Source organism: Atractosteus spatula, chromosome 8 (genome assembly GCF_055471065.1).
Source record: "Atractosteus spatula isolate fAtrSpa1 chromosome 8, fAtrSpa1.hap1, whole genome shotgun sequence".
NCBI lineage: Eukaryota > Metazoa > Chordata > Actinopteri > Semionotiformes > Lepisosteidae > Atractosteus > Atractosteus spatula.
In genome coordinates, this window is record NC_142713.1 from 15867222 (window position 1) to 16011400 (window position 144179).

Below are 144179 nucleotides of genomic sequence, written 5' to 3' on the forward strand. Positions count from 1 at the left end.
AGGAGTCCATGATTTGTAAAGACCAGGGGGAAATTTGGTCAGGACACCAGGGTTAGCACCTTGGGGAGTCAGGACCTTGGTTTCATGTGCAAGATTATATATTTTAATATGAAAGAAAACCAGTATTATATTACTGTACAGTATATGCAGACCTCCTTAGATCCCTGAAGCCAGGTCTCAGGTCTCTAGGTCTCCTAGGTCACAAAACCAATCAGGGTTTGAAACTAATATTGCTGTTCTTACCTGTCCTAGAGAGGAGCCATGCCACTTGTTTTCCCTCTGATGTGTTGTGATTTTGTGTATGATGGTGTACACAAATGGTCATGGTTTAGCCTTTAAAAGTAACCATGACATTTTGCAGAAGTGGATAATACTGTTACCCTGTGCAAGATAGACCAGGCATTTGTTTGTGTTGTGGAGAGGAGTTTGAATTATACAGGTATGTCCTCACATACAGCATTAAAGTGACGGATATATAATTTATCCATTGATAATGTGTGTCAATGGCAAGTAAAACGTTTAGTCAAAACATGTAATCTTAATTTAATAAGCACAGTTTTGGATATACATGTCGATCAAGTGCTTTGGACATGACCTGAGGACAACAAAATAATGATTTTATTCTGGATCCAGTGAAGAAGGGATCAGTGGGCATCATCCTAGAAATGAGAAGACTGATACTGAGGCCTCCAACAACTTCCATCTGAACTGGTTAGAGAACATCAGTGCTTAGTCCCCTAGTAAAGGAGAGAAAACTACAAAGTCTACAGAAAACAACAAACCCCAATGTGCTGCATGATTATTATATAACTACTAAGAATAAAAAAATAAAGGATGATTTGAAAACGGAAAGAAAGAAGAATTGATTATACTTTATATTATCTTGTGAATTTAAATAAAAAGATTTTTTGCCGTATTTTACAGGAAGTATTATAAATGAAAGAGGACACTTTTAAAACTAAGGAGGATTCGGTCTTCTGTTATATAACAAAGCCTGGTTTCTTTTTAATACTCTTAGTATTTATTATAGACATGCACAATGTCAAGAAACATGCAGTTCATTAAACAAACTGTTAGCTGGACCGGCCAACTTTCTTTTTTTTCACAAAACAAGAAACATACAAACATATAGGAAAAATGTACTGTACATATACTTTAGGAAAATCAAAGCAACATATAATTCATAAGGTGGTTAAATGACTGCCAGGTGTGTAAACAGGTATGAATGACAATGCACCATACTGTGTTATAATTAATCTATTGTTAGAACAAATTAATATCTGAACTTTCAAGTATATATTTTAGGTGTTTTTCATTAATTGCAGGCCGTGAAAATCTGTTACATCACTGTTATGAAAATCCAAAAAATACATAAATATTCATAGACAGGTGTGGTAAAATTATAAGGCACATATTGGGCTAAGGAATCTCATCAAATGCATGGTAGATACAGTATCTAATTGTATCTTTAAATCTTGTGCAATTTATTCTACAGTACCTCCTAAGTAATGAAGACTAAAGTTATCAAGCTTATATTCAACTACCGTGTAAACCATTATCATACACAGAATTTTAAAGAACAATCCAATCAGATTTAAAATTTTAAAAATAAAGACATGTTTATCAAGATGCCACAGCACACTCAAAAGTAACATTAGTGAATTACAGCTGCATGATCTACATGGGATTTAATGCAATATTTTATTTAACATTTTTACAAATAATCTACTGTTTAACATCTACATATTTTTAGTAATTAAAAAACATTCCAAACACAGCAATGAAAGTCTTGAAAGCCAACCCAGTAATAGTTTAAGAGGTGACTATTTTAATAAGAAAATCTTAAAAGGAAAAATCTGGAATATACCACCAGCATAATCACACGTATGAAGTCAGTGAACCAATTGATATGACTTCAGTGTAACTATAATCATAATTTAAATACTGTAGGGATAGATGCACAAACAAAATTAATGCCATCTATAAAGAAATATAGGGAAAACCAACCAGGTTTAAGTCAACTTCTAGGGATATTAAAAACTCTGGGCGGTCACTGACTATGTGATAACACACTAGCACAAGAACTAAACACATTTTAATAGCTACATTTAAAAAAAATAAAATTGTTTTTATGAACAATATTGTACTAACAGCATTCAAAACCTTGACTGCTGTACTTACACTGTACAGTATGTAATAAATCCAACATTACAAGTTTCAGGTCTCGGAGCACGACTTCATTTCTGCTCTTTGAACTTTACTCTTTGAAATTTACTTGTGGATACAGACAAAGATCCTAGGTTTTCAAACCAGTTCAGAGTCAGAAGAAAGTCCAGGTGCAGTCTGAGCCCTTTGATTAAACCAATATCATGACAAAAGAAGATTATTTTCAGGAACAGATGACAGATTTAAGATACAATACTAGATGGATCTGAAAATGATTTAATGGATTGTAACACATTGTGTGGTTCTTTTAGTTGGGAGCAATTACAGAACAATTAACATAAAAAATAAAATAATAAACCCAAACTGTAGGGTGTAGACCCAAAATCATTTCCTTATATACTGTACAGTATCTTCATTTTAACATGTAATGAAGTGTGTGCTCTATTACAATAGATTCAATTCCCACTGAGCTGGTACTGAGCTGCCCTACCAGAACTTTATTTTAACTGAACCAGGACCTGATCATTCATTTTATACAGATACAACATCACCCAGCACATAATGCATACTTGTCCCACATATTTATATGTGACCACTGAGTACTTTGTAAGAAATGTGTGGTGTTATTCCAAATTAAAGATCTCATTCTTGTGGGACACAAATAGTGGAAAAGAAGAAGTACAGTAGGACAAGTTTGAAAAACAAAACGAGAAGTGGAAAATAAAGACATCAAGAGGAAATTTAGAATCTTTCGTCTTGCAATTCTAGTGTGTCAAGGTTCCTTATTCCAAAGAAAAAGGGATTTCTGACTTTTTTCAGACATACTGTACTGTGAGTACATCTGAGAAGTGATAACATAACCTTTTACAAAAATCCAGGAAACCCTTATTATTTTATTGTTACAGTTACCAATGATGAAAATACCACAGCTGTTTCTTCACTGCGGCTGAGCATTATACTGTTACTGTACCTATTGTCTTTCATTCACATAATATACAGAAGTCCATATTACAGAATTTAAATATGAATCTGTTATTTACAGTCTCAGTCCAGTATTTAAATAATACTTAGCAACAATACATTAAACAATATGTTGCAATACAACTGCGATAGCAAATAAAGTGATATAATTTCAGTGTTCCATGCCTTTCACAGATTGTTACAGAACCACCTTTGAGACGTAAACAGAAAATTGGGAAACAAACGTACTTTGTTACCCTGAAATACTAAGTAACAACACTGCATTTCCTCGTTAAAGATTAAAGATCAATCTGTAATACTGATGTTATAGTGGTGAGACTGAATTTCTGCACTGTCCTTTTGTCCAATCGTGTTGCAGATAAAATAATATCCTTCCCTGTTTTACTAACTGGACTGAAAAGCTGGAATCTACTGAAATAAACTGCAGTGCCTTGTGTCTCTTCTTCCACATTTGTCTGCAGTGCAAGGCTACCATGTACAACCTCACTGAAGTTGATGCTTCAGGCTACATGTCAGACAGAGCATGGCTTTGATTTAGAGCACAGTACAGCATGTCATTGGTTTCTTTTAGTGAGGTGACATGAGAGGTTGGCTGTGTCTTTCTAGCTAGAAGGTCTCAAAACCAATGGCCACTGAAAAACATTTAAACATTCTAGATACTGTAGAAGTTAGTTTCAAAATTTCTAATATACAAATGTTACTCTTTAGACAAACTGCTAAATGAAAAGTTAAGCGAATGGATTTTAAGATATAGAAATTTGGTTTCATAATTAAATGAAATTTCCAAATTTCTTACTTCAGGATGAAGGCATCATGAAAGAAAGTGAGTCACCCTTGTAAGAAGGTGCACAGTGTTAAATGTATTAATGGTATCCAAAGAAAAACACCTGAAATGTCACAGATTATAAAAAACAAGCAACAAAAACAAAATGGCAATAGAACTTTAAGAAATAGGTTAGAACCTATTTTACCTCCACACACAGTATTGTACATTGTAATCTTTTTAAATATGGCATCAGCACACTTCTGATTTTGAAGACAGTTGACCCTTGTTTTTTTTTACCATTTCATTTACCTGAATAATGAATAATGCCTGTTGTGCTGTGAATTATACTGTGCAAAGACTGGAGGTTTGTGTTGGTTGACATTGTGTTAGACATCTATAAGAGACCCCTCTGTGGCAGAGAACACAAGGAGTTTCAGTATGTTTAATACAGTCTTATCATAATATTTTATCCTTTTATTTATTCACATCAAGGCTCACTAACCCTTGGTACCTGTGTACTTTAGGACAGTACCCTCTCAGTTACAACAAAAGGCAATGTGCTGTTCAGAATGGGACATATAAAGCTTGAATTTAGCACCAGAAGAAGTTAGGAAGATAAAAGATATAGTAGGAAGCACTTCAACGAAAACAGTAATGCAATTGAATTTTATAATGAAGAAAAACAAATTAAACAACAGAAGGTCCAGTTGGTGAGTTGTACAAGTTAGGAAAATATCTTGCTGTAAAGTGATGTTTGTGATGTAAAAAATGATTTTGCTAAAGCAATGTCTACTGAGCTGCGCTGTTTAAGACCAAACAACCGAATAATGAATCCACAGGAATCCAGCATGGCCAGGCATTGGCAGGTCCTGGCATGAGGAGCAGGGCAGAAAAGACTGTTTCACACTTTAAAGAGCAGATTCATTAAAGGATGAATTGCAGCAGATCAAAGTTCAGCAGATTCTGTGAACACCCTGTAACCCAGAGGTGTCCATAAAGGGACATGAATACCTGTACCAAAATTACCAATTTGAAAGGACTAAGGGAATGCCATTTGGTTAAACTCAAGGGTCTTCAGCCTCTTTCCCTTACTATTTTTATAATTCTCTGCTACAAATACTGCCAGACAAAATTTTAAGAAATGTTGAATGGAGGGGTTCTGTTTCTGGGTGGGCAAACTTCCATGGGAAGCAGGTGGTTTCTTTGTGTTTTGGTCAGGGAAAGTGAGGCTAGTGAGGCTACTGAGGGGATGTGAACAAGTTTCAGCTGTGGAAGCTTTGCACAGCTGACTGTTTCTGCGAGAGCCGCATGAGCTCCTCCCGGATTGCTTTGATGAGGGAGGCTGAGGAATGGCTGGGAGGGGACTCCTCCGGTGGAGCGGAGGGGTATCCAGTCCCAGAGGACTCCAACGTATTGTGCTGCAGGTGGGCAGGAGGTGCAGAGGGCTCCCTCAGAGATGTCCTGGGCATCTGGAACACTGAGGATGAGGTGTATTCAGGGAACCCCAGGACCTAAGATTGATACACAGTAAAAAAATATTTAATGTTCACTTTCTCATTTAAGTGGGAGTTTAGGGATTCTACATATCTTTTGCTTACAAGTACAGTTTATCTTTGTCAGCCTCTCTGACATAAGGATTCTCCTCTGCCTGCTCATGACATGTTATCAAGCATCAAGGCAACATCAGATCCAGGTTTAAATGCTACATTCAACCATAAATACCATAGAATTTAAGACAGAATATCTCTTAAGGGATTTTGGATTAAGGGTGTTTATTTAAGTGGTGTGAAATGGTAAAGTGTGGTGTTAAGCAGTGAGGATACATAGGAGTAGGGGCAGAACCTGGAAGAAATGAATGAAGAGAGTGTCCTGTATACCACTTTATGACCTGTTACTGTATATGAAAAGGCACAGAGAAAAATGTAAATACAATAAAAAGAAGCAAAAAGATTGAGGGAGAAGACAGTTTTTCCTTTGGCCAACTCATGCCACAGACAACTAGGAATATCCCCAAAAAATCTAAACAATGATTTTTTTAAACTCTAAAATAGTATTCATCAGATAAGCAGCTAGACGTTAGATATTGATATTGACACTTTTGTTGTAAAAAATCCGCAGAGATCAGCAGAGGCAGGAAATGAAAGTTAACAAGTAATTAAAATTTAAACAAATCATTGTTTCTTACAAGTAATTGATATTTGACATAAAAACATCAAAATAAAATCTGAAAAAATGGAGATCCTGGATTAAACAAGAAAAATTGGTTCTGCTCCCCACCAGCACTATGATTCTAGTTTAAATTCAGATGCTTTAACAAGCACATACACATACAGTATGATCTGCAAAACAACAAGAGCAGTGAGTATACAAAACTGAAAGGGCTTAGGTTTAGTGGACTAACCAGTGTAGTTTTGCTAATTAATGTGTACACGTGAGAGTGAGGCCACACTCATGTGTAATGCAGGTTTATTGGTGTTATTTGAATGGTGTGATCACTGAGCGTGCTATCATATAAAAGCAGGACATCTGTGTGGGAATTGTCAGAGCTATGAGAGTAAGAAGGGGTGTGAAGAATATGGAAGGTGAAGAACGGTATGAAAAAGCAGAGTGAAAAAGCTGGAGAGGGCAAAGAAAAAAGGAGAAAAAAAGCAAAGAAATAGTAATGTAGAATGGTGTGTAAAGCTTACTCTTCTTTCCAGCACTTAAAAATTACTGGGTTAAGATTTTCAGATCTCAGAACATATAGCACAAGGCACAATAGAAAGAATGTTTTCTCTGCCTCATTCAGCAGATCCAACCAGCAGTGTAACTCCAGACCAATGTTATTTCTCAGCATTTGAAAAGACAGAAAGAGAGGTTTTATTTAATTTTTGTTTAGTTCATGCTGAAGATTTTTACTGGATCAATGATCCTGCTGAGTTTATCTGCAGTGGAAAGTGCAGAGAATATTTCAATATTGGCTCAAGTTTAACTTTCTGAAGAATGGAATGCAGATTTAAAATTCAGTTTGATGAAATTCAGTTGAACACATTCTGGTTGATTTAGGGCAGTCGAATCTCAGTCCTACTGCCACCGTGAGTTATGTTTTTCAGGTTTGATGTACTTTCCACTATCAGTGATTTTTGCCAGGATAAGGCAGCTAAGCAATTCAAGGTAAACTCAGATTAAACACTAAATAACTGTGCTTGAACCAGTGATGTGTTTGTGGAGGTGAGTGGTTTGTTGCAATTTATTTTATGTACAGTAGGTGCGCTGTAGGATGGAAAAGGTTGGGAAATATAGCTTGAAACTTACAGCATCCCTGTTATGTCCAGCTCTTGCATACTCTTCATCGGAACGATAAGGAGTCCAACCTGAGCTGCCAGATGAGCTTGGAGCTGCTCTTCCTACCCCAGGGTACGCACTGATCCGGCTCGACAGACCCACCTGAGTCAGGTGATGAAGTTGAGCACCTAAACACACATTTCAAAATCAAATATACTATACAACAATGCAAGGTCAGCTCAAGACCTAAAAGAAAATTTATACCTTCTGCTTTGGGTTATGACAAAATTAGAGCAAAAGTTCCTAACATATCAGAGAATAAAATATGAATATAGTCTACAGCCGTGGTTATCAAACTATGGTATACATACAGATGCAGCCATTCAAAATGCGCGGGCGATACCGCATTATTTTGCGGTACGCTGTACGCAGTCTACCGCAAGCTACCGGTAAATACCGCGAGTTACCGTAAATTCTCCTATAATACGACAAGCAAAATAATAGTATCCGGAATTTCCGCAAGGTGGAGCTAATAAAGCTCAACCTCTCATGTTTGGGCTGTGGCCATCAAAGTCTTTAACGAAGATATTACTAATAGTATTAATAATGAATGACCTTGGACAAGCTGTAAGTGTAAACTCAAAGTATTGCCCTGGTCAACATTCTTTTTTTCATTGACCGTCTTTGTAAAAGTAACACCACAGCATTTCGCAATCACGCATTTGTTTCCAATCATGCAAAGTACAGTGATTCACCATGCCTTTCACATGCTCATAAAAGAGATTGATTTAGGAACATAAACATATTACCGTATGCAAACTGTACTGTATACAGTATGTATATGTATATTTAATGTCTTAACTGTGCCCGTTTAAGTATTGAATATTCATATCTAATTTTACCACTGAAGGGAAATCTTAGTAGCTGAGCATAAAAAGAATAGGAGCATACTGCAACACGTGTGAAGGCCATAAACGATATTAATTTTGGAACATAAACATACAGTATATGGCTGGTCTCGGTACTTTAAAGAAAACATACAAGAAACATGGTTTCATTATGACCAGAATCGGTCTTGAGATATTTTTAACTTGATTTACAGTATTTGAGAGGTATGTCTTAACACCGATACTACAGTGCTTAAGTACTGCTCACGTATATGTTTCTAGGTTTATATTATGCATTTCATACGGTCAAATTACTTTTGAGCAACTAATAAGAAGCGCGAAACGGTATGTGTTTTAGTTTCGTTTTGTGCTGGGACCCGTGGATTGATTAGAGATATCAAGTACATACAAGTCATTTTTTAAATGTTGTAGTTCGTCTTGAAAAAATGTTACGAGTACATCATCTATCAACAATTACACAGGTTCTGTTTCCATATTGCGGATTTTGGTTACGTAATATTATTTTCTAGATTTCACGTTGTGAATATATGATTTGGGCAAACAGAGCCGCAAAGAAGTACATTATGGGTTGTTGTTTTTTTTTTGCAGTTTTATCTAGAACAAGCGATGCTTAAACCTTTGTCTTATTCTTGTGAAACTATCCACACGACAGTTACAGTACCTAGGAGTTGACTTCAGTGATGTCACTGATGGGATGTTTCTAAAAATCCATCCTCTGTAAAACGTCTTCTCTAGTTGTCCTGCATATGTATTCGCTAATGAAGCTGTGTCTTCTGAGCCTGGATCTCTACATTTCTGTATGAACCAGCTTAGAGGGCTAAAGACAGCTTGTGTTTAAATTGAGTGTAAGGCAATTTATGCTTCTAAAGTCATGGTCAGCATTTATTATTGTACTGTGCTGTAAACTTGTTCTGTGCCAAGTCACATTATTTTATAGCGTTTTTATAGCGTTATCAAATCCGGTGGCGCTGTGTGTTAGTTTCCTGACTCCCATGTCACATGGTCTGTGATTGAAACCTGTAATACCGGTTTAATTCGTCACAGCCAGCACTCCGGTTGTAAAGTAGAAGCAGGCGAGATTTCCAGCGAAAAACACCTCCCCCTTCTTCAGGTGTGAGGGTCTTCTGCTCAGAATGAAACGCTAAAATGTAATGTAGGCTCTGAATGGGTTCAATTGTGATTTGGGCTTGATTAAGGTCGCTGCCTTTCATCTAAAACCCTACTTGAATCCTTCTAAACTAAAAATCAGTGTTAGTGAGTTCTAAATAAAGAGGTATCCAGGTAACAGTGAAACGGGCGGACAGTCTGGGGAGATCGCCCGTTTTCCATGTAAATAGTTCCCTGGTTCCGCACCCCTTGGTGTTTCTCTCGCTCTCTCTCGGGTCACCTGATCATTAGCTCGAAATATTTCAGTGCTTTGTGTATATTCTAATGGTAGTGGGGGCAGGGTGTGTGGGAACAGGTTTGGTTGAAATTGCATTGGAGATCTATGTTCTTCACACCTGAAACATTTTCTCTGAAAGCATTTTCTTCGCAGTTTAACCGATCTTGTTACAGCATGTTACAGTTTACTATTATTAACCATATTAATTTTAAGTGCTTTATGTAAAATCTTGTAAAAATATATTTTCATTGTTCAAATATACATTAAGTCTGACTATCATATAATAAGTTAAATACAAAACTAAAGAAAAAATAGGGTTAAATATAATTCAAAATATTTTGCTAACAATGTTAACTGTTTATGAATAATAAAATGTATTAACTAAGGAGTAGGATGGCACAGTTGTTAGTATGTTTTTTGTTTTGTTTCTTTTTCATAAATACAACAGTAGTACCTGATGTCTCAGTGGCTTTCAAAATTAAATTATGCATGCAAACCTGTGAACTAGAAAGATAACTAAGATATCCATCCATTTATAATGGTGGCAAAGTGGTTAGCATTGCTATCTTGCAGCACTGGGGTCCTAGGTTCAATTCCTGCCATCCTGTGTGTGTGGGGTTTACATGTTCTCTCTGGGTTACATGGTTTTTCTCCATATGTGTGATATGACTCCCTCTCGCACTCCAAAACATACTGGTAAGTTAATTGGTTTATGGGAAAACTGGCCCTGGTGTGTGTGTGTTTGTGTCTGTCTGTCCTGTGATGGACTGGCGCTATGTCCAGGGTGTATTCTGCCTTGTGTCCGTTGCTTACTGGGATAGGCTCCAAATCCTCTGTACTGGATAAAGAGATTAGAAATGGAAGTAAAGGCACTGTGTGGATGGAACTATACACAGTGTTAGAAACCCACTATGAAATGGCAGCATCTCACTGAGAATAAAATATTTTATAGTGCTGGCTTAAGGAAACAGCCTTTCCACCTCTCTTGCACATCAGTATCCATACCTAGTTATTTAAACAAATTGCCTCTAATTATAAACATCTTAATATGCTGGCTCTGTGGATCCGCATCAGCTATGTTTGCCCATTCCTTCAATTCATGTGCATCCAACACACAGTTCAATGCCAGCAACTACACATAATCTAAAATACAATCCTTATTTCAGTATCTATGTAAACATATAGTCTGTTAACTTCATCATCTTCATCAAAAGTATGCCTAACCCCATTAGGAAGTGTTCTTGTTATAAGTGTATTCCTCAGCTTTCCCCAAATTATCTTCTTCTTGCCAACATCTCTAGTCTTTTATCCTGCAATAACTCAGCCAACACTTAAATCTCCAAAAGCTGCTTGTGTTAATTTCTTTAAATCACAAATATCATGTGTAAATACTGGCCATGTAATACTCTGCATTGTGGAATAATAGTTTATTTTAAAGGGAACTAGAGAAACTAAGAACTAGAGAAATCAAGAAAGGCTTTTTTTCTAGAATTAATAAATGCACATCCTGTTCACTGGGGAAATTAAATCCACACTGAGCAATCTTCAATATGTTCAGAATATGACAGCAAGAATCCTATCAGGGATGTATTACACCTGTTTTCAAGTCCTTGCACTGGTTACCTATCAGATTTCGAGTCAACTTCAAAATCCTTATCCTCCTTATATACTGTCCTACAACTGTTATTATCGATCTCCGAATTATTGTACTTGACATGACTTCATTCAGCCTTTCCTGAACGTCTATGACAGGCAGAGAGAGTGCTGTTTCTGGTGCGATCTTTTGCAGCTGACATTTCACTGTTTTAAACGAACAAGAAATTAGATTGCTCATAAATCACTTATTCTATATAAACACAGCGTAATTGCCCTCCGAAAATCCTCTTTTTCTTGTTCGTTTTAGAGACCTTGATCAAAACTGATTTTAGATGTCAGAAAGGATTTATTTTCTCTGTATTTCCTACATTGCTTTGTCGAGATTTTAACTTTATATCTAACTTTATATCTAGGCTCAGATTTCAACTATAAATCGTACAGTAATTAATAGCAGTAAATACTGATGTTTATACATAAAAAAGTCATGCCTTGGAGTATAGACCCCCAAAGGAATGCCATAGACTCAAACTGCAAAATAAACACATACAGAAAGAAAGTATTTGTATTGTAATTGCAAATCCTGGTTCTGTATGAGTGATTGGTATGACTTTCCTCATTACAAATCTCTTATTAGAATTTAAATTTCTCTGTAACTCCAGGTCAGAACAGAGAAAATGTAACTGCCTTAAGGAGTTTACGATTATGAAAAATAGAAGGATAAGCATGATACGTATGTCTTCTGTCATTTTCTAAGTCATGTTACTGAGCACCAAATCTTATTGAGAATATGAATCCATTTAAGGTTTATACCATTAAAGTAACGGTTTACTCCATGCTGAAAATGTTTGTACCAGACTTTTTTGAGGCCTGTTTAATTGTGTCTGAAGTCTGATGTTGTAAATTTTATTGTTAAAAAGATCCATGAAAATGTCACTACTAAAGTTAGCTGGTACTGTTGGTATTGTAAGTGGCAAGTAGAGCTCATATTTTAGATTTTGTGTAGTTGCTAGCGTTGAACTGTGTGTTGGATGCACATGAATTGAAGGAATGGGCAAACATAGCTGATGCGGATCCACAGAGCCAGCATATTAAGATGTTTATAATTAGAGGCAATTTGTTTAAATAACTAGGTATGGATACTGATGTGCAAGAGAGGTGGAAAGGCTGTTTCCTTAAGCCAGCACTATAAAATGTTTTATTCTCAGTGAGATGCTGCCATTTCATAGTGGGTTTCTAACACTGTGTATAGTTCCATCCACACAGTGCCTTTACTTCCATCCATTTCTAATCTCTTTATCCAGTACAGAGGATTTGGAGCCTATCCCAGTAAGCGACGGACACAAGGCAGAATACACCCTGGACATAGCGCCAGTCCATCACAGGACAGACAGACACAAACACACACACACCAGGGCCAGTTTAAATCTAACCTCAGAACCTTTCTTTTCAGAAGACTTAGTGTCTGTATCTGCTTCATTTTCTAATTTTGGTAGCACCTCTAACTGCTTGTCTTTCTTATATGCATTTACTTTGTAATCTGTGGTCCTTTTATCTGTTTTTACATCTACTGTATTGCTTTGAGATGCCACCTTTAATGGTGATATATCAAATAAAGTTTTTTATTATTGTTATAGGGAAACATGATCAGATTTTCCCTGGTTCAGAAAAAAAGATCTAAAGTATACTAGTTTGTCACTCTTCTCATTCCCTTTGCTAAATGACTTTTCATACTAATCTGATCAATCTAACTGCCAGTTTTCTGTGCTTTCTCTATCCTGCTAGATTTGCAATTATTCTGAAAATTTTCATCTTGAAATAACTCATTTCTAAATACCCTTTTCACTGTTAACATCTTGCAGCAACTCTGCGACAAAATATACACTCTGACAGTTCATCCTGCTACCAACATTAAATAAAACAAATCTTAAGATTTCTATATTTATGTCTTTATTTAGTGGTTTCATTAGTGACAAAGGCTAAACTTTCTTGGAAAAATGTCTTTTATGTGTTGCGGAAAAAACTGACTTGCTTTAACAAAATATGTTTACAAATCCTTTCACCTGGCATTTTCGTAGTTAGAAATTATGGAACGCTCTGTTAAAAGCAAGGGAGTTTTTATGTCCGTTGCAGTTCTTTTGCAACATGAATATAATTATATCGTTATTAATTTCTTGAGATACGCGATTCCATATTATATTCCCTTTTAATCAAATTCTAAAAGTATGCTTGTTGACTCCGGTATCGCGTTAGTTAAAGACTTCGATGCTTAAAATGTTTAGGGAGAAATGGAATACTGGTGTGTATGTTTTCTTTAAAGTACCGAGACCAGCCATATACTGTATGTTTAAGTTCCAAAATGAGTATTGTTTATGGACTTCACACGCGTTGCAGTATGCTCCTATTCTTTTTATGCTCAGGCACTAAGTAAAAGGAGATGCTTCATATTGCTTGACTAATTTTAAAAACTAAGTTAGAAATGCAGACGCTCCCTCGGTGCGCTGCTCTGGTGCGCCGGCTCTTACACAGTGCCTGTCTGCCGTAAGCGTTACAATATACATACCCAACACTGCTTGTATCCATCTGTCATGCAAATAAAACACCTTGAATTGAATTGAATTGAGGGGAGAGGGGGGGAATACTAAAGCCAATACTGGCTCAATACCCTCGATGGGCTTTGACGTGCTAATGCGTTGGTTTAACAGTCCGGGTGTGGCAGGCTTCCAATGTCAACTCGACTCGATTGGAAGACAATGAACGTATTTTGTGATATTTAGAAATATAAATTTGTTTGGTGCGAGTGAGGTTTTATTTAATCTCTGACCAAGGGAAACGTTTCATTTTTTCAAAGAAATGTTTGTTAAAAAATAAAGTCATAGTTCTATGGGATTCAATCACAGACCATGTGACATGGGAGTCAGGAAACTAACACACAGCGCCACCGGATTTAATAATGCAATAAAAACGCTATAAAATAATGTGACTAGGCACAGAAAAAGTTTACAGCACAGTACAATAATAAATGCTGACCATGACTTTAGAAGCATAAATTACCTTACACTCAATTTAAACACAAGCTGTCTTTCTGTATGAACCTCTAAGCTGGTTCATACAGAAAATCTAGAAATGCATTAGCCATTATGATTAAAAAACACATAATTAAACACGCGTTTGCGATTTAAATCAGAACACGATTTAAATCAATATAAATGTTTATATTGTAACGCATACTGTCCAGCCTCCATTTCTCTATAAAAATTTACTCTGTTGCACACACACACACACTAGAAGCAGGAACCGCTGTCAGAAGGGAAGATATGTTCAAAATATCGCAAATATCGATCATGTTGCGATATTTTGAAATATAAAAGTCAATTGATTGTCCATAATATCGCTATTCTATTTTTTCGAAGAAATGTTTGTTAAAAGAAAAGTCCAGCACCAGCTGGATTCGAACACACAACCTGCCAGTTGGTAGTCACGCACCTAGACCAGTAGGCTACAAGACAGCTCGCATGAACAGGCAGGTGAAACAGCCCTACACAGCCCTGTCGCAGTACACGGATATAATCATACCGTTATTAAATTCTTTAGATACGCGATTCCATATTATATTCCCTTTTAATCAAATTCTAAAAGTATGCTTGTTGACTCCGGTATCACGTTAGTTAAAGACTTCGAAGCTTAAAATGTTTAGGGAGAAATGGAATACTGGTGTGTATTTTTTTCTTTAAAGTACCAACACCAGCTATATACTGTATGTTTATGTTCCAAAATTAATATCGTTTATGACCTTCAGATGCGTTATGCTCCTCTTCTTTTTATGCTCAGCTACTAAAATTTCCCTTTAGTGGTAAAATTCCATATAAATATTCAAAACTAAGCGGATTGAAATGTGCACAGTAAAGACATTGAATGATTAAATCTTTTCACTACCAACCAATGCACCACGAGTGCCCCTGTCGGTCATTTTGGCCAGCCAATCACTTACCGCGGTGCCCTACGGTGCCCTGCGGGTTGGTTACTGCACCGCGGGTTTTTACCGCTCATTTTGAATGGCTGCATCTGTATCACAGCGCCCCCAGGTGGTGCGCCAGATGACCCTGGAAATGTGTTGTGTGCACTGAAAAATTGGGACGGGTTTTCATATTTTCTATTTTAATAAAATTAATTTATGTGTCAAATACGCAGCCTACGTACTACGATACAGCACGTGCTAATACTTGAGTGGACACAAGAGCTACTATGTACAGTAATTCTATACCATTGTATAGGAAAGCGTGCTATGAATGGAAGTGGCCAATTGTATTTAAAAAAAGTTATCTCCAGCAAATAGGGAGGTAAGAGAATGTGCGTGATTTTGGAACAATGCCAATCTTGTAAGCACAGGAAAGTATAGAAATGCGTGCCACAAACGTAAGTGACCAATTGTATTAAAAAAAATTATCTTCAGCAAATATGGAGGTACTTGGTTTTGGAACAACTGGCAATCTTATGAGCACAGGAAAGCATGACAGATAACAGAAAATTATTTAAGGACTGTTCTAGGTTAATTTGAGAAAAATACACAGAGCGTCTCTGTGTTTCGCTCCCATGAGCACGAAATAAAAACTTCTTTTAACTTCTAAGATGGACTCCTGAAACAGAAACGGGGGAAAATGCAAGCTTGCGGATTGCTAAAGCAGGTTAGCCCCACACTATTTGTGAAGAAAAAGCTGCTAAACAGCTCGACTTGGTGCCCCCTTCGAAAGATACAGTCAGTCATACAATTATTGACATGGCAGATGATGTCAAAAGTACACAGATAGAGCGCATTAAGATGAGCAGATGCTTTTCACTGCAATTAGATAAGTCTGTAGATGCCTTTGATTTGGCCAATTTGCTCCTTTACGTCAGATACGAGTTTGAGGGTATGTCCCATGAGGACTTTCTGTTCTGTAAGCCGCTACCAACAAGAACTACATGAGAGCAAATATTTCAGCCTCTGAATGAATTTATCGAAAAGAATGGCATCGACTGGATAAAATGCGTCAGAGTTTGTACAAACGGTGCTAGAACGACAACAAACCGACACAGCGGTGTAGTTGCACAAATTAGAGGTTACTCCAGATATGAATTGAACGCACTGCAGCATCCACCACGAGGCCTAGTCCGTCAAGAAAATGCCTGAGGATTTAAAATCTATTTGACTCTGTTGTGAATTTTATCAAGGCTTGGCCAAAAAGGTTCACCCCTCTCACTGAAATGGTGTTTTTTTTATTGTTTATTTTTAATTGTTGTTGTTCCTGTTGTCATTCTGTAAAGCGCTTTGAGAAGCCACCTTTAAAGGCGCTATATCTAATAAAGTTTATTATTATTATTATTATATTAATTATATGTGTGAGTGTGTGCGCGCTCGCTCATGTTGGTCACGGAGATTTTCTGTGGTTCCTATGAGAAAATGACTTGTAGGTGGTACTTGGATGCTTTGGTTTCATCAGGGGTGGTACTTGGCAAAAAAGTTTGAGAACCACTGGTCTACAGAAGCTAATTTCTGAGGATTTACTTTGCCATGTACAGTTAACTTGTTAACTTGTTTTTGTGAACTTGGGAAATGGTAAGTATATACATTCTTTTAATGTTAGATTTTGTTTGCTCTATTCAATTTTATTTGCTTTTATTGCTTTAATCAACTGAGTGGAATATTAACCAAACAATTGAAAATTAAATCTGCATTACTAAATTAAAATACTGAACTATCTAATATGATCATATGTTGGCAGTGTAATAGCTAATGACACAGTGAAATAAAAATATAAACCTGACAAGCAATTTAAAAAAGTAGGTATACAATATATAACACATAAGTGATCAGAGAAATGTATATGTCTCATAGCTACCTCATAAAACTAATTACGTATACAGTAGTTCCTTTTTGTTATTTGTTCACATCCTTTTCTGCTGTCTTGACAGAACATTAAGATACACTAAAACAGAGAAGCAGATTATTCCATACCACAACCTTCCCAAACAACTGATAATAGCTCCATCAGTTATATGAGCATATAGTGAACAGTATGCACTGCTGGATTATGGACAAGAAGCACTGCTACCCTGATAGCAGCAATATCCTAGGGTGGGTTAATGTAACTGTAACTTGGCAATGTCCATGTGGCACAGTACACATCTTAGTACAGATGTGAGCCTGTGACCCTGTGACCCTTTATGGGATAAAGCCGTAAGAAAATGGATGGATATTTGTACTTATACACCAGATATATTTTATCAGTGGTGCACAAGGATTTCACAATGCAGCTCCAGCTCCTATCAAATTGTGATTCAGTCAAAATGGCAAATAGAGCACAGATTTCACAACACAGAAACCTAGATCTAATATGTATTACTTAAAAATTTTAATTTAGTTTGAGATGAAAAGTAGGCATGTGACCTTTAGGACCCAATTAAGTTGTCATTTTTCTGCTACAAAGGTGTGACAGATACCTGTAGTTCCTCCAACAGGACGAGGCCTTGCAGACGAGGGCAGCTCCTCACTGTAGACTCCTCTACCAGAGTACAGGCCCTCTGTCTGGGGTGGCTCAGACCGCCCAGGTTCTCCAGGCTGCAGGTAGCCTGAACCAAGACCCTGCCTGGTGAAACACATCAAACAAATTGAGGTCATTAGACATACAGTAAAACTTTTTAAGGACAGATTCTCTTTGTATTGAATCTACATATTTTTTTCTTAACGACAATTTCAACAATTTGGAAAAATTATAAATTGCCACAATTAATTGTGGAATTGAAGAAAGTAAGATTGTGCAAAACTGCTTTCACAGTACGTTTGTGCACTGAGTAAGGATGTACCCATTTAAGTCAGAAATTAATGAATAGTGTGTTGCTGACAGAGTCTGGGAATTTAATTTGTTCTTTTATATCCTTTTTAATTGTATTTATAGCACATAAAATGAGCTATAAAGTATGAGCTGTAAATATGACCACAATGCAGCATTAGACTGTATCTGAATTCAGTGAGGTATACCATATGAAGTCATTTACTACTGGAAAGTGTCATGGTGGAAAAACAAACCCGTCGCTGCTGAGGCAACCTTCACACCCTCCCCAAAGGTAATTGTACAAACACTAATCATGGTAAAAGCACTACGATTTGCTTTTTTATATTTACTTCTCAAACTTTATTATACAGTTTTAAATATAACATGAACATTTTTATAACACCTAACAATAAAGCACTTATTAATCATAAAGCACTCAAAATTCCATTCAAATAAACCAGACACTTTGGAAAAAGGTTCCCCTTGAAGAATATATACAGTATGCTGAATTATAAAATGCACAAATGCAGCAGAAGAATTTAATGCAAAAACAAAAAGGGGCAGAAAAGGGGCAAAACTGTGCATATTATCGACAATATCAAAAATGGTTGTTAAGAAAATTTAAAAAAACATGTATATTAACCTTAATCAAGAACTGTATACATTATTATTGACAACACTCTACAGTATATCTTGTGAAAAGAGAACAGACATAAACATGGTTCAACATTACTCCACCAGAAGCACACATCATTTTTTAATTAAAACATACTGTTTTCCCAAGCAAAATCTTTACAGTATTTCAACAATTTTTGTAACAATAAAAAGGGAACTGCAGGTAGCAGACCCATTTTGTGGATCATTCTAATGATTTGTTAGTCATGACAATAGTCATTCCTAATACTTTCTGTAAGTGAAGCATAAAAAATAACTATGCTTTTTTGAAGCCAAATGATAAAAACAATTTACTGCTCTCTCATATATTTCAGTTTGTAATCCAAGCCCAGCAAAAGTTGCTCTAGTACGCCAGTTCACTGGATTTAATGACAACTTTGCAAATTGTTCCACCTAGTAAGAGAAATAGACTTCATTTTCCTACCTTTGTAGTAACCCTTGAACTGAGGGAGGAGACATTCCTAATTCAGCATACCTCTAAAATACAGTAAATACATACAGTTTATATCAACACATTTATAAATAAAAGACAAAGCAATGGTAGAAATAAACAATACTAGGTACACATTAAAGGTATATATTTTCCTTTTTTTGATTATTTTTGATTTTATGCATTTCTTCCAATTGTGCCAATGTTTCAATGTTACATTGCTGTGTGACATCATTTGTTTTACTATTCTTCACAAGTCTTCAAAGAGAATGACAGATTCTCCTAACCTCATCAACTTTACCTGAAATCCTACTTAAAATATAAATATTGATAATAAATATAAATAATAACTTCAATTAACAATTTGATGAGTCATAAATCAATATTTTTTAAAAGAAAACAAGCAAACCAGTAAGCACAGACACATTTTCTGAAAGATTACATAATTTACTTTGGAATAGTGATCTCAATAGTGAGCTTTATTGAGGTACAGTAACTTTCCCAGCTGAGAAGAATGACAGCACAACGCATTCACAACCCTTAGGTTGTGATAGACCACATCGCTGATTCAGAATTCTTAAATTACAAAAACTAAAGGTAGAATATGAATGAGGATGCAGTTAGCATGTTGAATGGATAAGAGAGAAATGAAAGATTCAAAGAAAGCTTGGTTGCATTTCTAAATTGAACAGGGAGACAAAAGGTGGTGACTCTCTGCTCTGGAGAACAGTGTGTAAGGGTGCAGAAGGGGAACTAATGAGACCCCTGCATGACCAAAGGAAATTGCTTAATTATGGAACAAGGTGTGCTTAAGTGGGTATTATTTGGATTTAATCCATGACTTCAGGGGATCAAAAGTTTAGGAGAAGGTCCAAAACTCAAAGGATTTAAAGGTGCCAATTGGGATTCCCTGAGAAGCATGTGGTGCTCGGCTTATCTCATCAAGGAATTGATATACTGTAGGAACCAGCAGCAAGTCATTAACCGCTTGAAAAGTGATGGAAAAGAAAAAGAAACTGTCTGAAGTCATTAACTGATGGAAAAGTGGGTTGGAAGGGATGGCTGTTTGAGATGAGTGTACTTGGTCATAGTAATGGGCAAGTTCCTGCAGAAAAGGGGCAAAACTGTGCATTGCATCTATAGAGCCTGAGCCGAAGGTAAGGAAGCAGAGCTACAACAGAGAACTTGGTGATGACCCATTTTACATAAAGTGGATATCAAAGGTTTTTAAGGAACAAGTAATAGGTTTATTCCATGCTGAAAAAAAGAAGAAAGAGAACACAACTTTTCGGCCGTGGAGCCTTCTTCAGGTGACACCTGAAGAAGGCTCCACGGCCGAAACGTTGTGTTCTCTTTCTTCTTTTTTTCAGCATGGAATAAACCTATTACTTGTTCCTTTGCAGCCTACGCATGCTGACGCAGCTACCCACCTGAACTATCAAAGGTTTTTGTTGTGTTCTGTTATTAAAATGACTGCTGCACACTTACAGTATTTCTCGCCTAATTAAGAACTGTACATTATAACATTTTAAAAAGATATTTTCTTCAAGGTATTTTAGCAACTGAGAGAATCCAACTAACAATTCTAAACTGAACCAATCAATTTTGGAATTTACCACAATTTGATTTCTTTAAACCCTAGGTGCTGAAAAACAACTAATTGTGCAGATCTGTTTGCTAATCATACTGTATATGCAATGCTGAGCAACAGCTCACTCAAAATGTTGACAGGGTGTTGATATGTAGATATTTTAGATAGAATGTTGTTGGAGGATTTTATAATGCTATTAGAAAAATGCAGTATGGTTATCTCAGATGTAACAAATTAAGACTACAATTAAGGTAAAAAATGATCACATATTGGCTATAGTCAAATACAATGAACGTTATCTCAGATGTAACAAAATCTAAAGCTAAAAGAGTATAGGAATTGGAAGTATACAGTATGTCTTTGTCTTTGTATACAGTATGTCTGACTGCTACAACAATGCTATATGACAACTTAACCAACACCCAGGTTTCTTTCAAGAAATGGCTGGATAAGATCCTGTGAACAAAGTTTTGGTAATATGCCCTGGAGTCTGGCAAATCTGCATTGCCACAGCATTTTTGCAATCCTTTATAACTCTTTGTGCGATGTGACATTAAAACATGAATAACAACAACACCCTTTTTTATATAATTACTTTTGTGGTACATAATCCCAAAGCACTTTACTATTATACGGTACTATACTATTAAATAATAATAAATACTATGTATTATTATTAATAATAATATTATTTATACAGTATTCTACTACGTTGTTTAGTTGGCTGGGATGGCAGCATCCCAGTGTGGGATGAGATGGCAGTGTGCCATGTACATGTCACATGGCATCATGGCTGTACAGCAAAATACAAAAGGCTGAGCCTCAGCTTTACTCAAGCTAAATCATGGCTGCTCTTGAATTGATTTAAAGGTTATAAGGCATATCCCTCAGGAGGTTATTACCAGTCAAACAACAGAACCCCCTGTGTATCAGTGCACATTTGGTCCCTTACCGCAGAGAAGGGGCTGAGTCCCTGAGCAGCCGTGTAAGGTGAACCCCACTGGCCCGTGCCTGCTCCTCTGGAGGTCCTTGGTGGGGGACTAGAGCTCAGCGGGCCTGAAGTCACACCAGGGAGAGTGATGCCAGCAGTCGTTCCTTGTGATGTGGGCGCTACTAGTGCAAAAGCATCGTCCAGAAGGGAGTGCATCTGCTGACGAGCCTCTTCAATGGAGGGCTGTGGAGGAACATACGCGGGCGGCGGTGGTGCGTGGCCTGGAGGAGGGGATCCAACAAACACTTCGTTGTCTTGGGGGGAAGGGCTCCTGGGCTCGGGAGCTTGGTCAGGGTCCGACTGCAAGGAAACAAGCAAGGAGATATTGATGCAAAGAATCAACACTACCTCATATTATGTAACCATCAACCCAGGGCATCTTTGATTTCTTTCTTGTCAGCCAGTAGCCAGCAGTTGCCAGCAGCCATATCACCCTGCAACTCACAGCTGGCAACCCACTAAAGCTAGGCAGGTGTGAGCCTGGTCAGTACCTGGATGGGAGACCTCCTGGGAAAAACTAAGGTTGCTGCTGGAAGAGGTGTTAGTGGGGCCTGCAGGAGGTGTTCACCCTGCAGTCTATGTGGGTCCTAATGCCCCAGTATAGTGACGGGGACACTATACTGTAAAAAAGCACCGTCCTTCGGATGAGACGTAAAACTGAGGTCCTGACTCTCTGTGGTCATTAAAAATCCCAGGGTGTTTCTTGAAAACACTAGGAATGTAACCCTGGCATCCTGGCCAAATTTCCCATTGGCCCTTATCAATCATGGCCTCATCTATGAATTGGCTTCATTACTCTGTTCTCCTCCCCACTAATAGCTGATGTGTGGTGAGCGTTCTGGCCCACTATGGCTGCCGTCGCATCATCCAGGTGGATGCTACACATTGATAGTGGTGGAAGGGATCTCCATTACCTGTAAAGCACTTTGAGTGGAGTGTCCAGAAAAGCGCTTAATTATTATTATTATTATTGTTATTATTATTAAACTTGTTAGAAGGACTGTATGCAAGAAAAGACAAATAATAAGTTTAAAAAAGTAATCCAACAAGATCCAGCTGATTGCCATGCAGCCCATGCCCGCTTCACCACCTCACAGCACGGCAGTGTCCCCATTACCTGTGTTTTGAGTGGGGTGTCCAGAAAAGTGCTATATAAGTGTAAGGAGTTATTATTATTAATCTCTACCTTTGCAATAAAGGTAGAAACTGATCGCACTCTGGTTAAAGTAAAATACAATAATTCTCTAAATAATATCAGTCAATGTATTACATATTCTGACTGATCCCACATTTTGAATACTGAACTAAACCAATACAGAACAGTTTTTATATAGTTTCTTCAATATATGGAACAAATTAGATAAAAACTGCAACACCCCAAGCAATGAAAAACAAGGTCTAACATGATTTGCCCAGCTCCATTTTGTAAGAAAAACAGATTTATCCCAACTAATAAACAAATTAATATTTTCTACAGCAGTGCTATAATTCAATTACATTTTAAGTATGTAAATTGCAACTATTACTTTAATGAAGTGAAATACATTGTGAAATACAGGGTGGAAAAATGTCATTTGGTTATTTCTTAACTTTTTACTAAGAAACTATGGATATTACATAGAATGTGATTTAAAAAACAACATTGGGATTTCATTCAACACAGGAAACAATTTGATTTAGGACACTAAGTTGAAATGAAAGCATGGAAACCTTTCTGTTCTTGAAGACCTGGTGTTATTGAGTGTAAAGAAAGTGACTTACAACGTAAGCTACATTGTTGACTCCAGGGGGCTTCTTATATGTTCCATCACTGTCTGTGGTGATCAGTCTGTCTTTATCTGCATCTGTTAGGCTGCCGTTGACCTGATGCTTTCTTCTCTGCTTTGGAGAACGCTTTCCTCTTGCACTAAAAGAATCATAGGTAAACATGATTATACTTTAATAAAGTTATAGAGAGGGAATGTTTAATATTTCCACATATTAATCCATCAAAAAACTATCCTCTTAATTTTCCTATGTGATCATTTTATCTGTGTAACCGGTTAGTGTTAGTTGCAAAGAAAGCAAAACACATTACAGTACAAACAGTAGGTAAAAAGACTTTGTAGAGAGCCAAGAAAATCATAAATACACATTCTCTCAGGCAAGCTGAGAAACACACTTTTCATGTGGGAAATGGGTATGTGGAAAGATCAAGAAAATGTGTATGAAAAAATGGATATGAATATACAGTATATATCTATATCTTAAAAAGAAGGTTACTTGTGTCTCAGTATAAGGTTGTGCTGGGTTAAATACAGGTTTCAAGGGTTGTCTACTCAAAAGTGAGTTGGTGCAGTGTAGAGAAACAGTTCTGATGCTGTTGGGTTAGGCATTAGATTATATAGTTCTGAGGTGGAGAAATGTAGAGAAATACTGTAAGTACTGTAGAAGCCGACTCAGTTGCTGCTGTGTCGGGCAGCCAATAAAGTTAAAAAGACGGTAAGTGGTCCTGGCCCAATGGGATCAACTGAGAAAGGGATTATCTTGTACTACAGGTTAGATTAAGGTTGTCTCATTCCATACCCCACATGGTGAATGGTAACATCACCTGGTTATAAAATGCAGCCATCTAGAATGCATGTCAAAATTTGTTTCAGCAGTAAGCAAGGTGCAGTATAGTGCAGTGTGTTTCAGCATGCTGAATTTAGTGCCACTTGCGGTGTGTAAAATGTTAGTGAAACAGTAGCTTTATTTAATCTTTTGTACTACTAAATCCTTCATATGCAATATTAATATGGAATCATGTAACTAAATGGAATTTTGGTAGCTGTAGATAAAAATAACCAAAGTATAATAATATTTCCAAACATTATTAACATTATTAATTTATTAATATACATATTTATATACGGTAGCTCATAGTGGTACAGTAGTTGCAAATAAAAAACATGGTACACAACAGTATTCCACCTTCTTCATAAGCATCAAAATCTTTAACTCTGTCACTTACTGTAGTTTTTTTGGACAGTTTTGACGCGCTTGTTTTAACTACATTTCCCATGCAAGTTTCAAATTAAAAACAATAAGAGCAAAGACAAATCCTGTTCCATTATAATTAAAAAATGCCTTGAAATTATTTTAGAAATGTAAAATTAATGTCACTCATAAAATCCAAAAGTATTATTATTATTATTATTGTCTTTGTATCCTTGTATCAGCTACATTTAAACTTACAGTATGCAACCAACAAGGTCATTCAAATCACTACTCAACTTTTTAAGTTTAATCTGGCCTCTTTTTTTCCAGAAACCTATTTCTGGACCATGGAGGAAAAACAATAGCATTTCAACAAGGTTACATTACATTATTAAAAGATACTAGTACTAAAACATCATCACCAACACGCATTACTCTGTTGGCTATGGAAGCAACTTGTGTGTGCTGTCTTGGAATTGACTTGGAAAAGAAATAGTGACTGTTTCTCGTCCCTTCACATTTTTTGCCATTTTCTGTGTAATTCCAAATTAAAATGCATTTGATGTAAGTGTAGAATGAAAGCTTTTGGGGTTATAATGCTTAATTATGCCAGCAGCCATATCATCCTGCATCTCACCACCGGCAGCCCCCTGAAGCTAAGCAGGTGTGAGCCTGGTCAGTACCTGGATGGGAGACCTCCCTGGGAAGAGGTGTTAGTGGTGCCAGTAGGGGGTGCTCACCATGCAGTTGGTGTGGGTCCTAGTGCCCTATTATAGTGACGGGGACACTCTACTGTAAAAAGGCGCTGTCCTTCGGATGAGACGTACAGTAAACTGAGACGTGATTCTGGGGTCATTTAAAAATCCCAGGGCATTTCTTGAAAAGACTAGGGGTGTGACCCTGGCGTCCTGACCAAATTTCCCATTGGCCCTTATCAATCATGGCCTTCTAATAATCTCCATCTATGAATTAGCTTCATTACTCTGCTCTCCTCCCCACTGACAGCTGATGAGCGTTCTGGTGCACTATGGCTGCTGTCGCATCATTGAAGTGGGTGCTGCACACTGGTAGTGGAGGGGAGTCCCCATTACCTGTAAAGTGCTTTGAGTGGAGTGTCCAGAAAAGCGCTATATAAGTGTAAGCAATTATTAATTATTATTATTAAACTTGTTAGAAGGACTGTGTGCAAGAACAGACAAACAATACGTTTAAAAAAGTAATCAGGTCAGCAAAAAGCATCAATAAGCAAAGGTGAGGTCTGGTATAGAGGAAGGAAAACCAACAGCCAGGCACAAGACTGAAGCAGGACCTGAGTTGGGAACCATTACTGCACAATATTGTGTGGAAGTTGAAACTATATCAAAATGGAACAGAGACCAGGTAAGCTAAAATGGCTAAAACTGGCAAACAGTTGAAAGTATGGGGAGAATAAATACAGTACATCTTAAAACACAATGCAGGAGATCAAAAAGTAAAAAGAAGTACTGTATCTGCATGTATTTACAGTACTTACATGAAATATTATGGCAATACATCCTCTCTCAAGCCAATAACAATGTAAGTGAAGGGACAGAGGCAGCTACAGTTGGGTCCTAAGACCATTACAAGCAAAGACATATCCTGTTGTGCTCAAAAAGTACAACATTCTGATCTCACTCTATAGAATATTTATCAGAAGGAAAAGAAGAATTTGCCTGCAGTCTCTTATAGGAACTAGAACACAATATTAACAAATAACAGGTCTTTTTATCACTTGCGCCAATATGTTTGGCTATGCCACATATTTTTCACATACTGTACATAAAGCCTGGGACAGGTTCCCTTCACCAGTTATGGATGGTCACTTGTTGAAAAGTGAGTAAGTTTGGCAGTCTGAAGGCATCTACAACCTGTTACTGCCAGTTCCTGCCAGTAAGACACATGGATTGTATGGAAAAACAGTTGATTACAAAAAACATAAGACATAAGTATAAACTTTTACAGATCCAGATGCTTATTGGAGAGGATACACCATGAAAAAGGAAGACAGCTGAAGGGGGTATGAAGGTACAAGAGTGACTTTTTGCTATATATATTTGTAAATCACAAGCGGTTTTCTTTTAAAATTATATTATTTACATGATCAGTGTTATACTTAAATATACTGTATATGTAATACAGGCAACTTCGATGGTTCTACAGGGACAAGTACAGTATCTGCCATACTTTTTAAATAGCCATTCTTCTTGCCAGATGCAAGTGTTTATCACACAGAAACATAACTAGCGGATTTTACATTATCTATTGCTCTTGAAAAGAAAAATATCTTTAATCTTTTTGCACTCTAGCACAAAAAACATAAAAATATTTAAACTACACTATTGACAGAATACCACTAAGCCTTCGTCTTCCATTCTGTATAGGAAAAATGGGAAAAATATAGTAAAATATTTATTCTTCTTCAAAATTATGCTTTTGTCTTTAAGATTTAATTTATTTATGAATAGTTAAAAATAATATTTCAGCAACATCTCTTCAATAGCTTCAGAGGTGCATTGAACATACAGCCTACTTGGTATTCGCCAGCTGAAAAAAAACTGGGACAAACCTATTTATGTTCTACTTAGCTTATGTGTTTGTATTCTTCCTAGCAATTTTTAAAGAGAGAAAATCTCACTGTATTAGCTGGAATTGTGTTGTTAAGCATCTGCTTCAGAAAAAAGATTAAATGTTGAGAAATCCAAAAATCTTTCTTATAAAAATGTTATGATAAAACTAAAACAGAATAAATACCCAGAATTAATTAGTGTCTTAAGCAACAGATAAAACAGTTTATCTAATGTAAGGTAATGAGATGCTTTAATTATGACAGGTAGTGAATAAGCGAATCTCTAACCTCTTTTTGGATTCTATAAACACTGAAGGCACATGCACTTCAGGATCCAGGATCCTGTCAATCTGCATCTGAGCTTTCTGATAGATACGGCGGTGCTCCCTGGAGTCCACGATACCAATGTCATCCATGGCCGGAAAGTCGTAGTGTCCTTTTCTTTTAGCTCTTAGACGGATCTTATTTCGATGGTGTTCAATCTCGGACTTGTGCCTCAATGCTGTCTGTATCTAAAATGAAAGCAAACACTGACTTCAGTAAATGAAAGGATAAGAAAGCTATTTACAAATCTTTACAATGAAAATTTAGAACTCAAAAGATGTGCAATCACAGATATACTATACTATTAGTCAAATAAGTTTGATAAAGGTTTCTGTATTTTTTCTGTAAATTCTTAGTGTTATTGATGATAATAATACAAAGAGTACTAAAGGTTATGAATTATAGTTATGGAGCTGTGTAAACATGTTTCACAGCTCTGTTTTCCTCCAACCTTCCAAGACATGCTGGCTAGGTTAAGTGGCTTCGCTAAATTGTCCCAGTGTGCTTGTATTTGTGTATCTGCCCTGCTGTCCTGTGCTAGGTTTGGCTCCGGTTTTCCACAACCCTCAGGATGAAGAGGGTATGATTATACAGTATATAATATCATGATTGATAATTCTCTATAAATATTCGCGCCACAGCTATGAAAGGGTCCCTTTCGGGTTATGTACAGACATGTGGAATTCAGCTGTTATGTAACCTGAGGAGTGGGTGTATAGGAACATACACAATACACACAGAGGCAATGCAAAGTACTGTACATCTGTACAGTTAATTAGAGGTTTCATGACACAGGTTCTAAATATTCCTTATATTATTTTTATGTAACAAGTTAATAACATTAACAATAATTATATTCATGTTCAATAGTTATACTAAATAGTTATACTAAATACTGTACAATACTCAAATTGTTCTGTCTCTAAATCTTGTAAAAAAACATGTTCTACATCCTTCCTGTCAGACTGGAAAACTAATCTGTTTTTAGAAATACAGGTCTTTAACAAGCCAAATATTTTCCTGCATCAATGTTGCCTTGACGCCAAGACTCACCTCCTTGTTGATTTTGGCAGTTTCTGACACTTTCTCCAAGACTGCCGTGCTGTGAAGTGGTGAAGCGGGCATGGGCTGCATGGCAATCAGCTGGATCTTGTTGGAAACCCGTTTGGTTGCCTCAGATGTGCGAGACATTCTATCAACGTGCTCAAATATAGAGGCAGAGGAAAGTGGCTCCTCTGTGCCATTCATCTGTGGAGGACCTGCTTTCAGGGATGTACACAAGGTTGTCATCAGAACTGTGAAATTCCAGGCAATCACTAACAAAAGTTTGAACACCCAAAAAGTACTGTGCTCTTTTTACACATGCATTTTATGTAAATTAAGAAGTAAGAACTACCTTTATCTTTCATTTGACTTCCCATTCCTATAGCAAATCAGAAATCTATCAGTATTTTCAAGATGTGGAAAAACCTTTTGCAAAAAGTTTTTCCATAATGTTGTTTTTCAGCACAAATATATTTATTTATATAAATATAAATAATTCTCCTGAATATGGAAATAGGAATTGTTAATGGCTGTGTTTAGTCACAATGTGAGCCCTTAAGTATTAACAGCAGAGTTAGATTCAATAGGAGAATTGACACTGACTCACTGTAAGCTCAGTTTGTGCATGCATATGACATTGGTGTACACTGCTAGCTTGGCAGACTCACATCCAACCAAACCTGGCAGTAATTGAAGCATCTTAACAGCTGTCAATCACATAGCTAAGATGCAGATGTCTTGATAAATATCTCAATACGTTTCTGTAGAAAAGTCTCTCCAAAGTCCAAATTCTTATAATTTCATTGAATTCTGTGCCTACAAGCAATTAAAATTAAAAAAAGATTTAGAGAAAATCAAGTCTAATCTAATAAATAAACATGATTTATTCTGTACTGTATATATCCATGCATTTTTCAATGGAAAAAACAAAATTAAACTGGATAATACATTTGGATGATTCTACTTTGTGTTATAATGTGTTTCATGGATTTATCTGAAAATAGATAGTCAATGGGCAAAAGTACAATATTGCTCATTTGCCACTGGGTCACCCTATCTCACTGTGTAGAAATAAGCATTCTCCTACACCATTGTCGAACATAAATGGTAAGATAAAAGATTGTCTGTTCTTGTGAAAAAATTAAAAATGAATATAAAGGGAATATGCTATCATTTCTGTTAAATCTGTGTTCATTCATTTGGTCTCTATAAAGAATGTATCTAAATTAAACTTATTTATAACATAGGTAAATAACTGGTTGCATAAACATAATAAATATTCTTTGTAGTATCCAAAGCTACATTTTGAGGATACAGGTACAGTGCAAATATCTGAAGAAATTCTAACATGTAATTTTACAACAGAATGAAATTTCTGAATTTTAAAGGGGAAGAGTATTCTAAAAAGAAAGTTTTAAAAGCAGGGCATTGGGTTGTGGGTAATTTAATATCTTAATGGCTAGGCTGTTGCAATGTTTTGCTCTATCATCATATGAACAGTCAATGCTGTTAGCATGACAAACAAAGATTTTAAATCCACACATGCGATGGAAAACCTCTTTGAAGGTCTGTAATTGAGAGTCGAGTATGGAGGGACATCCAGTATCGACCTTTCAGCTGCCCTTGTTTGCCTTTTTAGAAAATCAGAGAAAATCCTTTTGAAAGAACAATACATTCAATGTTTATAACCTAAGAGTCCTAAAAAAACAAGGATGAACACTGTACAGTACTTGATATGATAAACATCTCCTTCTGCCTGTAAAAGAGATTAATATAACTAGAACCAAAAAGTGACCTCTAGGTGTGTTTTTCATGCAACTTTTAATCCCAACACAATATGACCTTTTAATGTTCTTCTGCTACCCTTTGCCATCAGGGGGCATACCGCACGGTAACTTCTTTGGGATTTGAGAGCTACAATACACAGTATAGCAAAGTTTTCGACTGCAGACAGGGTCATGCTTGTTACTAATTAAATGGAATTGGTCTTTGGAATATTAGTTATTGGTTTTGTGTTTAGGTAAAAGATGTATTATACAGTAGGTAGAGTATGTTTGGCAACATTTGCCAACAGAACCTACAGTAACATAACTCCAGGCCAAAAGTCCTGCTGCTATTGTATCTTTAATAAAACAACTGATGAAATACCGGCAATAAATACAGTGTGCCGTAAGCAGTATTAATTACTGTTCTAATATTAAAAGCTAAAACATTTAAGTGTAATCAATGCTATTGTAGAGCCTTCGCCTGGCACTGCAGCAGAAGAGCGCCCGGCTGGGGTGCACGGCGAGGAGCAGGAGGGTAGTAGTAGTGGTCAAGGTGGGGACTAGGAAAGCCACTAACCAGTGAAGCTGACGCATTGTAAAATGGGTGTACAGAGTGGTAACATCGCCCGGATTCGTATAAATAGTTACCTGGTATCACACCCCTTTTATACTTGTACCCAATTGCCACCCTATCCCTGTGTAACTACCCGAAGAGACCCCAGTGTGTTGTGCTCTCTCTGGCTCTCTCGCTCTCTCTCTGCTCACGCGTGGGTGCTTTGGTTGTGCTTGCTGTGCCAGACGCCCGTCCCAAAAATAAAAGCGCCTTTCTTCTTTTAAAACGAGAGTCAGAATTACCATGTCAGTCCTCGCCAAACCCGAAAACATTACACTATATATATGAAATGTTTTGGTTTTTAAAGGGCTCAAGGCATGCTCTGTAATATGCAAGTCATATGTGTTTGAGTGTATACATAGGTAGGCAATTTACATATTAATGACAGTAACAGTCAGTAACTATTCTATTTCTTCATTGTGAAATACTATTGTATTTTACACAAAATTGCAGATTTGAGTCAAGGCATAGTATTGGTGGGATGTTTTACGTGAGCAGAACATGTATTGGTTAATGGTTACTAATTGTAGCAGGCACCTTCATTTACACATTCTGTAGTTCAAATGAAGAAAGACTGACATAGCTGGTAATTTTAATAGAGTAACCCAAATGTCTTGACATTTTCAATGTTTTACTTTATCAACAAAGGAAGTTAATAGTGAAAAATCTTACCAATTTTATTTTTTCCTGAGAGCAAAAAGAAAATACAGTGTCAATAGAAGAAGACAAAGTAATGTCCAGAGAATGAGATAAGATTTCTTTTTTTGAAACACATACCAGCAAATATAGTGTTTTGAAAACATTCAGACCCTTCCCCTACGGTGTTCAATTTTGTGAAATTACAAAATGATTAATACATTTTTAATTAATAATCTTATTCAAAACCTGAGTGCTCAAACTGAAGACTAAGGCCAAGATATGTTATAGAAAAAGTCAGAAAAACTAAAGAAAAAAATTAAATGTGTTGATTGCATAACTATTGGATGAACTCAATATTTGTTGGAAGTACCTTTGGTAACAATTATGGCCGCAGGCCTTTTTGGATTAGTCTCTACGATCTTTGCACACTGACTTTTGCAATTGCACACTGTGCAATTTTTGCCCATTCGTGGTAGATTTGCTCAAGCTCTCTCAAGTTGCTTGTGGGTCACTTACAGACAACAGTTTTCAAGTCTTCCTGGGGGTTTTCAATAGGATTCAAGTTAGTTTAGCTTTGGGCTTGAGCTTTGGATAACTGTCCTACTGAAAGGTGAATTTTGTCCCAATTTTAAGTTTTAAGTCTGAAGCACTTAAAATTCCTCTAACATTTGCCAATACTTTGCTCAAAATCATCAGTCCTGATAAGCTTCCCAGTCCCTGCTGATGAGAAGCAGTTCTGTATGTCAGAATGGAAAACCCATCTCAAATCTTTGCAATAAAGTTGGAAATAACTTCAGAGTTTGCAACAAAGCTGCGTAATAGTGCGACCACAATCATGGTTAATGGTAGGGATGGTGTTGACTGAGTGATGTATTGTTCTGGATTTGTGTCAGAAGTTGTGTTTAGAGCAAAAAAACTCCAATTGTGTCTTGTCTAATCACAAAACCTTTTTCTACTTGATTTGAGGTATCACAAAAATGTTTTGTTGCTGAAAACTTTGCTGTAAACACAAGATTTGAGATTGATTTTCAATCTACCAAACAGGCCAGCATCGTAAAGCAACTGGGATATTGAACTCTTTCAAAGTTATCATTGGCCCCATATTTGCATCTCTAATCAGTTCCCTCCTTGCCCAGCTGCTCTTGCTTGCCCAGGAGAGATGGCCAAATCTAGTCAGTGTCTAAAGTCACTTTTTAATGTTTGACTTTACAATACTCAAAGGATAATTTGATTTTTCAAGCATGATCTAAGCTTTTCCACAACTTAACCCTCAGAGTGTTTTTAAAGCTCCTTGGTCTTCCTAGCTGAATCCTTGTTTGAAAGTACCTTACTGAGGTACTGTACCTTATTTATTGTGCATTTATTGTGAAAACATGTGAACCACTATTATTGCATACAGAGGCCACTCGATTATCTGTAGCTCGTTAAGGAAATTGTGCACCTAAATTAATTTAGGTTTGTTGTAAATTCACTGAATATTTAATGCAATCTCACCTTTTTCTACACATTAATTATCTATTTACTTCTTTTGTTTTTTGCTTTGAATGGATGGAGCAGGTTGTGTACAGTATATAACACAATTACATGACACTTTAAAGTGTCAAGACTGCAGGCTTTAAAGAAACAATACTGTATGTTAAATCTTTGTCTTTTCTGAGACACTGTAAGCAATAGCTTTAAAGTTCACAGTTTACCTGTTTTCACATTTTATTAATGTCTAATAAAGATTAAGAATTCACCCAGACATTTAAGCAATATGACTTATATGACTGAAGAGTGGATCACAGTGAAGGGTGAAGAACTGACAGGACTTACTGTAAAGTCTTTTAGCAGGCAAAGAAAGTATTGTTTTCAATCATTTTTTTTCCAGTGTTCATCATATATACAAATTCAAGTTAAATGATGTACTTGCCATTCCTAACAGTTTTCCGATGCTGCTTTCCATAGTTTGGGGTGATGGAGGGTCTCGTGCTCTCTTCAGCTGATTCCCGTCCACTAGAAGGCTCACTCACTGTGGACTCGGCATCAGAAGGGGAAATTCTGTCCAACAACAAAAGCATCAATGTCTTTGCTCCAACAAATTCAATATGCACATGTAACATAATTAAAACACTCTGCAGTCCAATATATTAAAATTACACTGCACATTAAAATTAAAACTGTAGCCTAGTGTACCTTGCTGTTCTGAACTGCATTTGTTCATAAGAGTCTGTATTGAAAGTACAGTACCCGTGTAAAGGCTCTTCCAATGTGCTAAATTAACACCGTCAATGCACCCTCCTCAAATCTCAAATAAGCCTTCTGGCATATCTCAAATTGCACTTTTTGTGTAGATCAGTTTTTATTTATTAAATTCCTCAAAAACAGAACAGTGTGATACATTATCCTCCCCAGCAAGTCCAAATGTACTGAAAAAAATAATGTGGACAGACTCTTGTCCAGTCAAGCAATGAATATTTACAACCACTATAAACCTCTTGTGGAAACACCATCTAAGTCAACATGTGTTACTGTTATAGTGTTTTTTCAGGAAAATCAGGAATAAAACCATTTTACAAACTCCACTGTTTAAAGTTTGTGCAAGTTCAAAATTCAGCTTTTTGTATAAAAGCAAATTCAGTCATATGTAACATTGCTTTGTTAGTATTTCTGTCACAAAATAATTCACCTCCTGTCTTAGGAGGTGATGTGTTGTCTGGAGATTTAAAAAAGATACACATTTTGGGTTTCTGCATTTCTTATTTCATTACATTTTGGATATTTAAGTAAAAATAGTTTATTTGATTTTTAATTAAGTGCATGGTTTTTATAACAAATTCTATAACTTAGGGCCCTAAAGCCTCTTTCTAATGGCTACAGAATACTGCTGCCCTCTAGTGACTTAAAAATACCTCTCCTCTTGGTGTCCTATGATCCTGTATGGCTGTTGACTACATAGAGTTGTACCTTAAAACCAATTATAAATGGATTGTGATTCATTGACCTAATAATAAGGACTAGCTGACAATTGGTATTGATGGATTCCTATACCTTGAGAAACCAGTCGATCATATCAAATGTCAAAAAAGCAGAATTTACTGTAGTATAAGTGGAACCAAAATTGCTTTTATTTTAGAGTAACTAGTTGACTTAAAAAGCTTTTTTGGTAGTGTAAATTTCAAATGTGTAAATTTTCAAATATTTTATATTGATTTTAAATGTTGCAAGAGTATACATAAGGATATTAAAGCCCTGATTTTCAAAGACTGGCACAAGGTTGACTGGCCAGTAAATCCAGTTTTACCGATTAGTATACCTAAGGTATATATTCCATTGAGAGAAATGTGACCATGTGGCAAGACACACAATTGTCCCAGTGTTGCCAGAGGTTGGTTGGGAATTAGTCATCCTGGGATTGCTCGGCTTCTGGCAAAACTCTTGCAAACAAACTTCTAGGTGCCTAGATGAATTCCTAGAAGCCTGTAGACTTATGATGCTGTCATCTAGTATTGAACCTCCTGTATGTCACTATGGAGCTTGTAGTACAGTATGTCAAAAGATTAATTATTAAATAGGATAGGAGGTTGGATGGGCTTGTTTGTGCTTACTCATTCTCCCTGGAGTACAGGAATCTGCTAAGATCCGGATAATCAAAGCAACTAACAATTCAACTAACAATACACTCTGAATGTTGAGAGAAATATTTTAAAAGTTCTCCTTTCTTTTTTAAGATTTAGCAAAAACTGTTTCTTCACAAGGTGTCCAAATTAAGATTTGTTCTATAAACATAATAATAATAATTAATAATTGCTTACACTTTTCTGTTAAAGTGGTTTTCTGGACACTTCACAGGTAATGGGGACTCCCCTCCACCACCACTGATGTGCAGCATCCACCTGGATGATGCAACAGCAGTAGCCATAGTGTGCCAGAATGCTCACCACACACCAGCCATCAGTGGGGAGGAGAGCAGAGTAATGAAGCCAACTCATAGATGGGGATTATTAGGAGACCATAATTGGTAAGGGCCAATGGGAAATTTGGCCAGGATGCTGGGGTTAAACCCCTACTCCTTTCAAGAAACACCCTGGGATTTTTAATGACCACAGAGAGTCAGGACCTCGGTTTTTATGTCTTATCCGAAGAGCAGCGCCTGTTTACAGTATAGTGTCCCCATCACTATACTGGGGCATTAGGATCCACGTGAACTGCAGGGTGAGCACCCCCTGCTGGCCTCACTAACACCACTTCTAGCAGCAACCTTAGCTTTTCCCAGGAGGTCTCCCATCCAGGTACTGACCAGGCTCACACCTGCTTAGCTTCAGTGGGTTGCCAGGTGTGAGTTGCAGAGTGATATGGTTGCTGGCTGCATTCATATGCAAAAGAAATACTACAGTTCCTGAATACATGATGCAGACTTTGCTTAATCTTAGAGTGTCTTACGCATGGAAACATTTGCTTTCAAATTTACTAAAATAAATAATAAAAGGTTAACTTCCAGTAGGTTTAGTGGAACTAATGTATGTCTCAAAATTGTGACATTATCCATTCAGTAGCTTCAAAATAAATAGGCAGCATATTGCACCTGCTAACTTTCATCCGAGTTCTATTTATGACGTCTAGATTCTTAAATGATTAGAAATTAATATGTTAAATTAATATTAATCAAGTGTTCAATTAATACAAAAATATAAAAGTTCAAATTTCAATTTCATCTTTAAACATATAATTATTGTATTCACTGACAAACTTTCATTTGATTGAAAACCACTGTATTTCTATTGCTAAAGTATAGTTATAAATGCCTTTTGTGAAACAGATTTTTCATCTAATCCCAGCAAATCATGGATTTATCAACCATTTTAAAAAATAGTTTCAGAGCATGTCTAAGATAAGTGTACATACAAGTAGAAAAAATAACTTCTTCAAATATGATTCTTCAGATAACAGTGGCTACCCATTTTCTTTAAGGCTCAAAAGAACCTCAAATCCTCATGTTAAGGGCATGTCAAGTCCACTGAATGCTTCTGACTCACCTGCCCCTCCGCTTGGCACCCCGTGAAACTTTGGAAGAGGCTTTGGATTTGGGACTGGGCACATCGCCACTCTCTGATGGAGTCACTTCCTTCACCGGCGCTGGCAGTGGAGCAGACTCCTGGATCACCAGAATGTCATCTTTGTTGTGCTGCCCCAGGTGGAGCTTTGCAAAATCAAACCCCTTCACACTGGGAGCCTGCAGCTGTGACGGGTAACACAAAAGGATAGCATGAAGGAAAAAAGTAAAACAAGGGGTATTTTCAGCTCCTTTCCTGATCCATTGGGAAAACACTGATTCCCTTCAGAGTTTCTCTGAACAGTGTGTTTTTTTCAAAATACAAAATCTTGGGAAAGGTGTCACAGGAAATCAGACAAAAGGTTGGTAACAGTTCTGAAGATTACAGACCAAGATTTTGTTTCCTTTCTCCTTATCATTACATTTAAAAATGTTTAAATAATTTGTATTTCCAGTCTGGGAAAATACCATATACAGTATACAGGTTTTATCAATAAATTTTGGGAGTATTTTATACAATAAAATGGGTTACGTACGTAGCGGCAATGCTTATTAATAAGACAGAATTAAGTGTTGCTGTGCCACTTCCAGAGGCCCCTCTCTCTCTCATCTCTGTGGTGCAGGAAACACAGAGGCCTTCCCATGTGGTTTCTGATTTAAAGTGTTTTCTTCCCAGGTTCCCAGGTTAAGGGATTCTCCAACTATCATAATGGATGGGCTACCCTGGCGTCAGGATGTCTGCTCAGGCCCATTTAGGCCTTACAACACCTGATTTATGGTCCTAAGGTCAAGAGGTCAATGTTATTCTTTCCTACAGTTGACCAACCAATCAGGAACCTGCAGAGCATGGGTCTCAAGTGCCCGCCAAACTCAGAACTCAGGCTCAGAACCTTGCTCCTCTTGCCACTCTCGTGGTCTCTCAGACTTAATCACGTGACTGCCACTGTTGTCTGAGTGTGGGACATGCAAAATTGTTCCAAGCCGAGCCAGGGAGAAGCCTGCGCGTCAAGACAGATCTGCCTGAGGTCTGGCCTGCAGCAAAAGACCTCGTGAATTCGCTGGCGCCACTGTGAACACCCATGTGGTCACCGGAGCGACATACGGTTGGACTCTTGTCGACAATCTGAATAAGTTTTATTTAGCAGTAGCACTATGCTGGGAATGAACCGCTCTTCTTCCCGTTTTAGAGTGACTTGCCCTGGACCACAATGTCACGTTTCTGTGCACAGACTCTTTTTCCAAGCCCAGCCCAGACGCTAGCTAGAGAGAGGTCCTCGGAGAGACCCTGCCCAGTGCACAGCAGCAGAAGTCTCTTCCTCCTTCTTCCACAACTTGGAACTGCACCGGGATTGGTTTGGCACCGAGCCATAACCGGGCCAGAGGACGCCGACTGGACGCTGCTGCGACAAAGTCTGCCAGCTGGTCTTTTATGTCCGTTCCCCGGGAAATCCAAATCCATATCTGGATAAGTAGCTCAATATTCTACACTGCATCTGAAGAATTCAACTGTGACCTCAACACAAGTTGATGTCAATTTAATTCATAAGTAATGTATTTACTTCTGCGTATCTAATGTAGAAGTTATATTCGTAAGATTGATTAACGATATAGTATAGCTGAATAATATACTGAAGTATATTCCTTGTTTGTATCTCTTTCTGATTATATATCTTGTATTCTGATAACCCTCACAGTAAGGTCTGCCATCTGTATCCAGGCAGACTGTTATATGTATTTATATGCACAGTTTTATGTATTAATAAATGTATTCTGTGTTTTTGAATCCATGTGTGTGCGTTGCTGGTTGTTCGGACTATTGGTCCCCTAGTAGCCATAAAAGAATCATCTCATGATCTACTGTTACAGTTAATAAATTGTTCCAGTAAGTTCACAAAACCCCTACAAGTAATAGAAAAACAGCTCATTTATTCAATAGATAGTTGTTTTACAAGTTTTACGAAGTTTGTAAAAACATTTACGTGAACCATTTCTGCTAGACAGGTAATACTGCTAATATTTCATATAGGTTGAATCTTGCTCATAAGAGTAACAACTTTTATAGCCAGAAGTAAGTACATTAGTCGGTACAACTGATACCTAAAACTGGGTCCTGTCAATAGCTTTCCCACTTTTGAGTAAAAGAGATTCCTACTGCATTCTACATTATGCGACCAAATAATGTGATGTGACATCATGTTCCTTATACAAATTTTATTACAAAGTTTTCATACCACAGCCAGATTAGTCAATTTTGCCATAAGGCTTGAGCAGACTTAAGTGCCTGCCACTTAAAGGATTTTAAGAGTGTTTAAGAGAAAGCCATCCCATTTGAAAAAATATCCATGCACACACACGTTGTTTAGCCTTTTTTATAAAGTGAAAAATTTAGATGAAGATGCCAAACCTCACACACCACCACCTGCAAACGGGAAATGTTCAAACATATGATAAGAATGTGAAAAGAACATGCCATAAAAGTCTGACATTGGCCCTTTAAGTCCAAAGGACATTGGATTTCTTTATTTTTATGATGTGAATTACATTGATTCAATTCAGAAGCTCTCAATTGTATAGAAAATTGAATTTACTGTAGACATACAAAGGGGCAAGAGTATATGCAAATAAAAGAATGATTTGCAAATTAATTAATAGCCAACAATAATAGGAAGTATTTGATATTTAATGTTAACATATCTTTTATCTCAGTTCAGGGTAAAACATAGCATTAACATAACATAACAAAAATAATAACCAAACATAAAAACGACCATGAAGAAAACGTGAGGACTGTCAGGAAAATAGTATGGATATTGATAAAGGCATTTGCATAGTTTTCTACAATACTCGTCTAGAATCAATCTGTAAATTTTGGCAAATACTTCAAATAAATTGCATTAGAAATATCCCCAATAAGCAAATATACCTTTATTTCAAGCACTATACCTAATGCAATTTACATCTTTCTAGTACAGCTACTGTAGTGTCTACATACTGTTATACACTTCAAAGCTTTTACAACCACAAAATACGATATATGTAGATGGGAATTAGAACTCATTCACTCAAATATATAATGACATCTTCTCACTTAGAGATCCAGCCATTCAAAACAAGCAAGGTACGCTTCATTAAAACACGGTGGATGTAGCACAACGTACCGCAACAAACCACATGTTTTTTTAAATAGGATAACAGTATCTGGAAGTACCTCGTAAAACCGCCAGGTGGAGCTAATAAAGCTTAAAGTCTAATGTACAGCATTTGAGCTGTCGCCAGAAAATGCCTGGTTTCAAAACACAGTCACTGCTGAGGGACAATCTTTTTCCAATAAGAATTTAAGTTACTGTATACTGTTCAGATTTTTAATAATTTTAAACTTTGTGTAATTTGTTAAACATTAAACATTAAAATGTCTGTATATTTTAGAAAAGCAAGATTGCTCAGATGGACAAAAGTACACAAGCTTCCACCTTCTTCATAAATAATTTAATTATGCATAAATATTTTATGCATTCAAGTATTTAACTTGGCAACTGACAGTGAGTTCTGGTTTTAACATGCTTGTTCTAACATTATTAAGCCTACAGATGCAGCCATTCAAAACAAGCAGGCGATACCGCATTATTTTGCGGTGCGATTTATGCAGTCTACCACGAGTTACCGTAAATTCTCCTATAGTACCGCAAGTAAAATAATAGCATCCGGAATTTCCGCAAGGTGGAGCTAATAAAGCTCAACCTCTCATGTTTGAGCTGTCGCCATCAAAGTCTTCAACGAAGATATTACTAATAGTATTAATAATAAATGACCTTGGACAAGCTGTAAACTCAAAGTATTGCCCTGGTCCACATTATTTTTTTCATTGACCATCTTTGTAAAAGTAACACCACAGCATTTCGCAATCACGCATTTGTTTCCAATCATGCAAAGTACAGTAATTTTTGAGAATCGATTCACCATGCCTTTCACATGCTCATAAAAGAGATTGATTTAGGAACATAAACATATTACCGTATGCAAACTGTACTGTATACAGTATGTATATGTATATTTAATGTCTTAACTGTGCCCGTTTAAGTATTGAATATTTATATGGAATTTTATCACTGAAGGGAAATCTTAGTGCCTGAGCATAAAAAGAATAGGAGCATACTGCAACGCGTGTGAAGGCCATAAACGATATTAATTTTGGAACATAAACATACAGTATATGGCTGGTCTCGGTACTTTAAAGAAAACATACACAAAACATGGTTTCATTATGACCAGAATCGGTCTTGAGATATTTTTAACTTGATTTACAGTATTTGAGAGGTATGTCTTGACACCGATACTACGTAAATACTGCTCACGTATATGTTTCTAGGTTTATATTATGCATTTCATACGGTCAAATTACTTTTGAGCAACTGATAAGAAGCGCGAAACGGTATGCCCAGGGCGTTCTAGTTTTCGTTTTGTTTTAATGCAGTGCAGTGGATTGATTAGAGATGTCAAGTACATACAAGTCATTTTTTAAATGTTGTAGTTCGTCTTGTAAAAATGTTACGAGTACATCATCTGTCAACAATTACACAGGTTCTGTTTCCATATTGCGGATTTTGGTTACGTAATATTATTTTCTAATTTCACGTTATGAATATATGATTTGGGCAAACATAGCCGCAAAGAAGTACATTACGGGTTGTTGTTTTTTTTTTGCAGTTTTATCTAGAACAAGCGATGCTTAAACCTTTGTCTGATTCTTGTGAAACTATCCACACGACAGTTTCAGTACCTAGGAGTTGACTTCAGTGATGTCACTGATTGGATGTTTCTAAAAATCCATCCTCTGTAAAACGTCTTCTCTAGTTGTCCTGCATATGTATTCGCTAATGAAGCTGTGTGTTCTGAGCCTGGTTCTCTACATTTCTGTATGAACCAGCTTAGAGGGCTAAAGACAGCTTGTGTTTAAATTGAGTGTAAGGTAATTTATGCTTCTAAAGTCATGGTCAGCACTTATTATTGTACTGTGCTGTAAACTTGTTCTGTGCCTAATTACATTATTTTATAGCTTTATCAAATCTGTACATTGTCTGTTGATAATGTTTCTGTAGTGCTTTTTCAGCCCTCAGCATGTGACCGCGTTGGTGGCGCTGTGGGTTAGTTTCCTGACTCCCATGTCACACGGTCTGTGATTGAATCCCATGGAACTATGACTTTATTTTTTAACAAACATTTCTTTGAAAAAATGAAACGTTTCCCTTGGTCAGAGATTAAATAAAACCTCACTCGCACCAAACAAATTTATATTTCTAAATATCACAACATGATCGAATTTAAGTCTTTTTAATAACAATGAATAGTCACCTATGCGTTACAAAATAAACATTTATATTGATTTGAATCGCGTTTTGATTTAAATCGTAAACGCGTGTTTAAATATATGTGTTTAAAGGCGATATACTGTATAAAAGCGCTGATTCTTATGGAATGTGTTCCGCCGGGGATTCAAAAAATTTATTTTTTTTAATCGCGTATCTAAGGAAAATTGCAGTATAACTTTGTTCATGCACAAACAGTGGCATGTTACATTATAATTTGGGTGTCTCCTCTTGCCAGAAAGCTCTAAATTGCATTTTGAGCGCGGTTTTTGACTTTTTCTAAATTGCAACCCATAAATAAAGCTGATACAGTTTAGACTTACTGTATTCTAAACTGTATTACAACAGCACATTGGACAATGCAACGTAAATTGCAAAAATGCACTTGGAATCTGTCCAAGCCCTACTACGAAAATTATTTAAACTGCGACACTTATCATTCATCTTTAAATAAACTTTATTTTATATAGCGTTTTAAGCGAATAGGTAATTAGATTGCTCATAAACCTAATCGCTTTTTCTACATAAACACAGCGTGATTGCTCTCTGAAAATGCTTTTCCTTTATATTTAGGCTCAGATTTCAACTATAGATTGTATTATTATAAACTTTCTTGGAAAAATGTCTTTTATGTAAACCATGTTTGCTATTAATTCATTTAGGGCTAAAATACGTTCATTGTCTTCCAATCGAGTCGAGTTGACATTGGAAGCTTGCCACTCCCGGACTGTTACACCAACGCATTAGCATGTTAAAGCGATTTCATTGAGGAGCCTAGCTACTAGTTAACACTGTACTTCCTACTTTGAAAATACCTGTGAAACCGGTTTAATTCGTCACAGCCAGCACTCCGGCAGAGAGGGGGTTGTACTCGTTAATGTCCGATGACATACAAGTGGAAAGATTACAGATTTTAATCGTCTTTTTTCTGAACCAGGGAAAATCTGATCATGTTTCTCTATAACAATAATAAAAAACTTTATTTTACATATCACCTTTAAAAGTGGCATCTCAAAACAATACAGTAGATGTAAACCACAGATTACAAGGTAAATACCCAGACAAACGAAAACGCGTTTTTAATAAAATGCTTTCATTCATTCAACAGAGAGAGAGTGTAAAACCTGGGTGTAACAGCTGTTCCTTTTTCTGATCACTCGCTCTCTGAGATACATGGGAATCCAGGCTTTTTTATCAACGCTTTCTTTTCCGTACACCAGATCTTATGGAACCACTTCAGAAGGGTGTCAGCCAGTCAGATTCCAGGAATCGGTACTTTAAAGGAAAAATACACACCGGTATTCCATTTCTCCCTAAACATTTTAAGCATCGAAGTATTTAACTAACATGAGAAATGATTATATTCGTGTACTGCGACAGGGCTGTGTAGGGCTGTTTCGCCTCTCTCTTCATGCGACTGTACCAGGAAGAGGATTTCTTTCTATTCGAAACGTGTATTTTAAAAGTTTAAGAAGTAAAAACCTTACAGCGTACACAGATTTCTAAACTGATCAGGATCGTTATCTTTGTCTTATGCATAATAATGTTCACCGCTCTGTCCAGCAAATTAATAATAAACTTTATTTTATATAGCGTTTTAAACAAATAAGTAATTAGATTGCTCATAAACCTAATCACTTGCTTTTTCTTTTTATTTAGGCTCAGATTTCAACTATAGATCGTATTATTAATAACCATAATAACAACCAACCAACAAAAACAACCATATAAACATAATACCAACCAAAAACGTAGATAACAACCACAATACAAAATCAAATATATCAAACCATTATACTCTTGCAAATTCCTCCAATTATCATAATCCCGCCCTTTATGCAAAACCAAACCCTCCTCCCATCCCAGTTTATCCTCTTTATCATAAACAAAATCCACCTCAATTTTCAACATAAAGCATTACACAAAATCAATACCTCAACACTCCATACTCAACAACGATAATTCACAAACAGCCAGAACATGTAACTCCACATTCCCAAACAGACCTCATTTCCATAGCCCCGCCCCTTATGCAAAACCAACATCCCTCCCCTGTTCTCTCTCTCCCCTGGCATTTGTAATCGTTTTTATTTTCAAATAAATTTTAGCAAAGTCATGTATTTTAAAAATCTTAAGATTTTTATATTTATGTCTTTATTTAGTGGTTTCATTAGTGACAAAGGCTAAACTTTCTTGGAAAAATGTCTTTTATGTAAACCATGTTTGCTATTAATTCATTCAGGGCTAAAATATGTTCATTGTCTTCAAATGAAAGAAGGGTTCCTTTCGCCGTGGTCGGGTTGAAATTAGAAGCTTGCCACGCCCGGACTGTTACACCAACGTATTAGCATGTTTCTTTTTCTTAGAAGAAAAACTTGTGCCCTGAGCAGGTGTTGAACTTGGATCACCTAGCCAGAACCCCTATTGACAAACAGCTGTCCCAACAGACTGCTTGGAAACAGAGCTGAGACGAACAGCTTAAGGATATTAAGAAAGTAATCATGCATGAATGAGTCAAATTACAGATTACAGTAATACTACGAGCTATATAAATACATACAGTATATTTAGATCCTTAAATTAATATCGTTATTAATTTCCTTAGATAAGCGATTCCATATTATATTCCCTATTTAGAGGATTCTAAAAAGTAAGAGGTTTTGTACTGCGATAACGAGCGCAAGTATTCATAGAAAAGGTTAAAACATGGAATACAGAGGGAGTTTCAGAAATTAAACAGAGGTCTGGAACACCCTGTCTCAAAAATAGAAGTTTAATAAATTGAAGGTTGTGAAAACAACAAAATATAAGTGTAAAATACAAGCAGTTTGAAATTATTAGTTGTTATTAATAAATCACTTAACTTTGAATGTGTTGTGATATTTAGAAATACCAACAAATTCAATATAGTGTCGATAATATTTACTATTTTAGTTTTTCGAAGAAATGTTTACTTGTTAAAAGAAAACTCATGCTGAGAGCTGGGTTCGAATCCCTGACCTCTAGCATGCAAATTACATGCCAAAGCCATTACACCAACACACAGCTTGACAACTTAAGCTATAACTGAACAAGGCAGGCAAAAAGTTTCCAAGTAATCGCAGGTGAATGAGTCAAATTGATGCAGATATTTACAAAGAAAGTGGACTACGGTAATAATCTGAGCTATATGAATATAATTGTATCATAATTAATTTCTTTAGATAGACAATTCCATATTATATTCCCTATTAGTCAAATTCTAAAAAGTGCGTTTCTTTACTGCGATAATGAGCGAAAGTATTCATAGAAAAGGTTAAAACATTATAACTTTTTATAAAGTATATAAACTTAATATAGTCAGAGTACATATTTTTTTTTTCCAAAATAACCACAGTATTTAACCTAATGAAAGACTTTGATGCTTAAAATGTTTATGAAGATAGTGGAATACTGGTGTGTATTTTTTATTTAAACTACCAATACCAGCCATATACAGCTTACATAATCGTTTATATTCCTAAATTAATATTTATTTATGACCTTCAAACACGTTATGCTCCTCTTCTTTTTATGCTCAGCTACCAAAATTTGTTGTGAAATTCCATATTAATATTCAATATTAAGCGGATTTAAACATGCACAGTAAAGAGATTAAATGAAGCAATCGTTTCACTGACAACCAATGCACCATGAGTGCCGGCTGTCGGTTATTATGGCCAGCCAATTACATACTGCGGTATTCCGTGCTGTTCTGCAGATAATTTCACACAGTAAGGGGTTTTACCGGGCATTTTGAATGGCTGCATCTGTATAATGACGTCTTCTGACTTATACTGTACACTGCGCATACACTGTAGATACTCACATGTTAAACAGGGCAGCACAACATGTTGATGAATCCAGTACAAACAGTTCTTTGAAACAGAACAATAAGAGTAAGAGAAACAAAGCCCAAGAATTAAGTCCTAAACTCACAGACACCGCTCACCTTTTGTCTCTGCTGAACATTGCTCATGGTGTCAGGCTGAAACTCCAACTTGTCAGTCCGGCACAGTTTCCAATACAGAATGATGATGATGACGATGACGACAACAACAGGGACCACTACACCCACAACGATCCAGAGGTTATTATTCTGTGTTTCAGATGGTGGGGCAGTGATCTTCTCCACAGCTGTGGAGTGAGAATATACTTTCACTAAACACATCATGCAGTTATGCTTCAGTGCACAAACGTAACAGTGTGTACCTTTTTTAACAACTGATTAGGTGTTATCAATCTGTATATTGATATGTAATTACCCACAATTTTACACTAAGTGCTGAAATACTGCTACTATGTTTTTTGGTTAATGCCATGTTGGTGCTGGACATTTTAAGGTACAAGGAGCATTTTCAGATTTCTGAGATTTGAACAAATGGAATTACCATTTCATGTATTTATATTTCCAAAATGTCACCCACCAATAATATAATAAGGAATATAATACTACAGTATAATAAGAAAACATATTTCCTACTGCTCTGTAGAACAAATGGTTCATATTAAATATGGTCGATATGAAATCGAGCTTCTAGCTACAATCAGTTTTATATTCTCCATTTTAGCTGTATAAATAAGATGTAGCTCAGGTGGGTAGCTGCATCAGCATGTGTAGGCTGCAAAGGAACAAGTAATAGGTTTATTCCATGCTGAAAAAAAGAAGAAAGAGAACACAACGTTTCGGCCACGGAGCCTTCTTCTAATTTTGGATAAATATACCGTATTACTGGATATTGGAGTATCATTACAATTTCCAATTTAATCAAAGACAAAATCCCTTTCCAGCTCATGGATCTATTTCTGAAATTCCCATACATTCCTTTAAAATAGCTAAACCTTTCAAATACTCACGCTGAGCTAGGACCCCTTGCACCCGGTAACCAAGGACAATGGCAGCCCTCTGGACATTAATCTGGTTGAGGATGCTGGAGGTGGTAGTAGCAGCCAGTCTCTCCCCATTAGGACCTTCCACAAAGTAAATCATTTCCAGCGGGTTATCGGGGCCATCAAGTCTGGTGGTTCTTACAATCTGGGGGAAAAGGTGACACTACAACATCTGGTGTGCGAATACACTGTTTTCTAACTATTACATTTCTGGTTTCTGAACTGCTTGTGGATCTACTGGTAATACATTGAATCCTTTGTACAACTGATTGAGACATGAAGGCACTAAGAGACATTAAGTTAGGCATGCTAGCAATCTTTCCATCCAACCAAGCAGGCAACTTCACAGGCTTATGACATTAATGTCATGATCGACATCCCTCCCATAGAGGATGCTCCACTACTCCCATCATTAGTTCTGCATGATTCCTGGTATGTTCTCCATGTGTGCCTTGTTTTGTCTCCCTTTATTTATTCCCAATGCCTCCAGTGTTCAGGGATCAGCATTAGGGTTCAAATGTTGGGAGGCCCGCCTATCACCAGGCTGCTGGATGCCTGAGGACATAGGCCTCATCACCTGACCTCTGAGCCTGGGGCCTGGAGGACCTGACTCCGTGATCCCAGGATCTCCTTGTGTTAGTGTTTTCCCCTTCCAGGGGATTTTAACCTTGTGTCTTCTGAGGATGGATCTGATGGTATTGGACTCATGGACTGTGCCCTGACCCTCCTTTGGACCTGCTCGGATTTGGACACCAGTCTTTGTTTCCCTGTTCACTGTTTCAAGAACTGTCACAGTTACTTTGTTTCACTATAAAACCCATGTGTGTTTTTCCCGAACTACAGTATGCCTCCCGTTTCCTTCAGCCCTTACCGCTTCCCATAGGGTCTAACGTAACGCCCAAGATGGACCGCGGAGCCAATCCATAACAATTAAGACATGGAAGAGAATAGTCATCCAAATTCAATTTTCATTTTTACAACTGGCCACAAAATAGTCATAGATGGCGCTACATCCCCTCTCAATAGGAATGAGGATCCACAAGTTCCACTATGAGTGCAGTTTTTTTAACTTCTTCCAATGTAAGAGCAAAATCTAAAATATTTCAGGTGGGTAGCTGCATCAGCATGCGTAGGTTGCAAAGGAACAAGTAACAGGTTTATTCCATGCTGAAAAAAGAAAAAAGAAAAAACAACATTTCGGCTATGGAACCTTTTTCAGGTGTCAACGAAACGTTGTGTTTTCTTTCTTCTCTTTTCAGCATGGAATAAACCTACTACTTGTTCCTTTGAAATCTAAAACATGTTGACTGCATAATAATTCACCCCTTTGCTACAGTATACCAAAGCTAGATCAGGTGCACAAAATTACACATACAAATTACACATTCATCTGAATGTCCTCTGTATGCAATAATACTGATTCAAATGGTGTCAGAATATATACACCTTTTTCTATAAGGTCCCTCAGTCAGGTAGTGAATACCAAGCAAAGATTCAACAAAAAGATCAAGGATCTTTTAAAACAATGTTGCAGGATTCAGTTCTTCGAGAACATTCACTTTCATTAAGAAGTGGAAAGTGTATCGTCCAACACTGCCTTGGTCATACTGTCGCTCCAAACTGACCAGCCAGCAAGGAGGTTAGTAATAGCATCCAGAGCCCATTGCACCTTTAGAGTTCAACGGTTGAGATTGCAGAAAATGTCAAAAATATCCTGATCACTCCACAAAACCGGCCTGGATGGCATTTTCATCCAAATTCAAAGCATTGCATCAGATGCAAGCTCTACACAAAATAGTGCATCACCCAGTAAACAACTGCTGCCAAAGTTGCTTCTACCTTTTGACTCAGAGGCATGAATACTTATGCAATTGACATATTTCAGTTGATGATTTTCTTATGTTAAATGTTAAAAAATGTTACCGTAAATGTCATTTACAATGCAAGCTGAAAGAACATGTACTGTAATTGCGAGATATGCCACTTTGTAATCAAAATGGTATAATTAGGGATTACTACACTACATGTAAATCTGAATCTGAGTTTGGAAGTATTCATTATGACTATTATAAAAATCCTACAGCAAGAAATCATGAGAAATCAAAATAATCATCTTAACTTTCAATCCTCTTCTGTATTGCCAATGTGAAATTAAAAAAAACTGCTTTTTTAAGACCTGAAACAGGCAACCAGCATTTTGGCTGTGGAGCCATCTCTATAATTTAAAATTATAATTGTTTCCCCCAGTATTATATGTGTATTGATGTACAGCTGCAGCCATTCAAAATGCACGGTACAATCCCGTACCGTACGAAATTATCCACAGTTCGCCGCATTGTACTGCAGCATGTGATTGGCTGGCCAAAATGACCGACAGGGGCACTCGTGGTGCATTGGTTGTTAGTGAAATGATTTAATCATTTAATCTCTTTACTGTGCATCTCTTTACTGTACATCCGCTTAATATTGAATATTAATATGGAATTTTACAACTACTTTTGGTAGTTGAGTATAAAAAGAAGAGGAGCATAATGTGTCTGAAGGTCATAAATGATATTAATTTAGGAACATAAACATATTATGTAAACTGTAGATGGCTGGTATTGGTAGTTTAAATAAAAAATACACACCAGTATTCCACTTTCTTCCTAAACATTTTAAGCATCAAAGTCCTTCATTCAGTTACATACTGTGGTTATTTTTATGTGCTCCTTCTGACTATATTAACTTTATATACTTTGTAAAAAGTTATAATGTTTTAACCTTTCCTATGAACATTTGTGCTTGTTATCGCAGTAAAAAAATGCATTTTTTAGAATTTGATTAATAGGGAATATAATATGGAATCGCATATCTAAAGAAATTAATAACTATATAATTATATTCATATAACTCAAATTATCACAGTAGTACACTTTCTTTGTAAATGTATGCATCAGTTTAACTTATTCCCACGTGATTATTTGTATGGTGTAACGGATTAGGCGTGTGCCTTGCATGTTGGAGGTAGGGGGTTCAAACCCAGCTATAACCATTAGAGATTTCCTTTAACAAATAAACAATTCTTTCAAAACCTAAAAAAGTAAATATTATGGACACTATATTGACATTTTTGATGTCAATATGACATTCTAAATATCACAACATATCACAACATGTTCGAAGCTAAGTGATTTATTAATAACAATGAATAATTTCAAATTGCTACTGTACTGCCACTACAGTATAGCTTTTGGGATATACATTTATTTGTCCTACATAAAAGTTTAACTCGTTCAAAGCGCCCTACATTACAAACTCCAAGCGTTTCATTTTGTCTATTGCTACAATATCAACAACAATGTACTGTAGTTAAAAGAACATGTCAAAATGTTTCCAAAATAACCACAAGTGAGCGAGTTCAGGGATTTTCTAACAATAAAGAAATCATAACAATGACCCCGTATTGCTAATCATGCATACCCAACTGTACTGTAATCCACTTTCTTTGTAAACACAATATATTTTTAATTTGACTCATTCACGCATGATGAATTGTGAGAGTGATAGATGGAGACAAGATGGATGTTCTTGTCAAAACTACATTCCCCAGAATGCAGTGGGAAATAATTTTAGTCACCCTCAGTCACCTTACCAGCTGATGCACTGCATCAGAGAGAATGACTGAAGGATTAGCCCATTAAGAGTGAGTTTTTCTTAAACAACCTAAGGGGAAGGAAAAGTGCCCACGGTCATTTTTTTCACTGAAAGACAAAATAGAACAATGTAGAGTACATAATGTGGTTATGTATCGGGAATGTTTGCAAATGTTGCGAAAATTGTACAGTATATGCTTTTGGGAACACATTCATTTTTGAGCAGGTAATTGCTCACTTCTGCTGCCATAGAGTGTTTTGGAATCTACATGCTCTCCCCGCATAGTTATCAACAATTAATGTGTCTCTGGAATAGGCATACTGCATAAATGATAAAGTGGACCTCTTGGATGAGTCGTCGCTGCGCTCTTGGGGTAATTTTGGTCGGCCGGCCACTCCTGGGAAGGTTCACCACTGTTCCATGTTTTCGCCATTTGTGGATAATGGCTCTCACTGTGGTTCGCTGGAGTCCTAAAGCTTTAGAAATGGCTTTATAACCTTTTCCAGACTGATAAATCTCAATTACTCTGTTTCTCATTTGTTCCTGAATTTCTTTGGATCACAGCATGATGTCTAGCTTTTGAGGATCTTTTGGTCTACTTCACTTTGTCAGGCAGGTCCTATTTAAGTGATTTCTTGATTGAGAACAGGTGTGGCAGTAATCAGGCCTTGGTGTGGCTAGAGAAATTGAACTCAGCTTTCCAAAGATGTGATAAACCACAGTTGATTTATGTTTTAACAGGGGGGACAATCACTTTTTCACACAGGGCCATGTAGGTTTGGATTTTTTTCCCTTAATAATAAAAACCTTCATTTAAAAACTGCATTTTTGTGCTTACTTGTGTTATCTTTGTCTAATATTTCAATTTGTTTGATGATCTGAAACATTTCAGTGTGACAAACATGCAAAAAAATTAGAAATCAGGAAGGGGGCAAACACTTTTTCACACCACTGTATATGAAAAACAGTTTTTGAACAGGTGCAATTTATGGTACTGTATATGAACCAAAATTTTATTTCTCCAGCTCAATGTTATGTTTTGAGTTGATTGGCTACATGGTGTTTAACCGTGGCCACTTTAATATTTGAGAGGTAAAAACTCTTAACAATTCCTAGAGGATAATGCTAATAGGAGCAACATTTTTTTATTTTAAAAAAAGAAAGTTCAAGAAGTCACTTGATCCAAAATTAAAGGTAAAACATGGGGGTATGAGTCATTGTGACAGCTATCTACATTAAAAAAAATCATTACACTCTGCCAGCCTCTAGGATGTGAAAATATATAATACAATTGAAATGCCTTCTGCTGCCAGTGAAATGCTATAAATAATTGATCTGTTATTAGCAGTAGAATTTGTTTCAGGCTGTTTAAAATTAGACTTGGTTTCAGACATCTACATGAATAGGCCATGTTGTCATGGATACCAGCTCTTGTTCCTGGATTATCTCAGAAAAAGAGCAGGTGTGAAAGAAAGCCATTAAGAAAGAGCTTTATTAGCAAGACAATAAGACTCTGAAATCAAAGATTGTGAGTTATATACAGTATCATGAATTTGAAGTATTAATTCAGAACTGACCTAAACAAAAAACATCATTTTGGAAAAGTGTAAATTAAGTGTATACATAAGTGGGTTATAAGGATAATATTTAACTAAATCTAATTTGAACTACATAAAGTGTTGTCACATGTGGAATATTTCATAAACAATTGGGATTTTGAACAAATCAATTTTCTAAGTTTTTCAAGTTCACAAAACTCTTCCACCTTATAACCTACCTGTAGGCTGAAAACAGGCTGGTTAATCCTTCAATCGCTATTCTGAAACATTTGAGAGATTTGGCAACCAGCATACAAAGTCTTCTTAAAATTTATTTTAAAACGTTTCTTGGAAGCATTCAAGGGTGGTATTATGGTGCAGTGGTTAGCACTGCTGCCTTACAGCATTGGGGCATGGGGTTCATTTCTGAACCTAGAGTGTTATCTGGGTGGAGTCTGTATATTCTCCCTGTGCTAGCATGAGTTTTTGCCAGGTACTCTTGTTTCTTCCCACAGTTCAAAGACATACTGGTAGGTTACTTGGCTTATTGGAAAATTGACCCTGGTGTGAGGGCGTGCATGTTTGTGTCTGTGCCCTGTGATAGACTAGCGTGTTGTCCAGGGTGTATTTTGCCTTGCAATTATTGTTTGCCGGTAAAAGCCTATTTCTCCCCCGCTACCCTAAATCGAATGAAGCAGTTAGAAAACGGATGGAAACACTTAAAACAGTATATTGAATGTGATTCCTCTACCAGTACTGCATGTTTTGCTATTTGCTTTACTTAGTGTGGTTGTTAAAAATGCTTTCTGGTCCAGCAAGCTTTCATTCAAGATTAGTCTTCCTGTTATGCTCACCTTTTTAATTTTTTTTATCATTCTGTTCCCTGATTCCCCACCTACAGTAAATCGTATCACACTTTACATTACAAATAACTGGTTTCAAAGACAACAAAGTGGTTTCGACAGTGTGTGCAATTTACCTGAACACTGTTATTCCCCACATTAGTGGCTCTTTTCCAACGACGAGCAGAGCCAAGCACTTCTCCCAGCAATTGGGCTAATCTGCGCTCCATCTTGGCTTGGAATGTCCTCTCATTCACCCTCTGCTCCATTACTCCCAACAGAACTGAAACATAAAGCAAACATGCCACAATTACAGCTGGCCAAAGTAAAACTCTTATTAATGTCCCAATACCCACATTAAAAACATATGAACTTAACCATGACACCTTAATAATGTAACTGGATAAATAACCACTAAGATTTAGTGTCCTGGGAATCTAAAATTTAATAATATTGGAACTCACTGTTAATATACAGTAATAGAAACATTAAATGCTATTATTGCCTTATATGTCACAAGAGCTTTAAAAAGAGTGGGAATTTAAAGTACTAGGTATTCTAGTACCAAAGGCATTTAATATTTGAAAGTTTACCTCGAAAGCTATGTTCTGCATTTTTAAAATGTGCCATTTTTAATTAAACGTCTAACACAAAACCTGACAAAAATGCATTAGGGCAGCTTACCTGTTTTAACCCAAGAAGATCGTAACAACTGGGTTACATTCAATTCTGGATAGTGAAAAGCTGTAAAAATATACCAAAAAAGACTCCAGTGATTTGAATATTATTGCTTCCACTGAAATGCATGTCATTAACAACTTCACCAAATTTCAAAATATCTTTCAGCTGCAGTTAGTCAGGCCTCTATAATTTCAGCAATAACAATTCAATAGAACACATGAGTTTCTATCCCCATGTTTCCCCCTGCCTGTAATAACCCTGGTCACAAATCTTTGCACACAGTCGCTTAGCCATGAGAGTTTGTGAATAAGATTAAAATGTGTTTATCCCTGGGTCTCTGGAGCTGTGTAACAAATAAACAAGTTGAGATAATCCAAGTTCCAGAGGGATACAGTATATGTATTGAAATAAATTACCTGGTTTAACAATACAAAATCTCTTGACAAAGTGAAAAGCTTCACTTACGTTCCGCAATCTGTAGCACAGGAAAGCCCAGATAGAAGCTGAACTCCACCATGTTTAAATTTCTCAAGAGGCTGCTCACTTCAGAGCCATTCAGATACCCAGTGGAGTCTCTAATAGCAAAGATAATATCCACTGGCACCCTCTGCAGCTGTTTCTGAGCTTTAGGCAAATTCATGGTAATGTTTATGATCTACAAAGCAAAAAAATGCAAAAACAGGTTTTTAATCAATCTGTAACTGTTTATATATGAATGCACTGTGTAACACCCCTCACAAGAAACCCATACATTTCCTGTCCACAACCCTGTCAAAACAATTATCTTAAATTGTTATTTATTATTATAAAGTGTTTATTGAACAATTTATTGAACAGGTACAAGCAAGATCCCTGATTCAATACAAACTGCAAAAGCATCACAAAAGATCAGAGGGGAAGACCACCATATCCATCTACATAAAGAAATAAATTCTTAATCATTAGAGTGATTATATTAATATTAGTCTAGCATTCATAAGCCATAGGTTAGTAAGAAATTCAGTCTTTTACATTTAATCTTTACTTCTGCATTTTAACTGCTAGACTGCTAGACTATAAATAGGAGGCATAAAGCTCTTACGTGCACAATGAAGTCAGGCGATTCCTGGTATCTCCTTCGTACTTCAGAGAAAGCCATTATGAGCCCTTTCTCAATCCGTTCACTGAAGTTACAGAACCTCACATCAACATGGCTTGGAACAAACTGAAGAACTAGTGAGAAAAAAAGATTTGGGTGACAAAATATACAAGTTAAAAATATTAAATGCCTTTACACAATACCTTTTTGTTTTATGACGGTTTTTTAAGTACATGTTCTTGCACCTCACATTCCAAATGTATTCCAAGAGTGTACCAAGAACATAAGAGGCCAATAAAATTTAGAAATTAATTCAAACACCAAAACACCCTAATATCTATTATCCTGTAACAGTGCCTGAGTATTTTGTATATGTGAGCAACTCCATTCAAAATATTTATGATAAAATAAAACTGAATTAAAAAAAAAACATTTTTACTGATTCTTCATTTAATAATAGAAAATGGTGTTCCCTGAAGAATCGAAGGACTTTATCCTTATTGTGAAAACATAATTAAATGTGGAGGGGGGGCAGTTAATATTACCTTTCAGGGTGGGTTTGGTGTTTCTAATTTTATTTGATATTGGAATCTATTTCTTGAACTTTTCATCACAGTATGTCCTCTGACTGCAATGGTCAAGACCTGATCAATCTGAGATCAACATCATGAGCAGGCTGGCAGTATACCTGTGCCAATTAACTGTCCATGAAACAAGTGTGGTAGATGTGTACTGTGTATCACATCTGAAAACTGTTTTATCAATTGAATGGGGAAACATTCCTGTGATCCTTGTGCAACATTTCCACCATGAATCACTTTACTTGAGAGAACGTGACTTGAATGCACCATGTGGCCCACACACCATTCGGCATCCAATCTTTCTTCACATTCTATTTATAAATGATAAATTGATGTGACAGCATTCAAAATCTGCTACAGAATATTTAAGAAGAATATATTTTATCAGCCATCATAGATCATAAGTTGTAGGTTATTTGTGAAGAGGAAAGGCTAGAAGTATTATCAGCTGGGAGTCCAGAGTGTTACAGTGTTTCTGTTTGTGAAAATACAAATTACATTTGCAGTGTTTACAATTTATCATAATGTATAAATTATGTTTACATTAACAAACCTATTGAAAAACTAATTGCAAGTTAATTTTAATATTATGAGATTATTATTTTCATATTTTGACTGAAAATATTTTTTTTCACTTCATACTGTATGATTGAAAAATAAGCCAGTACATTTGAAACTCACAATCAAACTTCCAATATAGAAGACTCTCAGGTATGGCTGAATTTCAGAGCTACCACAGCAAAATATAATTAAAAAATGTTCCCTAGATTCAATAGAAAAGCTTTATGCAAAATGTTTAAGGCAAGCATGGATTTAATTGTAATACAGTAGATATCATTTTTAAATGCAAGGTACAGCCGAAAAAAAATCAAACCGCTGAGTTTCCAAATTCCTCGTATAGAGATGAAACATTTTTGGTTAACCCACATCTAGCTTATCACAAATGCAAATGTGATTACATTTCCCACCTCGAATTCCACACAAAAATCCATCTACCCATCCACCTATCCATTTTCTAACCGCGGATTACACAATTTGTGGATTACACACAATCTGGTGTGGACTGTAATATTACATACAATAATTTAATGTGACAAGCCCGTTGTCACATAATATGAACTATGAAGAAGGTAATACTAGTATGAAAATACACCCATGTGAACAATGAAGGTTCAGAGCTTTCAGCACCAACAGAAGTGGCTAAAAAGGGTTATTCTGAATGGTACTGTACATGTGCTACATGTTGTTTGTGGAGGGAATAATCCTGCAGGATAATGTATTGTTTGTTTGTCCTCTTGTCAGTTTTACAGAATGTTGGTATATTTTGAATTCTTTATCAAATCAAATCAAAGTTTATTTATCAAATGCACAACAATACGGCGTGCAGCAGTAGTTGCTGGCAATGAAATGTCTTTTCCGCGAGCTCACAAAAATCACAAGAATCACAGAAATCACAAAAAATCACAAAAAATAAGGTTACATAATAATAGATGTAATACTGTAGATGTAATAGAAATGGAATAAAACTCAATATGAGTAGAGCTGCTATGTGTCCATGGTGTATGCAATATATACAAGTAGTGCGGTTATGCTGAATACAGTGAAAACTGTGTGTCCATGTAACCATGTAGCCATTACAGGTGATTTAAAGCTGCCTTTATTAATTACAGGTGGTGATACAGGTGGTGTTTAGGGTTTAAGAACACTGTTGGGGAAGTTCAGTGTTATAGAAACCAGGAGAAAATCAGCTGCAAGTAGTTTTTTTACCTGCAGCTCTGAAGCCTATTTAAGAACTGTTTGTTTTTTTGTAGTTGTATGTGACCATTTTAGTCAAAATATGTGACAGAATTTACTGCAACATGTTACCTACTCACCTAAAGGCAGCTTTAAACTTGTGACCACATTTTTGCAAACTTCTTTAGTTACTTGGAAAAGGGGATGTAACATGCAGTTTTTCACACTGCATTACCTTCATAACCTATAAAAGCTTTGTCATATCAAACTTATCAAATAAACCATTTACAACAATCTCATAATTAACTTTCAAACAATTTTCTCTCCTGAACTGTGCCATGCATTTTGGTAACCTGAAATCTTACAGTTCTGTAGAGCCATAAGCTGTCCTGTTCCTTGCATTTGTAATGTAATCCCAAATAATATACAACATACAAAATGTAATGTAAAAGTAACAGATGCAGATTCTGATGCTTTTCTCAAGTTAAGTCTCTAAATACCAGTAATGCACTATGGGATTTTTATCCTTTTCAAGTAACACATAACCAGTGAGCAGAACATTATTGTGTAGAATTATTGTGTTTTAATACAAGTGAAAAAATAAAATGCCAACTGGCTTATTTTTTCCCAATTCATCTTGTTCAGAAAAAGCAATAAGGTCTAAATTATTGTATAAGGTCTTAATTAAATGGAAGCTTTAATACACCTACCTGAGTGAACCTGAAACTGGTGGTCTGGAACACCCATTACTGGAGTAACAGACAGAATGGCAGAGGAACTTTTTGCAGACGAGCGCAAGGCATTAACAACGGATACTGCAGTGTAGACAACAGGACCTGACACGACCCGAAAGATGAAGTCTGGAGGGGGTTTCAGAACCTTTAAAGGAGACACGGAAATGCCATCATACCACATGAAAACAATGCATTTAATCAAAAAATAATTCTGCAGAAGGCATATAAGGTTAAAACATTTGGTGATTTTTTTGCCTAACATGAGGAAGGTTATTTAATGTGATACTTCATTCTACTTGAATCAGAGCCATATTTTGTATACCTGTGCATCCAACAGGGCTAAAAAGAACTTACATAGTTTAGAATTTTTGTCAATTCAACAAAAATCCTTTAACTGTACTTACTGTATTGTACAGTATATTAAAATGTTAAAGGAGTGGCTTTCAGGCCTTACTTACTTAAAACATGCAAAGTTCTCTTTAAAATTTTGCTCATTTACAAAGACAATGATAGGACTGCAAGTAGGAACTGAATTTTCTTTGTTGGTTTCACCCTGACACTTCATGCCCAGGATTTCATTTTGACACCACCAAACTGTACTCGTATTACATGACTGATGAGCTATCTATCTCTGACAAGTCCCTAAATTTACAACTTCTCAGTTTTAAAGCTACTTAACAGTCAATGGCTTTTTCACCAGAGTATAATCTACTGTTTGTAGTCGCAATACTACAAACCCTTATCTGAATGAACATGGAAAATAAAGTATTTTTCTTTCATTAAAGAAAGGCTGAATCCAATACCCACACAGGATGAATAATTTTATCCTATTGTGAGTTTGTGGTATTTTGCTTTATATGGCCAGATGCAGGTATTTCACATAAATACCTGCTGAAAAGTAGTTCTACCAGTAGGAACTTTGTGTTTCAGTGTCAATGTTCAATATCTTGTACTTTGATGGGTGTATTGTCACTGCACAGCGTGGACTGCACCCCATTTATAATCATTGATGCGTGATGAAGTACAAACCAAAAGCTCTTTACACTATAAAGCTAGCTATACAGCTTTGGAACAGTTTGTAATCACACTTTTTGTCTATATAATGCCACTTTGAGGTGTAATGCTAACTGAAACTAACTGTCAATAAAATGATCACTAGGCCAGCTAGAGAGAAACAAATCAAAAGAGAAACACTAAATTCTTTACCGGGTGACTGTCTGTGTGAAGTTTATATGTACATGTAGCACCTCTTCTCCTCCCACTTCTGGCTCCTTGGTATGAATGTGTGTGTGAGGTGCCCCAAATCAGGACATTCTTCTGGCTTTATAAATCCAGTTCATTCCTTGCAATGCAATGTAGTGTACACATCTCATGAATTTTAATACAAACTATGTTCTTCTCATTTTAATACAGTATCTGATATCCAGTACGAATGGTGATGTGAAATGCTTTCATAAGCTGGGCACCTGCTAATGCATCAGTGCAGTACATCTCATTTGGTAAGAGTGAGTGACAAGAACATTTGTTTCCTGAATTTCAGAAGTTATTATGTAGTGTTTCACACAGACGTGCTAATCTGCCCTGTTCTGCAGATCCGCCCTCTAGCTATTTTGATTACTAGCTCTGACATGAGGGGACAAAAATAAAATGATAAATATACAAATATTTACAATACTTCTGGATTTTGCATGGCAGTTTTTTTTTATTTTTAAAGGGTCTGTTTACAATTGAAATGGAAGTGTCTCCTTCATAGCATGCAGTTCTTAATTCAGTATGTGAGCAGAATACATGGACAAAATCTACAATTTCCAATGTGCCACACACGTTAAACAATTCCATGAAGTATTGTTCACAGATTCCTTCAGTGTCATTCTTGAAGCTGCATTCATCTAGATGTCATATTTACACTGTTTTGCAAATGATCATTAAAATAATATTAAAACATTTTGAGAGTTGCATACTGTACCTCAGTGGCAAATTGCAATATTAAAATTTTAGTTGTTTTGATTAGTTTATAGTCACTCTATGAAATTCTTGTTTTCAAAGAATTTCCAGGAAACCAAGCATATTAAAAAATATCAAGATGCGATCCATGGATCAGGTTTATTCTCTTATCAAAGAAAAATACTAACTTTTAATCAGATCATATTTTCCGCTTAAATTAACAAAATTTTAATAAATTTAGTCAAATGTTTATCCATATAATTGTAACAGGTGCAATGTGGGATACACCCTGAATGGGACACCAGTTCATCACAGGTACACAGACACACATACTCATACCAAAACCATTTTTTTCATTTTTTTAAAAGTAAAAAATAGAAAAAACTAATGAATGTACTGTATGTACATATTTATACTTGTCATTAACAATAACTGACTTTAATTGGAAGCAGTATAAAGGGGCGGAGCGGTGGCACTGTGGCTGGAAGGTTGCCGGTTCAAATCCTGCAGCTGCCAGAGGAATCCTACTTCATTTGGCCGCTGAGCAAGGCCCTTAACCCCAACTGCTCCAGGGGTGCTGTATAAATGGCTGACCCTGAGCTCTGACACCAAGCTTCTCTCTTCCTGCCTGTGTGTCTCATGGAGAGTAAGCTGGGGTATGTGAAAAAGACAAATTCCTAATGCAAGAAATTGTATATGGCTAATAAAGTGATCTCTCTCTCTTATTAAAACCTTACAGCCTAATTTTACCAGATCTCAGACAATAAGTGATCTAATTTAATCTAGATTATAATGAATTATTAATCAGTTCAGTAGTTTGGTATGAAATGGGTAGCATACTTAATGCTTTGGCGTTAGCTTGTCTGGCTGAGGAAATGATGTGCCTGTTAGAGATCAGTGCTGTCACCATGATGTCCCCCCATCAGTTATAAAAGATGAGCCAGGGAGGAAATACTGCAATGGTCAAGTGGGGGCAGATTGAGGGGTGCTAAAAAACAATTTAGGAACAATTCTGTGTTCAGCCAGGGAGTTTAACTAAACACCATTTAATACTTTCACATTTCACAGACAACTGGTGTCAGTATATTAAATTCAAATATTTTTAAAAAGCACATAATAGAGTACAGGTCATGAATCAAAGAACATACAAGTAAGCACAAAATATAAAGTTAGGTGAAAAAGTATACCCCCCTTAGATCTTATGGTTTAACATATTTATACATTTCTGATCTTCACCTAGCTCTCATCACGTCCTAATTGTAGATACAACTTACCTCATTTGACAAATAACACACAAAAATATACTTTGTCATTATTTAATAAATTAGCCAGCATTCAATATATTTGTGTGAATAAGTAACTGTACCCAGTGCAGATTCAGTATCCTGTAGCACTCACTTAAGCAGCAATAACCTGAATGGGGTACTTTTGGTCAAAGGCAGTGTTTGGTTTTCAACAAACTTGGTTATTTGCATTACCACCAGACAACTTTACTTTTAACTCATCTGTCCAGAGCACATTGTTCCAGGAGTATTGTTTTTCATTCAAGTGCTGTTTTGCAAACTTAAGCCATGTAGCAAGGTTCCTCTTGGATTGCAGGGGTTTCCTCTTTGCTAGCCTTCCATACAAGTCATTCGTTTTCAGTCTTTTTCTGACTGGGCTTATGACTTGGAATTCCTGGTGGACTTATGATCTTTGACATTTACCATAGCAAGAGAGGCCTGTAGATCCCACAATGTAACCTTAGAGTTCTTTGAGACTTCTAGGTTCATTACATGGTCAGATCTTGGAGAAAATTAGGCATGCTGAACACTACTGGTAGACTGGCAACAGTGTTGAATTTTCTCCATTTGCAGTTTATCATGTGGAATGATGGACTTAATATTGTTTGTAAATGACTTTGTATCCCAGCCCAGATTGATAAACAGCAACACTTCTTTATCTAAAACTGTAACAGATTTCTTTTAATCTGGGCATGACATTACCAAAAAATGAAGTACTTAAGACCCGACTGACTTCTGATTGTATACTGTATATACAGTAGGTGGAATCACTTTCCGATGATCCATTAATCATTTGCACTTATTTTTATGCTCCTCATTCTACATAACCTCTTCATTGAGATGGTAGGGTGCACTTAATTTTTAACACAAAGTGATAAACATGCTGGCGTAATTTTTAAATAAATAATGACAACAGAATTTGTGTGTGTGTGTTATTTGTCGAATGAGGTTAGTTCTATCTACTATTAAGATTTGGTAGGACTTGGTGAAGGTCACATATGCCTAAATATGTTACGACAAAATCTTAAAGGGGCGTACTTACTTTTTCACCACACTGTAGATAAATTTCACTGAGCAAGGCAAAAAGAAAAGCAAAAGAAAGAAAATTCAGAAAAAGAAAAATGCCCAGTAGATCACACAAAGCACAAGAGTCCTTCCAAACTTTAGGTAGACCGTGGTAAAAAAGCATCTACACTAGAATATACACTTAACATTAACATTAGTTTACTATAAGTCTAAATTAATTATTTTACACATCTTGCTATAGACATTTGCACTGCAAACACCATTTAACTTTAAAGTACCCTTCTATGCACCAGCCCTTACACTTATATTTGCAATTTGCAAAAAAGCTTTCTCCTTTAAAAGAACCGACCAGTAAAACTGCAATTCAAAGATTAGTCTCCATAGCATGTGACAAAGCTGTGCTGTAATCATGATATCAGTTTAATCACATTCATTTCATTGACCCCTTCATCTAAGGTGCCATTAATAGCATTGTGGTTAATAAATAACACTACCGTCTACAGTCAGGCCTTAATCTAAATTGCTAAAAAAAAACAATGAATAAAAAACATTACCATACCTTAACATTTTGTATTTTGTATTTACAAAGTATATCAGGTATCTCTTGGTACAAGCCATCAATTAAAAATAAATATTTTGCGAATCATAGTCATACTGTCTTCTCGCATCCCAGCAATGGATAAATTTCCTGGCATGCCAAGCAGACTTGATATCTCACATTGCAGTACACAAGGACAATTTATACCAGCCAATTAAACTTTCCTATCTGTTTCTGAGTGGAGGAAGGGTATCTAAAACATCTGAGGAAAACCTATGCGAACACACACAAATTCCCTGAAGTCACTCAAGTCTGGAATCAAACCTAAGACTTTACAGCTGTAAGGCATCAGTGCTATGCTACCAGCCTACCCAAAACTTATTACTTTCAGCATAAACTGTCGACTAACAAGAAAATAAAAGCTTATTTAAATCAAGCTGTTTCAATGTTCTTGATGCATTCATAGACCAGGTACTGTAACTTACTTTAAACTCATTATAATAAAAGTGTCCAGTGAGTACCTGCAGTTCAACAGAACGGTTGAATTCATTTTTCAAAATCTCTCTGATGTATGCTTTTGCATATCCCAGTGTTGTGGTCGTAGCCAGACCTGCAGTTTTCAAACACAAAGCAATCGATATTAAAATATTTTTTAAACTCACAGCATAGATTTAAGAATAGATATGTTTAAACTGCAGAATGATATAGGAAACACTTTATATGTTGTTCAAAATATACAGTAGGTGCTTTGCAAAAATATTCAGATTCTTGCATACTTTGAAGCATTCTCTGAATATCTGTTATATACACAACCTACTCCATACATTCAAAGTGAAAGTATATACAGTAGATAATATTAAAAATGTTAAAGTCATGATTGTATAAGTAGTCATATCCTGTACTATGGCAAACCTAAATTAATTTAGGAACAAGTAACAGGTTTATTCCATGATGAAAAGAGAAGAAAGGTAACACAACGTCTTGGCTGTGGAGCCTTCTTTGGGTGTCCTTACTTGTTTCTTTGCAGCCTACGCATGCTGGCACAGCTACCCACCTAAACTTAATTAATTTAGGAGTACAAAATTACCTTAGCAAGCCACATAAACAGATGAGTGGTCCCTGTCTGTGTGTCATAACAGTGGCTCACATGATTTCAGAAAAAAATACTCCTTTATCTGTAAGGTCTGTAAGGTAGTGAATTTCAAGCAAATATTCAACCATGAATACCAAATACTAGTTTTCTAAACAATTCAAGGATAATGTTGTGTAAAGGCACAGATCAGGAGAAGGGTATAAAATATTTCAAAGACCATTAATATCTTCTTAAGCATGGTGAAGTTGATCACTAAAAAGAGGAAAGTACTGTACATGGACACTACCTTTATCATGCTGTTCCTACAAACTGAGCAACCAGACAAGGAGGACCCTGGTTGGGGTCCTCATGGCAGCGATATGTTCTCATCAAAGCAGACTGGGAAGCTTATTAATACTGATGGGAACAAACTGTAGATGGAGCAAAGTACTGCGACTCTTAGAGATAATACCTCAACCAAAGCTAAAACTGGAACAAAATTCACCTTTTAGCTGGACAATGGATGAAATTAAGAATCAGAAAGTAATGTTCTTGATTGGTAGAGACTTACCCAAAACGATCTGCAGCTGTAACTGCTATCAAAGACCAAAGGTGCTTCCACCAAATATTCATGGGAGTTCATGGGATCTGAATACTTATACAATCAATGTATTTATTTTTTTCTCTTTAGTTTTTGGTGACATTTACTATAACCTATTTTACCCTTAAGTAACCTCTTGACTATTCAGATTTTAATTTTTAAAAATGGGACACAAAAGCTCTGAATCCTTTAACAAGGAACTGTATTCTAAAAATATTGCTGAGAATTTTCTTCCTTAGTTCCACTTGATTAAATAACATTGAAATTAAAAATAAACTCTTAATTTTTTTGTCTCTGTTTAATTCCTCAGTAAAATAATAGTACTCCTTACCTGTTCGAACTAAATACGTGTCCATCTTGGTGATGTTACAGAGGTAGTGCCGGGTGGCTGTTGATTGCGGGGTTTTAGAAGTTGACATTACTCTTGGTGTTGTAAATGATGTTGACTCAGGACTTGGTATTAAAGTAGCAGGAGTAAAGGGTGTAGTGATCTTGCTATTATATGTATTTGTTGTTGAAGCTGTAGCCGATTTTCCAGTTGACATCATACCATTAACAAACATTGTGGTTACTGGACGGTTTGTAGTAAGATCGTTTGTGGTAGTGTTGTAATTTGCCATGGGTATCACAGTGGCGAGAGAACTGACTCCACGACTGAGATCAACTGAAGTGGGGGAAATTAACTCAGAGATGGCTGACACTTGGGTTGCCTGGAGAGAAACAGTAGCTGTAGCTGTATAAGACAATGAGGCAAACCATTGAACAGTTGTTGCATAAAGTGAATGGACATCCCCTAAGCTCAAACTAAAAAGTTCATCTGGCAGCATAGTGGTGGGCTGAACAGAAATAAAGGATGAAATTAAGTCAAGCTCTTTGTGTAATGAACTGCCTGCAGTACTTGGCCCAGAAGCTGGCACTGTTGCCACTAGTAGAGCTGTTTCATTCAATGATGGTGACAGGTCCATCAGAACAGAGGGAGCCAAGCTTTCCAAAAGGGTGTTTGAGAAGGCAATTGAAGGGGTTTGTGTCACTGAAGGCTCCAAAACATATTCTGAGCTGTTCAACAGATTAACTGATGCTGGTGTTCCATCAAAGACATCAGTCTTTGGCAAAAATAAAGATGAAACATAGCTTGAAGTCTCCAGAGACTCAAATAATGACATGTTAAGGCTTGGTGTCTCTGTCATTAGAACTCTAGTTGAATCAGATATTGTAGAGTTCACAAAAATCATGGTGTTACTTGGTTGTAAAGCTGTAATATTAGCATTCAGAGAGCTACTGTTATAAAGTAAAGACAATGTCTCATTAGACTGAATAGCAGTTTTTAAAATATGACTCTGGTCTAGAGTTAACAAGCTGGTTGGTGTGATATGAGGTGCTTCTACAGATGCAAAATTAATATGCTCTCCAGAAGTCTGGTTATTTTTCTTTTTAAGTGCATTCTCCATGGCTAGTAGAATAGAATAATATTCTAAACTGTTCATATCAGGGAGCAGAAGTTCAGTTGGCTCAACTGTAAAAGAGTCAACCCAATCTGAATCTAAAATTTTATCAAATGAAAAATTCTGCAAAGGAGCAAAAGAATCCACCACTGTCTGGCCGTGGGAGGAAAAAACTGAAGTGGGGTGAATGGTTCCTAGACCAACATTATTAATGGTGGGAAAACCTGAATTAGAACTAGTAGTCACAATGTGCATTGAAGACAATGGTAATACCTGTCTTGAGGGGAAAGAGGTGTCGTACCTCTCAGAAACAGATTCCTCTACATCATACATGTCAGTAGGTAGATTGGTGACAAGTGACAAATCATCCACTTCTGATCCCATGAAAGATATTGTCTCAAGATAGTCCCCAGACCCAAAATCTGTTTCTATTGTTCCAGTGGGAAAGAATTCCTCTGATGGAACTAATGTCAACTCTGTTGTTACTAGCATAGCATGAGGTCTGAGAAAAGGCACAAAACTTGGAGAAAGCATTTCAGGATCTGAGCTGCTTGGTGTTTTCAAAAGTAAATGAATACCTTGTGTAGCATTATTGAGCTGTGGCTTAATACTTGACAAAATACTGTGAAAATCTTCATCTCTGCTGAAAGTTTTTACAGGAAGACTGGGACTAAATGTATCACCTACTTTTTGTGTTATTTTTTTATCAGTAAAACTAGAAGCAGAGTTAACTTCTTCATTCTGAGCTTCTCTTGCTGGAGTAATTACTTCTACTGTGGATTCAGCATGTGCTGCAGGAACTGATGGGAAAATACCTTGTACTGTAAACACAGATGTGTTTTGCTGGCTGTTAGGTTTTAATGATGGTATAGGATCATCTGAAGTCCTCAATAAAGGGTTTGGAACAGTGAACTGTGGCAATGTGGCTGAGGAGGTGATACGTTGCAGAAGTGAGGTGTGCAATGGAGCTGCTGACACATTTGATTGTGGCAGTGGAGGCTGATGATCCGATGGTGTAACAGTGTCTGAAACAAAGGGCAATGTGCTCCGGGAACTCCAAGCCTTAGTATTTGGACCTAGTAGCTGCAGAGAGCCAGATGTAGCCAATGATGCAGATGTGAAAAGTGAAGATAAAGGTTGTTTAAGATCCCTGGTCTGCCTGACTGGTGTAATGGTCATATCTGGATTATGAAATACTTGAGACCATTCAGCAGGTTTTGCAGGTTGCTGGGGGGGAATGGAATTGCTTTCTTCTAAAGCAAGAGAGGAGCCCCTGGAAGTAGGTGGCTTGGAGCCTTGTGAAGGCAAGACACTCCATCCCGTAAAGAATGTTTTCTCAGTAGTATTGCCATTTTGTCCTGTAGCTTCAGACAGGGTTTCTAAAGTAGCACCTGCAGTAGTTAGCACTGGTCTCAGAGAGAAACTGTTTCCTTGGGTTTCAGGTGATAAGGCAGTGTGTAAGTCTTCTGTTCTTCCTGAAGAGATGTCAAATGGCAATAAATATCCATCTGGAAAAAAAAGAATGGTAAAAAATAAGTGTTTTCTGTTGTATTATTATTCAATAATTATTCCTATGTACAGGCGTATGTCCAGGTCTACAGCATATCTAGTCAAATATTAAAAATATTCACATACAAGGGCCCCATTCATTTTCCGGTTAATCCAAGATCAGTTTTTTCACTAATCAGGATTTACACTGAATATATGTTATAGTTTCATAAACCCAAATAATAACAATCTTAATAATACCCAAATTCATATAAACTCAGAATACATAAATCCCACAGTACAAGTGAAGGCAATCATGTTTTAACTTCTGTTCACCATTGCCATTACATAGAAAACAATCAAAGATTGTTCTGTTCTCCTGGGCATATACTGTATATTATATATATCCTGTATATTATATTAGATTCATTTTAAGTATCAATGTATCTGCCTGAGTATTTTTATACATACAGTACATATTTCTTTAGTAACCCAAGTTGTTATTTTTTAATTCCTTGAAAAACAGACATGAACCATTCGTTCTGTTAAAGATACGGACTAAAAAGAATGTACTATAGATGGGCAATATTTCTAAGATGGATATACAGTATATTCTGTACACAAAATTCCAAATCCAAGACCAAAGCTCACTCTTGCCCCACTATATTTTTCATTTTGGGTCAAAGTTCAGCACCATCCACCATTTACAAAATTGGTTTTATGTACCAAATCATATGGCCTTAGTTTTATCATAATTAGCATACTAATCACTTTGTGTCATTTAAGATTTCATGTCAAATTCAGAGTAATGACATGATTACTTTGGTAACGAGTTTAGTTACCAAAGTAACTAAACTTGGTAACGCCAAGTTTGACCAAGAGGAAACATAAATACTAAACAGAGAGCGCAGTGTTTTATCCCTGAGTAAAACCAAATGTAACGAACCCAGTATATGAATTAAAACCTCTGATGTTCAATGCCTAACTAAGATTTAAGCTATTTAGGGGGCAGTACCAGAAAATCAGATAAATTACTGCTACTACTACTGCTACTCTAACCAAAAACAACTCAATTTACACTATTGAATGTAGCCCTAAGATCTAAAATAACTAAGACTGAAAGTGTAACTGAATCAGCTGCCATGAGGAGGTCTATAGCAACTTGAACAGCAGTTTCAGTACTATATATAATATAGCGAAGTGTGCCCCCCCCACACACTTTTAATGCGCAGTACAACACATAGCGAGTAAAACATTGTAACATTATGTTTCGTCTGTGAAGCGTTCTTCAGGCTTTCTTCACACCGAAATGTTGTTTTTTCTCTCTTCTCTTTTCAGCATGGAATAAACCTATTACTTGTTCCTTTGCAGCCTACGCAAGCTGATGCAGCTACCCACCTGAACTATTGTAACATTATTATTCTAATAATTCATTTCTAAACATTGTTATTTTAATATACTGTACTTTTAGTGAATCACTTGTATAGATTCTATCACTAGTATAGAATGTCTGTCAAAGTGAACTTGAACTTGAACTTTATTGCCATATGTAACCGGTACTGGTACAATGGAATTCTTACTTACAGAAAGTCTCTCGATTGTAAAACAAGTGTAAAAAACAAAACAAAGTGCAAACAGTGCACCAAGACAATATACAAACAAACAGTAGACAATGTGCAAGTAAACTTATTAGTTTCTTGTCATTTTTTTATGACAACCTTTTTTTTAAATAGAATTTGAGGTAGATGTGGTATTTAACATGCTAATTAAAAATATATTTATGGGAAAAAGACAGGAAGGACAAAATGTTACCTATGCCACAAAAGAACGTTGTTGCTCTGAAAAGAAAAATCAAAATAGAACAGTTTGAGGCAGCCGGCAAATTGACTAAAATATACATTTTCTTTACAGGCTGCCAAGGAGGTTGAAACCCACTTTAACTCTAGTTCACTGCCTGCTAGCAACTTCCGGATAGCACTCCTGTGGAGACTGAGGAGGAAAAATTGGAACACAGAGTAATTATGTAGAAATCACCACACCAGTGATCTCCAACAACTTAATGGGTAGTTAACTGCAGCTGGGTGCTATTTATCTGACTAACAAAGGACATTATCTGAAAATATTTTGTAAGTAAAGTGGTATACAGTATCATATTAAAGGGTTGTACAAAGGGATTGTACTGTATGTGTTTCTTGCAGAGCTAAAGGTAGGGAGGATGATTTTTTAAATGAGCAGACTTTTTTATTATAGTGCTAATAGTTTGTTATGTGAGGGGAGGGGGTCATAACATTTTTTGCACAGATCCTGCAATCTTCAATTTCTGCCACTGATGTTATCAAGCTTAGTTGTACAACATTCTAGAAATTTTGCATAAATGACATTAAACAGGTAATGTGACAGACAGCCAAGCCAATGACCACTCTAGCATACCTAGTGAAACAATGGGGTAGTGAACTAACTGAAAAATGTAAACAACAGACATTTAAAACAATATATTTATATATAGTGTCCTTGTAATATTGAGGGAACAGGAAAGACTGGTCAAAGTTACCAAAATACTCAGGTGAAGCTAAATCTGGCTCAAAACCTTAAAAAAGGCATTTGTGGCAAAGCATGATTAATAGCATCTACTGTACAGTGTTTGGCCTCCAATTTGCCAGGAAGCCAATTTCCAATAAACGCATGGACAAAAAATCAATATTAAGGAAAGTGGGGGAACAATGTAAGATCAATGTTGGTTATCAAGTGATGGTTAGCAGTAAGAGGGACAGTATGAACAAATTAATTGGAACAGGCTCCATCCATCACAGTGACTGCATTATTGGAAAAAATACTCAAAGGTCATTGTGAATGGCTGTGGCACATCTCAAGGTTAAAAGCTTAGAAATTCTTAGTGATAAGAGTAACACTGAAGAGGCCAACATGAATGTTTCTATTCTTCATGTCTCATAAGGTCAGTTATTAAAGAGGTACAGTTAATTAAGTTATCATGAAATTTAAATGAAAAATGTTTATACTTCCTTTGTTTTTTTGCACATATCTTAGCTCTCAGCATATACAAACTGCTGTGCAAAAGTCATAAACTCTTTGCAGAAACAATTCAGTATTATGTTACTGAGGATCCTGAACAATGTGGGTTAAAAAATTACAAAATTATGATCTTGGTTCTTCATGTCCAAACTAAGATGAATTAATAACAGTCAATATAATAGTACACTGTATATATGATATGATATACTGTATATGATATGGGCACTGGTGGACCCTTTGGGTAAATCCTATTTGTTGAATCTAATTTCATACAACTCCTGACTAAGATAAGGCTTTTGCACTGCAGTACCTGTATATGAGTGACTCCACCTGGAAATCAACCTATAAATACAGTATAAATATATGAAATGACATCACAAGGCAAGAAAAAATGGCAAGGAAATGTTTTTCCCCTGATGATTTGAAGAGAAATAAAATAGAAAAAAAACACAAGCAAACTTAGGCTTTAGAAGATAAAGCAGTCCCCCTACTTACAATATATAGCATTCTGTTATCTGTTATTCTGTTATCCTTTGGAATAGAAAATATTAAATAACCAATTACCAAATTTATACTAAAATATTATAGTTAATTGTTAAATATTGATGAATATAGGCTACCAACATTTATATCTGTATCTACAGGTGTCCTTTTGTATATTTATAAAATGTTAAATAAAGGAACTGAACTAAAGAACAGATTTTATAAAGAAATTCTTAATAAGCACTACAAAGTAAAAACTGGAATTCTGTACGAGTATGTGACACATAATAGAAATGCGTGTATGAGTATGTGACACATCTCATCCTTAAACAAGGTACCTCCATGAACACTCACAATAGGAGCAGCTGTACAGTGCAAGAGGTTTTACTTTAGTTATCATACAAGTCTTTACACCAGCCAGAGTTTAAAGCAGCCTTACTAAACTCAATCACCATAAAATCTAAAACTCAACCACCATAAACACTGTGAAAGCTGTTTACATATCTAAACATTTTGCTAATTAACCTTATGTGAGAATGTGGAATTATACACTTCCAATAATCAAATTAATTAACTAATTATCTGTTTATAAATTATAGAGGCCTTTGGATGCCCTCTAGTGGCAGGTCAGGTGTTATTACAATCCCCTCAAAGACCACATAGTAAATGTTTTTAATTATTAGAAATTCTGAATTGTCAATTACGTTTTTATACACCTACTCGGCAGGGTTTGAAATTTTTGAAAATGAGGGGAAATTCCCCCTTTACATGAAGCTCATGGGTGGGATTTCAGTGTCCTGGGGTGGAATAATAGTAGACTAATGAAACGAGTGCATCATAATAATTAATACACAACACGAGCTTTAAAAGTTCATTGTAAAAACAGTCCCACCTTGTTGGCAATCTGTCTTTCATTGTCAACTTTTTCTCTATTGAAGGTACAAGAACATAACTTAGGAGAAGGATGATTATTGTTTCTCGTACTCATCAAGCAACCCACATACTGTATCTGCTTTTCATGTTGTCAAAGGCAGTCTTTTGTGTAGGACAGTAGTTCCCAAATTTTTTGGACCAAGTACCACCCCTGATCAAACCAAAGCATCCAAGTACTACCTACAAGTCATCTTCTCATAGGAACCCCAGAAAATCTCAATGACCAACATGAGTAAGCATGCGCGCACACACTCACGTACACATATAATAAATATTATAATAAACTTTATTTGATATAGAGCCTTTAAAGGTGGCTTCTCAAAGCGCTTTACAGAATGACAAAAGGAACAATAACAACAATTAAAAATAAACAAGAAAAAAGCACCATTTCAGTGAGAAGGGTGAGCCTGTTTAGTCGAGCAAAGCAGATGTGAATTAATTGGTCGAGCCTTGACAAAATTCACAAGAGTCTAACAGATTTTAAATTGTCAGGCATTTTCTTGGCAGCCAAGGCCTCGCGGTGGATGCTGCAGTTCATATCTGGAGTAACCTCTCTAATTCGTGCAACGACACCACTGTTTCGGCTTGTCATCGCTCTAGCACCGTCTGTACAAACTCCGACACATTTTATCCAGTTGATGCCATTCTCTTCGATAAATTCATTCAGAAGCTGAAATATGTGCTCTCCTGTAGTTCCTGTTGGTAGCGGCTTACAGAACAGAAAGTCCTCATGGGACATACCCCCAAACTTGTATCGAACATAAACGTGCAAATTGGCCAAATCAATGACATTTACAGACTCATCTAATTGCAGTGAAATGCATCTGCTCATCTTTACACGCTCTATCAGCGTACTTTTGACATCATCCGCCATATCAATAATTCTATGAGTGACTGTGTCTTTCGGAGGGGGCAGTAGGTTGGACTGTTCAGTAGTTTTTTCTCCACACATAATACGTGTCAGCTCTTTGGCAACGGTAAACAAAGTTCTTCACAAGTAGTGTGGGGCTTACCTGCTTTAGCAATCCGCAAGCTTGCATTTTTCCTCCTTTCCATTTCAGGAGTTTGTCTCAGAAGTTAAAAGAAGTTTTTATTTCATTCACATGGGAGCGAAACACAGAGACACTCGGTGTATTTTCTCAAATTAACCTAGAACAGTTCTTAAATATTTTTCTGTTATCTATCATGCTTTCCTGTGCTCACAAGATTGCCAGCGTTCCAAAATCATGCACATTCTCCTACCTCCCTATTTGCTGGAGATAACTGTTTTTAAATACAACTGGTCACTTGCATTCATAGCACGCATTCCTATAGACTGGTATAGAATTACATAGTAGCTCTTGTGTCCACTCAAGTATTAGCGCACGCTGTATCGTAGTACATAGGCTGCGTAGTCGACACAAACTAATTTTATTAAAATAGAAAATATGAAAACCCATCCCAATTTTTCAGTGCACACAACAAAGTTCCGGGGTCATATGGCGTACTGCCTGGCGGCGCTCCACGTACCACAACTGGTACGCGTACCACAGTTCGAGAACCACTGGTGTAGGACAATCAAACAGTTTGTCTCCTTTAAAGCTGTTATCTTCAAGGGAACTGAAAAATTCCTGCTCTGAAGGACCAGGATGGACTAATACATCTCTCAGTGCCTCTTTAGTATTGTTATGAACGAGTGAAACGGGCGACATACAGGTTGTAAAAGCCGGTTGCAGCGCAGTGAAGGCACCGCTCTCTACTCCCCTGTGCATAACAAGGATGTTGGCCGCCCGGGCTGACGAAGGCCTTCTTCAGTTCAGCTGGCAATATCCCTGCTGAACGATGCCGGAGGCCTGGGTTCGAGCCTGAGGCGGGGGACGAACTGGTGCAGGAGCAGCAAGGGCAGAAACCCCCAAAAACCCGAATTTGCTACTTTGGTATCAGGAGTGGGATGGGATAGCCCTTCACCGAGAATGGTGAAAATTAAGTGGGGGAGAGTGTAACGAACAGCCCAAATACAGGTTGTATGGGCCTGGGTTCGATCCTGAGGCAGGGGACGAACTTGGGCAGGAGTGGCAAGGGCAGAAACCCTAAGAACCCTAATTCACTACAGTGCCCTGAACCATAGGTTGGACTGTGGAGAAGTCCGTCTTCCTTTTGAAAATGCTTTGAGAGAAGGACTACATGCAGCAGTACATCTTTCATCAAGTGACAGAGGGTCACAAAGTTGAACTATCTGACAGCAATAAGAAGACCTTTGGCTTTATCAGAGTCCTGTGTGCAGGAGGCAACCATGTATTCTAGCACATTTCTCAGGGCTTTTAGTGATCTGCATACTACTGACACTGCACTTTGAATTGTCAACTTCATTTAAATACCGGATTTACGGAAATAACTACAATTGTGTGGGATACCCGCAATCCCGTGCCGATATTCAAGTTGTGCTACTCGGTATGTAATCACTAATTAGTTTAACAGTCCGCTGTCCAGCAGAAAATTCCACACTTGCTCTGAAGAGAATGAGATGCATACTGTACCAAAACCACCTACTGTACATCTGCCATGATGCCATCCGTTAGGGCCATTGTACAGTATATGAAAGGAGAAGAAGTGCTAAAAAGAGAGGTTGCACATCTCCCACTGACACCACCAACATCCTGCAGTTAAATTCCTGACAGTTCTATCAGTTCTCCTTACATGTTCCAAACTATGTTTTATAAATTGTACATTAGCATTGCATTTCATTGCATTCCTTTTGAAGGATACTGTTTGCTGAAGACTGAAATGGTGAGTTTTCAAATGGAACAGACATCAAGACAGCAGATATTACAGCTTCTACAGTATATCCCATTCTACTACATGAAGACAAATCTATGATTAATGTTCTTTCTACAGAAAGCATATAGGCTGGCAGCTCATAAAAAAATATTTTCTGTAATCTCTTCATCTGAATTTTATTTTAAATTTATTTAGTACCATTTTTCAAGGCTTACATTTGTATTGAAATTGCATGTCACCTGCACTACTGTCTCTGTGAATGTACAGGCTCTCACGTAAAACATTCCACACAGCAGTTCAGATGGGTAGCTGCGTCAGCATGCATAGTCGAAGGCTTCACGGCCGAAAACGTTGTGTTTTCTCTCTTCTCTTTTTAGCATGGAATAAACCTATTACTTGTTCCTTTTCATTCTATACAGCATACTTGTTTAATGTCGGCATTGTCAAATTTTATTACTTTATATAACTCAAAGTGTACACCCTGGGAATTCTCCAGAATATACTCTATAGTAGAGCAAATAGTTTAGATTTCTAATTAAATTAACTCTGAACAGAAAAAAAAACATTCAGTAGAATGTAGAAAAGAATATTCAATAAATGACAAGTAATAAAATAAAGTAATTAAATAAAACCATTCTATCTCTGCCTTGGGGAGAAGAGAACACAGCAGCATTGAGAGGAGGCGCAGAAGAAGACCTGCTAGACAAACTGCTACACCAAAGCAGCAGATACCAGTCCATGGCTCACACTATAGTGCTGACGTCCAAACTGAGAAGGTCATACACACATACTAAGCAACTTCAGGTGAACTACATCACTTAATGTTTTGTATGATGGTTTAAGAGAGTATTGATATGATAATCCATCCATTCATACAACCATTTTCTAAGTTGGAGCCAATCCCGACAAGCAGTGGGCGCAAGGCAGGATACACCCTGGATGGGGTGCCAGTCCATCACAGGACACACAAAGACACACAAATGCAAACACACATCAGAGCAACTATGGGAAGAGTACCCAGAGGAAACTCATGCAAAAACGGGGAGAACATACCATAAAAACTCCACACAGTTAGCACCCCAGGAATGGAAACCAAGACCCTAGCATTGTGAGAAAAAAATGCTGACCTCTAAGCCACCGTACCACCTTAAATGACAATAATCAATTTTATTTTACATGAGAATATTTTTCAATAATTATGCTCTTTAGAGTTCTGGTGTTTTGCAGTACATCACTGACAAGAAGAACAAAAACAGGTAGCTACTAAACCAACAGACAAGCCAGCCCCTGCACATAAAGTTGGTAAACATTTGGCACTAAACATTCAGTGTCTTTTATCCATTGTTTTAAATTAAGAGAATTATTGTTCTGCACAATATCTAGTAGAAAGTGTTAACAAAAAACACAGCTCTGAAATTCTCTTATTATAGTATGTTGCAGCTTAAGTGTCTCTTTCTGTGGTGGTGTCATATTTGGAAATCAGAACTAAAAATGACCCTTTAAGCAACAGCTTCAAACCAGAAGGATGGCTATGCAAAACAGCACCAGACCCTGTTGACTGTGATAACTGTTAATAATTACAATTTTTAAAAATAAGTTAACAAAATATAATCTTACTTTTTCAATATACTTAGTATTGTTGTTTTCACCCGATGTGTTGGTTTGTTTTCATCATCCTTGCAGCTTACTAAAGCATTCTGCACTAGTCCTTCTCAAGCAGAAATTAACTGGAGGTGCTGTGCAGAGCTGGGAAAATATACTGATTCATCGACTGATTTGTGAAAAAAAAATTACATTAGATATCACCAGTAATATAAAAATATTTTTTAACAGTGGGGAGCACTAGAGTGGAAAAATGCAACCAAGATTCTGGGATTGTGTTTAACCGATTATGCTTTACTTGATTCGACCATACTTCTTTAAATGTCTTTAAAATAAAAGTTCTTTATTTTATTTTTATCGTTGATCATGAACAAAATTACATTCGATATCTGTAAAATAACTTACGTTTTTTCACAAGTTATTGGTCTTTTTAATATTTTTTTTTTATTCTACCGTCAAGACAATAGTAAGGTAAGACAATGTTTATACAGTATTTATAATTTCCTGAGTTATATAATTTAAAACTCACATCATAAAGAAAAGTTAAGTTTTTAGAGCTTTCCACAGATTTTTTGTTGTTATAAATAGAATGATATATTGATTAATTGTACGTGTAAGACAGCTAGGCATTAGCATGGTTTATAAACTGCCATTGTTACATTGTTGTTCTTGTTTTGGCAAGATGTTTGACTGAAGACTTTGGCTTGTGGTCTTTATGGATCACGTACTGTAGCACCATTAAGACAAGTAGGGCTAACCTTTATGACCCAAGTAAACTCAAACTCAGTCTTTCCCCATTCCTCTCTGTTCCATTTTAGGTTTTCGAAAAACCTAAATTTTCCTATTATAGTATAACTTAACTTAATTTCTTATTCTTCACTTGATATTCCCCAACTGATAGCTCAGAAAGTCTGACCTAACCAGCTAAAGACTTAAGTTGCAAATGGCCTTGTGGTTTACATACAGTAGATCCAATTCTTCAATCTACTAACTTTACAAGCCAGGATTATGGATATACAAAGTGTAAAGGAGCAATACATGTGACAAAATGTCATTTACTGTACACTGTGTAAGCAATTGTAGAAGGTGGAGGATGATAAGCAATTTATAACTGGGAAACTATATTAGAAATTATATTTAGCAATCAAATTATGTTTTATTATTGCAATTCTGCCCCTTGATCCTAACAGTGACCATATGATTCAGCAATATTTGGCCCTGACACGCGTTCTACAACTGAATATGTTAATTAAGACATAAAGACACTCTTCCAAAGTATTTTCCCATGATACATCCATACAGCACAGAAGAACAAACAACAGGGTCAATTTTCTCAAAAGCCAATTAACCTACCTGCATTTGGGTGCATGTGTTTGGACTGAGGGAGAAAACCAGAGTACTCAGAAAAAAAAACACACAAACATGTGTAGAACCTACAAACACAGACAGCACCACTGGAATTGAACCCAGGGCAACAGCACTGTCAGGCAGCTATGCTAACCACTCCACCACCATACTGCCCTAAAACAAGACAAATAGGAATTCATACAGCCAAAATACCAGGCCAAAGCGCACAAGCTGCACTGGCAGGCATTTGAATCAACAGGTGACAGAGTCAAAAACATCTACTAGCTAATGCCTAATGTATGACAAGGGAGGAATTAATTACCCATCACAATCAGCAGGATTAATTATAGCAGATGGCTAACAATGCTCACTGCCACATGACACAGAAAGATGATCAACACATCATTTGTCAAATCTAAATCAGAGACCACATTATTTGCAGAGCAGCTACAAGGATAAACAATTGAGTTCATAAATTTACAAGCTGCTGTGCTGAAAAACTTAAGAGGACCCCTCTTGAGCAGAATTGACATGACATATGTTGTGTTGTAACTGAAACACAAGAAAGTCAATGCACACTGACACATTTTCCAGAATATGGATAGCTGCTAAATGCATTCCACGGCACAGGTAGGAAGTTACCCAGCACCTGTTTGACAGATATGATACTTCATCAGTAGCATGGTGTAACCCTGTTTAGTTTTTACTTTTCAGTTTTGTTCAGTTATTTGCACAGGACAGTAATGAGGAGTGAAAAGGCTATTTAGGCTGCCTTCAGAATAAAATAAATCAAGTCAAATCTCTAATGATTTCATGAACTGCTCACTACAGTGCTACTTACTGTATGTTGTATCATGGTCAGACAGTTTCTAACTATACAGAGAGGCATTAAAAACACAAGTATCATTGGTTCCAATATTCCATTGTTCCATTTTTAATACCTCTCAGCTAACTGAGTTCCTTGGCATTGATTGCTAGGACATTTGAAGCACATTTCTTACCCAATATATACAGTCAAATACAACATATGAAAGTATAGTAACTTTTATACTGTTGACCACATATTGTAAGGAGAGCTTAATATTGTTGTTGGTTGTCTGTTGAGTCCGACGATGATGGTGGTACTGTGTGCAGTTCATCTGTTTGGAAGATGAGCAGCATGAAGAAATCTGTGCAGGAGAGCTTTTTGAAGTGGGGAAGCCATTGCACTGGGACAGTCCCACTCTCTCAACCTTAGAAGCCTGGGTCCAGTGGTACGAGTAGTCATCACAACTGGAGATTTCCTTGGTTACAGTGGATGGCCACGACATCTTTCTGTGTCATGCCTTTCGCTTTCCACGAAGCAGAGAACCTTGCGCCCAATGTGGGACAGAAACCTACTACCCTGAGATTATGAGTCTCATGCTCTACCACCAGAGCTAGTCGGGGCACATCTTAATATTACTGACAGAGTAATTGTGTTCTAACGATAAATGAACGGTCCAGCGAATTTTACTTTTTAAATTAAGTGGATGATTTGTTATGCTTGTTAGAAAATGTTATTTTGTCACGATATCCAGGTACTGCTTCTTAGATTCCTCGTGCAGAAGCAGTACCCATCCATCCATTTTCTAACAACTTCTTGCAGTGGAGCCGGAGCCTATCACAGTAAGCAACAGGTGCAAGGCAGGATACACCCACACCCTGTGTGTGACACACAGATAAACACATTCACACACAAGTCCAATTTTTCCAGAAGCCAATTAATCTTCTAGTATGTTTTTCGAATACAGGAGGAAACCAGAGACCATCCACACAAACCCGGAGAGAACATACAAACTCCACACAGATAGCCCCAGGTCTGGAATTGAACCGAGGGCCCCAGCTCAGAAAGGCAGCAATGCTAACCACTGTGCCGCTATGCTACCCAAAAAGAATGTATACAATTACAAACTGTTGCAGCATGTACAGTAGCACAAATATTACAACTAAATTGTAATTTAGTAGTAATATGTAGTTCTTATTTTCCATAGAACTACTTTGAAGCATGTCAAACTCAGCAATCTCTATTGTCAAATTTCCATTGACAGTAAATAATAAGAAGCATCTACCCCATGAAATACTTCAATCCGGTTTCTAAATGTGCAGCATTAAATTGTAACAAGACAGACATCAACACAACAGACAGGACATGGAGGATGCCGAGAGGGCTGACAATACAGCTATTCTGATCAAGCAAAGTGGGGAGAAAATCCATTAGCAGCCACCTGTTCCAGATATATGACCATGTCTTGCTTCAGCTGGCCCTTTTTTCCTGACAATGAATTAGAATGCTTTCGAAGAAAGGAACTGTCCACCCCTGATGAAATGAAGAAGGGTCGATCGCACAAAGTTCTCAGCTATGGAGTAGGAGTGAACAGCACCAGGCTTCTGAACAGAAAAGAGAGCCACAAACATAAAGGGAGCATTCTGTGCAAAACCACAGTGCATCAGCAAGTTCCTACGGTCCTCACAGCAGTACACACTAGAAAAAAACTGCTTTTCCTCTGTAGTTCTGTCCAGCTAGCCACCCCTTTCTCCCACTATGACTGCCCTCTGGGTAAACTTCTTTTTTAAATTTCACTCTGAAAAGTGTCAAGAAATCTATTCTTAAATGTTATTGGCCTTCGTGTTTACCTATCGGAACATCATTTCCAGTTTCTTTTCTCAGTCATTAGAAATCCATCTTGCCATGCGCTGTGCTGTAATATGAGCAGTAAAAGAGAGAACCTGCATCCTATTAAACATGATCAGGGTGGCTCTATTGCCTGTCTCCTGATCATCAGCATGCTCATGCTGTTCTATGATAATATAAGAGACTTAAAAAGATGGGCTTAGCACCCTCCATTATAAAAATGCAGCTCTTATTAAATATGCTTTTCATTTCCATATCAAAGAACGCATTTCTAAGAATAGTAGTCAGAGCTCGATGGGAGTTTTACTGTACATAAATTCAACATAAATTCAAGACAGTAGCCTTCTTTTCAGTATTATATTTACTGAAAATGCAATGGAGATGCTGTTAAAGATTACACATTTATCATTTCACTTTCAGCATTAAAGATGCCATATTACCTGAACAGAGATAAACTATGTTCACAACACAAATTATTATTAGGCAGATCTATTTATAAAAAAGTATAAAAATTGAATTTTACTAGTAAATTATTTATTATTATTATTTCCGCTTTCTGTATGCCCCCTATGTATTTTGCATACCTTATTTTTATACCACAGGAGATCAGAGGTCTCACACATGTATGCACTGAACTGTACAGCTCACCCAAATATAATAGGAAATAATACCGATAATCCACCTCCACTGTATACTTGGAATTCTTTTTTGATTCCTTCGTATTACTGTATATATTTGTATGACATTTAAACAGCTATTTGCACTTCTGCAAATTTTGATTTTAAAACTTTCTGAAATTTGCTGTATTTTGTATTTTGTATTTTTTAATTATGACACAAATGTTTTTTTCAGATTTATAAATAATTACTCATGAACCAATCGCTACTATGCAAAGTCTAATAACATCTGATTGCTGAATTAAGGCTCAAAGGGTAGTTCATTCAGCAAAACTAGAATGAATAGGCCCTGGAGATAGGAGGAGGAACAGACAGTCTGGAAGAAGAAAAGCAGAGAGGTCAGGATGGAGGATAAAGAAAGATAAGGGGCTGGGGATAGAGTGGGGAAGAGTGGTTGACACTATTAGGCCAGAATGAGTGTTATGAAACAGAAGTGTGCAGTACTGTATGTTCTTTCCCTGTGTGAGTCTGAAAAGGTGAATATACTAGTTTACAGCCCAATCATAATTGCTAGTCAGAAGATCTAACATGCTAAGAATGTGTTTAAATTAAGTGCAATTACCTTGAGATATGAGAAGGAGTTTTGAGGAACAGCAGACTAAAAGCATAAATAGTATACTTTACAAATCACACAGGGCAGCCCTCCAAAGAAACTGATCAATAAAAAAAAATGATTCATCTGTTGTAATTCATTAAGGAATTTCTAGGAAAAACAAAATACACCTTGCTAAGACATTTAATACATTGACAATGCCTCTATTTTAACATTAAACAAAATTGTAGCATAGGAACACCAAAATGTCTGCTCTCTGAGATCTGGGATATGTAAAAAAATAAAGCTAAGAATTGTTTCATGCCTTTACAGTACCTAAACTGCAAAACTGTGTATAAGCAAGTATTATATAAGGTGTATAAACATCATTCTATATTACATCTTATGATTTTGTGACTGCATTTGTCTTTTTGACATAAGCAGGATTTTTTCTAAGGTTTACAAGAAAAGAGGCAAAAACTAATCAGCCTTTTACTGAAGAAAAACTTAGATCTCACTTAGATCTCAAATGAAGTTTACTCAGCCTTCCACTGTTACATAAAGCACTATAGCACAGACAACAAGATCAAAGCTGTCTGCAGACTATACAATCAGTGATGAATTTATTGCAATCATCACCGAGGGTATAGTCTGCAGACAGCTTTACCTTCAGTATTATGTACACTACTAATGCAACACACTGTAGCATCCACTCAACTCCAAGCTCCTCTAACTGTACAACAGGAGAAATGTTAGAGGAAAAGCATCATAAGGATTAAAAAAAACACTTTAATAAAAACTACCACTAAATAAAATAAATACCTCCAACAGCTAATTTTGCTTATGTCCGTATATTCGGTAAAAGCTTTCCCCACTGTGTGCTTTCATGAGCGGTACCCTTAAAAAACGACAACACCCAAACATCATATCCAGTCACATGCTTCTGCCTCTTCCAACCTTCGTTCTTCATTCAAAACACAAAGAAGCGTTGCGGGCATGAGACATGAGCGCTCATGCTAAACCCCAGTCAGACAGGGATGACTCAAGCACAAATGAAGATGAGCTGGTATCTAAAAAAGATGCAGTGTCGATCATTTGGTCATATTTTGGCTTCTGCAAACAGAATACTGAACAAAGAGAAGTCAGATGTAAACTCTGTTGGAAAACCGTTTCTGTGCCCAAACGTAACACAAGCATCTTATTTCATCACTTGAAACAACCATATCCTGGAATACGAAGAGTGAGTGGCCAAAAAAGAGAGACTGACAAGCGCACTTGTGGCCGAAGTGATTACCCCAAACAGCTGTCTCTAACACAAGCATATACTAATGCTACTCAATACGCAAAAGATTCACGCCGACGATACGAGATAACTAACGGCATTACATACTACATAACGAAGGACATGGTCTCCATTGCTACAGCAGAATGTAGTGGTTTCAAAAGACTAGTTCAAACCCCTGACAAAAGATGACCTCGAGAAAATATTTTTCTCAAATTGCGGTGACTGACATTTACTGTACAAAGCTTTAATAGTTTCCCATATTTAAAACATGATCTTTCAGCATATCATGTAATCATATAATTTCAAGGGTTTCAAAAAATAGTTAATTTATCGTAGTCAAGGTACTGTAGATGTGTGAAATTATTGTAATATTGATTTGAGGTCATATACGGGCCATTTCAAAAACAGTGGCGGCCCTCAATTGGCCCGCGGGCCATAGTTTGGACACCCCTGATCTATGCCATTTGCTGCCACATTATTACTAAGGACTTGAAATGTATGCTCATATTAATAGATGTTAGATATACTGTACAGGCTGTAGACCATGTCCTGAGACAGGAGAACCAGCTGTAGGACCAACTCAGATATACTGAAGGCACTGTGGTATCCTTGACAGCACAATGTCCTGCCATTTTTATTTTTCGAATAATCTTATGCAGGACTGCACTGCACTGCTCTGTAGGTGCAGTGAATCCTTAAAGGATCAAAGCTGCATGGTTGTAAGACAAATCAGTACAGTATTAAAAGTTGTTTTGAAAGCAAACAAACTTAAAAACAAGAGGCCAGATAACAATATAACAATAGCCAATAACAATAGATAACACAGACAACAATAGCCAGCAGCCATATCACCCTGCAACTCACAACTGGCAACCCACTAAAGCTAAGCAAGTGTAAGCCTGGTCAGTACCTGGATGAGAGACCTCCTGGGGAAAAACTAAGTTCTCTGCTGGAAGAGGTGTTAGTGGAGCCAGCAGGGGGTGCTCACCCTGTGGTTTGTGTGGGTCCTAATGCCCCAGTATAGTGACGGGGACACTGTACTGTAAAAAGGCACTGTCCTTTGGATGAGATGTAAAACTGAGGTCCTGACTCTCTGTGGTCATTAAAAATCCCAGGGTGTTTCTCGAAAAGAGTAGGGGTGTAACCCTGGCGTCCTGGCTAAATTTCCCATTGGTCTTTACCAATCATGGCCTCCTAATAATCCCCATCTATGAATTGGCTTCATTACTCTGCTCTCCTCCCCCACTAATAGCTGATGTGTGGTGAGCATTCTGGTGCACTATGGCTGCCGTTGCATCATCCAGGTAGGGCTGCACATTGGTGGTGGTGGAGGGGAGTCCCCATTACCTATAAAGTGCTTTGAGTGGAGTGTCTAGAAAAGCGGAGCAGTGGCTCTGTGGCTAAAGATCTGCGCCTGTGGCTGGAAGGTTGCCGGTTCAGCCGGCAGAGGAATCCTACACCGTTGGGCTCCTGAGCAAGGCCCTTAACCCCAACTGCTCCAGGGGTGCCGTACAATGGCAGACCCTGCGCTCTGACCCCAGGCTCTCTCCCTGTCTGTGTCTCATGGAGAGCAAGCTGGGATTTGTGAAAAAAGATAATTCCTAATGCAAGAATTTGTAATATTTAACCCTTGTAAAGGGTTAATAAAGTGATGTTATATAAGTGTAAGCAATTATTATTAATATGTTTTAAGTATTGATTCAAATGTCAATTGTAAGTTCCATTGCAGCTGATACAAGTCTATACTATATAAAGGATTTTTGTTTAATCAAAGTAAAACTGAATCCAATACTCACACCAGACACACTGTAGCCTATTTTGAGTTTGTGGTATTCAGATTTATATGGTCATAAGCATGTAGTCCTCACAAATACCTGTTAAACAGTAATTCCTGCAGTATGAACTCATGTACACCGTAGTTATGCTGTATTCTAGCCTATACAGTACATACTGTAGTTGCACACAAACAAAAAGCTTAGGTTTCTAAAAATGCAGGTAACAGATATTATTTTAATAAAATTTGTGAAAAATTCCCAATTAACAACTTTCTAAACATGGTTAAAAAAGGTATGAAAGAAAAGGAAAGCAGTGAAGCATCGGTAAAGAGAAATCCAGACCACACACATAAAACCTCTAATTTTAACAGTATTTTCCAAAACTGAAAAAACTTGAAATAGGAGATAACACAAGAGATTCTGTTTTCCAGATGTTCTAATTTGTTGACACAGGACACAAGTACTAGTGAAATAGCCTGTAGCGGGGAAATAACTCATAGTTGTTAAAAAACATTCAGAGGCTTTAATCTAACATAAACTGATAATTTAAGACAGAACAAATACATTACAATTTCTTAACAGCTTACATATTCATGGACTTACATTCCCGAAAGTCCCCCAGTGTTCTACAGTTTCTAAAAGGACACAAAAAAGTATGTAAATATAATTATTTCGGTCAGTTTTTCATTCCAGAACATGCTGATGTAACAATTGCTGTGTCCACGAGGTAGAGGAAGGACCCTGTGCTTTGCTCTGAGAGTATCAGGAGATCAGGAAAAAGGGTGAAAAGGAGAGGAGATTGATGGTTACTTATCCAAATTGCTGGGCTGAAGTTGGGAGTCAAGGGACAAAGGTAGAATATCTAAGACCAGAGTTTCAATCAGAAAGAGAATATCTCAATAGAAAACAGTGAGGTAGGAGCTCCAAGGGTAGAGGCTAATACCAAGCACAGACCTGAGGGTGATGAGGGTTTAAATATCCCGGGACGTAGAGGGTTTGGTTATTAGTGTGGTGTCATGATTGGATAACTGATCAGTGCGCTGGTGCTTGCTGGAATTACCCATAGCTGTGGTCAGTTTAGCGAGAGGTCGTTTACGGGATAGAATATGGTTGCAGGTGGACGTGACAGTTGATTGCTGTGTTTCACCTGTGTTCTGTTGTTCTGGGTTTTACCCAGTCCCATAAAAATTAGTACCAGAGATTCTTTTTAAGTACCAGAAACCACACTTTCACGTTTTTTGGTGTTTGTCATAAGTTTTCACTCATTGTTTTTTATTCATGATGTTTTATTTTCTATAATGTTTTGTTTTATTTTCTACTGTATATGGTTCATTTGGTTTCACTTCTTCAGGAAGCAATTATTACATCAGTAATTTCAATTGCTTATATTGTTTATATATAATATTTTATATATATATGATGTTTCTTTGAAGTGTAATGGAAAATTAAACTTCCTATCAAATAAATCTATCACTTAGCAACGCTTGCAGTTTTAAAGACTAATATAAAGACTAAAATATAATAATAATTATACATAATATAATAAAAATATGTTACTATATCGACATTTTTTTCAATTTTACATGTCACACTATGTTAAACACAAAAAATATCAATAATTCAGGTGGGTAGCTGCATCAGCAAGCATGCGTAGGCTGCAAAGGAACAAGTAATAGATTTATTCCATGCTGAAAAAAAGAAGAAAGAAAACACAACGTTTCGGCCGTGGGGCCTTCTTCGGTGTGAGAAAGACAAGGCAGTAAGCAAAGGTAATGTAGCAGGAGAACAAAGGCTGGGAGGGAGGAGGAGTGAGGGGCAGGAGCAGGGGACAGAAAGAGAGGCCAATAAAGAGGTGTGAAGTCAGAATAGGTGTAGAGAGGTGTGAAATGAAACTTCCAATGAATGGAGAAAATTTAGAAGAAGAGTAGTCTGTCGTTAAGAGAAGGGGGAAGGTGTGATCCTAGCTGCAGGATAATTTTGGTTTCGGTCCTTCTGATGTATGAGTTCGGAAAACCGTCTTTGAGAACACAGACGGCGAGATTAGAGTGGTCATGGCCACCGTCAGAGGTGAAATGAGAAACAATCTGGGTCATCTGGGTGATCCTTAATTGTACACATCTAACACCACACTCATTCAAGGCCCCTCAGGACAATTCCAGATCACCCAGATGGCATCTTGTACCTCCAGCAACCTTATTTACTGTATCTCTTGCAGTAAATGCCCAGCCATCTACATTTGAGAATCAGAAAGGAGACTTGGAGACCGCTTCAGAGAACACATCAGGGCTGTGAAGATTAAAGATCTCTTCAAGCCCATTGTTTCTCATTTCACCTCTGATGGCCTCTTTATAATAGAGGCGTAAACTGTCAATAAAATGACCAGTAGGTCATCTAAAGAGAAATTTAATTAAAAATATGTTCTTCTCAGTTTAATAGTCCCCAGTACATTTCACGCACAATAGTGTGAAATGTTTCTGTGAACTGGCCAACCACTAATAAGATTGCAGTGCATTTCATTTGGGTTTTGGTAGCAGCTAGAAACAAGGACATTTTTTTCCTTAATTTCAGAAATTAGTACATAGTGTTTTACACAGACATACTCATCTGCCTTTCAGTTATGCTGCCCTGCCCCCCTTGAAACAACAGGCAGAGAATGGGCCCAGGAATTAGCCCAGGGTTAATTTGCATTAAAAAAAAACAGATTAAATGAAGCTACCATTTCACTATTACTACTTCTTCGTGTAAGCAACACAAGTGCCATCTATAAATCTTTTTTTGCACTTTAGTGCTAAAGTCGGTATGAAGAAACAGAGCACAATATCCCAGTTCACTTACTGCTGATGCCAGTGTGGCGGCATCTGTACAAGTAAACACTGAGGGGCTGGGTGTGTTGTCTGGGCACAAGTGTGTCCACAAAATCAAATGGTAAAACAGGACAAATTAATCTTTTCTGTTCTCATGCCCTGTATTCACTGCAAGAAAATGGTATTCCACATCCTGTCTAAAGTCGTTTCCAGGTGCTCCTCCAAAAATAATATGCTTAAATACCTGAGGCATACCTTTTTAATCTTATATTGGAAATAATCCTGTGTTTTGTAACTTTACGTCTCAGAGTGTTGTACATATGCTTTAAAAAAATCTAAATACTATAAAAATGTCATAACAAATTACACACTAGGCTATATGTACAGTAGAATATCATTGGAAGACACAATAGCACAAGCATTAGAATTGTTTTGTCTATGTCATTTGTCTATTTCACAAGCTACAGTTCTTTTTAAAACAGTGCAATACTTGTAATGAAGATTATTATTTCAGGTATGCAAAGCAAAAAGGGTTCAGTATCTCTATAAAAGCAAAAAAAAAAAACATTTCGTTTCCATACGTCTGTAACCTAACTGTACAAAGGGTCTGGTTTTCCAATATAATCAGACATGATTATTTGGCCTTCACATCAAATCAACATCTTTATTCACTAATCTAAAAACTCTTACAAAGAAAAAGCTGCCATATAAAGAAAAGTTCAGACACAGTGTGCACCGTACTATACCGGCATATGGTGTATTTTATAGAAAACACACCACCTTTAGTTATTAGGATTACGTTATGTTACTAATGTTTCTGAGTAACAGCTGTAACTTGCTTGTCTGCTGGACTGGAAGATACTAATTACAGGCCTTATAATGACATCACTTCCTTAGCTCACCAATCTCATAATAGCAGAATTCTCTATTTATAGTTCAGCAATGAAAAAGAAGAAATAGAAAAAATAACTTTGTAATAGTAATCTAAACTGCAATACTACACATGGTTTTATTTAGCGCAGCACAGTTGCGTGACTGCATCTTAGAAGCACATTTTACTGAAGCAGTCTTAGTGAGGTACTTTGCTCAAAACCACTATCAACAACACTCCACCCACAATTCTAGTTATGACAGCGGAGGCCTAACCACTGCTCTACACTGCTAATAAACAAAGTGGGTACCTGATACCACTTAAAAATACATAATTATAATCATGTCTGTTGGTATTACTTAAAAACACATTCACATTATCAGTGCAGCTGGTCCAAAATCAGCTGACATCATTGAGGCCTGAAGCTCTGCTATAACACTGACTAGTCATGTTCCAGTTCTGAGTTAGGCTAAAGCAATGTACTGTAGTATTCAAGTGACTTATTTTATTAATCACCTTGCCAGATGGTTTGTTCTACTCCAAAACTACAAAATTTGCAGAACATGTGCCTTTTAGCACCCTTGGAACAATCCCCAACAATTACCAAATGGTCCCTGTGACATACTGTAAGTAGAAAATCTGTACTTAGTAATAAAATATTGTTCCAGTGCAGGCGATTGAACCTACAGTACAGCATGTCATGCCATCGGTCTGATCTACTGCTATAAGTACTTAGATTTCTCAACTGTGAGCAGTTACATTGTAGTTCCAAAGGGTCTACCCGAATGTCAACAGTAGCACTGATAATATGGATGTGGAATGATATAGTCATACCCACAAAAGCGAGAATTTCAGTGCAATATTTCAGAGGTAGTTATACTGCTAGCCAGTAAAAGACAGAAATCATCTCTGAGAATATCTCTCTGAGAGATATTCTGTTGTCTGTATGAGTTTGTTTAATAAGCACCTACCTTTTTTGGAATAGCAATGTCTGTACTTGCATACAAAATCATGAAATGCCTATTTTTCTGTTAACAGCCACAGAAGATACAGATCTAAATCCACAGAAATAAAAAATATATACAGTATACTCAAATCATTACAGATTTCCAGTATTTGCTGGCCAAATATGCTTGCGAACACTGGGGTCAAACGTGATTTCTGAGATCATTTCCAGTTCTTCCTCAAATATTGATTGCTTGATGTGATCTAACTGAACAAATGAAAAAATAGAGAAACAAAACAATCAACAGAAAATGTGTTCTGCCCCAGATGTACAGAATATTCACTGCTGATGTGCTTTCAATTCATAGGATATTACTGAAATGTATGTATTCCACAATTAAAATTTTTTGCAAAGGAAAACATGACTAGCAACATGGGAAAACCAAAGGTTGTGTGATTCTAATTTTTTATCTGCTCTTGCATACTGTAATTCCATTTCATAAACATAACTGCTAGTATTATCAAGTAACATTCAATAAATTATAATTCAATAATAATATGTGAAAAAATAATTTTGTTAATCTCTCTGCTCTTTACATATTAATCATAACTATAGTATACAGATTGACAACAAAAATCTACACTGCACATCAAATTTAGAAACTGAAACAAAATTTCTACTTGCCATTATGGATAGTTTTCATTGGAGTTTAGAGGTGTTCCAGCTTATTCTTTAGGCAGTTTATCTTTGTCTACATAATCATCTTCATAGCTTGCAAACAAACTGATGCAAACTCAAACATATGTGAACACGAAATACATCTCAGATACTCAGAAGTGATATACTGTATAGAGTGCAAAAAAACTCATCCCCATTCAACAATTTATTGCATTCCCTTGTTTAATTATAGCTGATGTATTATGTTTTTAAAGTGAATAATTGTAATCAAAACCGTCATGTTCAATGTGTCAGTATTCATCTCCTATTGCTATGGAAAACCTAAATTACTTTGCACCAGATTACTTAGACACAATTAATTGAATGCCTTCTGTGCGCAATAATAGTGGTTCGCATGATTTCTGAATAAATGCAACTGTCTCTGTAAGGTGTCTCAGTCAGGTACTGAATTTCAACACAAGCTTCAACTGTGAAGACCAAGAAGCTTCAGAGAAAGTTAAAGCTAAAACTAAAAAAAGGTTCACATCAAGTACAAAAAAATTCAAAGACATGACTATCCCTAAGAGCATGGTGAAGATGACTGTTAAGAAGTGTAAGGCAGTTACACTTCAGTTACACATCATACCACCCAGACACTGCCTAGATCAGTCTGTTCTTCAAACAAGCAACTTGGTAAGGAGGAAACTACCAAGAGATGCCACCATGAGGCCAAAGGCAACTTTGAAGGATCTACAGAACTAGCTGAATAGCTGATATGGGAGAAAATGTCCGTGAGTCACTCCACAAAGATGGCAATTACTTACTGCAAAAATATCTCAAGTTCTGCAAAAGATGTGGCAAAAGAATTTGTGGTCCTAATCCAAACTGAAACTTAACACAGAGCATTATTCAGCCTATATTAATCCTACTGTCAAGCATGGTAGTGGCAAGGCTACAGTATGTTAGGCTGGTGCTCATCAGGGACAGGAAGGCTTGTCAAGATTGAGACAAAAATATTTGGAGCAAAGTACCAGCAATCGTAGAAGGAAGTTCAGGTGGGTAGCTGCGTCAGCGTGCATAGGCTGCAAAGGCTGTCAACATGCCCGAAGAAGGTTCCAAAGCCGAAATGTTGTGTTTTCTTTCTTCTCTTTTCAGCATGGAATAAACCTATTACTTGTTCCATCGCAGAAGGAAACCTGCTTCAGTCTATTAAATGCATAAAGTTGTTCTGAAAATTCACCTTTCATCCCACCAATGGCCCACACAAGGCAAAAGCTACAGTGGACTGAAACATGAAACATGAAAGAGAATATCATTTTTTAGCCCAGTCAAAGTCCTGACTTGAATCTGTGGAAAACAGCAAAATCTTTTGTTAACAGTATTCCAGTTAAAAACATAAGGTATTCCACTAATTACTGTGCTGTACATCATACCACCTTAGACATTTATCCCTCATCTATACCTTGAGTTTTCTGTTTATTAGCCAAAAAGTATCTCTGTACAAGCAGTACTGTAGATGCCTACCACTTGCAATTTGAGAATTTTAACAAAAAGCTTTCTAAAAATCTAAATCTAAAATATAATATAATATATAAATTGTTCAAAGAATTTCTGCACATTAAGCAAGACCGTACTTTTCAATGTTTAACATTCCTTAAAATCTTATTTCCATAGAAATAATTTTCAAGGTTAATTGTAATCATTGTTTCTATAACAGTGTATGAAATATATGAAATAGAAAACATTAAATCAAATGAAAACGTATTGATCTATAATTATTTGGTTTTGTCCTTTTATATTGTTTATATGGAAGGGCTGCTACCTTCTGAATTTTTCAGATAAAATAGTTTTGTTTATGCCCAATAGTATCTTGTTTCCTTAAGTGTAATTGGTAGAATACCACTGGGCCATGGAGTTTTTGTTCCTATAACAATTCTACTTTTTATGATAATAAAATTTAATAGAGAACATCATGTTTGCTCAGGCTGTTACACATTGGCATGTTGCCTGTTCCTTCTTGGTAAACACCCCTCTTAAATATCATTTGATACATCAGCCTTTTTCCTTTCACTATCTAAATATTTTATCAGTCTTACCAATAAACTTTATACTTTACTGTTGTTTTGCCGTGCAATAATAGTGTAATACAGAAAATAAATGCCTAATCTCTGATGATTCTATAGTTATCCTGTCTTAGTGTACATCTCTAAGGCACAATCTACAGGTATCTCCATCACAGTCTACTTTCATACAGTTATAAACCTTTATTTTGTATTTTACATTTACAGTTTTAAAATATACAGCACTTTAAAACCATACTATATTACCGTATGATCATTTTTATATGCTTGACCCATATTGATTCTGAGACACTTAAGTCTCCTAGGGTCCTATGCCTGAATGCTCTTGTTGTTGTATAGTGCTACACCTTAACCCCTTCCTTCTTTTCTGTATTTTCTGCATTTCCACTAAGGATGTACTTGTCACCACATCTTTGTTTACTATGTTTCACTGATTACAACATTATTACCATTATGCTAATGCAGTAGCTTCCATATCCTGCATTTTGTTCCTAAGAATGCTGGCATTAAAGTATAAGAATTTAATTAGCTGGTCCTTTCACATTAAGTTTGTTTTCTTGTTTAAGAGGTACATTCTTACAGTTCTGCACACATTCGAACACAAAATTGTACCACATCAGGTTTTTAACAGTTTACAGTTCTTAAAAAATCTTCACCCAAAGTAATGCAACTTTAATCAAATGAAAGGGTGGCACAGTGGTGGTTAGCAGGGGTCAGCATGGCTGCCTTGCAGCACTGAGGCCCTGGATTCAATTCAGAGGGTGCTATCTGTGTGGAGTCTGTATGTTCTCCCTGTGTTCTCATAGGTTTCCTGTGGCTGCTCTGGTTTCCTCCCATGTTTCAAAGACATACTGGTAGGGTAATTGGCTTTCTTAGAAAACTGGCCCTGGTATAAAGGTGTGCATGTTTGTGTCGGTGTCCCGTCGAGGGTGTATGTTGCGTGCGCCCACTTCTTGTCAGTATAGGCTCCTGCTCCACTGTTGGATAAAGCAGCTGGAAAATCATATTTTCTGTGTATTAAAGTGATAAAGATACATGGGATTAGCTACCTCAAAACATTTAATTAATAGTAATTATCCTTTCTATTCTTCTCTATCCTTTTATTCATTCACCCCGTGACTTATAAAAGATACAATACAAACAAAAATAAATAAGCAGTTCACAGTTCTCAAAATGACAAGTTGAGACAGGAATAAAAAAATTAAAATGTTTTTGTCAAAATCACAAATATACCCACATTTTCAATCAGTGGTAGAATGTACAAAATACTTGACAGCTACTTAAAGTAATAATATTTATGTGAAAAGACCCTAACAATTCTCATTATGCATAAATCTATTCATATAAAGTACCATACATACAGTACACTTATTTGGCTAGTCATGTAAACTATTTTAACACATATATAGAATGTGTACTCTTTCCAGCAAGTATTTCAGAATCAAACAGCTTTAACAATACCACCCAAGCCAAAAAACTGTTTACAGTATATTTTGATAGGCTTCATCAAAAAACAAAGCTCAGTATGTTCCCTACTTGGACATACAGTCATGTGAAAAAGAAAGTACACCCCCTTTCAATTCTATGTTTTTATATATCAGGACATAAAATATAATCTGGTCCTAACCAGGTCCAAGAATTAGGTCATCTAACCTCAGGTGACAAACAATACATTACAGATTCCACTATGTCATTATTTATTTAACAATAAGCCAACATACAGAAGCCATGTGTGAAAAACCCCATGATTCAGAAGCTTGTAGAACCACCTTTAGCAGCAATAACTTGAAATAAGCATTTCCTGTATGAGTTTATCACTCTCTCACATTGTTTTGGAGGAATTTTGGCCCACTCTTCTTTACAACATTGCTTCAGTTCATTGATGTTTAAGGGCATTCATTTATGCTCAGCTCTCTTAAGGTCCTACCACAGCATCTCAATGGGGTTGAGGTCTAGACTTTGACTTGGCCATTCCAACAAGTTGATTCTTTTCTTTTTCAGCCATTCAGTTGTAGATGCACTGGTGTGCTTGGGATCATTGTCCTGTTGCATGACCCAATATCGGCCAAGCTTTAGCTGTCAGACAGATGGCCTCACATTTGTCTCTAGAATACCTTGGTATAAAGAGGAGTTAATGATTGACTCAATGACTGCAAGGCGCCCAGGTCCTGTGGCTGCAAAACAAGCCCAACTCATCACCCCTTCACCACCATGCATGACGGTTGGTATGAGGTGTTTGTGGTGATACGTTGCGTTTGGTTTGCCACACATGGCATTGTGCATAATGACCACTTTGGTCTCATCTGTCCAAAGGACATTGATCTAGAAATCTTGTGGTTTGTTCAGATGTAACTTTGCAAACCTAAGCCATGCTGCCATATTCTTATTGGAGAGAAGGGGCTTTCTCCTGGCTACCCTTCCATGAAAGCCATACCTGTTCAGCCTTTTTCTCATCGCACGGTCATGATATTTAACATTTAACATGTTAACCGAGGCCTGTAGATCCCTAGATGTAGCTCTTGGATTCTTTGCGATTTCTCTGAGCATTATACGGTCTGACCTTTGCCGGGACGCCCACTCCTGGGAAGATTGGCAACTGTCTTGAATGTTCTCCATTTGTAAATAATCCTTCTCACTGTAGAATGATGGATTTCAAATTGTTCAGAAATGGCCTAATAACCTTCCCAGATTGATGAGCAGCAACAATTGCTTCTCTGAGTTCATTGCTGATGTCTTTTCTCCTTTGTATGTTGTTAACACACCTGAATACTCCACCAAACTGCCAAAAGTTCTGCTTTTATAGAGGTGGTCACACTTCCTGATGATCAACTAATCAAGTACATTTGATTAGCACCACCTGGCTGCTAATTACCATCTTAATTCATATGGAAGCAGTGTACTTAATTTTTCCCACATGGTTTCTGCATTTTGGCTTACTTTGTGTTGAATAAATAATGACATAGTGAAATGTGTTGTCTGTTATCTGAGGCTAGATTTGTCTAATTATAGAAGTTGGTGAGGACCAGACGATTGTTATTTATGCACTGATATGTAAAACCACTGAATTGAAAGAGGGTGTTCTTTCTTTTTCACATGACTGTATTTCATGTTGTTTTCAACTGCAATAATCATTACAATCAGCAAAGGATATACAGTAACAGTAGGTGAAAATGACCTGTAAATAAAGTAAGAATTGTGCCCATTTTCAAGCAATTCACCACCACATTTGAGTCATTACTTAACCAGTATCCAATTTGGCTGTGAGGTGTTCAATTTAAGCCTAAGACAAAAATAAACCACGTTTCTCACTTTTGTGGTATACCAACCCTCTTCCAAAAATTAGAGTAAAGACATGTAGTAAAGGGTTTGTAAACTGGCAATTTAGGATCAATATCAGTTAATATCAGACACATATACACATATTCTCTTAGTTGTCTTCCAAAGCATTAAACACTAATAAAGAAGAATTCTATATTTAGATACATAGGAAAAGCACATTAAATGAGACTTTAGAAACAGCTATGGAAAATTGCCTAGTTAGAAAGAAAACAGCATGTCTATAAATTACAACCAGATGTCTCCAGATACAGTATATGTGTGCTCTTTTACACAACAGCTCTATGTCCTTTTCAACAGTGTCAGTTGTACTGTACTGGAACAATTCTTGACATTAAAACACGATTCCGCACAAGAGGATACTAAAGGAGATAGTTTTAAAGCTCTTTTGTACCTTCACCTTTTTAGTATACTGTATGTACACTGAAAAATAATGTTATAATTTTAGTCTTTTCCTTAATGCTGTTAATGTTGTCTAAAGAAGAAGTATTACATGACACACAGATCAGAATACCAATAATGAAATAACCTAGCTGTAATGACCATAATAGGCTCAATATGGCAAATGATAGAAAAGTGTACCATTGAGAGCAGTTCCATGTAACTCATTGGGATTACTCTGGTATAATAATGTTCATTTACTGTCAACCAAATATACAGGACCAACATAATAAATAACAAAGTCACATGGTAAGATTGTTTTAAATTATAAACAGACTTAACATGTTATATGCTAAGGTGTAATATTTGTAATAGAAAATTTAAAAAGCCTATCCCACTAGCCCACATGACATTGCAACTGTTCAGTATATGGCAGTAATATAGAACAAGGTAGGCTGACACATATCCACTCAGAATTCACTCTGCCTCCTGCAGTTCTACCACACAAATCTTGACTTTTCATTTTTCCTTAAAGTTAAAGTGCATTAGCATCCACCCACTTAAACTCAAGATTAAAAATAAGCAAAAATCACTGTAAATGTTTGGACTCATGTATTATTCACCAATTAGATTTTTCAATATTCTTGAATATGAGGCATAATATGCCCATTCCCATTAACAATTTAATAGAGACACTCCAGTGAAAAATATAATCCCTAAAATAACTGTGTTGTGCTTCTGGAATTCTTTGCTTCTCCCTGCAAAATGTAGTGTACCTTGTTTCCCCAAATCCAAAATTCAGTAGCTCAGTCAAATGCTAATTAATATGACATGGATAAATGTTTATTTTGTGTAGCTCGCTTGGTTAAGGCAATGGCAGCTTGACCACACAGAAGGGGCTCACAGGACCTCCCTCACTTTTACGAGAAATGAGCCAGGGAGCCACTATATGGGTTAAGATTGAGTGGAGGAAGGGGTACAAAAGAAGATATGAAAGGAGTGTTCAAGTGGAAAGATATTTATATGTGAATACATTTCATACGTCAATACATTTCATATAGTACAAGCAATTATTGCAGTAACACATTTCATGCAGAATCTAGGGAAAATATCATTTTTATAAAAGATTTTGACACTTGTGCAATTCATAAATATAATTACTTTGGACACACTACAAACTCAGTTAACACCCTTAACAGCGCACCACGGCTTTTGATAGGACTCGTACATTGATCTGTCTCTTTTTCCCTGAAGTTATGAATAATAAATGGCTTCATTGCTACCTACAGCAGATCTGCTTTCACTAAGAAAACACAATACTCATCTAAAATATTCAGTCAGGAGCTCCGTTGTCACACAAAGAAAGGACCTGGACAAAACATTGCAGAAGAGATCACACAAAGTGCATTTACAGTAAATGACAGAAAGGTTTTAAGTGTTTTAGCTAGAATCACTAGCTAAAATATTAACAACAGTTAATTCATACTTACTAGAAGAATAATTCCTTTAAAACAAGCATGGTTACAACACATTGTTGAAAAATTAAAAATCAAAGTTATAAAAATCAATATCAGGTAAATTACAGGTATAAAAATGAACACCATATTGCACCATGTACTGAAACCCAAGCCCTGAAGCAAAAATAATTAAACTAATGTGAAATTACACCACTAATTTAAAAAAAACAACAACAATATTTTACTAGAAACAGTTAAGAAGGACACAGGAGTTTTCATTGTATCTAACCTCTTCCCAGATGCCTAATTGATCTTATTATTGATTGGATCAAATTAATACTTTTCTTCATTTCAGAAACAGGAAATATCAGAGATTTATGGGTTAGCTTTACTGTGGTGCTCCAAGCCTAAAATTGTGCAGCCAAACCTCTATCAGTATAAGAGTCCCTTAAGCTAACTCAACATTTACAGATTAAAGTAGTTCAGGTGGGTAGCTGCATCAGCATGTGTAGGCTGCAAAGAAACAATTAATAGGTTTATTCTATGCTGAAAAGAGAAGAAAGAAAACACAACGTTTCGGCTGTGAGCACCTGAAGAAGGCTCCACAGACGAAACATTCTGTTTTCCTTCTTCTCTTTCAGCATGGAATAAATCTATTACCTGTTCATTTACAGATTAATTTTAAAAATACTGTACAGACTCCTATCTATAATTGTGTATATATACAGTATCTACTATTTTTATAATCTTATTTTATCCATACTAGTAACCTACACTTGTCATCATTGTTAAAGGAGTGCTCTTAGGATCAACACAGTGGATGCCTCTAGGCCCTCCAGGTCCTGAGTCGACTACTTTGAAGGGCTCAAACAGCATATACAGTACTTTCTACATACAGTACATATCACCTTGGTGCACAGTTTATGAAAGAATTCTGACACTTAACACAAAAGTGTGCTTCAAAGGGAGCTCAGTTAGCAGTACACTATCCTTTTCACATAAAAGAAATAAAAAGACAGAAGTATACACGGAATAGGCAGTATGGTGCAGGAATCTGATTCAGAGCCAGTCTTCAGCTGCACAGCTTTGTGCAACTCATGCTTAATTTTCCCATAAAGTCTTCAGGCTGGGATTAAAATGGTCAAAAAATCAAATGATGTTTTATTTGCAGTTTTTTTTAGGCTTGGCATTGCTGGCGCCTACAGCAAAATAATATCTTTGCCTTCTAAAAATATGCTAGAGCATCTACAAGAGACACTTACTCATGTAACACTAATGTGAATGGTGCTACACCACCACCAAAATGTAGAAAACTGATCAAGGAAGACCTTTTTCTGGAGAGTGCACAAATGACGTACTTGGCCACCCAACAAATGGATTTGATATTTGAAATTTTTGGTCAGGGAGCCAGGGGTTCTTGTGTAAAATATTGATCTGGAAATCTGTCTACTCAATTCTTCACAGTTAGCAATATCTATTTACATGTGCGATAGTCTAAGGAGAGATGACTACACAAAGCATGCACAAGCTCACAAAAAGAAACGAAACAGGACAAAACATAAGGAATGGAAATCTGACTAACGCTTACAGGTATGTTTTACAACAATATCTATAACCGTTTTCCTCATTTGAGTTACACAAATTGTAAAACAGTAACAGTATGTATAAATAACTACCGATCCATTGTTCAATTTACCCCTCTACAGTAGTGGAAGAATTAGCTCCATTAACTGGGTAACATTATCACACTTCATGTTTTTAACTTGAAACTTATTTAAAAATAAGTACTAACTACAGAAAAGAACAGAGCACCGCTGTTATTTCCTCATCAATTTAGTATGAGATGGCAAGTAATGAGCTTTGCAGGATATACTGTATATCATCAAATTTCATTACATCCATGTAGCCCACTGCTTTTCAGAATAAAACTCACTTTTTATTGCTATTAAACATTATAATCTACCATTCTATAATATAAAGGACTATTTTGGGACACAAAAATATAGTTGCCTTAAATAGAGAGAAAAATAAAAAAATGACAAATTTCCTACATTGCTTTTCTGTTTTCCATGTATATATACTGTATATTGTAATTTTTAATTTCAATTTTAACTATGAACTAGATCAGTCTTAAACACATAAACCTAAATAGCAATCTGGAAATCTAGTAGTCCCTCCTGAAGTATTGTCAAGTTCTAATATTTGTCAAGAATAAAACAAATTAGCTTTACTTTAATAAATGCACATCAGAACAGTGGATTTTGCTTCAAAAATAAACAATAGATTTTTGGCTAATGCAGTGCTACACTTCTATGGCACAGTGCAATTTGTTGCAATCAGTACCACAGTTGTGTGAACAGTGCCCTCCTGAATTATTGGCACCCTTGGTAAAGATGAGCAAAAAAGGCTATGAAAAAATGTCTTTGTTGTTTATCAGCTTGATCTTACACTAAAAATATGAGAGAAATCTAACCTTTCAGTGAGGTACAATTATTCAAAGAAAAAAAATCCTTATAATATTTTTTTTTAAATTCTCAAAAACACAGGAGTCACATTAATTGGCACTCCTGCATTTAGTACTTTGTGCACCTTTCCTTTTCCAAGATAATAGCACTGACTCTCTAACACATATAAAGGAATCTGAGACCATTCCTCCATACAAAATCTCTCTAGATCCTTCAGAGTCCTTGGTCCTCACTTGTAGACTCTCCTCTTCAGCTCACCCCAAAGGGTTTCAATGGGGTTTAGGTCAGGGGACTGGGATGGTCACTGCAAAAGCTTGATTCTGTGGTTAGTGAACCATTTCTGTGTGGATTTGGAGGTATACTTTGGATCATTGTCCTGCTGGAAGATCCAACTGCCACGCCCAATACACCTTGAGGGCGCTCTACTTCTGTCCTGTTCCTAGTTCCCTATGATCATTCATGTCTTTCTGGTGTGTCTTGTGTAGCCTATTTACTTCCTGTTTCTGCTCTGCTCCAATGCTCAGCATTGAGGTTCGTGTCACACCTGACATCCCTCCCTAGAGGGCGCTCCACTACTCCTGTTATTGTTCTTGTGATTAAGCTCCCCGGGTGTACCTTCTTAGGTGTATTATTTAAAGACTAGCTCCTCCAGTCCTCGGGGCTCATCTTTAGGGTAAGGATGTCGCGAGGCACGCCTGGCACCAGGAAACCCTACATCCGTCTCCTGAGGGCATAGGCCTCATCCCCGACACCTCCCGCTTCCTGAGCCTGGGGTCTAGAGGATCTCGCTCCGTCACCCTCGGACCTCCATGTTTTGTCTGTCCGTGTGTTCCCCCCTCCCGGGGATTTTAACCTTGTCGAGTCCCAGGATGGATTACTCGCTGATGGACTCTTGGACTGTGCCCTGACCTGCCTTTGGACCCGTTTGGATTTGGATGTCGTTCTTTGTCTCCCCTGTTCACTGTCTCATGGACTGTCACTATTATTTTGTGCACTATTAAACCCCTGTGTGTTTCCTTTTACCACGCCTCCTGTTTTCTCCAGCTCCTACCACATCGCATAGGGTCTACTACAAGACCTGACACGGATCTTAGTCCGTGTTCGTAACAGTTCGGATGTCCTGAGAACCGCCTAGCACCAGGTTGCTCTTGTCCATGGCCTGAGGGCATAGGTTTCTATACGGCATTTCCTGAACAGCTGAGCCCAGGCTAACCCTCGTCTCGCCGCTACGCATAGGGTCTTTTTCGCTCTTCTGCCATTCCGACATCCGTAACACCAACCACAACCCAGTCTTAGCCTCCTGGTAGAGGCAGCCAGATTATGATCTAAAATCTCCTGATATTTGATGGTCCATGATGCCATATATCCAAACCATATATCCATATATCAATAAGATTCCCAGGGCCTTTGGAAGAAAAACAGCTCCACAACATCACGGATCCACCACCATACTTCACAGTGGGGATTAGGTTCTTTTCTGCATGACCTTGACTCTTTTTATGCCAAACCCACCTCTGGTGTTTGTTGCCAAAAAGCTCTATTTTTGTCTCATCTGACCATAAAGCCCGGTTCCAATCAAAGTTCCAGTGACGTTTAGGGAACTCCAGGCGCTTACGTTTGTGGTTTGACGGCAGTAGAGGCTTTCTTCTGGCAAGCCGTCCAAATAGTTTGTTGGCATGGAGGTGGCGTCTAATTGTAGTTTTGGAGACTTGGTGACCCCAGGATGCAACCAACTCCTACAATTGTCCAACTGTGATCCTTGGAGAAAGTTCTGCTTCTCAAACCATCTTCAAAATACACTTGCGTCCTCTTCCAGGCAGGTCCACAACAGCTCCAGTTGTTTGAAATTACTGCCCTAATAGTGGAGATGGGTATTTTCAGGTGTGAAGCTATTTTTTTACAGATATTTACAGCTATTTTTTTTATTTATGAAGGTCAACAACCTTTTCGTCTCATTTCATTTTTGTATACATAAGGATTATAAGGATTTTTTTTCTTTGAATAATTTTACCTCACTGAAAGGTTAGATTTCTCTCATATTTTCAGTGTAAGATCAAGCTGATAAACAACAAAGACATTTTTTCATAGCCTTTTTTGCTCATCATTACCAAGGGTACCAATAATTCTGAAGGGCACTATAATTGCCTATATTAATGCAATTTTAGATTTCCAAACCTGTGGTGAACATGATGCTCCTACGAAGGAAATCACTTACAGTATGACAAGAGTACAGAAATCAAAGGTTAACTAAAGAATGCTACTCTTATGGCAGATCACAAGGAAACTTCAAGTTTCATCCAGTACAAATTGCAAGACCCTAAAAAAGGTTCTTGAATTTGGTGATGCTGACAACAGACGTGGTCGATGAAAAAATAACTTAGCCTATCCAAAAGTAATGTAGTGCCTTAGAGTATATTATCTGTATGATAGGCAACAAGAAGCCAATCCAGGAGTGATCTTGTGAATGTACAACTGCAATGATTTCTAATGATTCTAATGTTGTTTCTGCTCAGAAGGCTTTTGGAGATGAGGCCATAAAAGAAAAAGACTGTCTCAATGAATAGGGATTCAACTTTCAAAATAACAATGATCCCAATCATACAGACAATACCAAGAAAACCTCTTTATAATGTAAAAACGCTGATGGGATAATCATAAAGATATCCTGACCTTTAAAAAATGATAATGTGAATTTCATTAAGGTCACCTGGGTGATATGGATTCTGAGTAAGTTAAAAAAGCAACCAAGCTACTTGAATGATTAGAGGCAAGTGTTTAGGATAATAACTTTCAAAACAACTTCACTGATAAACTTTATAAGAACATAAAAACATTATGTAAGTCTATATAAGTCTAGAGCTCACATATCAAACATGAATGTTCTGAACATTTTATTCAGTTTTTATAATTTGTCTTAGCATATTTATAGTAATAATGAATGTTACAGATATTGGAAGAAAGCGACAGGTTAAGAGGTATGAAAGTTCTTACCCAGAAGATGTTGGGGAATGACATGCTGCTCCCAGTCACCTGACCAGCATGAGGAATACAACTGGATGATGTAACAGACAAGCCAGATCTGGAGGGTCAAAACTGGGTTGGGCCACAAAAGGGGGGCACAGAGACACTCCAGAAGCAAAGTGAAAAGCAATTTCCTGAATTCTCACAAGGTTGTTCCTGTAGGAGACAGGTTTCTCCAGTTGGGAAGCCAGTTCACTATTTTAAGATTTGGAGAATAGCAACAGTGGTTGTCTACTCAGATTTTGGGGTAGACATTCAAATTCTTATGAATGGTGAGAAACTTGGTCTCAAGGTGCGATAACTTGTGGTTAACAGAAGGTCCCAGGTTATACGGTTTTGGAGAGAAACAAAAATAGACATTAAAAAGGCAGGCCAGTATAAAGGAAGGATTAGAGCAAGTAGAAGTTTTGGTTGTTGCCATGTCAGCTCTCTGCTAAGAAAGAAGAAGGTAAAGAGTGGACCAGTGAAAATGGGATTGACCGAGGTGAAGTCTGATTCCACTGCTATTTACTTTATGCCTGCTATGCCATTTAAGGGGGATCTGTCTCAATTGAAAATATTTAAGAACAGGAAATTACAGGTTTTGTTGGTAAGTATGTGATGTCTGATGTCTGAGAATGGCATTCAAGTAGTATCCCTCAAAATCAGTGAGTTTTTACAGTTTGTAGAAAAAACTATGATTTTCACAGAGAGATGTTTCACAGGGGATTCTTGGAGAGACTGTGTTTTGAAGCCAGAAAGAAGCTTAGCCATCTAACTGTCATTTAAAGAGGGAAGTGAAGAACAAGTCCTGGTGTGCTTTTTGGTTTGCATCTCTTATACAGTAAATACATTGCACAAGTTTTAACAAAAGACTTGCCTATTTAAAGATCCTGTTATGGAACTCCAGTATGTCACAGTACATGACTGCTTAATATAATTAACATGATATTTTAACTTTGTCCTCAATATCAATAATTATGTCCAATACTGCGGTTGACATATTATTCACTCACATGAAAGAAAAAGATTTCAAGAAACCAATGCTTTCTCCTTACCCTATGGCTTTCATGACATGAACACTTATTATTCAAGTCATCCAGGGGCAGATTTAATAAATTCAGAACACACAGTATAAAAATAATAGATAAACAGGGAGAAGGTTTCCTGTAAAGTATATTCAATAATAAACTGAAATGCAAACGTTTCCAAGCATGTACTATACACACCTGAGATGAAAAGCAACCACAACCATTAATTCAATTTAGGTGACACTGCAAGGTGTTCACTGCTGTGAACATCAAACACAAAGGTAGAGTTTGATGTCTTCAGATTAATTTCCTGTCTACAGGCCTTTATTATAAATCCAGTATAAATATGTTTCTCTATGGCATCAACTTGCAGTTTGTTTCCCATCATTCAGCAGTGCAATGAAAGCCACTGTCCTGAATTAAATATGAAGGTTATGAAGGCTCTGAAAGTCTCTTAAGCTGCACAATTCTCAAAATGGAGATGCACTTTAGGGTGTTCTTTTTGTTGTCACAAGAAACATTTCTGGACCAGTATGGAGACCCTTAAACACATTGCTAAGAAATTACATTAAACACTTCAAACACTGCAAAATTTTTGTTTGTAGGTCAAAAGGTTAAATCTGGTTTACAATATTATATATTGCATTAATCCACAAAGCAAGAGAAAATTATTAAAGAGACTTACATCTAAAACATTCTTCTAAAAATAAATGGTAGTTACATTCAAAACTTGAAATATTATTTAAGGTTTGGTTCTAATTGAAATCCTTAATTAACCTTCACAAAACTATTACAATTTATAAAAGAAGGAAACACCTAAGCTTCACTATCAGTGCCTGCCTCAAAGCAACCACACAAGACTTAGTACTAATGGAGGAATCCAACAATAGCCCATCCAAATCAAGTCCATCTCATGGCGGCATTCAGGCAATCAAACAGCACCACCTGTGAAATCCCAGTCACAGTCAGCTAATGTAAGACCCTAGAATCATTCTGTTAATGTTTGAATTTATAGGGTAGAGCCACTTGAAAGCTTCCTAGGAATTTGTTTTTTAACGGGCAGCAGCAGAATGAATTTTGAAGTGTACAGAAACATCTTGTTTGCCCATGCCTCCAAACTTATTGAACGGCAATTCACCCTACCACAAGACAATGACCCAAAACATACTGCCACCAAGCAATACATCAGGAAGAAGAAGTGAAATCTTTTTAACTGGCCGAGGCATGCTCCTGATTTGAATCCTATTCAAGAGGAAACCAACATTAGAAAATCCTTCCATCAAGCAACAACTTTACTATACAGTTAAGGCTTTGCAAAGCATCTCAAAAGAATATATCAGGAGGTGATGCTGATGGGCTGCATAGTTGAAGTACTTATTGCACATAAAACCAAATAAATGTACACTTTTTTATTTTACTTTAAGTTAATTTGGCCCAATCTTACGATGACCCAAAATTGAGAGAAATTAACACACAAATGTTTTTATTCTAACATGGTTCAAAATGTATGCACAAAATATCCAGACATAAAAGCTAAAATGTTATACTTTTACCTCATATTTATATGACATGAAATATAATATGAAATTTCACTTCATTGTCCCAATATTTATGCTTTTCACTGTGCCACTGTCATGCTCACTCTGAATGATCCTGCCATGCAGACCCCTTTTAAAATGCTGATTCAGTTGTTCCTAATTGCAAAAATAACAGTATACGTTTTTTAATAGAGTAAAATGTTAGCAAGGAACATCTAAGATAAAAATAAGCTGTTACGCACTGTATGAATGCAGTAGTCAGAATAGAGGGTGAGCATACTGTATGTCACTGCAGGGCAGCTGTTAAATTGCAGTTCTTAAATAGTTAATATTTAAGTTTTTAAAATTTAATATTTAAAGTCTATTTCTTGCAGCAGTTACAGCATATCTAAGTAAGTCTACATTAGTATCTAAAACACGTTCTGAGCTCTAAGTGTTATACTGTATTTGATGTTTCATCACTTTCAATATCAACAATTGTTAGGAAAAAATTATTAAATCCAATTAAAATATTCAGAGCTAATTCTGTTATATCCAGGCCAGTTTGCATTTCTATACAATGATCTTCATTCTCTACACTTCACAGTACACAAAATCAGAAAAGCAGATCCTGTTTTAAATTGTCTGTTTTTTTTTACAAAGGCCAACCACTACAAATAAGGCAATGGGTGCTAAAGACACCAAATCATCATCTTTAATTGGTAATCTTTCCAATTATCTACAGTAAAGGCTTATTCTACCTCCTAGAATAATAAAAATGTTGCAGATATTGACTTCAGTATTTCACAACAACAAAAAATCATATGAGTTATGACATCATGTTAAGGAATACAGGAATTTAAATTATATATTAAAAGGTATGGAGAAAAAGTGTTGTACTGTTTAATGGACACATTTTGAATGTACTGATTGTGAAGCACAAGATGAAAAATTGACTGCTCAACCAGCAATGCAGGAAGGAAAGCAACGTCCAGCCTCAACCCATCAATGCATGAAATATGGCTGATATGATATGACAATCCATTACTTGTTTCTTTAACCACTTCAAGTGTCAAAAGCTCTATGATAACCAATTCTTCTCCATAGGAACAAGTAAAGGTTTATTCCATGCTGAAAAGAGAAGAACATTTCGGCTGTGGAGCCTTCTTCGGGTGTTAATCCGAAGATAACTGGAGATTTGCATTGGCACATGAGTAGGCAGCAAGTGCTTTTCCGGAACAATTAAAAAATAATAGAAGAAACAAGAGACTGCACTGTTCTAGAATGCCAACTTGCACTTCCATCTCAAAATAAGAACAACAAGCACCTGGAATCAAAGCAGCTAAAGACCACATTACAGTTTTGTTGTGTAGGAATGCAGCTGGGCATATGATAAGGCCTGGGTTACCATTTCGGCCAGGGAACCCTGGCTTTGTGGGAAAAAACAAAAATCTCCAGCCTGGCAATACAACCCAAAGGCTTGGATTATGGCCACTTTGTTTCTTGAGTGGTTCCATAAGTGCTTTATGCTGGAAGTGGAATAATATTTCTGAGAAAAAGGAGTTCTTTAAAGTGCTGATTATAGATAAGCCTCCTGGGCACCCAGAAAATGTCCAGTTCGCCCATCCAGACGTCAAAATCATCCAGATGTCAAAATCATCTTCCTTCCACCAAACACCACTTCACTCCTTCAGCGTATCGGCCAAGATGTGATCTGTTACTTTAAAGCAATATATACCTGCCTCAGTTTTGGCCATCTAAGGGATGCTATGGATGCGGATCAGGACCTACAGTAGATGTGATTCAATGCTAGAAGGCTTTCAGCATTGCAGATTGCATCACTTACATAAAGGAGGCCTCTGGGACTGAAGCCAGAAGTGAATACATAGTGGCGAGCTCTTTGGAGTGAGTGTGTAAATGACTTTAAGGCTTCCCTACCATTGAAGTCGAAGTGAAAAACACTGTCAAGATCGTGTGGCAGTTGGGCAGTGAGGGATTCAATAACACGATAAAAGATGAGGAATAATTGATCAAAGGGCACAGAGAAGAGCTGACACTAGACACTCTCCATGGTATAATGATCACACACAATCCCTTAAACAGGAGTGCCGCAAACTAGAGCGTAAATGGAAGTCTACTGGTTTGCAAGTATTCAAGTTGGCATGGACTGATAGGCTGCAACAATATGAGAAAGCCCTATATAGAGCTCATTCAGCTTACGACTCTGAACTTATAGAAAGCAATAAAAATAACCCTCGGTACCTATTTAAGAGAATAGCAAATCTAACAAATAAGACTGATTCTATAGCACCATCTATTTCATTAACTTCTTTAATGATCAAATTAACACCACCAGACTTCAAACACAATCAAATAAGCTGCAAAGATGTTTGGTACAGAAACAATATGAGCACCTCTTTAGTGTTTTTCAATTAGTTAATGAACAAGATCTCAAGAAATTAATTATTAAGACAAAGTCAACCACCTGTCCGCTAGATGCCAACGCTTGAAGTTGGCTTATGTGGAACCGTACTTAAGTGGTTTACTCCATATTTAACTAATCATTTTCATAATGTTCAAATATCTAATAATTGAACTGCTTTGTCAATGTCACCAGATCAATTTGGGGTACCACAGGGATCAGTGCTGGGACTAATATTGTTCTCTCTCTACATGCTGCCACTAGGTAGGATAATACGAAAACATAATATTAACTTTCATTCATATGCTGATGACACTCAAATATACATTTTGTTTACACCAAACGACAACTCTCATTATCACTTTAGTTCATTGCATTAATTAGGTAAAGACTTGGATGTGTGAAAACGTTTTGTTACTCAACTCTGATAAAACTGAGGTTCTGTTGCTGGGAGACAACAATACTGATAGGACTACTATAACTTCAGCACTTCAGGATTTAAAAATTTGCCTCAGAAACTCAGCAAGTAACAGTCATATTAGACACAAGGCTCTCATTTAACTCTCATGTTAAAACAGTATCTAAAACATGCTTCCTACAGTTAAGAAATATTACAAAACTAAGGCAGTTTCTCTCTACTCAAGACAGAGAAATTAATACATGCTCTTGTATACAGCAGGTTAGACTACTGCAATGCCCTACTAACAGGGAGCACCCACCACTCTTTCAACACCTTACAGCGAATTCAGAATGCAGCAGCTAGAATTGTTACTAGGAACAGAAAGTACGACCATATAACCCCCATACTTAGCTCTCTTCATTGGCTTCTTGTCAGGTACAGGGCGGACTTCAAAATCCTTCTACTTACTTACTGTACAAGGCTCTCAGAGGTCAGGCACCTGTCTATCTAATGAAACTTATTAATGTTTACCATCCAAGTCGCCTGCTTAGATCACAGAATGCAGGTTTTCTTCATATTCCATGAATTAATAAAATACAGTTGGTGGTAAAGCCTTTAGTTGCAGGGCCCCTAGCTTATGGAACAGTCTCCCACCCCATATTCGGGATGCCGAGTCAATCTCAGTATTCAAATCCAGACTGAAGACCTATTACTTCAGCCTAGCCTACTCACACCTTACATTATAGCCTGCTGCAACCATGGCTGCTGGTGCTGCTGTACATGTCATTGTGCGTCTCTATGTTGGCCCACCAGGTAGATACATCTGTTCTGACCAAACTATCCTATTCGCCTCCCCACATGTCCGGATGGCGCCCGGATTGGGCACCATCTGAGTTGGATGCTGCATCACTGCCATGGATCCAAGAGGGACATCGTGGATGTAGCTATCGTTTAGGAGGACTTTACTGGTCTAAAGAGATCTGCATGGAGTACTAACACACAGAAGACATAATGGATGGATGGATTAATACCCTTATCATTTCCTTTTTTTATTATATAATGTTAGCATGCCCAAAGGGCTAGGGCAACTACTGTAATTGACCTTGAACCCCTAGAGAGTTTTTTCTCCTTACTAAGGAGTTTTTGGTTCTTCTCCTCCGTTGTCTTCTGGTCTTCTGTTTTGTATTCACAAAATGTATGGGTACTTGCATTGTTAAGCACCTTGGGGCAACCTTGTTGTGAAAGGCGCTATATACAAATAAATTGAATTGAATTGAAACTTTTTGTCACTGGGGAAAAAATTTGCACAAATTGTTATTTTTGCACACACAGGCCATTAAGAATAAGAGGGAACATTGCCTATGGGTTTCTACAATATTATATAACTATAACTAATATACCCTTGTGCAAAGCACTTTACACTAGTTGCTTCAGATAAATATATAAATGTATACATAAATGTGTTATCTGCAACTGAGGAAAGTTGCTCAATAGTGGGAGCTACTTTCCTATTAATGTTTTTGTATTTTTATCTACTACACATAGAAAAGTTTGTATGTTCACATAATATATAGTCTATCAATTTAATAGGGGTATACTGTGTTTTCACTACATAACACTTCTGCAGGCTAACAACAGTGATGAGCTTTTTCTTATGCATCACCATTTTTTCACAAGAAAAAAATAAACTTGGAATGTTCATAGGGCTAGTCTATACTAGAAGCGACATCATTAATCACCGTGTTTATCTCATGTCACTTCTACAGAAAGCCATTACAACTAATACATAATGAAATAGGAAGTGCCACTGGGGGATAAAACTCTACTTGAATCACAATAATGTAACTAACACACTGTGCCTCATGATAAACTTTGAAGTAAAAAAAACAATGAACTGTGGCCCCAGAAGGTACAGGTACCCCAGATGCTTACTTGTACTCATTGAATACACAGGCTGTACAGTACAATGTGCACAGAAGGGCAGGGCACATTGCAAGAAAACAAGGTAACAAGAGGTTCCTTGTATCATTCATGGGAGGTGGGGTGAAAATCATTGGATAAATCATTTTCAGTTCACAACACTTCAAATGTGGAGACATTTTAAAACATATTTGGGAGCAAAAAAATCACTTTTTTATGACATTTTTACTTCTATAGAAGGATATACTGTAAACCATTAAAACTTTACACTATAAGCATTACACAAGTTCATTTTTAATTTGGAAACAAGCCATTCGGACTAATTACTCATCTTCTTGTGACTTCTTGTGACTGTACAAAATCAGAAAATGGTGAAATGGTGTAAGTTTGGGCAGCTATCTCTATAACATTATAAATGGTCTGTTCATACAATGAGTTCAGTCGTTTTAGTTGCCATGGTCTTCCCTTATTAGTGGATTGGAAGGAAAGAAGAAATAGTACACAAGCTTGGGGATGCATTAGATGTTGTTTTTTTTATTCTTGCACACATACTTATCTTTTGTCACTGTGAAGAAAAACAATGTCCACTGAGTCTTAAATATTCAAGGAATTTTTCATGTTTAGTCCCATCATCAGTATGTTCTGGGCTTGAGATTATTTTTAAGTCAAAGCATTCAACTAAATCATTATGGTTTTTATCTCCTTCTGACATCAACATTTCCAATCACATCAAATAAAACCTAACAAACACCTTCAGTAATGTACTGTAAATCAGTCATGAATGGATCCATGCAAGGCCATTAGTACAACCTTACTTCTTGAAATAGTCACATGATTCAGATACTTACCACAACAGGGAATTAGATGTCTTTAAGCTGTATCAGTCTTCAGTATGAGGCACGCAGACACATTACATTTTCTATTTTGGTAATGGGCATGCTGAAGATTACCACACTTCATTCACTTTTCAGAAAATAAAAACAAGACACTGGAGCTTTATCTTTCATGAATGGTATAAACATACAGTATGACACTCTTCAAGTACTAAAGAGATTTAAAATCTGTGAGACATGGGTTGACTGCTTAATAGATTTTGAATGATCCAGCAGTCTTTCATTGATTTCACATACTGAATACTGTATTACAAAACGTACAGTTGCCAGTACTAATCCCCAGTCTTTAAGACATTGCAGTAACCCTTACTGTTCAAAACATTAAAAGGTCTTAGACCTAAAGACTACAAAGCCCTTCAAAGAATTACAGCACGAACCACTTTGTGGTTTGCAGCTTAGGTTCAGGAAACTGGGGGTTGAGCCACTTTATTGCACAGGACGGATGACATGTTTCAATAGTCTGACCACAAAACGTTACAATGGTTTTCAAATGATGTAAGAATTGACAACCTTGCTCTGGTCTCTAAACCGCAAAGTGGAAAAAAAATGAATAATCAAAAAAGATATCACATCTGTATGACAAATTATGAAAAACATTCAAGAAGTGGATCTTGTACATACAGTATGTGTTAAAATGTTAAAATTATATGTAAATGTATGTAAGTATTACTGTATATGTAAATATGATAAGTATGATACTCATACATGATATGAAAATGAAAATAATGAAATAATCTATCAAATAAACAGATTTAATTTTTTGTTCTTTGGAATGCAGAAACCCTAAGATGGATCATTCTATTATTCTATTGTATCCTGAATATCCTACTCAAATTAGAAAACAATATTAGTCATCATATCATTAATACATTTAGCATGTATCTGTGTATGTTACAGTAAGAATGTTTAATAGAGATTAAATCAAATCAATACATATTTTAATTCAATATGTGAAATCCCTTGGTAGATTTCTAGGTAGATTTCTAGGGATTTAGTCAAATCATTAGTTTCATATTATTACTGTGAATGAGGTATGTATTTTTTATACTGTACTGTAAACTTTACCTGTAAGTGTAAGGATTCACAAGGTTATTACCGGGAAAATGACTTTTCAGTAGCAGGTACACTGACATTTATTCAACAGACATAATAAATATGAATTTATTATGATCATTAACATTTGTCATCAACACAGTTGATCAACAGGGGTTCTACTTTGAAAGTTAGACTAGCAGTTTAAATGATTATATTTATTTGGCTTATTGGCAGTGTGTCATTAAGTAGGTGTTTTGAAACACATAATTAGTATATGATGAAAATCAATTCAGATACAATGCATATCAAGTGTCTAAACATCAAGGTAAGCCTGTTATGAAATGTTTTGATTTCAATATAATTCTTACTTGGCCTTCAGAAAAAAAATGAAAAAACACCTACAGTACATCCAACTGAGATAAGCCGCACACATACTGAAACACAAGTCCATAAAGAAATCGAGAAACATTTAAACTTGAATGGAATGGCGGAGAAATGAAAGATAATAGAAAAGGAAGTCATAATTAGGACCATGAAGAATCAAAGAGAAGAAAACAAATGATCAGGTGTTAAAAATCAAGTGTTTATATTTAAATGCTAGGAGTATCAGAATAAATAAGATGAGAAAAAAGCTATCACATGGACAGACTATAATGATTTGACTGAAATCATAGAAATCTGGCAAACTGAAAATGATGGAGAGGAAGGTAACATTAGTGGATACAGAATACATTCTGTTCCAGAGGCAGTAAAGATAAATGGAGGGGGGCGGTGTAGCACTACAGTATATAGTATATCAAAAAGAGTATTCATGTTCGGGACCTTAAGCTACAGAAATCAAGAGTCCCTGAATCTAAGCAGGTGATTCTAATTAAAACATTAGATTTCCAAAGGTATAGTATTAGGAGTATGCTGTAGGTTACTACATGTAGATGTTAAATATAATTAAATTCTGTATAATTACATTAAATAATTAAATGCAAGATAATTCGTTTATATGGGAAACGTCAGATTTCCCTACATAAACTGGGAAAAACCTAACAATCTAAGCAACAGAAACGGCAAAGGTAGATGTGAAAAATGACAGATTTTTTTACACAGTTCAGCAGATTAAATGTTTTCCTCAATCCTATTTTGAATGAAAATGAAAAAAGAGTGAGAGAACCATCAGGAAACTGTAATCATAATATGGTGTACTTTGAAATACAGTATATTTTGAAACTACTCAGTTTGATTCCAGAAGTTTACCAATCCAGGAAAGCAAAATTTGAGACGTAGAATGGGACAGTATAGATATGATACCAGGAAATAGTATCCCAACTGGTTAAACAAATCAATTTGAAAAACTCTAAGGGAAAAGAAAGACATTTATACAATTATTAAAAAATAACAGAACCAAGTTAAATAATAATAGTACAATGTATTGTACACACAAGTTAAGAAAGATATTTGGCCAAGAGAGAAAGAAAAATAAATATTTAAATGGAGGCTAAAACAAAGTAATTTCACGAGGAATGACAGCAGCCGAAAGCTTGGGAGAAATTAGAATCGTTTATTGTGATGTGGAGATTTGGCGTAACCCGCTTGGCTGAGGGCCAACCTCCCGGCCGTCGGACGGGGAGGATAGGACCCCCATGCGACCAATGGGGTAGCTGCAAAGGTGGAGAGGGGGTAGAGGAGGGATGCAGAAAACGAACGAGGAAGAGGAGAGAGTGACGTTTGATATTTATGGAGACCGGTTGCTTACGTCAGAATTAGTGAGAATTGCAGCAGCTGTGTCGAATGAGCGCGGCTGCCTTCATTCCTCCCGAACTTTCATTAAAAACTCCATAAAAAGTTATTTCAGAACTACAACAGCAGGAACACTAAGGATGAACTAATGTATCCAAGACGACAATGGCAAACCTCTAGGTGATGAAAGGAAAATGACAAATGAACTGAACAAGTATTTTACTCAGGTATCCACTGAGGAAGATTTAAACAGGCAGCAGGGGGAAGTACATCATTAAATAGTATCAGCATAGAAGACAAAAATGAGCTTCAGATACTGAAGCACCCAAGTTAAATAAACCTTACCAAGTGTACTCAAAGAAACAATAAATGTTGTCTAGAGGCTGTTGACACAACTCTTCCAATAGTCACTCAACTGATTGATAGTACCCACTGACTTTGAAAACAGCTAAATTAGTACCCATCCATAACAAGGGTGAGAAAAGTGACTCAAGTGATTACAGACCAATATGTCTAAATTATATTATTTTAAGGTTACAGAAACAATTATTAGTACTAAACTAGAAGATCAACTATATGGAAATAACATCCTAGAGAATAGCCAACATGGATTTAGGAAAGGTAGGTCTTGTCTAGCCAGCCTGTTAGAATCTTTGAACTACAGGTAGCCGCAATGGTAATGGGCACACAGAGAGCATATCACACAGTATGTTAGATTTTCAGAAGGCTTTTGATGTAGAACACTAATCCTCTTCCCAAGGAAGACCAGTCTTGGAATTACAGGCAGAAGGCTTTCAGGGAACTGTGTGTAACTGGATTGAGATCTAATTAATAAATAGCAATTAATGACTACAGATAAGGGGTAAATGTTAAATGTTCAAACCGGGGTGATGAATTAGCGGTGCACCACAGGGATCTGTACTAGGACCACTGCTCTTACTGGTATAATTAGGAGTAACGTTTGAATATGATACCAAATTAGAATTCAGAACACTGCAGCCAGAAGAAGCAGATAAAATAAAAAAGATTTAGCTAGAATTCAAGACTGGGCCAACACCTGGCAGATGAAGCATGACGGACAAGTACTACAGAGTACTGCATGCAAGTAAAGTAAAGTAAAGAGGACTTATTAAAAAGACTTGGGTGTTTATATTGACACATCATTCATATCTTACAGTGTGGCAATGCAATTGAAAAGGCAAACAAATGCTAAAACATATAGTTATAAGAACAGAGTTTAAATCAAGGGATGTAATGTTGAAATTGTATTACCCACAAGTATCTCATTCAGAACTGTGTATACAATATTGGTCAGCACATTATAGAAAAGATATTGCTACTCTGGAATGTGTCCAGAGAGGAATACCAAATACATTATGGGTCTTAAGGAAATGTTCCCTGCTGACAAGCTGAAGGGACTGAACCTTTCAGTCTTGAACAGAGAAGACTACATAAGCACTGACAAAGCCAACCCAGTGTATTTTTTCCAAATGAACAGTGAAACACCGACCAGTGGGGACAAGTGGAAACTACATGAAAATGCATTTAAAACTGAGAACAGGAGGTGCTTCTTTACCTAAAGGGTTGTGGGAGTATGGAACAAGCTAGCCATGTTGTTGAAGCCCATACCCTGGTTTCTTTCAAGAAACAGCTGGATGATGTACTTCGATCAATTAACTACTAAATACCAAAGGGGACAGGCCAAATAGGTCAAATGGCCTCCTCTCCTTTGTAGCTTTTCTTATGTTCTTAACATAAGAAAAAATATTACAGAAAATATGCAAAGACATCCATACAATATTCAGCACATTAATATTTAGAATGTGAGCTGACTGCATACAGATACAGAGCCTTATATCTCGTTTTTATTCTCCAGTACAGTTAATCAATGATTTGACTATAGACCCCATACATTTCGTAATGTTTTTCACAGTTCATCAAACTTTCTCATCATCCATGGTATCCCAAACATTCACAATGATTTTCAATACTTATCAAGGTCACAGTATTTTTGGTCTAATCAGCCTCTTTATAATACAGATATGTTTTTTTATTGCTTGGCTGTTATGCTGGGGGTTACTGTAATTTTGAATGATGAATCCCTGCCCAACTAAATGCACTCCTGAGAAAATGACACAGTGGAAAAGATTAACAATTCGCTGACACTCCTAGTTCAAACACATTATTTATCCATTCCTATGCTTTAATGTTTTAGGTGGACTGCGATAGTTCTCTCCAGTCCCCTTTCAAACAAAGTCCTATTGATTACTACCAGAAAACTCTAAACCTGTACTCATCTACAGATTTGATCATCCCACAGTTTCATTTCATTTGCCCATTTCAACAGTTTTTGTGTTCTGCTTCTTCTTCTCAGAAAGACATTCTGAGTGTCTACATATCCATTGAGGCCATTTTATGCATCTTACTGTTTGTACTGTGTTTGTACTGTTTGTAGAATTACTCTTGTACTTTCAGGAAGGTCTTCCAGGAGACCTCTCATACATGTTGCCTACTACAGAGAATTTAACTTGTCACTTAAAATTAACGAGTCATTTAAATGTGAAGTAAGACAGAAATCTATCAAGAGGAGTGGCATTCTTTAGTCAATACTTTGATTTCTATACACATCATGTATAATTTTGTTTAGACCAAGGGAACACAATGCCAGTTTTTGAGGAACAGTTGCTTGGAAATGTGTTTCAGGAGACCAGAAGAGATTGAATCCTAGCAGTGGCAGTGAGAGTTGCCCTCGTTATACTAATATATTACTGTTAACTTTAAATGTGCATTTAAAGAAAACAGATTACAGTATATTCATATTACTGGTACATGTTTTTTATTTACTGTACTTTTATAAAGGATTCTGCATTATCGCATTTAATTATTTTGCAACAATAAAAGTTTTGAAACTACTGTCCCAAAGTCTCTCCTGGTTTACCATTCAGTTGCTTGAAACACAGCTTAAAACAAACCACCGAGTGGTATCATGCACCACAAGCCTTAGAGATCTTTTTTAGGAAATACGTTTTAAACATCTGCAACCTGAATATGACAAAAAAGCACCTATAAGAACTCCAATGCTAAAGAGTAATTTCACTAATGAGCCTAATGACTCTAGTAAAGGCAAGTGAAGGAGAAGAGGTCCCTGATATACCGTAGAAGCACCAATTACTTTCAAGTTTCATGTTAGTGAATGACGTACAGTAGTATGATTATTGCTTCTTATTCCATTGCACAAACTTGGATAGAGATGGTCATTTTCAGAATAAAAAATGTATGAAAAATAATTTACAATATCAATCAGCTGATTCATTGGTAATACTATTTAAAGATTTTTGGAAATGTGAGACTTTTAATATTTTTGTGAAGAGCTACAGTATATACCAATAGATGTCCTTACAGTTTAATGTCTTTGAGACCGGGGGTGAAAGAAAATAGAGGAAGAGCATACAAATAATGGGTGACCATGGAAATATGAAGACTGTGTGTCCCTAAGAACCTTCCACAAGAAAGTGTATTAAGGTAGAAGAAGACAGATATACAGCATAGAGCTTTACTTACTAAATGTTTCCAATACAAAAGAACTAAAAGACAAAACACACTGTTCAGGTACAAACTTTTTATGTTTTTTTCCAAACCAGTACTCACCTTGATTCTGATTTTACTCCCACACTAAATCACATGATATCATCATTAAATTATTTTTATTAACTGACAAAACAATTAATATTACACAGAGGACTTCATTGTATTTTTAATCAAATCTAAAAATAATATTTGAAATATCATGAATTAAATTATCCTGAAGAGAAGTGCTTAATCCCCTTTGCAAAGATAAGAACTGTTCTACCTTCTCAGACTCTGTATGAGGAGCTAGTATGACACTGCAAGCTCCCTCACCTCCACAACTCCAAGATGATAGCAGAGACATTAACATATATCTAAACCAATACCATAAGCTTCAGTGAATAAACAACAATGAAAAAAACAGATTATTTCACATATTGAAAGCAGTGTATACAGTAATAAACATGGATAGTGTATCAGATGGGTAGCTGCGTCAGCTGCATAGGCTGCAAAGGAACAAGTAACAGGTTTATTCCATGCTGAAAAGAGAAGAAAGGAAACACAATGTTTCGGCTGTGGAGCCTTGTTCAGGCTCCCGAAGAAGAAGGCTGAAGAAGAAGACACCCAAAGAAGGCTCCAGAGCCGAAATGTTGTGTTTCCTTTCTTCTCTTTTCATCATGGAATAAACCTATTACTTGTTCCATGGATAGTGTATGTACACTAATGGGCCCCGCTCTGTTGGTAGAGCATGAGACTCATAATCTCGTGTCCCACGTTGGGCGCCAGGTCCTCCAATTGGAGGTTGGGCATAAGGCTAACAACTCTGTCTTGTAAAAAAACGAATGTTACAGAAACAGCATCAGGATGTTGCTGCCTCTACATGCCGGAAGTCTTAACAGGCAAAAATCCATCCACCCATGTACACTAACATCAAATGTGTGCTAATAGTTTTTATGGAACAAGTAATAGGTTTATTCCATGCTGAAAAGAGAAGAAAGAAAACACAACCTTTCTCACACCTGAAAAAGGCTCCATGGCCGAAATGTTGTGTTTTCTTTCTTCTCTTTTCAGCATGGAATAAACCTATTACTTCTTCCTTTGCAGCCTACGCATGCTGATGCAGCTACTCACCTGAACTAATAGTTTTTATGATTTAATACAAAAAACTGCTTCTGATGAGCATTTTTAAACATCCATTCTATTTTGTGGATTTTATACCACGAGATCAATTATTTAAATAATTTGTGAATGACTTAATCCTACAGTTTACTGAACACATCCTGAGTTATAGAAATATTTTGTACCATAGATTCCTTTCATTATAACAGAATTAATATAATTTCATAATTGTTATATACTGCAATATAACAATATGTAACAGATGACTGCTTGTTTGACACTAACTTGAAGCTGATAAATATTTGTTGAATGCAGCACAATTTTCCCAAAGGCTGCAGAACTGATGACTGAAGGCAATTACCCAGGTTTCAATACTCATGAAAAACCATTAGAAAGTTTCAATAAAGGTATTTAATGGCTTATGGAGAAATATTATACTCAAATATTTACTTCTAAATCTGCAATAAATTAATATTGGTGTAGCACTGTCAAAACAGATGTTATAAAACATGGCAATGCCACATAGTCATAGCTAGGGCGGTTAAAAACAAATAATTCACCAGGGCCTGCTGGTATTTTCTCAAACGTTGGTAGTTAATGAAATAAGAAAGATTATTCATAGGTCCCTAGCTGGGATATTTCAACACTCAAAATGGGAGCAATACCCACAGATTGTAGAATTGTAAATGTAACAACAATCCACAAAAGTAGAACAGACCCAAAGCTGGAAGACAGTCATACTTCTGTAACAGTTATGGAAATGTTAGTCTGAGCTAAAGTAGATGAATACATAGAAAATCAGGACATTTTAAGATATAGCTAATGAGGGTTTACAACTTATTATAATTTTTCAAATAAGCAACAAAAGCATTAGTTAACATTAAAATATACAGTATGATATATTTACAGTAGATGTAAAGAAAAGGTCTGATAAAGTCCCTCATATAGTTCTCAAATTCCATAATATACACTACCTTTTGAAAACAGTCTTCCTATAATAGGGTAGACGTAATAAATATAAAACATGGTACTCCCCATGAAATTGTTCTATAAAGTGTCAGGTTATATGCTTGGCTATATGCTATATATATGCTATTTATAGCTATATGCTATATTCTAAAGGCATGTAGGCCAGTTATGTTGCCATAGGGATTTACTTTTGTATAAATTACATTACAAAAATTCCAGATTTCCTGAGAAATAGTGAATTGATTGCACTTTTAGAATAATGACAAAATAATGCAATTTGCTTAAGTCCCTGTCAGAACTTATTAGTCTTTTCTATAAAGTAAAAGATTACTTCAAGGATTGGCTTTTTCAATTTTTGAGGCAAAATCAGTTCTGTATTTCCTCCTGATGTGGTCGTATGTTTAATTTTTTTTATAGTGCCTACAGTACTTAGAACATAGAGAATGTAAGTATTGTAGTTTCTAATGGAGATCCTGAATTGCCTTCAGAGAAAATTAAAATTATAACAGTCCTCTCAAAATTGCTAAAACGTAGCCTTAAATCTTCTAATACACAACCTTTATGACTATTTTTAACCAGACTCTGTGTTTTACTTGTGTTTTGCTGTACTACAGCTCTAAGTTGTGTAACAGCTGCTCTGTATGGACAGATGCCAATTTAAATACCAAGGAAAAAAAGGACACTTTCAACATTTAATTAATGACTTCCAGAAAGAATAAGATCATAAGAACAGTTACAAATGAGAGGAGTCCATTCAGCCCATCTAGTCTGTTTCACAGTTAATTGATCCAAGAGACTCAACCAGCTGTTTCTCAAAAAAGCCCGAGTTTCAGCATTACCAACATGGTGGGATAGCTTCTTCCATATTCCTGTAACCCATGCTATATACTAACCATCTACATACTGAAGACCTTAGATCCTAGTAGATCTATAAGCAGATGTCAACAGACATGCCTGTTTCTACAACATATCAGTCACATCTGGCTACAGCAAAACAATAGCAACAGGGGACAGCTTTCTTGCTTTGGTAAGAGATGTACAAAATATTACCTGAGAATGTATGAACTTTCACTAAGAAACATGATGAAAAACACAGTTTGATTTTTTTAAGCTTATACATTTGTGTCTAGTGTTTCCATACAGCTTAACTGAGATTCAGTTCCACCTTTTAAAATCACTGGTGGGACATGCTTTCAAGCTGGTTCCTCAATTCTGATTTAGGATTACACAGGTTTACAATTTGCTGTAACCAACAGAGACTGTAATGGCTTGTCTTCAATTCCAGGTCTTCAAAGTCCTAAAGCTTTAGGGAATTTTACAGCCATAACATACAGGCCTAACAATGCACTGGAAAACTAGAACACTGTATTCAGCCAAACCAAACACATACTGTACCTGGAGTTTCACAGCTTATTCATGATAACAAATATGTATAAATAATTACTTTTACACCTTCTGAAGCCAACTTACTTTTTCTTTAAATTACACATACCACAAAAAGTTTAAAACTTTTAAACTATTATATAATTCTATGTACTCTATGACATTTATGTATATGTATAATAAATATTTAATTAAATAATTATATGTCCAAGTATGGTTATACTCAACTGTCTCCAGTAACTCTATCTTACCCAGCTGTGAAAACGGTATTGCTGTTTGTACAGTGGAAGCAAAAATACAGTAGAAGTCAGAAGTCAGAATCAGTAGGATGTCATTAAAGTAGCTTTAATACAACTCACATTACAGTATTTATAGTGTAGAAAACAATCATTTCCCCATATTTTTGTTTTATAGAATATTTTCCTTTTCACTAGTTTCTGAAAAATACATTTTTTAATTTTTTTACGCAAATGAATAGACAAGGCCCTGCTTCCAGTTTAATTCGATACATATTTAAACGCCATTTGTGCCTTGTGCCTGAATGCCTTTTTATTGTTGTCAGAAGTGTAACAATAGTACTATTAATGAGAAAGACCCTGCACATCTACTGAATAGCACTTGTGTCTGAATATGCGTGTGACTCTGTTGGCTACAATAGGCCTCTACAAAAGACAGGGTATCTTTGGCTCTCAGTGTGCATTCGCTACCACATTGACAAGATCGTTTTTCTTGTTAAACAATAAGCTCAGTTTTCTGTACTTACTCTGTTCTAGGTAAACGAAATTCTATTTTCTTTGTTTTAAATACAACTTTGAGTGCTTTTTGTTTTTCTTATATTTTGTGCACAAAGTGTAAGCCTGTACCGCTTTGCAAATTGTAAAACAATTGTATCTGTATTTCACAACAATAGACAAATACCATGAACTACAAATAATCTATTTATTTGTAGGGTTGAATGTTGATGCTTCCAGTTTTTTGTAACAGCTAGTTAGCATGTATGAGAGAATGTAGTGCAATCTAAGAATGTACAATAAGCAATTTAACGCCACAAATTCAAACAAATTTGTTGCAAAAATTTTAGTCAAACGAAGTGTTCTTTGAGCATCATTAGAGACTGTGAAATGTAAATGGGAAGAAAAAAGGAAAAAAAAACAGAAAATTACTCAAATCTTTTTGTAAGATCTGCCAAGGGAAGTAAAAAATCAGGCTCATTAAGAGTGAATGACTACTAAATACAATTACAATAACAAAACATATACTAAAAAAACATGTTCACATTCTGACTGTTAAAACTTTAAGTTCAGCAGACATTTAGGCTTAAACATAGACTGTGTTCCATATCATAGAACAAGAATGGGAAGAGGGGTGAATGCCAGCTCTCTAATTAAAACCATGCTGGGACCACATTACTGAGCACATACTGTAAAGGAGGATGTCTGCTCTTTGTGTTAACAAGACATAAAACAACATATATTATGACTTTCAATCACAATAAACAGTATAACCATACTGTTATGCAGTATCCATGCATCCATTTTCTATCACCTTCATCCAATACAGGGTCATGGGGGAGCCAAAGCCTATCACGGCAAGCATAGTGTATAATATATTTTAAGTAGTTCAGGTGGGCAGCTGCGTCAGCATGTGCAGGCTGGAAAGGAACAAGTAACAGGTTTATTCCATGCTGAAAAGAGAAGAAAGAAAACACAAGGTTTCGGCCGTGGAGCCTTCTTCAGGTGTGAGGAGGGTTAATATATATTATTAATTATCTATCTCAAGTACGGACATCCCAGTTGAGGGACTGAAGGATTTACAGGTATTCTAGCAACCTTTGAAGATACAGTACTTACATAATGAAGACCAGAAGTCTAATGAAAATTCGAGTATGCTCAAGCCATGGGGGACTGGAGTTACCTATTTCACAATTACACTGTGTATATACAGTATAATACACACCAAAATTACAGAGTGATTCTTGTCATGGAGTCAAAACCTTAGTAAGGAAAAAGTGCTTCCGCTCTGCGGATTACTAAGAACCTAAAAAGTGACAAAACAAGAGAAAGAATCAGAGATTACTAAACAATTTCAGTAAGCATAAGTGGATACTTTTGCATGCTACTATTAGAGATTGGTTATTTCCTGAAGTGGATATGATGTGTATTTTTAACTCATTTAATTTAAAAGAAAATTATATATTTTAATCTTCGAAAAAAGACTCATCTGGGTCAAAATATATTATTTTAATACTGTATGACAATGTTAGTTTGTCTGTGATGTAAAGACTCCTGATTTAAAGACCTCAGAAAAAACTCAGAAAACCACACAATTAGTCATCAACTGAGTTTGCCCTTCCACGTTAAGATAATACTGGCACGTCTTGCAGATCTAGCAAAGACAATGACAGAAGGCAGGCTTACTAACTAATTAAAACTAATTTAAATAAGGATGGCAATCTTGGGTTACACAAACTGGGATTAAGACCAAAGAAAGATATTATTATGTTTTAAATAGCGAATAATTCCTTCCCATTGATTAAAAAAGTTTACCTAGGACTAACTGCATAGCCTATTAATCTTTCCATTTTAGGACAATATCATTGCATCAGAGTTTCTTCCTAAAGTGTTTTTAAATAAACAGTGGTTTGGTGTTTATCTACATAACGTTTCTATCATGACACCTGGCACAATTTCATATCAACTGCAAGTTCTCATAAGAAGAGTTCTTTATTTCTTACGTTTTCAGTAGCTACAGTAATTGGATCTCTTACAGCTGCTTTTGAAAGAAGTCAGGGTATCATCTTCAACAACATGGCTGGGTAGCTTGTTCCAGATTAACACAATATTAAGTATTCCTTTTATCAAGAAGCTCTCACATATTTTATAATTGGTATTTATCTGCATATATAAAACATATTCAAAAAAATTTAAAGCCAATCCAGAAATGCCTCCATTTTCTGACATATTTTGAGGAAGGCAAGGAAATATACAGTAAAAATCACAAAAGGATGTTTTGCTTGATTTTGCAAATATTTAATTATTTTTATATATGTACTGTATACACTATACATACATATTAAAGTATGCTTGGCATAATATTGTCCTTTAGTTTCCCCCAAGCATTTTGTTAATCATGAGCATATTCATAGACAAACGTCATTGGATAGCACAATTTATTCCTATTTTCCAACCAACATCCATCCCTTTCTTTTAGACAATGGTTATGTTTGAGTATCAATAATTCAATCAAGAATGTTGAGTCAGGGTCTTGAGACACGTCTTTAGTAGCACCAAATTGTTATAGAGGACTATAAGAGTATTTCCACTTAAGTTATTTGTGCAGGTCAAAGGGCTACATTTCAGGCTATCATAAAAACAAACCAGATACAAAAGCAAAGAAATACAAAGGAGCACTTCATAATTAAAGTTTCACCTTATTTTTTTAAAGTCATATTAAACAGTAAGGAAACAATTCTACAAAAACAAAAAACTGGAGTGGATAGGCATCCAAAAACAGTTAAGCAGTTGTCTTCTTTTATTCTGAGTTATAGCATACTGTATATATAGTTTTTTATACATTTATCTGTATCCGTATGAATAAACACCTAGAAGTAATATATTTTTATTTTTTATTAAATATACTGGAGTTGGATTTTTTAAAATTCCAAGTTTTTTAAAATTCTGAATTAATGCATTTACAATGCTTTTTACAGAAGTTAAATGTGTATATGGTATTTTATCAAGAAATATGTATAAATGATAAATCCATAGTTTTAATAAGTAACTTCTTGAATTTGAAAAAACCTCTCTAATAAAGTGTGTTGCTGATTAAAATATTATTTTAATATGTGGAATAAGACCGTTTGTCTTCAGAAACACTAAGAGATTTAATCAGTTTCTTTCCATTTCTGCTATTTATTTAACAGTGAATCTAAAAACCTACTCATCTTAATTTGAAAAAATCTGATGGTAAAATGATTGAAGCTTATGTGTACCAGATTACAATCAAAGGAAACAGAATACAAAAAAAACTGATATATTTTTTAATTAAAATCAGACCAAGGCTTAATTTCTAATTTACGACATTTTGAAATTATGTCTGTAGACTACTTTGTGGATATGTGTATTTATTTGCATCTTTGTTTGCTTTTTCTTTTGACATTATCATTTAGTTTTATACCTTTCTCTGTGTACAGATATATTAAAATACCAAAAGCGCAGTAAATAACAGAAAAACAAAAAACATCAGATACAACTTCTCACCTCACAATTGCTGATGCATGTTATCATTCAAAAATGTATGAACTGCCCTAGAACAGCAGGGCACAGTATCCTAAAATGTATAAATGTATAATGTATTTCAAGCCTAAATCAAGCATTTGCAATTATTTATGAGATTAAGTTATACTTTTTCTTATTCATCAAAACCATTTACCTACTATCACACCAAACATTGAATTACAATTTTGAAGATAAGCAATAAAAATATAACTCCTGTACACACTTAGATGGAGTAAGTGAATGCTCCGTCCTACTGTACACTGAAGAACAGATGCACCATTCTGTACATGTATATAACCCACATTTAGCACCGAACTAGGTAATCCATCGGATACATTTCTAATTGAATTAAGGCAAGACTACAAGGCTACAGGAGGCCTTGTAGAAGATATAACTGTCATATTTTACAGTATGGCATGCAGTTATAACCAGATCTTGCCCTTTGACAGGTAGAGTGAGAAAGTGTTAACATGGAATGATAGTCGTTTCATATGTCCATTTGTAATTTGAGGTTTTATTATTTATACTTCCCACTTCCGAGAACATGGCATACAGGGAGAGAAAAACTCGCACGTTGCCGGTCAAAAAATAGAGAGTTAACACGACCAATAGTGAGACATGTAGTGAAGACAAACTAGAGGTCTAACTTTAATGTGTGCATAAAATATAAAGATCTGCATACTGTATCTACAGTATGTAAAGATATTGTACTGTAAGTGTTTGCAAAATTACAAAATTAATGTTGTTTCTACTGTTTGCATTTATTAACACGTTTTCCCCGCATTTTTGCCTTAATGCCTTCCATATCATTTAAGTCACCGCCTTCCACCGGTACGGTTTAGAAACTAGGCATAGATACGGTAAATGAAAGAGCCCGGGCAGTTTCAGGACAGCCACTTACCTTCTACAGGTGAGCTTGTAGTTGCCATGGAAACCAGCACCACTGATCCAAGGATGAGGGCGCAGTAGATTCGAGGACACCACGACGTTCTGGAGACCTTCGAGCCAGTGGTCAGATACATTAACCCTTCCATTGCATTACAATTCAAGTCATTTTCATCCGCTTTGTCAATAAATTCCTTTGAATAACGCTAGCACCCAGAAGAAGCTCGACGAATGACAAAAATGTTTTAACAATTTCCTTAATCTGTCCTTTCCATGTTCTGCGTAAATGTATCTGTATTTTAAAACTGTAAATACAATTATACACGTATTTCGTCCTTCTTCTGTGCTTTGCTTTAACCCAGTATTTTTGGTTCTTTTATTGCCTGCATGTGCTCAAAGGTAGGACCATGTATGCTCATGCATGTTTTCATGTTCAGAAAACTGCCGTTTAAGAACGCTAGATGACTAAATGTTAAAATTACTATTTTTGTAATGAAACATTACATTTCCAAAATACAAAATAACCCTATTTTTCCTATTTAATGTCCCACCATTTTCATTGATGACACGAGTGTAATCCGAGAATACGTATTTTGTTTTGGTACGGAACGTGAAGCGTTACACCAAAAAGTCAATCGAATCCGATTCCTTTGTTCTCCTTGGGCAATAAAATAGGGAGCATGCACATTCCTTGTCTGGTGCCGCGGCTGTATTCCCCGTTACTGAGTGGAATATTTTGTCATTAGCATATTTCCGATAGGCCAGTGTGACAGACGTATTCAAACTGTGTCTCGGAGATAAAATCGAACCATACCCACCAGTCTGATGTTGTGAAATAATTTGAATACAGATCGAAAAATGAAAAAAAATCGAAAATACTGATATTCAGTGAATGCTGTTAATTGCAAGACCAGACGTCTGATTTAGATCACCATTCTTCCATTCCACACAGTAACACGCTTCTCCAAGCTTTGCAAAATGTATAAGGATTTTGAAATTCTTCCGTCTTCCTTCTTGAAAAAGAACCCAGACTTTCCCACGGCGAATGAATGTCTCAATTGTAGAGTGCGTTTCATATTTTACCACAGCACAAGCGACTGGTTAATCCGTAAAGCAAACTTTAATGCAAATTTTTCTCAAAGCAAGACACTGGAGGGTCAACCAACAATACTGATCTACAGTACAATGCAATAGTCCAGTATCATCAGTGTATGTCCCAAGCACGTCTTCTAGTCAAGCTTTCCTTACGGTACACAATCTTTGTGTTAACCTAATGTCCATTCTTAGCATATTTACGGCCATTGATGTTATTTGCATATTTAATAAATGTATTTCCCTGTTCTGCCGACAAACATGATGATATCTTTCTGAGGATTTGCGTTTTCCCTTTCCGCTTTTTCAGAGCATCCCTCGGCAGTTCTGTAGCCGCTAGTCAATTCAGACTTTGCAAGCTTCAGAACCTTTAGGGCTGGTTCGCTTGCCACATCCCTCCCTCGTTTCTGATTAGAAATTTATGACATCAGAGGCTATATTTGTAGTGTTCATTGGCTAAAGACACTGTCATTCAGTTTGCTTTTAATCGGGTTAGGCTGTCTTCCGCACTGACTGCACCGGCGTCTGTGGTTACACTGCAACGTCAGCTGCCTCTTAAAAGAAACACACTACATTGTTTTAAAGGAGTCTGGAATTTCTTTTCTCAGTGAGCCATGTTTCCAGTAACAAAAATGTAAATACACAGACCAGTACTTAATTATTATTGTCCTCATTTCTGTTATTGTATTTGATAGGCATTTCGGTCTAATCGTATACAGTACATTAGGTTTTTACTGTATTACAGGATAACAGCAAAGATGAGTAAGTAACCCATGGCAACCACCAGGGTAGCCTGTCTGAAATAGCACACCATTGGAATTTTTATGCAAGAACTGTAGTACCAAGGATACCCAGGACTTTGATTTCTTAAATTTTTACTGTAAGTGGTAAAATGATTTGAGATTATCTTGTTTCCTTCTGTAAATAATGAATGAAAATATTTCAGAATAAAGTGATGTTGTCATTTAATAAAATTAAACATTTACATAATTTTTATCATCACTACAGCAATTTCTAGAAATGCAGAAAATAATTGTTTTAAAAAGTCTGTCATTTTTATGAGTTATGAACCCTACACAGATAACACCCCAGGAATTGAACCCAAGTCCCCATCACTGTGAAAAAGCAATACAAAACACTGCATCACAGTGCCACCCTGTTGCTGGAAAAAAAAATCGAAAACATGAGCCTAGATATAATTAAAACTCCAATCCATTAACCAGGTGCAAAATTCTAACCCAAGCGAAAGCTAGCATTTTATTTCTCAGACTAGAGCAGGTGTCATTTTAAGCAATGTCATTAAGAAGATAAGATCATTTTATTAGCCATATACAGTACAAGACTATATATATTAACACATACTGTATACTGTATATTCAGACTGGATTTGTAATTTGTGAGAGACAAATGGGTCAGATACTGTATAATCTATATTTTTGACAGTGTGATACAATGTGGCAAGTGTCATTGCCTCTGTCTCAAATCAATGGCTATACAGTATATTCAAAGGGAATTGTAGTTCTAGAGTGCAAAGTCTCCCCATGGCTTGAATTCTCTTCCATCAACAGCAACAGTTCCACAGAACATTCCGCAAAGGTGTCCCATGAAAGCACAGTAAGTACAATTTTTCAAAAAAGTATATTTTTTGCTTTGTGCATGTTTTAAAAAAACAGAATTAAACACTTAGAAGAGGAGTTTTCCACTGATTTCAGGAAGGTGATTGTATGTGTGATCACAGCAAGCTGCCAGTTTACTTAGTCTCTTTCACCCAATGAAAACAAATACACTGATTGGCCAGCCATTCGTCACTTTCTCTCAACTTCCCAGACAATGAAATCCCTTCAAAAAGACATGTGAAAACAAAGGAATTGTCTATATGGCTGCAGACTTTATGGGTAAGCTATTTTTAACAAATATTTTTAATGAAGAACAGGATGTGTTACCCATATGTGAGATTATTGAACTAAATTATTGGTTAAATTCACAAAACAACATTTCCTTTTAATGTGGCAATCTATATTTTTTTCCTAGTATGGTTGAAAAGCCGCAGTAATCAACATTTTTATGATAGATAAAGTATAACATCAATCAAGAGGTGTCCTCATTCTACACATTGTGAGATATAAATGTTGCAGGAATTATTTTTGTGTCCCTTTTATTTCAGTTTCACACCTCTTAATAGCTGTGGTCCAATTGGTCTAATATAAGGTATTCATCGTTTTTATCGCAGATTGCAGAACTGAGAAGAATGGAGTTGGTAATTCCAAATGAGCTTTCAGTTACTGGGATACGGAAGGAGAAAATCTGAAAGGAAATCAGAAGGACTGAAGCTTTTCAGAATCAGGGATGGAGACTGCTGGGCTAGACATTATTTTCTTTACAATGGAAAGCACATGTGATTGCTTCCTTATAATGCTCCATTTTCACACAAAGTACATTTGCATTAGCTATTAATGCCTACTGTATATTACTCAGGCATCAAAAACATAGACAATTTTGGGGAGCAACAGTTTGTTTTTAATAGCATTATGGGGCCACTGCACAATTATCGGTTCTGGTTAGGATATACTGTATAGAGACCTCTCTGAATTCTTGATAATATCAGATAATACAGGAAATGGAGCAAAGCACTTCATCTTTGAAGGAACACCCATAGTGTTATTATTTTTCCTTTTCCTCTGTTTTACTCTGTCCCTCTCAGAGCTCCTGTGTGGATCTCACTGCCTGGTTCTTTGTCAGGACAGAGTGACTCTTAATGACTCAATACTCCTCATAATCCATAGAGCCCGTTTCATTATTATATTCTGAAACAATAACTAAGTGTGTAAAATATCTCAAACTCATATTTTCAATTATTTTTTGAAAATATTGTAACGTATTTTAAGTGCTCAGGCTGAAAGCAGTTACATGTTTTAAATATTATGATATACTGTACGTACAGTATGTGTTAGGTCACCACGGTGACACAGTCGTTAGCATTGATGCCCCTTATGGGGGGCACCCTAAGTTTAAATCCAGACCTGCGTGGATTTTGTATATTGTGGGTTTCCTCTTGGTGCTCCAGTTTCTTCCCACATTCAAAAGACATACAGGTAGATTAATTGGCTTTTGGAAAAATCAGTGCTGGTCTTAGTGTCTACAGTACGTTTGCCCTGCAATGGACTGGCAACCCACCCAGGTTGTATCCAGCCTTATACCCATTTCTCATTGAATAATAACACTAATCATCATGGCCTGCTCAGTGGCTAACACTGCTGTCTTGCAGTGCTGGGGCTCTGGGTTCAATTCTGAACCTGGGGTTCTATCTGCATGGAGTTTGTACAGTATGTTCTACCTGTGATAGTGTGGGTTTTCTCCCGGTGCTTGGTTTTCTTCCCACACTCCACAACCATTTTGGTGAGTTAATGGGCTATGGGGAAAAATGGCCCTAGGGGCTGTTTCATGAAGCAGGTTTATCTACAGTAGTTCAAGATATTTTCACATTAGCCAGATTGAAGTACAGTAACTTCAGGCTTATTCCAATTTCATGACAAACTCTGGTTTCACTTGCCCAGTTAAAGCAAGTCGTGCTTAAACAACCTGACTAACAGTGCAAGCACACTAAAATTCAGAAGGGACTGTTTCACAAAGTGAGATTACTCAGTTAACCAGATAACTTCAGTAAAGATGTTGACAAACGTCTGGGTTTTCAGTTTCATGAAGCAAGATCAAATTGCATCCAATTAAATAAACATAGGAATATTATATTCTTAACTTCCTCCAGGACAGGTTAAATCAAACTTAGCCTGACTTTATGGTTAAGAGCTTGACTCAAATCAATTTTTGGACAGTCCTCTGCAAAAACTAATGTCACTTTTCATCAGGAATCAAGTTGACATTAGAGCTTTGTGGACAGATCACCAAAGATCACCAAAACCCTTTACAGTTCACTGATCATTTTTATTTGAAAGAAAGCATTTCAGCAGATGGGGGTAAACTTTACATTCACAATCTTAAGCCCATACATTCTTAATACTGTTTGTCATTGCTCAGTATTAAAAAAACCTCAAACTCTGTTCATCAGGCAGATATTCCTCATGACAGGTGAAGTTTTTTACTGTTTTGGCAACTTTGAGTGCTTCAAACTCAACAATGTGCATTGCAATAAGGAGACTGGTGTTTGCACTAAAAGAGGTTGTACAGTATATGCATTCATAATGTTTCCTGGCCATACAGTATGTTAGTAAATACCATCAAATGAGGGTTTCATGACATACTGTAGCTGGTAATATTCTCATATACCATATAATTTTATGCATTGTACATTAAGGTTCTATTACTGTTCCCTGTAGTTTCAGTATGTACTATGATCTAAACATTTTTTTGCAGAATATCCTAATGGGACCGTCGCGGTTCATAAATTAAATTCTATCCTAAAATATGAACATTGATTATATAAAAGGCAACTAAAAATGATCTATCATTTCCATTAAAATAAGTTTTTAAAGTATGTGCCTAAATTGGGTGTTACCTACACTTAGGCTAACATAATGTACAGTTTTCATCATCAAAGATGATCACATCAGCAACACATACATGACTCTGTCTGAGGGTGTCTTCACATGACACCACTTACATGGGCATGTGACATCACTGCCTCATATGCTGTGCTGCACAACACTGTCACCCTTAGGAAGGACAGGGCCCTCTACACCTGTACCCCGTGAAGACCTTCTAATTAATTTGTTTCAACAGGGTGGCAGAGCTGAGAAAGACATCATAGCTGAACATCATTCAAGTGAAAAAGTGACCAACTTTTTTTGAATATATTTTTCCATATTTAATTTAGGTGAAATTGTTTACCATTTATACTGTAATTATGTCACATTTGTTCTGGATTATGAATTTCTGCAACATGGAGGGAAAGCCTCCCCTATACTAATTGATTCAGTCCAAACCAAAGGTATTGGGAAAAAGACAACATCAAAAGAGATGAATATATTCCAGTCTTAATCTGCTGATGCTTTGTCTTGTTGGCTAAAATTTGGGAACATTTTCATTCAGAGGATTACACTGCACTGTATTACACAGTATCACTGTGAGTGATATTCTTGTACTTTGTCTTGACCTGCTACCAGGTCCTTCCATTGTGGTCCAGCTACTTTGAATGCACAAATTACTGCTCTATGGAAACAATATTGCACAAAACTGCACAATGGTTTAAATAGGAACTCCACTTCAATGCCATAATAATGTAAGTTAAATAATGCCAATACAATAAGATAGGTAGATATTGTCCACTACTGTGGAACCGTGTCTTTGGCTTCTGCCTTAAAAGTACAAAACACACAAGCAAAACATAAAAGTCACATGAAATCACATGAAGTACATGAAATCACAGCAGCAGTATGTAATACATAAATGGGTAAATAAACATGTAGTAGGGGGAACTACATTTAAATACATTCATTGAGGAGTTTTATTGCAGATGGGACAAAAGACTTCTTATAAATGTTTTTAATCTGAATTTGGTACCCTATACCATCTTCTTGATGGGAGCATTATGAATTGAGAATGGAGTGGGTGTGTGGAATTAGTTGTGATGTTCCTTGCCATTCTGAGAACTGTATTAGGGATATTGTTAAAGCTTTAAGTGACTGAGAAGTGTTTCTTTTTTAGAGTCAAACATTCCATAGAACTGAGTAAGTTCATTGACAAAACTAGCACAGTCTGCAATATGTATATTTTGCCTTGTCCTCTTTCCCCATCATTATATTTAGCTCATCCCATGCCTGCTTTGCTTTACAGTACCTAGAGTATGTAAAGCTCCTGCTCATCTTTATTTTTAAAATCTTTCTTAGGCCGGCATCACACTACAAGACTTTTCCTAGGATTTTCAGTCGTTTCCTTCATTTACATAATCATAAGAAAATCACAGCGAGTTGTAGAGAGTCGCAACACACTCATTACCATCGGTGGTGTAGTGTGACACCCCCCGCGACTCAGTCATAGCACTCATAATAGCCTGTATAACTCTCTGCAACTCGCTACAGGTTTGATTTTCTCTTAGAGAGTCACAGGTCATAGGAAGTCAGTTATTGGGTTCTACCTGGCTTATTTAAGAAAATCCTGAATTAAGCTTGTTTCAAAACAGCCTCCTGGGATGAGTGTGTGCATGTCTGTGTCTACCCTCCAATGGACTGCCATCTTGTTCAGGGTGTATTCTGCCTTGCACCCACATCTTACTGGGAAAGGCTTCAGCTCTCCTGTGGCCCTGAATTGGATAAAGTGGTTAAAAAATGGATGGAGAATAAGAAATGAACATATTGTAACGAATTCGGGTTCGGTGAGGACGGACACAGAGACTCAGACTTGTGGAGTTAACGGCGCTTTATTTTTTTCATCACCACCAGCCAGCCAGCTCTCCCGCGCCCAGCCGAAAGAGACAGCCAGCCCGAGAGAGCGAGCGAGAGAAACACCCAGGGGTGCAGAACCAGGGAACTATTTACACGGAAAACGGGCGATCTCCCCAGACTGTACGTCCGTTTCACTGTGGGACAGCTGCACTGGTCAGCGGCCTTCCTAAACTCCGCCCTGACCACTTCCACTCCTGTCCTGCCCCTCACCGCGTACTCTTCTGCTGCAGGTCCGGGCGAATGCGCTACAATATGTTAAAAATACTCATTTCTAGGGCATGTGACTATGCAATATTCTATCAATTTCAATGCACCACGAACTAGGTACAGCTGCATTGGGATTGAATTTGATCATGTGGCATATGAAAGTGGCTTTAATTTTCATTAATAATACGAAGACATACTGGATCAATAGCAACATACAAAAAGCAGAGTACTAACTGGGGATCATTCCATTTTTAGTACGTAGCTACATACAGTATATTAGGTTAATTCTACCAATTGCTATGAATTTGGCTTCTGCCAAAGCAGTGCTGCTGCCCTCAAGAGGATACCAAAAGTGCAGGACTAAGTGCAACTATTGCTATAGACCAGTGTTTCCCAGACGTTCAATAATCGCCTACCCCTTTTAAGATTTTAGTCTTACTGACATACCCATTTTTGGGCAAAGGTAATTTGGTGTAGTGATAATAATACTAATTTATCTAAACTAGAGCAAATATGGTATTTATTTCTAAATCCTTAATATATTATAAACGTTATTCATGTATACTATATTAGAAATAATAGTTAAAACGGAAATAAAATAAAATATAAAGCTAAAATATAATAAAGAAAATAATGATATTTACATTTTCAATAACAAAACAAACTGTTTAATGTGAGCAATGTAACTGCTTGTGTTGAGATGAAATTAGTGCGGAGATATCTGGATCTATATTTGTCATTTTTAGACGTAGATGGGGCTCTACGTCAATAACACGGTTTCATTTTTTTTCATGCCAATTAGTGCAGATAATCTAACTTCGCACAAATATGAAGTAGGAAAGGGCAGAAGATACTTAAAAGCTTTTTCCGACAAACCTGGATATACAGTATAGAACTAACGTCCAACCAAAATGATATCAGTGTATTTTGCTCAAATTTTGATTTCAGGAAGCCATCTGAAGCCAGTTCCAAGAGCTCTTCTTCTGAATATGAGAGGTTATTTGACAATGTTTGGACACTGATACTTATTCAAAGGATTCAGGGAAATGCGAAGATCTTTCTGCAAACTCTCCAAATGTAGCTTCATAGTTTGCAGCATATCGCTATCAATTTTGTTAGCCGCTTTTATTACAAATTCAAGAAGAGATGGAAAGGAATCTAATTCACCACTACTAAGACGGACTGTTTGAGCTTCGTGAAGAACGTCGAATTTTTCTTGATGAAACCTTTAACCTGCAGGACCGTTTACATGACTTGAAATGTAAATTAGCATATATTGCAGCTATCTTTGCTCATTTAAAAAATCTCAGTTTGTCCTTGCAAGGAACACACATTTCTGTATTCCACGTTCAAGACAAAGTGAACGCCATGATCGCACAATTGCAACTGTGGCATAAAGGTTTCATCAAGAAAAATTCGAAGTTCTTCACGAAGCTCAAACAGGTGATTGAGGACTTTTCCTTGCGGAAGCCACCGTACTTCAGTGAAAAAAAGGAGTTTAGTGTGATCACTGCCCTTTTCATCAAAAATCTGAGAAGAAAGCCAGAGTGCGGCCATTCACAAAATGTACAATTTTAAAGGCTTCATCAAGTACTTTTTTTAGATCTGCATGCATGTTGTGCGTGGCGAGTGCTCCTCTTTGTATACAACGTGTTGATTTTGCTTCTGGTGCAACAGTTTGAATAGATGGAACAAATCCTTTCTCAGAACCAATCACGGCTTTTGCTCCATCCGTGCTTATTCCAACACATCGACTCCAATCCAGTTTATTTTCTTGAATAAAATTAGCAAAAACTTTAAAAATAGCTTCCCCAGTTGTATGTCCGGGTATAGGTTGGGTATAGGTTGGTAGAATAAAAGATCATCATGTACTTCCTTATTTACTTCGTATCTGACAAACACTAAAAGACTGGCAAAATTCACAATATCAGTGTATTCATCAACTTGTAGAACGTAATAGCGACTCTCGGACTTGTGACAATAATATCTGTATTACATTTTCAGCCATGTCTATGACTCTGCGATGAACGGTGTTATTTGTTATTGAGGAGAATATGATAGATAACTTTGCTTGCCTTATCTCCAATCATCACTTGCGACATTACTTTGGCTGCAGGTTTTACCAATGTCTCGTCACTTCAGCAAGCTCCGGATTTTCATCACTCAACAGGGACCCAGTCAGTTGAGCTAAAGGGAAATCTCCCATCAGCCCGCTGGCTGAGGTCCCTGCTATTCACAGGGAAGGGCCGGCTCAAACAACCCTGCAGTGGCGTCCGTATGTGTTACAATATTTTCACCCACCGTCACACTGCACATATTTTTCTGGGAGTTTTGGAAATCTTTGTGTTTATTGTCTCGAAATGTCGTTTGAGGTTGGATGGTTTCATATTTTCATTTGTGAGTGTTTCATAACAAATCACATATAGCTGAATAGGCTCTTCTTCATCAACAGTCCATGAAAATCCAAATTTAAGATAATCTTCATCGTATTTGCGGACATTTTTCATTTTCTTTGTGGCTGACCCTTTTAATAAACTTACAGATGGTTTACACTCTTTAATTATTTAATTATTACAGATGTCTGATGCAGATATATCACCACGTTCTTTCAGACAGTTATCACTAACATTTGCATTTCCTTATTTTCTGTTGTACGTTTCAAACATTCCATTTCAGCGATCCATATTTAAGAGTATAAAAAACACAAAAGAGATCAATTTTGTTAATTTTGTTAATAGACTGCACTTCAAGATTAACCAGTAACCAACGGCATAGTTTTGCGCATCTGCAATTAAGGCAAGTGTATTTTCCGTTCGCGTGCAAAATATACATCGGAACAGAACTTATCACAGAATGACTGTTTGCTGTGTTGTTAACAATGACACCAAAAATTATGACACTGAACACTCCGCCCTTTGAGCCAACCTGTGTGTGTTGTATAAACATTGGGTAACACTCATCTCTTTCCTTCTGCACTTGCAACGTAAACAAATCTGAACGCTTGCTCTGGGGAACCGACGCCAGCACTCGCTCCATCAACCACTCAAACGTGGCCGGGGCATTAAACAGTCCAAAAGGCATCACTGTGAACTGCCAGAGCCCTTGGCCAATGAAGGAAATGTAGTCCAGCGCATCATCCATCCAGGGCAGCGGATAGGAGTCCTTCCGGGTGACCTCATTCAGCTTCTTGTAGTCCACACAAAACCTCCACGAGCCATCCTTCTTCCTGACTAAAACGACCAGGGAAGACCACGGACTCGCGTAAGGCTCAATCACTCCTGCTGCAGCCATCTCCCAAACCTTCTGTTCCACGGCTGGGATGGGCCGCGCATCCCCGGTGTCGATCTCGTGTTATGTGCAAACCTCATCCCTCGCCATGAACAGATCTTTGTTCTCGGCAAGGAGAGACCACAGCCGCCATTGCTGGTCTCAAGTGAGGCCCTCCCTACTCACTGCAGCAGCTCCCACACAGCACGCCTTATCTCACTATCGCGCTTGGCCCCTGTATTCCCCCCACGGCCACCCTGTGAACCGCCCAGCCAGGCGGCCTGGGAGTCAGCACCCGCGATACCCGCCGCTGCCACCTCCTCTTCCCGCTCTGGTCAGCCCGTGCACCCCAGACACCTCCCGCGAGATGGATTTGTTCCCTGTGCCCCACCAACTCTTGCCGGCCCAAGTCAAGGCAACCACCCACCTGCTGCAACCAGTTCAACCCCAGGATACAGTCCTTGCGGATTGGGGAGAGGTAGAAGGGATGTTTTACCCTCGCAGCCCCAAACTGCACGGTGAGCGCCCACTTGCCGAGGACCTCTGCGCACTGTCCCATCACTATCCTTAGGCACAGGCCGGTGGTTTCCCATCCTGGGGGTCCAGAGAGAAGAGAGAGAGAAGAGAGAAGAGAGCAACACACAGGGGTCTATTCAGGTAGTTACACAGGGATAGGGTGGAAATTGGGTACAAGTATAACAGAGGTTCAAAACTAGGGAACTAATTACAAGAATCCAGGAGATCTCACCAGACTGTACTCCCATTTTGCCGTGGGTCAGCAGCACTAGTCAGCTGTCTTCCTAGTCCCCACCCTGACCACTACTACTCCCGTCCTGCCCCTCACCGCGTACCCCAGCCAGGCACTCTGCGGCCACAGAGCCGGGCGAATGCGCTACAATATACAGTAATACTGTAACGGCTGTGGGGCGTAGGACTCAGGAAAAGGGGCTAAACCATTTATTAACCAAAAGCTGTGAAAGGTACACACACAGGGACAGGGATTACAGAGCTGCACCCACACTAACACAGAGATGTAAGGGAAGAGGCTGCTTCCGGTTCCCCAAAGTCCTGCCCTTCAGGCGCTGTTCCCAGCCCGCTGTGCATGCGCATGGCTCACGGAGCAGCCGTTAAAGCGCCAACATAGGTGCTACAATACTTAAAAGGTGAGTATATTTCTACTGTACTCCATTCTCATATATTGAATTTTAATTAATTGTTTTCTGCAGCTAAACAAAAACTGTGATAGTCAAACAAACAATTCTGTCGTGTACCCCCAAAAAACTTTTGCGTACCTCCAGGGCTATGTGTACCCCACTTTGGGAAACACTGCATAGACTAAGCAACTTGGCACTATAATAAGGGGACCACTGGATCACAAGTGATGGCTCCAAATGCAGTAGCAGCTTATTACTGAAATAATGTTGTTACTACAAAATTATTTAAGTGCTCATCACTGTGTGATATAATATGTTGTAAAATTGCATTCCAATCACAATATGATGGGCCTACATCTCATTTTCTAATCCTGAAGGAAGGTATCATCAGGTTTACACCTACTAATGTATGTTGCTCAGGCATGTAATACATAGTTTATCCCATCTTTTGTTGCCCTCCTATCACATTGTGATTGTCAAAGCAGGATGTTTAGAGGGGAAGGGCACCATTAGTAATAATAACAATTGCTTACACTTACAGTATATAGCGCTTTTCTGGACACTCCACTCAAAGTGCTTTAAAGGTAATGGAGACTCCCCTCCACCACCACCAATGTGTAGCATCCACCTGGATGATGTGACGGCAGCCATAGTGCACCAGTCTACTCACCACACATCAGCTATTAATGGAGAGGAGAACAGAGTGATGAAGCTAATTCATAGATGGGTATTATTAGGAGGTCATGATAGGTAATGGCCAATGGGAAATTTGGCCAGGATGCCAGGGTTGCACCCCTACCCTTTTTAATGTCCACAGAGAGTCAGGAGCTGAGCTTTACGTCTCATCTGAAGAAGAGCTCCCTTTAATAGTGTAGTGTCCCCGTCACTATACTGGGGCATTAGGACCCACATAGAGTGCAGGGTGAGTGCCTCCTGCTGGCCCCACTAACATCTCTTCCAGCAGCAACCTTAGTTTTTCCCCAGGAGTTCTCCCATCTAGGTACTAGCCAGGCTCACACCTACTTAGTTTCAGTGGTTTGCCAAGTGATATGGCTGCTGGCATATAGTATGTCTCTGTATTATTTATACTATAAATTAAATTAAAAACAACTTGGATATGCCACATGAACAAGTTTAACCCCAACAGATGCTGTATTAATTTCCTGGTGCATTGAAATTGATAGGTTATCACATTGCTAGTTACAATACATACCTTCAACTGGTTATAAATGAGAAAACTAATATTAAATTATCACAAGCATTCTGCTATATACATTACGTGTATATACAACAAAGTTATAAATGTTTATAAATTAGCTTGCATATGAATATTTTAAATATTATGAATCAGAGCCCCCCTCATTTTCTGTTTGGTAGAACATGAGCTGTAATCTTTAATACACCACTAAAATGGGTTCAGCTTGTCTCTTACTTTGTTTTTTCATTGCAATTGAGCTGGTAGCTGGGGATAATCCTGAGACAGTACCATTCTAGCTACTACTCAACTTAGTACAAGTACTCAACAAGCACCTCCATAGTAAATCAGCAAGTCTGTTGCAATTAACAAACTGAGAAAATTTAGATGTCAGTTGATGCTAGTTTTAGTGTTTTAGGCTACAATTACTGTATATGTGTAAAATAGTATTCAGCAAAGATAAACCTCATGTACTTGCATGTGTTACATTTTCTGCACTTCATTTAAGAGTGTCTGAGGATCTTGACCGTTTGGGGTAGTTGGATCTCTATCATTTTGTTGAATAGTGACCCTGACTTACTGAAGACCACTGAAGCCCCTTGGACCCTGCATTCCAGGTTTTGTTAAACCTGTGTGTATTTGCACTGATCCTTTTCTTCACTGTGGTGGCAATACCATAAACATGAACACTGCTTGTGATGCTGTCCAAAAAGTCAAATAAGAACAAGGTTGCAGTTATTGTATTCCTACAAACCTCATACACAGCTGTAAAATAGAGTAAAAAAAGCAAGAACTCACAGTGAGAGAACCCATGAAATTTTAATGGGGTCATTGGGTCTGAGTACCTTTCCAATAGGAGCCAGCAGCATCACTGAGTCATTTGTAGTCCTTCCCAACCTTGCTACGAACTTGTATGAACAGCTTGTTCCATCTTCAAGACATTCAACCGACTGTTTTAACACCATTATTATTGGACCACAGCCACAGGAAAGAGATGAGGTTGTGTTCCAAAGAACTCTCATAAGTAATCATTTCTGAGGAGACTCCAATAAGAACATTTTCTTTAATATTCCTTTACATTTAACACATGTAACATGTTTTACCAACTGTAATCTTATGTCCTCAAAGAATAACCAATCTACTTATTAACAACTTCAATTTAATTTCAGTTTGCTATTTATCTCAATATACTGTATATCAAAAGCAACTCTTGCATACTTCGGCCTCTACCCAAATTACTAAAAAGTGTAATACTGATGGCACATCAGATTAAAACATGAGATGTGAATTTATTGTTTTGTGGTTGGAATGTAATTTTAATTGAGGATTACAATAAATTTTCCAGCAATGAACACTAAAATCATTACATATTATCCATATTATTTCAGCAATAGGTTGCTACTACAATCAGAACTTTCCCATGCGATCCAGCATTCCACTTAGTACAGTACTAAATAGAGACTCAAGTAGATAGCTGCATCAGCATGCGTAGGTTGCAAAGGATCAGGTAAAGAGGTATTTTACACTGAAAGGAAAAGAAAACAGACACAATGTTTTGACTTTGGAGCCTTCTTCAGGTGTGTTTCTTCTTCTTCACACAAGCTACACAACCAAAAAGTTGTCTCTCTTTTCTTTTCCTTTCAGCATTGTCACGACCGCCAGGCAGTCAAGACCATCTCTTAAGCGATCTAATCAGCACCAGCAGCAGGTGATTATTAACAAACGCCGCCGCACGAGTTAAACCACCTGCACACACTCCACCGTGCGGTGCGCAGTGCTATTTATACCTTCTTTACCTGCTTCCCGCTGCTTGGTATTGAGTCTACTCCTAGAGAGCTCTACCTGGCGTTTTCCCATACCTCATTTATTCTGGATATCGGACTCCCCTTCTGCCTTTTCGACTTTGGACCTTGCCTCTCGCCTCGGACTGTTTGCCACCGGTGTTCTCCCCGGATTACGATTTACCTTACGCCTTTTGACCACGACCTTGCCTCTCGTTTTGGATTGTTCGCCTGCCTCATCTACTACCCATGCCTGCGTCTGCACAGGGTCCTTGTATCTTCCCACCAGGGATTCCTAACAAGCATGGAATTAACCTTTACCTGTTCCTTTTCTAAACAGAGACAACCTTAGTCCCGTACTTTAGTATCCTGTAGGAGGACAGCAACTGTTACGTTGGGTTCATTGCAATTAAGATCATTTTCAATACTGAGCTGGAGATTAATTTCAGCAGCTAAGTTTGTTACAAATGGTATTTACCTAGTGTAATTAGAAGTATAGAACAGAGTAACTTACTAATCAGTTAATAAGCCCCTGTTTACATCAATGGGCCTGCTGTGGAAATGGTCGGCAGCTTGATGGTCCTGGGCATTCACATCACTAACAACCTGACCTGTGCCTCTACTTCCTCAGGAGACTCAGGAGATTTGGTATGTCTTCACAAACACTCAGAAAGTTATACTGATGCGCTGTAGAAAGTATTCTTAATGGGTGCATTACAGTCTGGAATAGCAATTGCTCAGCTCATGAACATAAAAAATGCAGAGGGTGGTGGAGACAGCTGAGGCCATCACTGGTACAGAACCATCGAGACCATCTTCATCACACGCTGCCTCAGAGTAATAATATAATCAAAGACCAAACCCACCTTTGGTATACACTTTTTCTATCTTCTATCTTTCTATGAAGATTTATTAGTATAAAAGCCCAACCTCTAGGTTCAAAGAAATCTTCTACCCCACAGCCATAAGACTCCTTAACTCCACCTCTTAATTTCTCCCCCACTCATACTCATTTGTTTTGACTGAGCTCAAAATACTGTCACCACTTGAATTTTGAACTGAACTGAAAACACTGCCACTGCTGAAATTGCACACAGCTGCTTTCTAAATGCTGCTTAAAATTATAGCTGCTTCTCTGTTTCTGTCTCTAAGAATTGTGATGTAATTTTTGTCAATCTATGTCATTTTCTATGTCAATGTTATATCACCTTTGATGTCATTTGTCATGTGAGCAAAACATGCAAGTAAGCATTTCATTGTTTTCAGGAATGACAATAAACTTGAACTTTAACTTGAGTTCATGGAGTTTCTTGCCTTATAACTGAGACATAGAAAACGTTTGAGTTCCATCTGCCAGTAAGTACTCTGAAGATCAACTGAAATGATCCTTATCTGTCTTGTCATTAACTATGGGTTCAGGTGCTTCTGAGTCACATCTTTCATTGTCAACCACAGAAATGCAGCTAGGCAGCATCTTTCATCTTGTCTAATACTGTGCAGGCAGGGACTGCAAGACTAAACTGGCAATACATCCAGGAGTGGTCACAGAAGGGAAAACAAAACAAAAATAAAGTGGAAAACCAGTGAAGTGGCCTTGTAGAAGGAAAAATATTTACAAAAGAGAAAAACAAAAACATTCAACAAAGTCAATCTGCAGTTTCCAGGTGATTTCCCACTAACAGTTTAAAGATACTGACCTACTATACAGCACATAGACAAGGTCACAGTCATCACATAAAGTAGAACTAGACTAGACTAACTAATAAACAATGAGTGCCAGGTTAAATATTCCTACACTCCACTACCAATTCCTTTTGATGGACAGGTAAACTTCCAGTTAAACCAGAGGTGCGTCACAGTCAAAAGGTGGAACAGACAGAAAACAAGGACAATACTTTGGATCTGCAACATGTGTCTAAATAAAAACCTGCATTTATCTGAGAAGCGTAATCTTCACTTTCCCAGTGTGAGGTTATAGCTTTCATCTCTTGAAGCAGAAAGTCCAAAACAGATGTTTCAGGTCTCTTCATTCACATCTATACAGTCCCTTACAGTTCCATCATGACAACCTGTTGCCTGTCCAGCCCATCTGTAGGTCTCAGTTAAAGTCCCCTTGCCTGTGCTGTCAAGTGGAAAGGAGGGAAGTCAGTGTCTTCTTGGAGAACACAAGCGGAACATTCCCTGTTTTTCAGATCAAACCAAGCACTGCTGCTTTGGATGTGGAGCTTAGTGAGACATCACTGTTAGAGACTTTTGAAGAGAGTTGGGCAGCACTCACCCTGGTGTGCTAAATGTTCTGTGCACTTTATAAAGCTGTCAGAACCTTTTCTGTTAGCAGCTTCAGTATGACAAGGTATGCAAGTTTTGTAGTCTGTTAAATGCCCTCAGGCAGTGAAGTTGAATTTATTAAGGAGTCAGTAAATTCACGTTTGCCAGCAACTTTTGGGAAGAGAAAGTCAAGCAGAGATCTTCCTGCTTTATTGAGATTTTGTCCAGTGGTGCCACTGCACATGTGAACCATTACCAGTTTTCTGGTATAAATTGGGCAGACTGAACATTGCTCTGTCTCTTCAACAAAAGACATGTAAAGTGTGTTCCCGAATATGACAGAGTACTATCTATAGTCTGGAGAAAGTAAAGATCCTTTTTCTGGGTGAGCAACAGTGGTACCAATGACAGAACACTGCATTCAGATTTGCAAGGTTTATTTTCACTTACATACACTTACCTACATACAGTACTATTATTTATTTGACACCTGAAGAAGGCTTCACAGCCGAAACGTTGTGTTTTCTCTCTTCTCTTTTCACCATGGAATAAATCTATTTCTTGTTTCTTTGCATACTATTACTTATGTACTTACATACAATTCCGTTAATAGAGAAGAAATATTACATGTGTAAAAAATAGTATTTCTTCACAAACAGAAATATGCATTTCAATATCACTGAACTTAGAAATAATTTACCGATTTAAATACAGGATACACAGGTCAGACTATAAACAAACACTGACAAAACCAAGATATATTGTAGCGCCCTCGCCGGGTGACGAAGCAGAAGCGCACCCGACTAATGCACGCGCCAGCTAATGCAGGCTGGGAACTGTAGCCAGTAGATGGTCTGAGGGTCTGCAGAGTGATCACTAGGTCGCCCTGCCTATGTAAAAAGTGACTATAAAACCTAATGTAAATAGAAGATAATTGTTTACTCCTGTTTTGCCCCTTTGTCTTGTAACCACCCTAAACCTCTGTATGTGTTCTATTTACCTTGGTGTGTGTGGCAAGCTCTGCTGCTTAAATACACCAGAAGCTGGCCTTCCAGGCCTTCCTTAAGCCTATTGAACCAGAGGAACTGCAGCATCATGTATTGTACTGTTGGTCGACCCAGTCTCTCTTTAGCAGGCCTTGGCTTTCACTATATGGGCTGAGGTTGTGTTCGGGGAAGCCAGCAGCCCCAGCAGCCCCAGCAGAAAGAATGCCCTGTGCTGGGTGCCCGAGCCAGCGATGAAAGAATTGAGCGAGGAGGAGGAGCTGGCCTGCAGCTTGGACTTGGGCCGGCGGAAACCGGTCTGGCAGGGACAGCGACCCCACCTCAAGGAGGGCAGGTTGGGTGAAAGCTGGGAGAGGCGGGCTTGCTGGAGCGGGAGGCAGAGGTGGATGCCGGGGTTGACCGGGGCTGCGAGCCAGAGACTAAGGAGAGGGAAACGGTGGCCGAGTGTTGGGAGATGAAGCGTGCTGTGGAGGACTTATTTCAGCGCAACTGCGTGGGCCTCGACCGGGACAAGCAGTGGTAGCTGCAGACTCTCCTCGCCCAGAATGAAGACCTCTTTGCGTTGAGGGATGAAGACTGCAC

The 144179-nt window shown here is 36.9% G+C and overlaps 1 protein-coding gene across 1 annotated transcript; it reads right to left on the reverse strand.

Moving 5' to 3' along the window:
- Positions 1-1685: 1685 nt before the first annotated feature.
- LOC148829210 (UPF0606 protein KIAA1549-like) lies at positions 1686-78475 on the reverse strand. The gene is made up of 23 exons (XM_088922584.1): positions 78217-78475; positions 73153-73303; positions 68923-69002; positions 64415-67033; positions 62932-63020; positions 57596-57764; positions 54574-54704; positions 53958-54147; positions 53496-53555; positions 52949-53094; positions 46763-46940; positions 45858-46042; positions 36508-36710; positions 33405-33532; positions 31526-31540; positions 28484-28689; positions 27395-27618; positions 23323-23467; positions 21523-21861; positions 18974-19026; positions 17543-17688; positions 7208-7365; positions 1686-5424 (listed from the first exon to the last, which is right to left on the reverse strand). The coding sequence occupies exons 1-23, from the start codon at positions 78473-78475 to the stop codon at positions 5176-5178; spliced, it is 6123 nt and encodes a 2040-aa protein (XP_088778710.1). The 3' UTR covers positions 1686-5175.
- Between the last annotated feature and the right edge of the window lie 65704 nt (positions 78476-144179).

Bases quoted from the DNA above. Each gene is read 5' to 3' on its own strand.
- LOC148829210 (XM_088922584.1), bottom strand. From the start codon at position 78,475: ATGTCGTGGCCATCCACTGTAACCAAGGAAATCTCCAGTTGTGATGAC. The intron at 27,619-28,483 runs GTGAGTCTTGGC...CTTTCATTTTAG, and splicing joins CTGCCAAAATCAACAAGGAG to ATACAGACAGCATTGAGGCA. The intron at 5,425-7,207 runs GTAAGTTTCAAG...TATCAATCTTAG, and splicing joins CTGGACATAACAGGGATGCT to GTCCTGGGGTTCCCTGAATA.